Genomic DNA, 111,901 nt, shown 5'->3' with positions numbered 1-111,901 from the left:
AGGTCTAGTAGCAGTACTACTATGTGCTGATACTATGTGCTAATCTAATAAACATTTAAGGAGCCTTTTGAATTGAGAGACCTTTGGTATATGTAGAGCAGACAGAGGTTACACAACATGGTAGATGTTATAGCGCACGTATTCACGTTGGTATATGGTTTTATTACATGGCTTTCAAACTCTAACAAACTCATTATTCATTTCTGAATGTATGCGTCCCTTTGTATAAGCTGCCAGTAAAAATGTAGATTGCCCGGCTATTAACGCACCACCTACTGTACATATATAACTCATACACCACCATTATCTTCCTCTGACTAATGTGTGTTCCACTATCAATTAAGGAAAATCATCTTACATCACATGATTCATTTGATTTATTTGCAAGAAATAGAAGTGAAGAAGGTTGTGGGAGGAATAATACCCTGACCAACTCGTCATATTTGTTTCTAACTCACACCCTACTCTACAGTTTCTAGAGAGATATAATCTCTGTTCAGAGAGATATTATCCTTTCAAACTGATGACACGTTTTGTACAAAATGCATTCCTGTAAGGAGTGTAAAACTCGTCTTTATTGGGCACAGGCAAACAGTCTCACAACACTGATTGTTTGAGGCAGAGATGTAAACACTGACATTTAAATACAGAGACCTGTTATAATGTAACCATCTCCTTGTTTCTGCATTGATTTTTTTTAGCACTACTGATTATATAGGAGTACTTTGTAGTTCTACAATCACAGACTGTAGTTTTTCTATTTCTCTATATACTTTATTATCCTCCTTTCAACCTGTTATTCAAAAATCAGGACCCCACAGACCCTCCCAGCACTGAGTAGGTATTATTTCGGTGGTGGATCAATATTTTTGAATAATGGACTATTCTCAGTGGCATTTAAGAACACAAGCAGCATTTTCTGATCCACTAACACACCACCAGGTCCTGTGGGATCCTGATCATTGAAGAACATGGTGAAAGAACATGGTGCTCCTATATGATCAACGGAGCTGATAAATTTGACAATGAGTGCAGATCTAGTAAGGTGGTCGTAATATTCAGCCTGAACTTTATATATTTTCATTATGGTAAATTTCCATAACATTATGAAAACGAAAGTTCTTTGGAATCAGAACTTCAAGTGAAATAATGGACCTTCTCTGAAACTGTTTTCAAATATTAACATCTTCATACTACAATCTATGCAGTGTAGGATTTCAGTGTCATTGTATTAACTGTGGCACCAATTTTAACACTACAAAAAATTAACTTCATTTAACCATTTCATGCAACCTTTTAAAAGGAACATAACCATACTTATATTAAAGAGAATTGTCTGGACCACAAAACAAAGTTGAACAATTTCTCGCTAATCCCAGCAGTTGTAGATCAAGAAAAACAGGATTCAAGTACAAGTCAGTCAGTTATTGTCCTCCAAAACACCACACCTTCCTCAATGGGCTAAGGTCCTTCAAAATACAAAGCTCATGCTTACATATGATCTACAGAGACTTATTGCTATCATAAAAAGCCATACTCGTGATATTTGCTCTCTATGAAGTGACTGTCTTAGTGGTGTAGTGGGTTATGAGTCTCTGAGCTTCTCTGACTCCTGACATGTAGGCACCATGGGTGGTGGTGTAGAAATTCACATGAGTGGCTTCTCCCGCAAACAGCACCTGCAGAGGCTTCACACACAAACAAAAAATTTAATGGAAATATAACTATTTTAGTTACTGTCCAACACACCTAAATGAATCATGAATGAAAATGAACGATTTTTTATTTGTAATGTTACTGTTAAAATAAAGGGTAAATCTCATTTGATCTAAAGACTATTTTGTTTGTGTTCTCCATGTTGCCATGTTGTCACAGACTGGATGGGGCACATTTACGTGACTACACACACTGTAGCATGTTTAAAGGGCCGTACATGAACACAGACACAGTGGTGTCTATTGGCAGTACTTCTCTAGAGGTAGTAGACAAGTTGTGTGTGTGCATTTGCACATCTGTGTCAGCAGATGGCAAAATTTAAAGTAGCTAAATGCATGCATTACAAGGGATTTCCACAGACATTTGGACATACAGTATATCAGCAGTTCTATTGAATAAAACTCTGCATGGTTATATAATTAATTAGCATTAATAATAGTAAAGAAAACTGTACCTTGCTCTCTGGGATTTTATTTTGAAATGGAATAGGTGCGGCTAGTGCCTCATGCTCCTTCACTCCATTTACATTGTGAGGAACGAATGTATAGGAACCAAGAACTTGAGGGTCAAGACCCCACCTGGAGATCAGCACTTTGGACACATCAGGAACCGACCAGCCAGTGAAGGACCTGAGCAATCTTTCAAAATAAAGTACCACATTTTAGAAATATTTTCTTTACAAATATTTATAGCAGTAATAAAAACATTGAAAATAAGAATAAGACAATTTTACATGTTCTACCTCACACAAGCATCTCCCACTTCACTGTCCTGAAGAGTCTCCATATGAAGAGCTTCTCTGCCTGTGATCCAGCCACAGAGCACTGTAGGGTGACGGGCCACAGAATCAAAGCCACAGATCTTCTTATACCACGTCTCTTTCCAAGCCTCTCCTTCAGAATGAGAAGTGTACACAGACTTATCCTCAGGACCCTCGTCCCACACAAGCTGGATTCCAGCACAGTCTTCAGGCCAAAACCTCTCATTAAAACAGAGGAAGATCTTGTCCACTGTACCAAAGCCGAGCTGCTCAATAGCAGTCAGCTTGGATTTGGGTAAGGAGGGTTTAAAGAGGGTTCCAGCCTGTTGTTTTAAAACTCCCAGAGATACAGTCACAATCACATGGTCAGCTTCAAAAACCCCATCATCCTCACAAATCAGCTTCACTGGATGGTTCGACCCTCCTTTCTCATTGGCCTGAAGCTGTTCCTTCAAGTCCCAATGGATGCTCTTCACTGCTTTATTGGTTAATATGATTTCTGAAGGCAGATCTTTCAGAAGAATATCCAAAATGGCTTGATAACCACCAGGACCCAGAGAGTTAAAAAAGCCTCCCTCAAGAGCAATGTAATACCCGATCTGAGATGCAGACACTTCATACAGGGATGAACTCGCTTCATCTGTGCATTCACTTCTCTTACACCACTCAAAAAGCCTCTGTCCATCTTCTGAAGCAGCCAATGGTGATTCAGCAAAAGCAGCATCAAGGTAACTGCCCAGACTCAGGGCTCTGTGTTTATCTTCCAGCTCTGACTCAAAGGCCTTGGAGGTGAGTTTACTGAACAGGGAGCACACCTGGTCAACACTTTCAGTGGAAACCTGCCGTCCACCCTGTCTGAAAAAATAATCACGTGGCGTGACAGAACGGGGCAAGCACATCACTTTACTGGCTGAAACCCCTTCAACCAACAGCCCATGTTCTTTAGCTAGCTGGAAAAGAGGGTTCCCTTCCTGTCCATGGATCCAGTTGGCACCAAGCTCAATAATGTTTTGGCTGAATGGTCTTGTGGTGTGAACCCTACCTCCAACTCGACCGTTAGCCTCAAGAATCTGAACGTTCTGGAACCCAGCCCGAACCAGAGTAGCTGCTGCAGCCAAGCCTGCAAATCCTGCACCCACCACCACAATCTTGGCTTCTTTGGTTGCACTCATGTTTACTACTCACGGTAGATATGGAATAGAAACAGAAAATAAATCGTTTAATTAGTATGTTCCTATCATATATTTACAAAAATGATAAAAAATAATATTAACCGCTTAGTTAAAATTTAAAGCATATAACTATTTGATGCTTATTTTAAAGCACAGTGATTTATACAATAGCACAGTGGTAAAATATAAAGTAATGTAGTAATTTCTAAGCAAGTAAATTGATGTGTAATATGGTAAAATGGTTTATAAACATAATACAGTTTTGTATAAAGTACTGCAGTGATTTATAAAGTAAAACATTGATGTATAAAGTAGTGCTTCAATTTATATAGTAATACACTGATGTATAATGTAGTGCAGTAATTTATAATGTTATAAAGTAGTACCTTTTTTAAAGAATACAGTGGTTTAAAGAGTAGGACTAGGGCTGGCCTATATTGTAATACAATATAAAAAAAATACAAATCTTGATATTCTTTAAATATAATGAGCAATGTATACAGTAGTACAGTAGTGTATAAAGTAATACAGTGGTGCATGAAGGTGTACAGTGGTGTATAAAGTAGTACAGTGGTGTATAAAGTAGTACAGTGGTGTATACAATAGTACAGTGATGTAGAAAGTAGTACAGTGATGTATGAAGTAGTACAGTGATGTATAAAGTGATACAGTGGTGTATACAATAGTACAGTGATGTAGAAAGTAGTACAGTGATGTATGAAGTAGTACAGTGATGTATGAAGTAGTACAGTGGTGCGTGAAGGTGTACAGTGGTGTATAAAGTAGTGCAGTGGTGTATAAAGTAGTACAGTAGTGTATAAAGTAATACAGTGGTGTATAAAGTAGTGCAGTGGTGTATAAAGTAGTACAGTAGTGTATAAAGTAATACAGTTGTGTATAAAGTAGTACAGTGGATTATAAAGTAATACAGTAGTGTATAAAGTAGTACAGTGGAGTATAAAGTAATACAGTGGTGTATAAAGTAGTGCAGTGGTGTATAAAGTAGTGCAGTGATGTATAAAGTAGTACAGTGATGTATAAAGTAGTACAGTGGAGTATAAAGTAATACAGTAGTGTATAAAGTAGTGCAGTGGTGTATAAAGTAGTGCAGTGATGTATAAAGTAGTACAGTGGAGTATAAAGTAATACAGTAGTGTATAAAGTAGTGCAGTGGTGTATAAAGTAGTACAGTGGAGTATAAAGTAATACAGTAGTGTATAAAGTAGTGCAGTGGTGTATAAAGTAGTGCAGTGATGTATAAAGTAGTGCAGTGGAGTATAAAGTAATACAGTAGTGTATAAAGTAGTGCAGTGGTGTATAAAGTAGTGCAGTGATGTATAAAGTAGTACAGTGGAGTATAAAGTAATACAGTAGTGTATAAAGTAGTGCAGTGGTGTATAAAGTAGTGCAGTGATGTATAAAGTAGTGCAGTGGAGTATAAAGTAATACAGTAGTGTATAAAGTAGTGCAGTGGTGTATAAAGTAGTGCAGTGATGTATAAAGTAGTACAGTGGAGTATAAAGTAATACAGTGGTGTATAAAGTAGTGCAGTGGTGTATAAAGTAGTACAGTGGTGTATAAAGTAGTGCAGTGATGTATAAAGTAGTACAGTGGAGTATAAAGTAATACAGTGGTGTATAAAGTAGTGCAGTGGTGTATAAAGTAGTGCAGTGATGTATAAAGTAGTACAGTGGAGTATAAAGTAATACAGTGGTGTATAAAGTAGTGCAGTGGTGTATAAAGTAGTGCAGTGATGTATAAAGTAGTACAGTGGAGTATAAAGTAATACAGTGGTGTATAAAGTAGTGCAGTGGAGTATAAAGTAATACAGTGGTGTATAAAGTAGTGCAGTGGTGTATAAAAGTGTACAATGGTGTTTAAAGGTGTAACTTACAGCAGTGTATGAAGGTGTACAGCAGTGTATGAAGGTGTATGAAGGTGTATGAAGGTGTAAGGTACTTACAGCAGGCACTAGTGGATGTATAGAGACAGTGTGGAGGTCTGTGCTGGTGAAAGCAGGCGTGCTCTCTGTATTATAGGGAATGTTATGAAATAAGTGACCTTTGTATCCAGGGTTTCTGTAGTGTGTGATAAAGGTATAGAATGAGTACAGCAGCCATGCCTTCATTCATACTGCTGACTAAAGCTTTCTCAGGCCAGTTTACTCTTCCTCAGTTTACAGTACAAAAATCACACACAAATAATTTAAACTCGTGAAAAATGTACAGTTTAAATTCCACCAAACACCGACGACCCGCAGCTTCTCTCTCTGTATCTTTATCTCAGCGACCCGCAGTTTAAAGCTATTTAATAAACCTCACTCTGGCATCCACATGTTAGTGTCAGGCTCCTCACAGGGTTGCCAGAAACCGTTATAAAAATCCCCTTGGAGGACTTTAAGCTTCCTCTGCTGTGAATGCTCTGCTTTCTGCCCCAGCCTGATTCACCACGTTAATTCTCTCAGTTATTTACAATTAAAAATAATTACAATATTAACTGAAATGTAAACTTCTATCGAAAATTAACTGTATATAAAATAAATTAATATTTTCTAATAGTCCTGAGCGGAGTACTTTGGCCAGAGCTGGTTTACAGTGAGCCTGCCCATTTCTTACCTCCCTTTTAAAATCCAGAAAAATACTGTCAACCGCTAGAGGGCGCCCGCGAGTGAGACCTCAATGAATAGAGATGAATGAAGCTAAACGGCTAAAAAACTTTAAGTATAAATATTATACAATCAATAATAAATAAACTGATTAAAAATGTAAAAAAAAAAGAAAGAATTTAATATACTAATAAGCAGGTAATTTCGTTGAGTGTAACAGGTGCAGGTGTAAGAATCCGCTCACAGGCGTTTGGGTAAAAATGGGCGGGGCGGACGCGGCCAAAGCAGAGCTGGTTTATGGAGAGACTGACCACTTTCTAGCGGCAGAGTCGTTATATCAGACAATTACAGCTAGAGAGAGCCCGCGAGTGAGACCTCAATGAATAGAGATGAATAAAGCTAAACGGTTAAAAAACTCTAATTAAAATCTGTAACTGTACTCATACATGATATTACCTTATTTTTGGTAACTAGAATATGCATTACAACTTACCTGTATTTTAAAACATTTGCTGTCGCTTAATATCAAACCATTATAATTCATTATAATTTATATAATATAATTTATTGTTTTAATCAATTGAACCATATGAACCCGGTCTCATCCGAGAACGCCCTCTAGTGCCAAAACAAACTGCATGCAATGAAAATAACTTCTCTATACATATTATACAATCAGTGATAAATAAACTGATTAAAAAATGTAAAAAATCTAAAGAATTGAATATAGAATAAGCAGGTTATTTCGTTGAGTGTATCAGGAGCAGGTGTAAGAATCCGCTCACAGGCGCCCCTTGGCGTTTAAAGGTGGCGTTTTGGTAAAAATGGGCGGGGCGTAGGCGACCAAAGCAGAGCTGGTTTATGGAGAGACTGACCACTTTCTAGCGGCAGAGTCGTTATATCAGACAATTACCGCTAGAGGGAGCCCGCAAACAAGAGCAGCCAAATCAAAGGAAAATACTCTCAACTGCTAGAGGGAGCCTGCGAGTTAGACCTCAATAGAGATGAATGGAGCTAAACGGTTAAAAAACTCTAATTAAAAACTGTAACTGTATTTTTATACACTATATTTTTCTATTAGTTTTGGTAACTAGAATACATATAAAAACTTACCTGTATTTTAAAACATTTGGTGTCGCTTAATATTGAAATAATCAAACAATTATAATCTCTTATTTTAATCAATTGCTCCATATGTACCCTGTTTTATTCGAGAGCGCCCTCTTGTGGCTACACAAACAGCATTCAATGAAAATAACTTTACTTATACATATTATACAATCAGTAATAAATAAATTGATTAAAGAAAATATAAAAAACTAAATAATTTAATAACAAGAATAAGCGGGTGCGAGGATCCGCTCATAGTCGCCCCCTGGCGTTTAAAGTGGGGCGTTATGGTGATAATGGGCGGGGCATAGGCGGCCAAAGCAAAGCTGTTTTATGGCGAGACTGACCACTTCGTAGCGGCAGAGCCGTTATGTCAGAAAATTACCGCTAGAGGGAGCCCGCAAGTACGATAGTTAGTTACTATTTTTCCTAAACAAATTTTAACTGTTCAGCAACATTCATGTTTGTTCATTGAGAGGTTCCCTCTAGCTAGAAGTAGTTTTCTAATAAAACAGCGGAGATAAGGATAAATCTAATAATCAATAAATCGAGTTGATACACTTAAAAAATATATCTGTTTGCGATATTGAGAACAGTTTATATTGTTCTGTGTAAAAAAAAGAGTGACATTTATTTATTTATTTGATCACCTTTATTGCTTATTTATTTAATCACTTTTATTCTTATTTATTTATTAGATTACTTTTATTGTTTATAATTTATTATTTGTTCACTTGTATTACTTATTTATTTAATCGTTTAATTTTAATATTTATAATTTATTTATTTGATCACTTTATTACTTATTTATGTATTTGATCACTTTTATGACTTATTTATTAGGTCACTTTTATTATTTAGGGGTGGCACGGTGGCGCAGTGGGTAGCACTTCCGCCTCACAGCAAGACAGCCTGGGTTCGATTCCCCGGTGGGGCGACCAGGGTCTTTCTGTGTGGAGTTTGCACGTTCTCCCCGTGTCTGCGTGGGTTTCCTCCGGGTGCTCCGGTTTCCTCCCACAGTCCAAAGACGGCGTTCAGGCTAATTGGATGTCGGATACAAATTGCCCCTAGGTGTGAGTGTGTGAATGGATGTGTCCGTGTGTCCGTGTGTCCGTGTGTCTGTCTGTGTCTGTCTGCCCTGCGATGGATTGGCGGCCTGTCCAGGGTGTATCCTGCCTTCCGCCCGACGCCGGCTGGGATAGGCTCCAGCACCCCCCCCCTGCGACCCTTAATGGATGAAGCGGTTGATAATGACTTGACTTGACTTTTATTATTTATTTGATCATTTTTATTACTTATTTATTTGTTTGTTAGCTTCTATTTTTAATCTACAGATGGTATGTAATTATTTAATGTATTTGTTTTATTTTGTCTCTGTATGCCTTCCTTGAAAAAAAAAATTCATTTTGGGAACTTTAATCAGAAATATTTTATTTAATAACAAATAAAAACAGATGAAAATTATTCAGCTTAAAAATTATGCACATGGCAACCCCTGATCTCGTGCTTCCTGTCCATTACCATTAAGATCCCTGAAGGAAACACAGGCCGCCGCTGAAACGGTCCGTTTGGAGAGAGCCGGTTCAGGAGTATCTTCGGTTGAATGAGAAGTGAATGGATCTCTGATCTGTATCAGTCTTATATTTAAACAGTGGTTATTTACCGTGTGTTTTCTTTCTGTTGGAGCGGCAATGCTGAACCTGTTCTCAGGACAGCTGGTCACCTTGTGATCTGTGAGCCACGAGTCGCCGGCTCCCAGTAACACCAGTAACGGCCGGTTTTCTCTCCCAGTATGGGAATCGTTCTGAGGAACCTGCAGAACGTGGTTCCGCTCCGGCGCGCCAGACTGCGCAAAGACGTGGAGACCCTGCGGCACATTCTGGGGGTGCAGAAGTTTGACCTGGGCATCATCTGTGTGGACAACCGCAAAATACAGAACCTGAACAGGATCTACAGGAAGAAGAACGCGCCCACCGACGTGCTGTCTTTCCCCTTTTATGAGGTGAACTGTCCTGTCTCGTCTCATGATCGCGGTATAATAAAGTTTATCTGATTATGTCAGTCCACCTTAAATAATACAAGTTACACACTGACTTCTACAAGCGCCTGTATGGAACTGCTGCACCATTTAAGGTGGAACTTAAAGTTCAAAAGCAAAGTTGACCTTCGTAATTCAGGTTAAGGTAACCTGTAACCTGTCAGATGGTTTAAGCTGGCGTTTGATGGTCCTGATGTTCAAATTGGGATGATTAAGATGTACATGTAATACATATCAGTGAATCTCAGTAATTATACAGCTCTGGAAAAAAGACCAATTTAGTTTCTGAATCAGTTCCTCTGATTTTCTATTTATAGGTATATGTTTGAGTAAAATGAACATTGTTGTTCTGTTTCATAAACTACAGACATTTCTTCCAAATTCCAAATAAAAATAGTCATTTAGAGCATTTATTTGTAGAAAATGAAAAATGGCTAAAATAACAAAAATTATGCAGAACTTCCAGACCTCAAATAACGCAAAGAAAACAAGTTTATATTCATAAAGTTTTAAGAGCTCAGAAATCAATATTTGGTGGAATAACCGTTTTTATTGTTTTCATGCACCTTACTTTGGCATGTTCTCCTCCACCAGTCCTACACACTGCTTGGATAAGTTTATGCCACTCCTGGTGCACAAACTAAAGCAGTTCAGCTTGTTTTGATGACTGTGATAATTAATCTTAGGTGAAATTAAAGAAGCTCATTTTCAAACATCTTTAAGTGGTCTCTTGCTTTTACCAGAGCTGTATACATTTGCTTCTGTCAGAAACCTAAAAATAACTATTATATGGCAGTGATTTCCATAGTTTACATTTTTTCTTAACTGACATGTAAGGAGGTTGTTTGCACTATCTTAAATATAAAAGCTGCATGTAAGATTAAAGTAGACGGCTTACTATTTGTAAAAAAAAAAAAAAAAAAAAAAAGACTACTGACCAGCTTGAGCACGCTGATAGGCCAGTTTATCGAGAAAAAAAAAATCTAATGAAAACCTATAACCAGTTTAATCTGCTGGTTTACACATTCTTTCACAAATGCTCAGCTTTTTAAATATTTGTTACTTTAAGCCATCTAAAACCAGCGGTGTGGCCTTCTGCTAAATTTCTCCACTGTAAATCTCCCATAAATGTTTCTTTTCTTTCTTCACAACAGGACCTGCGGCCAGGGAAGATGCCATGCGCCCTTCACAGAGATGAGTTTAATCTTGGAGATATTTTCCTGGGAGTTGAATATGTGATGCAGCAGTGTAGAGAAACATCCTGTGATTTTCATGGGACACTAACAGTAAGTATCTCACTATGGTCAGGGATGTAAATAGTGGTGTAAATACACAGATAGATCAAACAAGTGCCATAACCTGGCTTGTTTTTCTACAGGTAGTTGCTGCACATGGCATCTGTCACTTATTGGGGTACAGACATGAGACAGAGGAGGAGTGGAATGAGGTAAAAAAAAAAAAAAAAAACAGCCCATACATTAGAACAATGGATCTCAACTACAGTTCTGGGAACCCCATGCTTTCTCATTTGATTGAACTTAAGTATATCTCAAGCCTGTTAAGTTGAATCTGTATTACTGGGAAGGGAATACATAAACATGTGTGTCGGGAGTACCCAGGGCTGGAGTTGAACCCAAGTTCTGTTCTTATTAACTGATTAGTTGAGACTTGGACGTAGTTGAGAAATGGTTAACTCATTTGATTTAGAATAATGTTTTATGTAACTGGTTTGTTACCTTTAGTTTTGCACTGGGACTACGATGCTAATGTAATAAACATCTGGTCCCCTAAAATCTTTTTGGGTGGCGGACCTTTTTTTTTTTTTACACCCTTTGAATACATTAAATACTTTTAGGGTAATGAATAAACTTATAATTCACCAATTCCAGAATAATTACTAGTAGTATAGATAAGTGTCAAAGATGACTATATTCAAATATGCAGTCTCCATACTCAAAACTAATTGGTGTGTTGTTACAACATTATCCCAGATCTCAGTGCAAAACAGAAAGGGAACAGATAATCATGCTGAAACAATATTAGAAAAAAAAAAAAAATATATATATATAATGACTACATATAAACTACATAAGTACAGCAAGGCCCACAATGCAAAATGTATTGGTTAAAAAAAGTCATGGCCCAGCAGTATGTGAATTAAGAATTACTTCAGCCGACAACTTGAAAGCCACTCACAGGCTGTGAGGTTATCGTAGGTGAGTTTGAACACGGGCGAGCATACTTATGGCAAAGTGAGTTGCAAAGTTGTGTGGACATTTAACATTACTTGATCCACAGTGTCACTTGTACTGGGAGTATATTGTTGAAGGCATTACTAGTATCCTCAGTAAACAATGCAGTGAGTGGAAATGATTGTGACTGGGGGTCTGGCTAGAATTGTATTTCATACAATTCTACAACTCTTTAAAAAAAAATAAAAAAATAAAAGAGTAGTAGAGAAAGCTCCAGTCATTTGGTGTTATTTGTATAACTTTTAAAATATAAAAATTTACACTATAGAGAAATAACTGTTACTTTAAGAAAGAGATTAACAGTCTGCACATATTCTGTCATTAAAAGAAATGCAATTTGTTGTACTGGAATAATAATATTTTTCACTCTTCTCTTGACAGCTATTTCAGAGAGAGAGCTACATTTTGACTGAATTCAACAGGCTGACTGGCAGTCATCTTGAACCACTCACAAAAAGATGCACACAAGACAGTTGATGAATCACTGGAATAAATGGACTTGGAACAAAAATAAGAATAATATTCAATGTAATTGTCATTCACTCTACATTTGTTTTCTAAATAAATTTTATTTTAAAAATGTGTTTTAGGAAGTCAAAGATTGAACACTAAGCAACTAATGAAAGTTTATACCACTGTGTTCACCAAACTGTTCCTTAAAACGCAAACAAAAATCAATATTCAGCCCACTTGTCAATGCAGTCAAGAGGACAGGAAAACAAACAAAAACAAACATGGAAATAAAAGTTCTGAAGATGTGGTTAAAGAACAAAATACAGAAGACAATACAACCAGACCAATATTACCAAAAAATATAAAATAAATATTCACCTCTGCTGACCTCACCAGAAGCAAAGTCACACTGAAATATCTCTATTCTGTAAAAGTGTACGCATTGTTTTAGAGTTGCACGGTGTACCGAAGGTTCGATTCTTTTTCGATACTACGTCATCACAAACGATTCGGTTCTTTAGCGTTCGATGCTTTCGATACTGTATATAGCCCAGTCACTAGCTTCAAATGAGTCAAATTAGTAGGCGCGATTTGATTCAGTTCATAAGAAAACTGATTCACACCGCAGCAGTCGGTGTGGCAGGATTCAGATAAACTTAGTGTTCTGAACAAATGAATCGATTCACGCGCAAGCCAGCAGAGCAGCAGCGAGTGTAGAATGGCGACGGCTAAAATAACAGATGTCTTTCGTCCGCGACTTGTGGACAAAACGGGCGCGAGGAGTGAAGTGTGGGAAAATAGTCTGAGATGTAGGCATCTGTTTTTTATTGATATTTTTTATTTTTAAATAAAATAACGAAAACTGAAAGTGAAACTAAACTAATATATTCATAAGCGCTGTTTTCACTCCCGCAGTTGTACAGCGGGGGGTGTTGTGCCGATTCTGTCCGCGAAGCGGGAGTCGGATTCAGTAGCGGATTCGGCACAAGCGCGGCGGCACCTCGCGCTCCGCGGTGTTAGTTGTAAGCGCTCGCGCTAACCGCAAAATACGACAGAAAACACTGAGGGAGCTGCAGAATTATGAATGGGACTAGAATATGAGCACAAGGAGATCAAAGAGAACCTTTACCTGTGAGTAGCTCACATCAGAACACGCAAATCTCTCTCTCTCTCACTCTCGCTCTCTCACTCTCTCACTCTTTCTCTGTGTCTCTCTCTCTCGCACGTGAACGCCTCCGCGTTTGACTTGCAGCACTGTGTTTAGCTGTTCTTAAAAATCATTTTAATTAAATAATAGTTCTATGCTTCTATGTTACAGTGTTATTTAACATAATTCTGATCGTATTTCGCTCATTCATTTAGCAGACAAGCACCCTGATCTCTACAAAGAGCTGAGAAGTCGACAGGTTAGTGGAGTTAGTCAAGATACACTCTGTCTGTAGCTTTACTAAGATTTACTAGCGACTGCTAGTAAATCACGTTAACACGGAGAGGAGTGTGCAGGAGTTTTGTTTTGGACCCGTGGTTTTCTCTATTTCTCCATTATCCCATTGGCTGTGAAACATGAACTTAAGATGTTCACGTTTTCGCGTTTCCATCGCAAATCTGTGGTCAGGCACGTAGCCTGCTTGATCGTTACACTGAACATGGGTTTATTAAAAACGGTAAACGGTTGATTAATAAAACGGAGCAGTGAGTGTTAAAATGAACATAACATTGTAATGTTCTTCTGTCTCTTTATTTTCCTTATTCAGAACTTAACTTCTGCCCGCCCGTCAGGTTCACATAGTCAGGCTACCATTACCTCTGGTTTTAGTTTTAGTTTTTAGGAAGTGTTTAGATAATTATGTTATAGTTAAGGTTATAATAACGAAACTTGTTTTTTTGTACAAATGTTTCATTTTAGAATAAAAACGTTTGCACCGATTGTTCAGTGTTCAATCCAGTTCAGTCAAAAATAAACATTTTATGTTCAGATATTTTTATTGTTTTTTTTTCTTCCAAGTATCGTTTTGGTATCGAGAATCGTGATACTACAGTTGGTATCGGTATCGAAGGAAAAATTTTGGTATCGTGACAACCCTACATTGTTTCTGACTTCATTCTGAGGAAAGACGCTCTACAAAAATGACTGTGCAACATCCACAACATAAAGCTCTATGCAGGGTGGAGAGAAACAATACTATACTGTGTGTGTATCTGAGGGTCACAAAAAGCCTCCAAAAGTGTCCTTAAAAAAAAAAAAAAAAAAAGAATGACAAGCTACATTAATCATTTAGCTTGTTAGAATATATTTATAAAACGATTAAAATAGCAATAAACAGTCAGTAAAGCCTTGAATATAAATTGGAACCCCTTTCCCATCTCATCGCTATAGGACAGACATATAAAAGCCAACGGAAAAATTGGCAAAGGAAATATTGCACGACATTTTCAGCTGCATATCAAACATACAACACATATACCCCCTTCCCCCATACCACCCTCAAACATATAAGAATAAATCTTTATATTCAATAGATCATAAAGAATTTTGGAAAAGTTGAAAAAGAAACAGCTCAAGAGAGAAACACTCCCCGACCCTCAGACATTTGCTCTGAATTTATTAATGCATAAAGGCTTCTGCTCCTCCAAGGGACTTTATCAAAGGCAATATTTAGCAATTAGGAAGAATTGGAAAAATAGAACAAATGTCTCAAGGCTGAATTTCATATCATTTAGAAATCCAAGATGTTAAGTTTATTTAATGTGTCTTTTTCCCATAAAACTGTTAAATCTTCATGGGCCTAAAAGAACACCAATACTGAAGTCTACACTAGAAACAGTGACAATAGTTCACAACAGAGAAAAGGAAAAACGAAAGAGCAGAAAAGGGAAGAAAAGTGCCTGAAATAGGTGAGGGTAAGGGTTTGTGTGTGTGGACGGTAATCAGTAGTATTGAAGAGAGGTGTGACTTCTACCCTAGACTCAGCTCATCCTTTAATTACCACAAGGACCTTTACATGAGCACCAGACTGCATCTAGGACATGGTACAGCACAGCTTCTTATAAAGGCTGCAGGACTGTGCGGCTGACATCACTGCTTCCTCCTGCCCTCTCCAACTCTGACAGCTCCTCAAACACATTCCTGAAAAAAGAGATAGTGACAGTCATGTAAATACGCTGGAACTTTATGCAGGGTTTAAAGTCTGTCTCAAGAAACCTTACATAAAAAATTCCCCACTTTAAAAGTTGCATTACATTTTGATCTCAAATTTTCTAATTAGACCTCGTTTACACCTGGTCACGATCATTTATGAGTATCAGGATAATTTCTGCAAGTCAATACATGTATAAAAAAATACAAGTGCAAACACCAATGAAAATGGATCTGATCTCCCAAACGAACCACATCAAAAGGTGGTCTAAATAGCATTTTATCCATGTCATAGCAATATAAATTCACCTGTCTTGTCCGAACTCCTCCCAGTACAACCAAAACAATTCATACCTGCTATATAACTTGGAAATAACTTGCCATATTCTGTCCCACACAGCAATCAGATTTGAATCAGACTAAGCACAGATCCATATGAAGTGTAAATGCATGTGGCTAGAAGGTAACCAGTGAAAAAAAATGGGGTGATCCAAGTACTGTATGTGGACCTTCTACATTGTTGCTCATAAAAATAAAAAATAAAAAAAGGTGCTAGGAACACTGCAAATTGTCCAGTGTTAAAACAATGATGTAAATGGGAATAAATATAAATGCAAATGATTTACATCACAAAAAGCTATTTAAGCATACTAAATACTGACTTGGTTAATGGTAAGACACTTTTACTGACAGGACCCAAGAACAAAGACTTTAGGTGTTTGGTCCGAGTCTTACCTGTGCATGTAAAAGAAAATGTATCCACTTCTGTCTCTGTCCCTCTGAACGGTGGCCTCCTGCGTACGAGACACATCTAAATCATTGTATGTGAGCCAAGACTGCTTCTTCATGTCATAAACATCACTTATGTAATGACCTAAAGAAAAGAAATAAGAACATTATTAGTGATGCACAGACTAAAAAAATTAAAACTTACCATTAGAGATGGTGACCTTTTAGTTATTCAGTGAATATATTGTATGATAATAGGTGGACATTAACAACCACCTTCTGTGTGACTAAGGAAACCAAATGCAATTAATTCATACCTGATGACGAGCTGGTGCCAATGTGGCTGACCACACTGATGAGTCTGAAGGAATTGGGTAGGTCACCACACTACAGAGGAGAAATGTAGTCATCAAGAACAAACACTTTTAGCTCAGACTGAACTGTGCCAAATAAATCATAAAATCCTATGTTTTCAAGCTTATGCTTGTAATATGAACTTAACAGCCATATATCCAATTTGAATCTAATTGCAGTGTTTAAACATGGCTTTAGAGTTGCACCTCTGAATTCCTCTTCAGTTCCTCAGCCTCAGCCTCACTGTACTCCATGTCTAGTGTGTCCTCATTGCCCGAATCCTCATCAGAGCACAGCAGATCAGGAAGTGAGTTATTAAACTCTGAGAAAAGCAAAAATAAAAAGATTACTACACAATCTTAGCCAAATAATAATAATAAAAAAATCCAAGTAATTCTCTTTTTTTGTACCTTGCAAGCTGAGCTCGGTTGCTCTCTTCAGATCATCATCCTCCCTCATCTCTCTTGCTTCCTGTCAATAGAAATGTTCAACATTACCTAGTTATGCAATATTGTTAAAATAAATCATATTGGTCTCATAGCTGATTCTCCATGTCATTAAACATTAGCAACATCACAATTGGGGGTGAGACGGCTAGGAGAAGAAAATGTCCATACATGTTCCTGTAAGCTTTGAGCAAGGGCTTGCTGCAACTCCTGTTCTTCTCGCTCCTGATCCAAATTGTACTGCTGCACCCAGTCCAGTTCACCCTGAGCCCCATCAGGAGTTTGATTCTCCTTGTTCTCATCCATTGTCAGGTCAAGAGAGCCAAGTACATCTGTACGTTACATGGACACAATTAAAAGGAAGAACATAAACACACATTCAATCAACTGGAAAGTAAAAAGCATTCACACAAAGTGTTCAAAAACTTTTGTTGGTAACACATGCAGTCTTTTAAAAAATACCATTAAGATCACCCTGTACCTCCAGATGGTTTATCTCCCTCCAACAGATCCAAATGCTGAGTTAGCTCCTGGGCATCTGCATCTCCAAAGCCTGTATCAGGGCTGCTAGTTGGTTCATCATCTTGAGGCCCAGAAACACCAGCTTCATGGCGACTCATCTCAAGAACAGCAGCAAGCATTTCATCATCATTCATGCCTGTGAATTCTGGGTGTTCTACCGGACCATTTTGCTGCACCTGGAGAACATTCTGATTTTAATAACAAAAACTTACAATAAACTACAGTGTATGTATGCAGTCCAAATAGGACATTTCAACAGGAATACCCCCACAAGTCAGAGTTCCTACTTGAAAAGTTAAGAAACTCACTAACGCAAAGTACAAAATCAAAGATGGCTGCACCGCACATCAACAATGGATAATTATACAGTATATCATTTCTATATACACTGTTTTATTAAATCAGTCATACACATTACTGTCCAAAGATTATCTGTGGATAACAGTTCTGTCCAAACGTTTCCATGACTTTTGGATATACAGAATACTGTTTAATTGCATGACCATTAGCTAGAATCCTAACCTGGGACGATTAAATTGTATTGTGTTATTATTAAATGCTCTGAAAAACCTTGTTTAAAAAGAAATAATACAAATGTGTGACATCCAAGGTAAATGGAATGCAGCAAATGCTACAATTATTTATATGTGAATTGAAGCCATATATTTAACAATTAAATTAATCATTACCATACCACTGCCCAAATACAGCAATATGAGTATATATACTGGTATTATTTGTCTAGCATCTTAACAACAGGCACCAAGTCAAAAAAAAACAGCCAAGCATCTCACCTCCTCTACTCTGTCATCATCTGTGAGGGATTCACTAAGTCGATGTTTGGAACTAACTTTTCTGGTTAGGTCCTCTTCACTGTCAGAGTCACATAAGATGCTGGCCGTGTTTTCAGACTTTGTGGAGCCTTTTCTGTAAACACAAAACATTCAATGTTTAATGAACCTGGTACTTAAAACTAGAAAACAGCCAGAATGACTGAAATGGACTAGTTTCCTCACCGCAGCGTTGAAGAGTTCACACACTGTGACGTTTTCAGTGTCCTGGACCTGACGTAGTAATGACGTAGCACATATTAGATATAGGTGTTTTAGAGAGACTGCCATACTTCACAATACAAACCCTGACCAGAAAACCTTGACCAGAAAACCCTGCCAAACTGAAGCAACTATTTGCATTGGTGTAATAGCGTGCCCTTAGTCTTCAGAAAACATGTGCGCTCTTAATATGGGCTGAAAACCTACAGCCTACTTCCCGTTCCATTCCAATTTGGAAGCCACTGCCACCTGAATCATTTGTTTAATGGACCATGGCGACAAACAAGTTAATTTTGAACTGTATAGACCACAACTTGCCAAATTAGGTTCACAGAATTGTTGTGTTTCCTAAACCTATGTTTAGCCACAGGTCACATTTTTCCACTATCCACATTGCATATACAAATAAAAGTAGGTTTCAGCTATATTTATGTCTTTTTGTCTGTCTAGTATGTGCCCCTAAGCTACAAGCAAAAACAATAAATAACATTATGCTAGTAAAACACTAATGCAAAACAAAGGAGAAATTAAAATTATATTATTATTATATCTTATACCACGATCCACTGCTTTTCCTGCTCTTGATAATTAGTTACATCAGATAAGTCATAACTCTCAACTGTGCAATATAAGGAGGCTCATGTTATCCAACCAGAAGCTAGAGTTAATATGTTGAGACTTACAGGGCTGTCTGAGCATTCCATCCCAGGCTGAGTGGTGGGCGCGTATTCTCTGTGCAGTGGGAAAGCAAAGTGAGGTATTTTGGGATCAGGACCTGCTGGCCCAGCTTGCTGTTTAGTGACAACTGTGCATTGTAACTGTACCGCTTTAAATGAAGGATTAGAACTCTGTAAAATAAAAAGACAAAGATGGAGCAAACTTTAGTTCTGGATGTAGAACAGATGGGAAAATAAAAAGCAACAATTGTGACAAACCTACCTAGGAAGTCTGCTGAACTTGTGTGTGACAGTGGCAGTTTTCCCGTTACACTTCTCACAGGAATATTCAATTTCTTCCATCTACAAAGTAGAAGACAACATCATGTAATCTCCAACAAGGCCAAGATATTTAAAAAAGTTGTTTAGACACTAATGATTAATTTGGTTTGGCACAACACAAATTAGAATGCATGTTAAACATAATGCAAGTATAACCCTACCCTAAAGAAAAGATCCAGTGAGTCTTGGATTGATCTGAGAGGGAGCGTTTTCTTCCTGCGAGGAAGGTCAATGGACAAGTCGTTGAACTGTTCACGCTTCGTCACCACCTCTCCACAGCTGCATTAGATGTGTGCAATACAATACAGACAGTGGATTAATTAGTTAAGTTGTGCATTAAATTCATGCTATAAATAACAATGAAAAACATTCAAAAAAATGTTATGCAAGTTCAAGTGACTTTAGAACGGAATAACAGACTTTCTTTTTCCACAAAAGCTGGACTACAGTTCTATGCTTTCTACACCAATCAAAGTTTTTAGTCAGTTGGAATGTTGGGCATGCAGTTATATGCGCAAAAAAAAAGAATGCAATATTATGCTGACCTTTGTCCTGATCTAGAGTCAGAAAGAGTGGTTTGAACTTTGAAGTACCCTCTAAAGTACACAGTCTATACATCTCTGGACAAGTTATGTGATACAAAAAAAAATACTACTTTAACAATAAGAGTAAAAACAAATAATTTAAATTTTTTAAATTTGAATGTAAAATGCTACATACAGATGCTTGAACACAGAACATATCCAACCTTTTGCATGTGATTGTGTGCTGGACTTCAAACTCCATATTAACAGTAACAGGACAAGTGTATATGCGTGAGGTGTCAGGCTCCTCTGTTAGCCGTGTGCCCTGCGGCTCTTCCCAGGCAAAGGGCTCACTCTTGCAGCTCTTATTGACCTTCTCCACATCTTCCTTCAGCTGATCCAGACACTGGCTTAGGAACTCATGGGCATCCTAGGAAAAAAGTATTCCGAGTTGAAATGCTACAAGTCACACCTTAAAGCATGGCAGGTCAAACATCAGTTGGGAAAGAGTGTGTTTTGAACTAAGGTAGGTTAACTGTGCATAGATAAAATATAAATAAAAACTTACATTTTGCATGTACCCAGAGAAACGCTCAGCCGTTGAGGAAATGGCATTCTTTACCCTCCTCAACAAATCTTTCTTCACTTCTGGAGATGAGATGTCTTTTTTGGCAAGCAGATGAGCAAAGCGCCTAATAGAGGGGAAACATGGGGGATTTAATCATAATATTTTTTATAAAGGTGTCTAAAGATTTTATGAAACAACTTCAAACACTACCTTAAAAGAGCATTGATTGGGACTCTCTTCCATGGGATGCCCTGTTTTAACAGGTCATTTGAAAATGAAGGTAGGCTGAAGAGTGACTGCAGTATGGCATTCATGTAACAGGTGTTTCCCAAATTGGAGAACCTAAGTAAAGAAAAACACATAATTAATATATACAGAAATATCCAGAAACTGTATTTGATGAGTACAATGTAAGTCTCTCACCCCTGCAGAGGAGGCTGAGCTTGAGTTAGAGTGGAGGGTCTCTGTTTGTTCCAGCCTCCATATTCAAGAGATGGGCGGACTTTCTTGAAGGGGGTGGAGTGATTGGGCAGCAGCAGGCTCCTTTTTGCAGCCGGTGACTGGCTTGTGCTGGTAGGCCTGCTGGTGTAATGGCAGAGATCAGTTTGACATTAAAAGCAGATCCTCAATATTGGATCTTGTTGGAGTTGTACAATAATGAGACAAGTCAAATGAGTGAACCTACTGGCTGATAGCTTTGAATAAAGTAATGCAACTGTTAAATAAATTAAATATATTTCTTGTGATCTTTACCTGTCCAAGAATGAATGCGTTTGTGTGTAGTCTTTAGTTACTGTCCTGCTGCCATAGAACGATGATGGTTGGAGGGGTGCCGATGCAAGAGGAGCTGTTTGAAGACAAACACATGGAAAAATAAATAATCATACAAAAAACTAAGAACAGACCAGTAAATAACGATTCATACCTCACAAGTACCAACCTGGAGTCCTGTTTTCCTCTGACTGCTTAAGCTTCTCCTTGCAACTGTTCAGAAACTTCCTGGATGGGTCCGAGATGGCTTTATTGTTGCTGAAAAGAAAACTGTAATTACTGATTGTCATGGTAAGAATGGTGGTCATGTAACTTTTAATACAAATGAAAAAGTATATCTGACAGAGATTCTTATAGATTTCTGCTTCATATTTACACACCATTGTAAAGATTTTCTTGCTTATTTGGCTATATCATACATTATCTTATTCCACTGGATTTGTAACATGTAATGCTGAATACCTAGAGGAGTCATTTTCTTTGGGGTAATCCTCAGTCATGTCAGAATCTGAGGACATCAGCCTCTTTCTTTTCTCACTCCTGGAGGGAAAAAAAATATTATTATCAACTAAACATAACGGTTTCCAGTCACAGACAACTGAAAAGTAAAAGTAAAAACATACTGCCACGTACATGGTTGCTATTTCACAAAATACAACCACTATAGTGAGGTATGTATCACAAGAAGCCCTATTAACCTGATAAACAACAATTCAGCACAGCCCTCCAGGGTTCCAGTTTACATAAGTACTGCTACTTAAAGACTCACATTTGAGGCCTTTGTTGCAATCTCACAACAGTGACCACAAACCTTATAGAAGGTCACAAAAACAGTTATAGTGTAGCTAATACTGGCCTAATACTAAAGTTTATACAGTATAAACTTTCCCCCCACATAAAATACACCAAATATTTTCTTTAAACATAAATTCTCAAAGCTTAAAATATTATGCCACAGAAAAGCTAACCTGCTCTCAGAGAGTCCACCACGTACAGGTGTCGACGTGACTCGACTGGGACTCCCCAGTGGCTTACGTGAGACACTCTCTTCTTTGTTATCCAAGCTTGGCCGTCTTGGAGTTGTCTTAAAAACAGGAGTGAAAGATACATCAGGGGAGATAAAACATCAAGTGGTAGAGTGATTCAGAGAAAAAAAAAAAACAGTATTGATGCACTACCTGCTTTTCTGAAGATAAGCCTGGATCATTCTGGGCCGTCCGGTTCCCAAGTACTAATCCAAAACTGGCACTTCCCTGGTTTGTCTTAAGAGCTGAAGGAATAAATAATTTAATTAATTTCTTAATGACGTCTAAAAGGTTTCACACTCCATTTACTCATTAGTCCCACCGGCAAGCTAAATGCTTAAAATGTATTAATAGTTTAAACTTACCAGTTTGTTTTCCCTGCTTAATTGTTTCAAGGTAGTCCTTTAATTTCTTTGCAACCATTATGGACAGTTTTTCAAAAGTTACAACACTGGAATCTTTCAGTGTCAGTGCCAAGCGCGTGAGACTGTGTGTTTGAGTGTAACCAACATTCTTCACGTTGTGGCTCAACTGTTAAAAAAAACAAAACACAAATAACACAAATAAGCCAGTATAACATGATAACATGTTACATTAAGAGTTTTTGCATAGAATCAATAATCATATGCACATCTTTTATTAGCATAAACTGCATTCAACTTACTACTGTTAACTGGTCAAGGCTATGTCTAAATATTATATATAAGTTATCAAGTATTCTACTTATGTCAACTAAGCATTTAAACATGGAAAAAAAATAAAACAAAAGGGATCTCATCAATAAGCCTGTAGTCTTTACTTTTATTGAAAAGAAAATGGCATACTTTAAAAGGGCATATTTTAAAATAGCACTGTTGCATCAATACTGTTGTCATAGACCTATGCAATAAGGGCAATTTAAAGAAATTAGCTTTGCTTTGCCCTCATTGGAAAACCTTTCTATCTTTTGGCTTTCTTTTTCTACCTGTCTTTCACTTTGACATAATTTGAATGACAGTTCTTTACATTGTGTTAAGATTTCAAGATTAATAAAATCAGAAATGCACCAAATTTACATGGACAAGTTTATTTTTGCATGAGAATATGCACCATTATCCAAACAGCTAATAAGCCACCTATAATATTACCTTTTACAGAAGGCAAGTTTCACTCTATTAACCAATCACCTTAATTTAATCCAAAAATTATGACACACAAAGCACTGTGGCATGTGCTTACCTGAAACTTTTTGGGAGTTCCACCGCTGTTAAACTTCAACACAAGATTTGATTTGTTGTCCCTCTCGTAGATCTCAAATATGCCCTCTTTCCATCTGCTTGTGCCCACATCCAAGCTGGTTATTCGGATGCGGACAGCGCTGCCGCTGGACAGTTTGGGAATTGCAACAGCCATGAGTGCGTGGACTGGACAAGGCGCTTAAAAGTGCAGCTTTGAATGCTATTGAGGGCGAACAGATGAGGCCAGTGCCCCTCACAAAAGCCCTAACAATGGAGAGAAAGAGGGGATGGGAAAGGGGCTTCAGTAACAAGCACTACTATCCAGGGTTCTTATGGCAATAAAATATGACATGGTCTACGTTTTAAAACGCATATGACACAAATTGGATACTGTAACAAACAGTGGCTAAATGTAATAAATAGGATGCTATGAAGGTATAACAACCAGCTCTCATCTAGTTAGCTGGCTAGTACGTGGCTTAGGACTGTTAGCTAGGTAAGAATGCTAGCTAAAGCACAGAAGAGGAGCCTATAAACAAAATGTAACGAACTGATGCCAAATAAATAGCATTATCTGCATCATACCAGATGATGGCAAAACCAAAAACACCAACCACAATAACGTTTATTCAACAAAAAATATTTTAGCTACACATGGGATGTACAACACTGCCAAAATCTATAGATATCAATCTATAGATATATTTTTTCAGTTGACACAGCATTGTTTCGATATAGATATGAATATAAACAGAGAAGAAACTAGAAAGAATGTCCACAATGGAAGTCTGTAGTTACCTCCAAACTTCTGAAAATGTTCTAAAAAATAAATGTTACTGTTATGGTTTAGTTACAGCAACGCATCCTTTAATGAAAACCAGTGTCTAATTATGTAAATAACGTGCACTGAAATACCGAAAATGTAAACATTTTATACAGCCTTTTAATCGCTTATATTAAACTATTGTGCTGCACTAGCTCACTAAAAGCCAGCCCTATAGCAAGGTTAACTTAGTGTGTAAAACATCAATAGATAACTATTAAAATCAGTCATCTGCAAATGGGCTAACCTAGCTTTGTTTGCGTTTAAAGTAATGTTATTCCATCTAATTAACAGACAATTGTCCTCCAAACGACAATGGGGGTGTGTGTTTTTACACCTCTCTGACCACCCCACTAACTAACTAAAGTTCTCCCATCCTAGAAGTTAGCTATCTTAGGTTAGCTGGCTAGTCCATTCTGGGACCTACAACTGGGAAACAACATCAATATATTCTCATAAAACGGTGTAGAACATGATAAACAACATGAATTAAAAACACCAACCAAACATGTCTGCAGTTATGCATGTAAAAAAGGAGAAACATACATTTTAAAGAGCGGTCGAAAACTGTGGAGAAGAGCTAGCTTTAGCTTACTAGCTTAGCAAGCTAATGCTAGGCTAAGTAATTTGGTTATATTAGGCTACCAAGCAATATTAGTCTATGCTAGTCTGAGAGACCTCGGGGAGTATGGCGCTGTTAGAGGGAGATAAACTCAAACGAATAAAAAATAACGAATGCTTATAAACATTAGCCTGCACAAATACACAAATAGTTAGCTAGCTAGTTCGCTGCAGAACTGCGCTGCTAGCTAGTACCTCCAGTTTGACTTAGCCACACTATAGAGCTCTATGTTAGCTAGTTAGCTAACCTATCTGTCCAGTCCAGAATCTGAGCGTGGAGCTCGAAGCCCGGAGCGGCATCAGCAGCAGCAGCTCAGGCCGGACAGCCTCTCTTCCCACTCACTGCCTATCCCAGAAAATTCCCGCCGAGTCCCCATAACAACACAGTGGCTCTATACCTTTCCCCAGGCTTGGAAGCGGCAGAGGCAGCTCGTGTCTTCAGCACTATCTCCCCGGGCAGGCTGAGTCGGAGGCGGAGAGCTGCCGGCATGCGGCGCGCTGCGGTGATGGCGGGAACCAAAAACTCAGAGGAAATGGGAGGCGAGAAGCAGAGCCAGTCACGCGAGACTTCCTCCTCTATTTTGATGTTCATGGTAAAGCGTTTTGACCTAAAATCTCACCAAAAGACACAAATGGAAAATGTCCTAACACATTTTAACTGGAAACTCACTGTAAAGCAGTTTTTTTCACAAGTAAATTTCAATCTATTTTTAGATGTGTTATCTAGTTACCTATGCTATAAGGCTGTCAGATATAACTAGCTATCCATCTACCTACATAACCTGTCAAAAGTATGGTCATATCTCTTCGCATTCATTCTCATGTTTTCTTAATTTTTATCCTTTTTACATTGTGAATTTAATTGTAAAGACATTAAAGCTGTTTAACCAATGTTTCATAATTTTAAAAATCCAATAAACAAATTACAAAAAAGAATCTTCTGTATGTGCTCAAAGAATGAGGTCAGCTGATTACCTGAATATACTGAAGGAACAGGTTATTCCATTAATTGATTTTTCCCCCCTGATACATGATGACAATGTCAGGATTCATCAGACTGGAATTGTGAAAGAGTTGTTCAAGGAGCATGAGATTATTATTTTCACACATGGATTGGCCACCACAGAGTCCAGACCTTAATCTCATTGAGAATCTTTGGGATGTGCTGGAGAAGGCTTTGCACAGCGTTCATGGCTCTACCATCATTAATGCAGTAGTTGCTGCATTTCCTTTTTTTTGCGTAAATGTTTCAGATCAAACGAATTAAAATATTACTCAAAGACAACACAAGTAAACACAAAAACTTTTTTTTTACATGAATGTTTTTAATATTAAGGGAGAAAAAAAAACCAAATCTACATAGCTCTGTGTGAAGAGGTGTTTGCTCTAAAATGTCTTTGGAAATAGGCATAATGTTTAGCTTTAGAGCATTTTTTTGCATCTCCTTTGCTTTGTGAAACAGGTCCTATTTAAGTAATTTCTTAATTGAGAACAGGTGTGGCAGTATTCAGGCTTGGGTGTGGCAACAGAAATTGAACTCAGGTGTGATAAACCACAGTTATGTCATAACTGGGGGGACAAACACTTTTTCACAAAGAGCCATGTAGTTTTTTTTTCTGGCTTAATTTTAAAAATCTTAATTTAAAAACTGTGTTCTGAGATACTGCTAGTTTAATATTGTTTTTGACTTATGTTGTAGTGTGAAATGCTGGAATCAGCATTAATGTGTGTGAGACTGTCTAATGTGTGAAATTCCAATCTTTATATGAAACTTTACACATTTGCACATTAAAACAAATAATTTGATTTATTTACAAAACAAAATAAAAGTATAAAAAATACATAGTTTATTAGATGTTTATTATTATTATTATTTCCATGATTATTTTTATATAGAGATACCTCCTGAGACTTTTTCGTTCCCTGGGGTTTCAAAAGATCATAGTCCATCCCTGGATAAAATCAAATACACTCTATTGCTTCCTAATCATGAGAATCTCTATAGGACATTTTAGTCAAAAGCAAGTTGCACTTACTATAGAAAGGTCTAATGTGGGAGTGGGAAATTACAGTCATCTACATAATTTAGTGATTTTCCTGCTTAAACACAGTTCACAATTTACCTCAGCAGGTAATTGCCAGGTTTAGTTGTTGTGTAAGGGAGGAGAAAACACTGCATTTGCATGTATTCTGTATAAAACTTTCCAGTATGAATGAAAACTGTTCTTAAGACAAACTTAAATATATTGTTTTGTTCCTTTGCATTCCAACTACATCTGCACAATATTTTAAAACAAAATTGACATTGTGATATTTTGTTGCTCTGCTATATTTGTTGTGATATTCAGTACAGATATTTGGTACAGATATTTTCAGATTACCTATATTAACAGATTTTTACCAGAAGTCAATGATCCATCAAGTCATATTAATTTTCCATTTTATGTATCCACTTCCCCTCGGTCCCCCATGGTTGAGAAAAAACTTCAGACAAGTGCAGTCTAAAAAACAAAAAAGTGACTTATTGGCTGCCCGAATGGGCAAAAAGGACTCACTACCCTCTATACATGCAGATACTCATATACATGCAGGTATCCTGTCGAGGTACCATTACAGATGATAGAGTAGACGGGTTGAAACTAATGGAAGCCTGGAAGCATGACAGTGGAAAAAGGGAAAGTGGGAGTGGTGAGAAAGTAGAGAGAGGGAGAGCAGGAGGGATGGATTGAGGGAGGGAGGATGTGCAGAGGGAGGAGAGCACCACTGAACACAACTCCCAGCCTGTCTCTCCCTGTAGTTCAGTGTGCTCAGTCACAGCAGAGGACATAGCCTCCCTAAAGACACTCCCTGTCTCACAGGCCCTGTGCAACTGCTGCCTCTTCTACATCACAAAGTCCGGATTGAGGGGACACTTTACTGTCCGGTGAGTGCTGTCTGTGCCTGTTGGATGGTTGGTTCTCTTTTTTAATACTGAGGTCAAATGTAATCTTGTAATCCTACTGTAAATGTAGTAGTAATATTACATTTCCCTCTGTCTGTAGTTGGGACTAAGGCTCAAATTAAAGCCGAGATGAAACACAAAGTCATAACCTCATAACATATTTAGTTTTTGATACATTTGTGCTTTGCTAGTTATTCTTTTAAAATATTTAAAAGCTTTTGCTCCAGTAAGAAACATATTGACAAAAAAGTGTGTATGCCAGTAAACAGAGCATCATGAGGTTGGAAAATATGAATAACTCTGAAATAAGGTTTAACTGTACTCCTTATTCCTGTCTGGCACTTTCATGCTAAAACATCTGCTGAGAAAACTTTTAATAAGCTTTTCTTACTGCAAATGTGAAACACAGTGTAATGCAGACCCTATACACTCTGTACTCTGTGTTTATGTGTCTCCCATTTTAAAGGCAGTATTAGCCATGACGCAAAACAGTGATTTTTACGCTTCTCCGCTCTGCAGCACGTGTCTATGTATTAGCAGGTTTTTTTTATTAATTCACATGTAACACCTGCAGCATAACAGAGAATAACAGAGTTATTCTCATGAAACTTGACAGATAATGGCAGCCTAAGAACATAACAAGTAATAAATTAAATTTTGTGAAATGTTTTGTATATAAAACAATAATGTATGGCTCCATAATAAAAAAAAGAACTTTTATTTATTTTACTGATTTAAAATGCATTTTTAAATTCAAAACATTCCAGTAAAGTAACAATAGAAAACAGTGTAAATTTTGTTCTTTTTTGTTGTGTTTTATTTATTTTTTCTTACAAGTGGCCAGGCTAAGTATTTTAATTAAAATGCTGAAAATTTTATTTTACAAAATGTAGTATGTTTGAATCTTTTTCATCATTGGAATACATACGTACCAGAGAACTAGTGGTATTGTAATAATAATAAGCCTTAAAGTAACCAAAAGAGTCTTTTTTTTTTGTTTGGATGTTCTATCTTAGAACATTTAAATAACATTAAACTGATTGTCTATTAAATGCAACTACAAACACAGCTCTAATCCTAATATACACAATTCTTTATAGTATTTATACATGCACCTGTTCCTAACTTTAATCTTAACTTTGAATCAAACCTAAAATCTTATCCATTGTGTTACATTACAAATTAAAACTAACCATAAATCTAATCCAAAAAGGTACATTCAACATAGAGTTTATTTGCAATAATCGGGTATTTATCTGAATGTTAGATAAGCATCTAATTGAACTCTACTGTGGACCATACGTGTAATGCTGTTCCTAATGTAATTATTTATTTATTTGCTTATTTTTGTATTAGAGTACTTCTAAATACTAAGACAGCTGTTTATGTGCATGGTGATCACTATCAAAATTCATAGACATAGTTTGTGGCAGTTTCGGTCTCTTAGTCTCTTTTGTTGTTTTACAAAAGTTCATTGTATAGAAAACTTGAGAGGACTGATAGGAAAGTTTGTGTACCCTCCCAGGACAAGCCAGCTCCCGGACTTGCTTTCTGTAATGTGGTGCACACCCTGCCTCCAGAGGATGCCTATGAATGATGCCACCTCACAGAGCTAAGCACTAGGCCTAAGGGGTTAGATTAATTGAGTTTCAATTAACACGGCACAATCTCCTTAATGGCTTATAGTGTAATGTGTTAAATCCTTGTGCACCTCGTGTATTTCATTCAAGAAACAGCTTTAACACTCCCAGTGCGTCACTGGAGGATTAGGGTCTGATTATATAGTCAACAGTAAAACAGTATGTGGAACTGACAAAGGTGTAAAGGTGATTAAAATGAAACAATTAATAAACATTAATGTCCACAGATAAGCCGTACGTGGGAAATGGAATCTCCCCAGAACGTTTGTAAGTTCATTTGACTTAAATCCCCATCTACCCCCAGCCCTTCTTCTCTGGCTTTTGACCTAATTGACCAAACAATTTAAGTAAAGTGACTACATGTTGAACATGCTTTACTGATGTCTCATACTTTATACACTATCATTTAGGTGTCCAACCTGATTCTAGTCTTGAGATCATGAAAGCTGGAAGTGTTCTGAGAAAAGCCAAGTCTCGTATCTGGAGAGGACACCGTCACTACAGGCTGATGGAAGACTGCAAGACCATCGCTTACAAGTCCACCTGGGCTATGAATTCATACTCAACATGTAGGTACTCCTGAAATGTGTCAAACCCTCGCCAGCAAGAGAAGCTATTGTTAGTATGCATGCTGAAATCCATCATGCTCATCCCTTTCTGCTGGATTAGACAGAATTTATGTGGATTAATGTGGAACTCTGGGTACTGATTGAAGACCTACATTTGCATAATCAGAAAAAGATAGAGGAAGCAAATTGTGGTGCTTTCATTTTCTGGTCTGATCACAACTAATACTCTTAGGACTGATTGTAAACATTATGCTAACTTCAATATTTTGTACATTAAAAACAGCAATATTAGCAATTAACATTAATAGTTTCAGTCGTAGGTTTGAACATCATCCTTCCTTATTCAGTGTTTTTTTTTCTTTTTATAATTTTCTCATTGTAGACTAAAATTAAAGGCAACAAACTATGATGGAACACATATATAAAAGTATGGAACACTTATGGAAAATGAATTTATAAATTAACCAGACTATATTTTATACTGTAGATTCTTCAAAATAGGCACCTTTACAATGATATATTAAGATTTTTTAAAGAAAATGTACCATTGTCCAAATACTTATGGACCTTACTGTGTGTATTTATATAGCTGCATTTGCTTAATACTGAAAAACATTTAAACCATGAAAGAACACATATAAAATGCTGTAGTAAACAAACATTGTTTGGCTTCCACAAAGATGGTTTGGGATGAGTTAGACTGATAAGTAAAAGAAATGAAGCTGACAGAGAGGTTTACATAGAAATTTATTCTGCAACTGCAGATAATTATAAAAGTAAAGAAATAACACTGAATAAACTGTACATACATCAGTTTGATAAACCAGAGATTATGAATAATCAAAACTGCTCAGTAATGCTGTGGTTTTGCACCTGCAGTCTCTGTAGCTGACGTGGAGGCGGTGCGCGAGGGCCATGAATCTGAGGTGTTCCTCAGTGTTGCAGACGAGTTCCCTCCAGAACGCTGCTTTACGCTTGTTTTCCGTGGCCGCCGTGGGAACCTGGACCTTGTGGCTGATACTGCTGAGGAGGCTCAGGCTTGGATTCAAGGCATGCAGACCCTCATAGAGAACCTGGAAAACATGGGCGAGAGTCAGAAACTGGACCAGTATCCTTTTAATATGCATCTCAGTCAGTCCTCTTTTTATGCTACTGCATCTTTTAAACTGAAAAGCCTGTCCCATAAATACCCATAATACTTACATATTAGTTTTATGGTATTTGTAGCAGTCCCTGAATAATAAGTCTAGAGTTTAAAGGCTTATTGATTGCTGATTTGATTTTTGGTTTTCCTTGAACAAGCTCTCTCTTCAGATGGGTGTCTGATTTGTTCCTGAAAGCAGACATAAACAAAGATGGCAGGATAAGTTTTAAGGAGGTTCGCAGGCTGCTGAAACTCTTAAACATGGACATGAATGAAGACCATGCAAGCTCTCTTTTTAAGGTAAGAACTTATTCATTCACATTACTTTGACTGATAGATAACACTGTATACCATAAATAGAAAATATGTAAAAAAAAATGCATTAAAATCTAACAAATGAAAAAGCAGTGCAATGATAAATAAAACAAAGTGCAAGAGGTGCAGGTGTCAGCAGACATGACAATACTCAATTAACAAGCACATATACTGATTTCGTGAAGTGTCTACAGTGTTCAGAAATACAGATGTATAGTAAAGTGTCAATAGTGCAGATAATATAAAACTATCATTTTTTAACATATAAGATTCAGTCCTCAGATGTTCTCCTTTCTCATCCTGCCACACTGGTAAGAGTTGGAGAGCCCAATGGCTCCCGGGACAAAAGATCTCCTGAGTCTCTCTGTAGAGCAGCTTGTTGACAGCAACCTGCCACTAAATCTAATGAGATTAACATCTACCAATCCAACATCTTCCCCGTTGATACAGTCCTTTTTGCCTGCTAAGTACAGATCATAAAATATATTCAGTATACACTGACATGCCAAAAGTTTTTTAACACATTCTATGGAAGCTAAAAAACGTTGCGCTGACCTGTGGGGTATGCATATGGGGCATCCTTTGTTGAATGTAGATGTTTTGTCACAGATAATTGTAGCCAGATGCTGCCAGAAACGATCATTACCATCCACTAGGCTGTCCAGTCTCTGATGTATTTTTGGTAACACATGACACTGTGGATACAGGAATGTTAAAAGCCCACACAGCGTCTTGCCAGTGTTCAACCAAACTCACACGATAACACCTCACAACATATACAGATGTAGGTGTTCCCAAGCCACCTGATCTGTATTTTTTATAATTGTGTATATATTTTTATTTTTTTAAATAGATGGCTGATAAGACTCAGACAGGTCTTCTTGAGAGTGAAGAATTTGTCCAGTTCTACAAGATGCTTACCCAGAGGATGGATGTTTTGGAGCTGTTCCAGGACTACTCCAGTGATGGACAAACTCTTTCACACTGTGATCTGGAGGAGTTCCTGCGGGAGGAGCAACTGGAAGGAGATAGAAGTCATGACTATGCCCTGGAGTTGATCAAAAGATATGAGCCTTCAGATACAGGTACTGTCAGCCATTGCTTGGGTCAGATGGCTATCATGTGGTTTGCCATCAGCAGCCGGAGCCTGAGAAAGCCCAATTGGCTATGCTCTCTTCATACATCACTTTAGTGTGATGGTGACCAGCACAGGCATCTTAAAGTTGATGCATCACAGCTGGGTACTGTGCACTTTCCTCTGAGCATGTTGGTTTCTCCGTAACATGGCACTGGCAACAGTTAGGTAATATGTGGGTAGAAAGAAAAAAGAAAGACATTACATTTTTATGCAACTAAATATTACTATAAAATTCTTATTATGATATAATGTATATGCAGACATGCTTTACTAATTTAGTAAAAATTGCATGAATTAATTTCATGTTATGTGTTCCTGTACAGCCAAAGCCAACACCACCATGTCAATAGATGGCTTCCTGATGTATCTGACCTCAGCTGATGGTGCGATCTTCAACCCTGAAGACCTGCGTCTTTTTCAGGATATGACCCAGCCTTTCAGCCATTACTTTATCTCCTCTTCGCACAACACTTACCTTCTTGAGGACCAGCTCAAAGGAAGAAGCAGCATAGAGGCCTACATAAAGTAAAAACACATTTAATTGATTTTAATTGAATGGTTTGAATGGCTGTTTAGTATTTACCCTAGTGAAACAGCACTAAAATGTCCACTTTATTACAATTATTACATAATCTGTAATGTAGCAGGTTAAGCATAAGCTTGTTTTCTTAACACATGGAAGTTTACCCCTCTCTCCTAATGAAGCTAATGACCTTTTTGCAGGGCTCTGAGGCGGGGTTGTCGCTGTTTGGAGATCGACTGCTGGGATGGTTCTAATGGAGAGCCTGTTGTTTATCATGGTCACACTTTTACATCCAAAATACTGTTTAAAGATGTAATTGCCACTGTGGCAAAATATGCCTTTAAGGTAATCTCTATTTAACAATACAGAAACCATGCCTAGTTTTTATGTGCATGCTAAATTACTCAATTAACTATTCTGCATTTCAGACCTCAGAGTATCCAGTAATTCTGTCTATTGAGAACCGATGCAATGCCGAGCAACAGAAAATCATGGCTCAACTCCTAAAGGATATCCTTGGTGACATGCTCCTGAAAACTACAGTCGATGGCAAAGTCAATGTGCTGCCATCTCCAGAGGTGAGCATGAGTTACCAACTTTATAACATGGATATATTAAACCACAGACTAATAAATCATACGATTTACAATAATGTTCACTTTTGTCAGACTATGATAATCTTATATAATATAATGTGTTCTTGCAGAATTAACCATTCAAAAACTTTGACCTACACCCATAAACTGACAGGACAACAGTCAAGGGATAGCAGTATGTAAATTGATCATAAAGTGTTACCCTAAAGTGTAGCCAGAGTTTGAGCAGGCATTTAACATTTATCCACAGTGTCATGTGTGGCATTATCACCCACAGTAGACAGCGCAGTGGGTGGTAATGATTATGGGACATCTGTCTAGAATTGTCCTTATGAACAGACATTTCAAATCATAAACATATTCAATACAAAAGGATACACATGTATATCTCGTAGGTCAGAGCAGTGCTCTTTAGCTTCCATGTGTCATTAGAGTTAACTTAGCTTACAATTGTTCTCAGAGGCAGAGAGAACTCCATTCAGTGAGTATATGTTTGATATAAAAGCATGGAATAAAGTGGAACATTATTTGTCAACAAACAGGCTTATCATGAGTTTACAAAAAGGAACCATATTTTGCATACTCTTGTTATTGTTTCAGGATTTGAAAGGAAAGGTCCTAGTGAAAGGGAAGAAGATTGGAGGACTGGAGGATGCTGACAATCCTGGAGGTGGTGAGGTGAGCGATGAAGATGATTCTGCAGAGCAGCGCAGGGACAGCCTGACCAATGAGAGCTTACCATCAGATAGCAAGGTAAGCAGACATGCACTCAGCATGTTTTAAAAATATTTTAGCCCATTGTGTTGTTTTACAAACATTTTGTTTTAAACACATTGGTTTTGAGAGCATTGTTCCAGCCCCCTTTTTTTGGATAGTCCCCTGTGGAGATGAGTTGACTTCTGACCATGACTGTGTTGCAAATCTAAGATTTGTGTTCAGGTCAGCTCAGTCCCATCAGTATCTGTGGTCATCCAAAAATGGAGCTGGATTAAACATCTACACTATCAACTACAGTGGGCTATCTAAACCATGTCTTTTTTTATTTTCTTCAAACACTGATTATATGTCTGAGATGTTTTTTTGTTTTATTGTCACCTAGAAATCAAAGCGAAATCTTACCAAGGAGCTTTCAGACCTCGTCATATACTGTAAGAACGAGAACTTCACCAACTTTGAAGACTCACGTATCAACGGCAAGCCTTATGACATATCCTCCTTCTCCGAGTCTAAGGCCCGCAAAATTATCAAGGAATCAGGTACACTCTTTTTTGGTGCATAAAAAATTAAATTAATTATATATTTACAACAAACGTTATGCTGAAACAAAACTGACCTTAATTTAAGATTTTATTGTCTGAATTAACTGAGGTCCTAAGAATCTAAGACTAGAGAATCATGCAAATACATTAAAAGCCCACTTAAAGAAATTACAGCAGACCTGATTTTTCCAACTGAAGCTTAATTACAACACACTTCTATCTTTTCATTACACTGAAATGCCTCATGGATGCCAAAGAATGCTGCACTTACCTGAAGGATAAGCATGCTGGATCTCCAGCATTTAATGTGGAGTTGATTTATCCCAGAGTCACCTGTTATTTCTAGACAGACAATGCCACTGCACTGTCCACTGTGGATGGTAATGCCTTCTGTAATATATTTCCGGTACACATTTGAACGCACAACTTCATAAATTCTACCCATCTGGCACCAACTATCATGCTTCGCTTGAACTCCCATAATTTCAAGTCACTTTGCCATGCGCATGATGGCCAGTGTTCAACATCACTCACAAGATAACATCTCAAAACTTATACATGCCTTCCCCTGAGGGACACGTGATGATCAATGTACATTGTACTATCTCATGATGATTGGCATGTCTTAGCATATGGAGGTTCTTCAAACTTTAATCATTTTCTTTACACAATCACATACTGTATATGCAAATATGTCTTTTTGGAACATTCCATTAAAAGGACCATTATAAGGACATATGAACAGTTCTTCAAGTGCAATTTGATAGTGATGTTCACTACTGTCAAAATAGGTTGTTCATATAGAATTAAACATGTAAAACATTGTTTTTAATTAAAGCAATGAATTAACCATGTGTCACTGATATGCCCACAGCTGCTGACTTTATTCAGCACAACACAAGGCAGATAACCAGAGTGTATCCCAGCGGACTAAGGACAGACTCTTCAAACTTCTGCCCACAAGACATGTGGAATGTGGGATGCCAAATGGGTAAGCCAGTAATCAGTCTAATTTGACTGAAGCTAAATCAATTGTAAATTAATTGTGAACTTAATTAAACATTAATGGTCTTGCAGCTGGTTTAAATCTAATGGAAGTTTTGTAATTTACTCATATATAGATTGGGCTGATGGTTTCGTGCTAATGTGTCTTGATCCACAGTGGCTTTAAACTTCCAGACAGCAGGACTGGAGATGGATCTTAATGATGGGCTCTTCAGTCAGAATAACCACTGCGGATATGTTCTGAAACCTGAGATCCTGCGACACAGTGAGCAGCATTTCAATCCAGACAGGCCCCAGGACCGCAAGGATTACTGTCCCCTCATCCTCACTATTCAGGCAATGAATGGTTCACTAATCAGTTTTAATCCAGGCTTGCATAACTTGAGTGAGACAAATATAGATAAATATGACTAAAAATAACAAAATGTCTGATCCCTTGGTGTTTTGCTTTTAGGTAATTAGTGGCCAACAGCTTCCTAAAGTCAACAACAAAGAAGGCTCCATTGTAGATCCCTTCGTAAGGGTGGAGATATATGGGGTACCTTCTGATCAAGCCAAACAGGAGACCAGCTACATTGAGAACAATGGTGAGGAAAAGACCATGTTGTCAATTTGTCATTTTTTATTGTATTCATGCAGTGAGGCCTTGTCAATTACTTACCATACAATATATGTATATGTGGACATAATCTCAATAGTTTGTCTGATAGGAAAGAAAGATGGTATGTTGAGTTAAAAATATTTTTTATTTTATCTATTTTGTTTTATTAGAATATTGAAGCAATTATTATATTCCAGTTGAAATATCTGGTTAATTAGCAAAAGTTCATAAGTTTCTAATATTGTTAATCAAAATTCATTTTGGGACTATAACCATCAAAAATAATGTTTGTTAACATGAAATACCCATCGCAACATGATGGGATTTGATTGCTTTTAGCCTCAAAGACAAAATCTTAACACTGCTGTTCTCACCTGTACAGGACTAAACCCGTGCTGGAATGAAACATTAGAGTTTGTTGTCCACACTCCTGAGGTGGCACTGGTACGCTTTGTTGTGGAGGACTACGATATGGCAACCAAGAATGATTTTATAGGGCAGTTCACACTACCCTTCTCCTGCATTCAGTCGGGTGAGTGAGCAATCAGGACACAGCGAAACAAGCAAAACAATATGCTACCTATAAATGATTACATTTTAATTAAACGATGTTCTCCATTCCAGGGTACCGCCACATCCATCTTTTATCGAAAGATGGCACAAGCATTTGCCCCTCTTCTCTGTTTGTGCACATTAACATTACAGAGGCGTCTTAGATGAATGTTCAGCACGTCACTGACCCCCGGAGAGGCAGAAATGAGCTTTTCCACTGGTGTAATTCTTAAACTTGTAAATTCCTATTATGTGCTGCTGTGTGTTGAGTTTAGAGTTTAGAAATGAAACTGCTATAAAGTAATATTTGCCTTGCTCATAACATTTCCAAGACCCAAACTGAAGATGCTTTGTGCTTTAGTGTTCAGGTTTTATTCCTGTTGTCATGAGAGCTCTAGACTTATGTGAAAAATACAATTTTACATAAAAATAACTTAGTAGCTTAAACATTTTGTCAGTATAGTGCCTTCTCAGCTGCACAATCACTTTTGGCCAGTATTTGTAGTATAGCTAACCACCTACTGTTGAACACAATAAACTAATACATACCAGTAATTCCTTTTTAAAGACTGTAGGACTATAAAAATCTACTAAGCAGTGCACCTTCTAAAACGTTGTCTGTAAAAGATCTAAAAATGTGTATTTGTGTAGTCTTAAATTGTGTGAAGTATTAGACATAGCAATTAGAGATATTAATTCATAATGGCTATCTGTTATATGTTTAATATTTAAAATGTTTATTTGTTGTTAAATTCTGTTTTCCTAAACTTGTTATGTGCCACTTGTCCTTTAAAATAAACCAAACCCAAATACTTTTCCTGAAAGCCTGGTGTCTTTATCCATGTTGATCACATTATTTTGTGAGAGCAATTTTATAGTTATATTTTGAGTTAAGTTATATTAAACAATAAGCCTATTATTAACTATTGGAAAAAGACAAAGTATGGCATATGCAAGCGGTATGTGGCGGTATTAGTTTGATCATGAAGTACACTGTCTAAAAAAATTGAGAACCAATGCATTAAGTGGTTCCTCTATGGCTTTGCCCAAATAACAATCCAAACCACTTTATTTTTACGAGTTTGTTTTTCAACTTGTGTTGAAAGGTCGAGGCATCCCTAAGGACAGAGCTAAGCTACAGCACATGCACAATTCAACATTGTGGAATCATTAGAGTGTGTCAGTCAGTCAGGTAAAGACATTAACTATTCTTAGCTGTCTGCTCAGTGATCCGGCAGTGACCTAAATAAATATGGCTGATGCTTTTCATGTGGTGAATTAATTGATTTTCCCTGTGAATACACAGACAAGTCTTCACAACTAACAATATTAATTAAGCTAAAAGGCATTAAGTCCAGATCCACCTGGACGGAAGTTCATTACAGGACAGGTGCAGTGTCTTTTCTGAAATTAAAAACAGAAAAATAAAGTCAGGCTAACACTCTTCAGTGTCCTTTTCTTTCTCTGCAATACCCTGTCTGTCCATCTGCTGGTCTTTTCCTGGCTTAAGGCGAGCCTTTTCTAGTGGGACACTACATGTGTCAGGGTCCTTGTCCACCCCACCTTGCATTGGTTGGTCTGGATGATGCCTGCTTAGGTGTTTTACCACTTGAAACTTCTGCTTGGCCCGATATGGGCAATAGAGGCAGCGGAAGGGCAGCTGATTAGTGTGGGAGAGGTAGTGGTGGCGGAGGCCAGCAGGCCAGCGGAAGCCCTTTTGGCATATGGAGCAAACATAGGGCCTCTCATCGCTGTGCCTCTTCTGATGAGTCTTGAGCAAGAAGCGGGTTTTGAAAGCCTTACCACACTTTTCACAGATGAATGAGCGCACGTCTCTGTGACGAGTCTCTCGATGGATGCGCAGAGCATCAGCACGGTTTGTGCGATATTCACATTCCTCACATGCGTATGATTTGGTTCCTTTTAAGGCAGAAGGAAAAATTCTAATGAATAATTACAGATACTTAATAAATAGTATAAATATGAATGAAAAAAATATTATGAAACATTTTTTAAAAAGGCCATTACCTGAATGTTTTGTCATGTGGTACTTCAACTGGTTTACCCATTTGCATTTGTAACCACACTCTGGACATAGGTACTTGCGCTCATCTTGGTGAATCCTCATATGATACTAAAAAACATAACAATTCAAAAACCATTAAGCTGGATTATTGATATATTCCTAAGATTTTAGTTCATTTTTTGTACTCCTCACCCTAATTTGAAAAAGCTTTGATATGAAATGTTGACTAAAACTTAGTGTATAAAAAACATGCTTATGTCAAAATTATGTGTTTAAGACACAGAGTTGTTCACAACTATGCTCTTGTAATGATGAATTCCACCATCATCGATGAATCCCAATTATTGTTACCTTTGTAGCTCTATTTACTTATTTTTATTTATTTATAAAAATCCACTGATGTTTAAACTTAAACTGCTCTTTGGCAAACTAAATGCAGTGCTACTATAAGCATAATGTCCAGATTACATTCGCTGCCATCTTATAATGACTACTGTTCTACAGTAACTCTGACTAACAGAAAATCTGTACTTTTTCAATACCTCATATTTTACAGACTTACATTTAACTAGCTATCTGTCTGACAATGACTGTTGGACCCACAATTTTTTTTATACCTTGAGCCGAGAGGGATCAGCACAGGTGTAGCTGCACTTCTCACAATGGTACGGCTTCTCTCCAGTGTGGATTCGCATGTGCCACGTGATCTTCTGCCTGTTGCGTGTTGAAAAATCACATTCAGTGCACTTGTAGAGACAAGTACCACCATGCGAGCGAATGTGTTGATCAAACACCAACTGATGGAAACAAGAGTAGCCACAGATGTCGCATTTCAGATTTTTTTCCTCAGGACGTCCTGCCTCGTGCTCATCCAAAATGTGCTGGATGAGCAGCAACCTCTTCCCGGTGGCAAAAGGGCAATCTGGACACTTCTGGGTGAGGGACATCTTACAATGTTTCTCGGTAACAGGATTTTCATGCATGTTCTTGATTTGAGAATGTTCTTGTTGCACATGGGCCTTAAGCATGATCTTGCTGTTGCAGGTAAAGCTACACTCAGTGCATTGGTGGGTGCTGGTGGCCTGGTGTGTCCTCTTACAATGCTGTTTTAGGGCAATATCAGAGCTGAAGCGGGCCTCACACTGGTTGCAGGGATGGCTTAACTCTCCCGTATGGCAACTGAGGTTATGACGGCTAATGTCAGTAGGATTGTAGCCTTTGTAGTCACACAGAGAGCAGAAGTGGGTGGCCTGCCTATCATGGATCCGCTGGCAATGCAGTCGTAGCTTGGATGAGGTGCCAAAAGTCTGACCACATTGTTCACAGCAGTGTCTGCCTATGCCTGTGTGCATGGACTCGTGGGCATCCAGGCGATGTCGCCGCACTGTGCTAAAATCACAGAATCGGCAATGGAAAGGGCGAGCTCCCTCATGCTTCAGTGCAACATGCTGTGTCATACATCGCTCCTGCTTGCAGGTGAAGCTACAAAGCTTACAATGAAGTTGAGCTCTTTTGCCTTGTTTAACATCTTTGTCTTTACTGTGAACAAGGACGTGCTGATTTAAAGATTTTTTTGATCTGGCCACAAATGAACACTGCTTGCACTGGATCTCACCAGGCTTTAAACAGCCCCGTTTCTCATGGCTTTCCAACGCTCTCTTCTGTTGGCAAACAAACGGACAGTTTGGACAGGAAAATCGTTTTGCAGGTGTTAATACTTTCTCTCCTGAGTCTACTTCACTGTTTTCTCCATCTTGCTCTTCTTCTTCACTGTGTTCATTTTCTGGCTCATTCACAGTTACCTTCCCTTTAGGAAAACATGATGTGCAGTGGCGATCCATTGTAGCTTTCCTGCTACATGAGAAGGAACAAGTTTGGCAGGTAAACCTATTGTCTTCACGGTAAACACAGCTTTCAACAGTTTCTAACTCCAGGGACTTAGTAGGAACCGATGAATTGTTTGTTTTCCTGACATGTACCCTTTTATCTCCTGTTGGGCTTTTTGGCGCACCAACCTCACACTGATCCGTCACTGTAGCAGGTTCCAGAAGGCATCCAGTCTGATTTTTACTAGGTAATTCATCCTGGGTCTGTGCAGTTCCTTGAACTCTAACCTTGGCTGATGCCTCAACCACAGAGAGCATATTTTTCTTCTTCTGCAGAGCTCTGCACTTTCTGAGGCGGTGGGTGTGAAAAGAACGTAACTGTTTGAAACGTAAACCACAGTCCTTGCACTGGAGAGTTGCTTTCATAACTTGGCAGGACGATCTGCAGTGCCGCACCAATGCTGCCTGTTTGCGTGTCACATATGAGCAGTGATCACACTGGTAAATATTGTCTTGGGTTTGGACCACCAGCATCTGTACCCTACCTTCCAGGATCAGTGCTTCAGCTTGGTCTTTGTCCTGCCTCCTCATAACCTGGAGCAGAGTTTCTGAACCTGCATCATCAACTGATGGAGTTGTTGAGGAGGCTGCTTCATGGGAAGCTGACCGTTGGGACCCTTCTTGTAACAGACAGTTTACTTGGTCTAGTGTCTGCTCTTCAATATCACTTTCTGACATACCAACATGTTCCTCATCACTAACAGGCTCTACTGTGGGGATCTGAGGAACACTGCATGATTTCAGAGATTTGGGGGAGGCATCAGCTGTCATAGCTGTGATTCCCTGGTCTTCTGACTCAGTATGCAAGTGTTCTGTTTGTACATTCTCAGGGCATGTTATTGGGGTAAGAATACAATATTGTTCTTGATCTTCATTGAGCCCAGGGTCTCTGTCTGTGTTATCTCCAAATGAATGAACATCTGAACTCGCCTGATGTTGTAAACCAATATTGACGGTCTCTGTATTGGTTACTGTTTCACAACTATTAGCAATATTAAGACTTATATCGTTTGTCATAGTATTCTGTGAATCTACTTGGTCAGGGGTTTTTGAATTCCCCATAGAATCCCCTTGATTTTCAGAGTGCTCCTCAACTCCTTTCTTAGAGCCTACAACTTTAGAATAAAATTCCGGCATCAGGTCCATTGAATTGTTTTGTTTTTCTTTCTCTGCATATGTCTCCAGCCACATTGCATCCCCAGGCACGTAGCCATGGACCTTTCGCTTGTGCAGGAAAAGGCCGGTGTTGCTAAATGTAGAATAAGAGCAGAGGGCACAGCGAAACTCCCTTGTGCGAGTATGTCTGCAGTTTTCATGGTTGTGAAGAGCTTGTCGATACTTTGTTGTGTACGGGCAGAACTTGCACTGGTAAAGAGGAGGTTGTTGGTCTTCACTTGTAGAGTGTTTAAGCTGCATGTGCTTGTGCAGTTCAGTCTTTCGCTTGCAAGAATAAGCGCACACTTCACAAATCAGCGTCTTGGCCTGATGCCGAAGCTTGTGGCTATTCAGCTGGTCGATGCGGTGACAGCGGTATGTGCACTGGTTACACTTGTACCTAAAAGTGAGCATAAAAAACTCAGTGATACAAGAGATGTAGTGTTACTCGATAAAGTATACTCAACTAGAATAAATCTCACCTGAGATCACCAGTGTGTTTGCGCATGTGGACATTCAGGTAATGCTTCCATTTTGTAACATAGCCACACTCAGAACACATGTGCTGTTTGTCATCAGAATGTGTCAGCATGTGTTTTGAGAGATACGTTTCGTCCCGGCATCTAAACTCACACAAAGTGCATTTGTTGGGCTTTTCACCTGCCAATGCATAATAAACACACAGTTAATATTACTGTTCAGTAATGCATATGCATGATTGCTGTCAAACAAAAACTCCATTATCTCATTTTTTAAATCTGGCAGGTGTTATTTACATTGTGCTAAAATTTTAAGATGAATAAAAATATGAATAGCTCCAAAATCCCCCAAAATTAAAAATATAAAAAAATTAATTAATAAAATAAAATCTCTTTATATTGGATTCCAGTCAACATTAGATAGGGTTTGTTCTCTCCTGTAAAACCTGGTTCACACTACACAATTTTAATCTTGATTTGGTTGGAGTAAATCAACATTTGCTCTGCGCTGCCTAAGACGCTTTGTGTGAGCTGGTAAGGGATGCAATACAAATGACTGCAGATTGGTCTTTGATGCATTGCAAACTCCCAACAAATATCTAGCAGGTCTACTAGCAGGGCACTATCAATCATTTATTTACAGACAAACATTTTGAAAGAAAACATGGATCTTGCACATGGCACAACATGAGCTCTCCAAAAAATGTGATTCTGGAAAGTCATTGTGAGTTCCTCCACGTAAAAGATTGTGTACTTTATGACCCTTTGTCACTGATCATTCTTGCAGTGTGCAAATCACAACCACTACAGACAATAAGATCTGTAGTGAGAAAAGTGTCATGTAGTGTAAACCTGGCATAAGGTTTTCAATATGAACAATGTTTTTGCTGGATATAAAAAATACATATATATAGTTAAGGGTCAACTCACCTGTATGCATCAGCATGTGTCTTTTAAGGACTCTTTTGTGAGCAGTCACAAAGTTACACTCTTGGCATCTGTGAGTTTTCTCACTGGCATGAAAGTGGCCAACGTGCTGGTCATACTCAACTGGATTGAAAGTAGTAAAGGGACAGAAGCCACAGCTGAGCTTCTTGTCCCCTGCATGACCTTGTCTTCTGTGCTGCTGAAAACGGCTCTTGTTAGAGCATGTAAAGTCACACTGTGTGCAATGAAATGCCTGATGTGTTCGAAAATGCACCTCCATATCTTCCTTGCATCCAAACAAAGCATAGCATGCATGGTGACGACACTCCACAGCCTTGATTCTGTGCACATCCAACAGGTGCTTCTGAAGCAGCTTTTTCTCTGTGCATTGAAAGGAGCATCCCTGTTGAAAGCAGGGCAGAGGCTGCCCATCAAATGTCATGTGATGGGATTTCATATGGCCCTTTAACGCCTGACTTTGACTAAAGGTCTTTTGGCAGGTTGGGCATGTATACAGGTCTGTGGCATCTTTATCCTCTCCTGGATGCCCATGCACACTGATGAGATGGCGGCGCAGGGTGTTGCGTTCCACTGCACTGTACTCACACAAATGACAGCGGTGCAGCTTCTCACCAGACTCCCTTAGCATGTGGACACGAAGTTTGCTCTTGCTGGTGAAGTAGTGCTTGCAGGTGGGGCACTGCAGGCTGGGGTCAGGAAAGTGGATACGCATGTGCTCCATCAGATGAGAGCGGGTCTTAAAGCAGCGCCGGCATTCTGTACATATGTGAGTGCGAAACATGTGCTCTGTTCCCTCTTCCACGTGACCTGAATAACAATAAGAATAACAGGCAGGATTTTAAAAGTTCTTCAGTCTAGTACACCCTAAATACCTATTTAACGAAACAGAGGTTTAATGGATAGAGCAAAACAATTGATAAAATTAAAGATTAAAGAAATGAAAATAGAACTGAATTGTTTTCTCACCTTGGACTGAGTGTACAGATGTTTCCCCCTTAAGAACAGAAGCTTTATCTCTTTTACTTTCATATTTCCGTCTTTGAGGTTGAGGATTTTTAAATTTTGTTACTTTGTTTTCAGCTGAAGTATGCTTCAGAACTGTTCTCCTTTTCTCTCTTTTTGTCTTTTGAGTTCTAAATTGATATTCATCATGAACACTGTCTTGCATTGCAGATTTGTCTTGGTTACAAACTGCTAAATAAAAAAAACACAAATGTAGTTAGAAACAAAAATATTTTAGGAAACAATTACATAACGGTTTTATGTAAAAAGCCTTTGCTTTTAAACACAGCAGGATACCACTGTTGATAGTCTCATACTAACATCATGTTTACATAAAAAAAAGGTACAGTGACCAAAATGAAATGTCTGCAAAACTTTATAATGAAATTCTAATAATGTTTAACTCTGTAGCAATCAAAACTCAACATGTATCTAATGTTGAAGCTTGATGTCACAATCTTGATTGTTTTTGACAGTAATGTGACTTTGATTTCAAACCACAATTTAACACCTGTACAATGTTTGGAATTGGAATGTCTACCAGATTTTCATTGACAACTAAACTTCACTTTTCCAACATTAAAGTCCAAATCTTTCTGATATCAAACTGGTGTCCAGTGCAAGCTGGGGATGTTTATTTGCCTTAATAAGAATATTTAAATTGTAGATGACTAACCCCCGTTTTTTACAGATTTCTTATGCTTACTGTCATTGCTTAGCTCTTGTTCCTCCATCCTGCTCCAATGGTAAAAGCCCAGTTGGTAAATCCTTTGAGAAGTGAGTGAGGTGGATTAGTGCATCTTCGTATGCCTGGCTAAACCATCACCTGCCTTGGAAGGATGAAGTATCAGTAATTCACGTCTACCTCAGCTGCCCTACATATAAATAAAAGATATTCCAACTGAAAAATATTATTCAAACCTGGAAAAAAAAAACATAAAGGAAGACAAAAGATTAAATTAGCTGCATTCGAATTTCATTCAATCATTTATCAAAAACAGAAACAAACCCAGATAGCAAAATGATGTGTAATCATCCCTAATTTTCCATTGCTAGTGCAGTAAAATAATGTTGATCTTTGATGTCAGAATTATTTAATTTATGCACAATGATTTTACGTTGAGTCAACTTTGATTTAACATTGTGGTTTTATATGTATGGTTTGTATTAAGCTATATTTACATTAAATATGTATAAATTGTTTGCATTTTATTCTTATAGTCTGTACTGTGGTTTTGCAGTGTAGAAAAAGACATTCAAATAATAATTATTAACCGGGTCATGCCCTTGCTCTCTCTAGGGCAATACTAGTGAAAAGGGGAGTCCTAATAAGTGGGTTGGGTAATTGGCTATATATTATATATAATAAGTTATGATCTGTGGGAAGCACCTATACATAAACGCTGGACTTCTTTCAGTCAGTTAACCATTCAAATGCTTTAATGAAATGTTTTATGTTCATATAACTAGTTCTCACATGATTTTCTTAGAACAAATTGTTAAAATAAAAGTTATGAAATTTGTGTTGTGTAATTATAATCTTAAAATATTTAGTCATGTGGTATCAATAAGAGAAAAACATGAATGTGCTGCTTACTTACTTTATCTGATTAAATTTTGAATTTGACATCAATATTTAGAAATGGTCTGGGCTCTTATGAGTGAAATTTACAAATAGCTACATTTTAAAAACAGTTTTAACCTGAGAAATTTACTAAAAACACGCTGAAATATTGTTATTAAAATCAAAACATAATTATGACCGACTGCCTGCAGGTTTCAGAAGATTCCACTCTGAAAAACAGCGCATTTTCAGGCTAATCTAGCGCCTAAACAGTCACTCACTCTATTTAACATAATCTGCGGTTCTTAAAAGTTGAGCTTTTAACAGTGTAGCACTAATCTAACTAACACCAAAAATTCGCCCCATTATGTTTTAATTTACTCACATTAATCGCACTTGCAGTGATACAGAGTGAGAAATGTCGTGCGAGCGGCGCCCTCTGTTTTCGTTATTAGCTAGTAGTTAACCTACAAAACTAGCATAGACGACGCAGCGCTGTTGATAAAAAAATAGTAAACGCAATTTTCACATTTAGCTTGAGTGTTACATTTAAAGCACCTTTTTTTACATTTGTGTGTCACGTCTATTAACCTATTTTTTTTGTTTTTGGCTCATTTTAGCATGTAACCCGGAACTGTTTTGGTGGTCCTGGTTTCTACGGGAAAACGTTCCCCAGAACACCTACAGTGTCATTGCGCTGGCCATGTGAGACCACAGAGCTTGTAGAGAGGAGAATACCCACTTAAGAATGTCTTTCGGGCTCATATGGAGCAACTGATAGAAAAAAAATCAGGCGTTCTCTGCATATGCGAGTGCGAAAGATGTGCTTTATTCCCTCTCCCATGCAATCTACATATCAAGAAAAAAATAGGCGTGGTCTTTTTTTAATAAATCAGAGGATTGTTTACCAAATCAAAATCTAATGGAAGACTACAGTACTCTCAAAATAAATAAAAAGAACTGAAGTGCTTGCTTAGCTTGCGCTGAGTGTACATATGTTTCCCTTATAAGAACAGAAGCTTTGGGTTTTTTACTTAGATTTTTCTGTTTTTAAGGCTGAGGGTTCTGAACATCTGTTTCTTTGTTTTTAGATGAAGGATTGACATTCATCATGAACACTGTATTGTTCAGTTACAAACTGCTGAATACAAAAAAAAAAACATTAATAGGCCTTTGCTTGTAAATACAGCTGGCCACGAATGTTAATATTCACATACAAACTTTATGTTTATATAAAATACCAATAGGGACAATGACAGAAATTCAAAGTTTGCAAAAAATTATAATGAAATTCTAACACTGCTTAACCTTGAAGCAATCAAAACTTTTCTTAAAGCTTTTAAACTCTAGTAAACTCATGTTATAAGCCATTTAAACGCCACTCTTGAGGATCAGCTTACCAACCACTCTCAGTGCTTACAGTAGCAGTAATGCTAGCGGGTCTGCTGTCAAAAAATCGTTTTCTGTATAAAATGGACGTATGCAGGTAAGTTTTCTTTACTTTGTTATCGAAATAATTACTTCCACTTTCTAACTTAAAAGGAATATCCTGGAAAAGTTGTTAGTTACTCATTTTTATTAGAGTTTTAAGCCGTTTAGATTCATTCATCACCATTCATTAAAGACTAACTCGCGGGCTCCCTCTAGCGGTTTGTATTAATTTTCTGATTAACGGGGGAACTGAACAGTGGGTAGGCTCTCCATATACCAGCTCTGGTGATCCGTCCTGGCCCTATGGTCTGCTCAGTGCCTGTATGGGGACACTAAAGCACTGAAATCACTTGATTTAGCAGCAGTTATGGATTTATGTGGAAGTACTACATTACCTAAACCATGAGATGGACACGATCAAGTTATGTGTCCATACTGTTAGTTAGGTAAGTAATGCAGCTTGGGTTCTCCTTTAGACTCCATTCAATGACAGGATAGGAGAATAACTGGTAAGCTAGGCTAGCTATGTAAACCAGAGCTGGTTAATCATCATCATCTGGATATGTTCAGAGCTATTTCTGTGACTGATAGATAAATTCTGGAGATAAATGAATAGCTATATGTGTGATCTCTCTCTTGTTTTGCAGATTTCATTAAAGGAGGGACAGTTGGACTGATGGTGCTTGATTAAGGACACACTTAAGTAACTAGTGCATCCAGAAAATGACCCTTTCCGATTTCCTTGGGGCTTTGAAGGACAACCCCTACTTTGGGGCAGGCTTTGGGTTGGTTGGTGTGGGCACAGCTCTTGCAGTTGCCAGGAAGGGGGCACAGATAGGCATGATCTTCTTCAGGAGGCATTACATGATCACTTTAGAGGTTCCCAGCAAAGATAAGAGTTACCACTGGTTGTTGAGCTGGATTACCAAACATGCCAAGCATACACAGCATCTGAGTGTGGAGACTTCATACATGCAGCATGAGAGTGGACGGGTGCACACACATTTTGACTTCCACCCAAGTCCTGGAAACCACATCATTTGGTGAGACACTACATTAACGTACCTTATACAGTTCTTAAATGGAAATGGAGATTACACTGTACAGGAGTTAATTGTTGGACACAGCTTTGAGACTATCATAATTGTGGGACATCCCAGTTGCAAAAATTAATTTCATGGAGGTACCCCCGGACCTGGGCAATACTAAACTCACTATTACAAACTGTACAGCGGGCAAGACTTTAGTTGTTTTTTTTTTTTTTTTTACTTTTATGGAAAAAAATATTTTTTAGATAAGTCAGAGGAGAAATGAGTTTGGATGGGAGCCATGATGCTCCTTCTCTTACTCATTGAACGCGTCCCGTCCAGGAGGGGGAAAAAAAACATTGCCTGCCCACACTAAAAACCCTCTCTGTTTTGCATGCACTTTGTGAATGTGCACACAAGGGGAACACTTTTCTCTTTCTCTCCTTTTTTTTCACATGCGCCATTGGAAAAAAGTCTATGTCACCTGCATGTGCATTTGTGCTCACTCTTGGGCCACTCTTTCTAGATTCCAGGAGATCTTATGTGACTTCAGGAAGCTGTTCGTATTCGTAATATGCGGTAGACTCCCGCAACTTCAGGGAGACTTGGGAAGTCATGACTATATAAATATACAAAACAATAAACAAATCATAGACTTTTTTTAAAGTTGTATTTATTTAGACAATTGAATAAAGCATCAAATATGCCATTTTAGATGACACTCTTATCCAGAGTGACTTTCATGGTTATTCCTCTTACAGAGGTGGGTCAATGTAGTGTTAGGAGTCTGCCTCAGTGAGGCAGTGATCCTGCACTGACTCTTATTGGTGTAGCGCAGCATTCAGTCACCCAGAGTGGGAATTGAACCCCAATCTCCCACATGTTGTGGTAGCTCATTGGCAGGAGGTGGGGTTGTTATTCACTGCGCCATACCAACCACAAACAAGTCAACATTAAACCTCCCAATTAGTCATTTTATTAAGCCTAATTACTGAACCAGTCTAGTGGCAACAGTGAAAATAATGTGACTCTTTCAATCAGTGACCCTGTGTTTTTATGTGTTCATTGTTTGGACAAAAAAATAATTAAATATGTGCAATCACTTTACTGCAGGTATGGGCGTAAGTGGATAAGGGTGGAGAGGACCAGGGAGAAACAGATGGTGAATCTGAACACAGGAGTACCTTGGGAATCTGTCACGTTTACTGCCCTTGGCCGAAACAGGCAGATATTTTTTAATATACTGCAAGAAGGTAGGTTGATCAGCAGTCACAACATGTACCTTAGCTGCATCAAGTTTTAGAAAATCATACATTAGGATTCTAATTCATAAAAGTTGTCTATTGTTGAATAATTTTAAGAAAAATGAGAAAGTTTATGGATTTGTTTCTTGCTTGCTTGTGTAGCTCGAGAGCTGGCTCTAAAGCAGGAGGAGGGTCGGACAGTGATGTATACTGCTATGGGAGCAGAATGGAGGCCGTTTGGCTTCCCCCGCCGCCGCCGACCATTATCCTCTGTTGTCCTGGAGGCTGGGGTGGCCGAGAGGCTTGTGGATGATGTAAAGGAATTCATCAGTAATCCAAAGTGGTATACTGACAGAGGTACAGTTTAACAATCTGTGAGATATGATTCTTAAAGTTTTAAAAAATATTTCTTGTTTCAGTTTTCATTTTTGTTTGTTTGTCTTTTGTTTTAGGAATTCCATACAGAAGGGGGTATCTATTGTACGGACCTCCAGGATGTGGAAAAAGCAGCTTCATGTAAGACCAGTAAAAATGTTTTTATCTTAGTATAAATTATTCATTTTTCTACAATTACTGCAGAACATTACTGTATACAGAACATGTACTGTATAATGTCAGCATGTAATAATACATAATAAAGAGGCAAAATAATGTGCAGTATAAAATAAGAAGAAGTGGTTAAAAATGATGCAATTGTTTTAATAAAAATGAACTTTAACTTGGATTACAAGTATTTGTGTTTATAGAAGTATTGTGTATGCTTGTGTGCAGAACAGCACTGGCTGGGGAACTGGGCTACAGCATCTGTTTGATGAGTCTTAGTGATCGCAGTCTGTCAGATGACCGATTGAACCACCTGCTGAGTGTGGCTCCACAACAGAGTATCATTCTTCTGGAGGATGTAGATGCTGCTTTTGTCAGTCGGGAGCTGCGGCCCACTGAGAGTATGACCTCAGTAACTTTTATTACTGATTACACAATCTCCTATTTAGATAGATAGATACTTTATTGATCCCTGAGGGGAAATTCTAGACATCCAGCAGCAGGTATGTATAGTACACAAAGTTACAAAAAGATAAAATATAATGTAAATTTGTGTACTATACATACCTGCTGCTGGATGTCTAGAATTTCCCCTTGGGGATCAATAAAGTATTTATCTATTTAAAAAACACTAAATGGCTTATTTAATGTCAGAGTCTGTCCTATAAAGTTTTGTTTTTGATCACCATTATCATTATCATGTTTCAGACGAGACTTTCTGTTTTTATTCTCTTTATTCCAGACCCTTTGGCTTATCAGGGCATGGGACGGCTCACCTTCAGTGGACTCCTCAATGCTTTGGATGGAGTTGCTTCTTCTGAGGCCAGAATTGTCTTTATGACTACTAATTTCATTGAGAGGTGTGGATAAGTTTATATTGAAATAAGTGTATATTACTTTTTTTTTTAGTTTTGGGAAAATGTATTTGCATATGACTGCATTTAGTATGTGTCACCCTGAATGGTTGTCCCTAATGGTTGCTGCCTTAAATAATTAATAATAATGAATTTGTTGGAAATATTGCAAGTACAATTACGTTGTTACATTGGTAATATAAATGTAAAATAAATACTTTGAAATACGTATTGCATTTGTAGTTGCTGTAGTTATGTATTGTTCTACAAGTGTCTTTATTTTCCATGATTGTTATAGATTCAATAGGAGAAACCTGTAGACATTTTGTTGTGTTGGGTTTGATCCAGGAAAGTTAATGTTTTACCATTAATATACATTGATCTATTGTCAATCATGATTTGCTCTTGTAGTTTTACTAGCTAAAGATTAAAAAAAAAGACTAAAGAGGTTTTTTAGGTATGGAAATACCATCAGTTAATGTCTAAACCTTTGTTTTCATACTTTTTAATTCAGCAGTTGTTTTATGAGAATTTGTTATGTCTTTTGTTATGCTTCTGTTGTATGTATGCTACAATTTAAATTGCACAGTGCCATACAACCTGACATTAATTCTGTTTGTAAATCTTAATTTAATTTATGTGCTACAGACTTGACCCAGCTTTGATAAGACCTGGACGTGTGGACCTGAAGCAGTATGTTGGCCACTGCACGCACGACCAGCTAACTCAGATGTTCCGGAGATTCTACCCACTGGAGCCAACGTCCGAGGGGGAAAGATTTGCAAAGTGTGCCCTAACAGCCCACTCAGAGCTCAGTGCGGCTCAAGTACAGGGTCACTTCATGCTTTATAAAATGGACCCTGTTGGCTCTATTGACAACGTAGAAAAAATGAAAGTTTGAGGAACAGGTGGAGGAAGTGGGAATAGAGACTGTGAACAAGAATCAGTCATAAAGGGACAATGGTGGATATTTCTAGACAATTTTTGATAAATAAAATCTACAATAGAATTTTAAGTCTTTTTTCTTTTCCTGTTAGTGTTTACACAGTAATACACAAACAAATGCAGATAACATCATTATTAATATCTCCTTTTGACCTAAACTAACATCAGTTGCTGCTCAATATTCTTGTTTAATTTTTCTGATAAGTTTGATTTGCATTCAAATTAACATTGCGGTACAAAATGGGGTTCCTGAAAAAGATTTGTTCTATATTGTTCACAGTGTGATTGGAGTAATGAAATAATTAAAACGGAGCAATAAGAGAAAAATGAGAATATTACAGTAAAGTGCTTATTATAAAATATATACAGTATAGTAATCATACTGAAGGAGGCTACCAAGACACATATAAATACCATAAAGATTAAAATGGTACTGGCACTATGCTTTACAGGTGTATGCAGTGTTTGGTGTCTACCAAACATAGTGTCTATATTTGTATAATTTATCTATCTGAAGAATTTTAAGTGATTTAATCAAAAAGAAAGGGACGGTTAGTTTAGCATCAGAAAAATATGTTTTTGTGAATAAAGTGTTTGGCAAGTATAATAGAAAAATTAACAATATAGTCAACAATATAGTTTATTTCATGTGTTGTTATAATAACAGGATTAGTTTAGCATCATAAGGAAAATATTTTTGTGAATAACGTGTTAGACAAGTATAATATTAAAAAAATACAATATAAGATGTGTCTTTTAACAACAGGTTTAGATTAGCATCAAAAATATATTTTTTTGTAAAATGAACAGTATTGTGAAAAATGAACAATCTTGGTCTTGGTCTTTGTGGGTAGATGGCGCTCTTTTCCCACATCATTTTAAGGGTGATGTCTGCTCTGCAGCACAGTGCGTCTGTGAGCTGATGTTAGAACCGAGTTGCTGTGCTTTCCTCCGAGTGCGCTTTGATGCTACTTGGCAATGCTGCAGCAGTTGGCATCAACTTGGCATCAGCAGCAGTTTAAAAAGAGGTGGCTGACTTCACATGTGTCTGAGAAGGCATGTGCTAGCCTTTACCCTCCTGGTGTTGGGGCATAACTAGTAATAACTAGGACTATTTTTTCACAAATATATATTTTTTCTACTAATCTAACTCTTTTTTATATATAAAACACATCCTATTTGGTTAACTTTTTTTTTACACAGCCAATTACCCAACCCACTCATTAGGACTCCTATGACTCCTTATGATACCTTATGATACTCCTTATGGTACTAGGAGTCCTAATGAGTGGGTTGGGTAATTGGCTGTGTAAAAAAAAAAAAAAGTTAACCAAATAAGATGTGTTTTTTATATATATACATATATAAAGAATAAGATTAGCATTAGAAAAAAATATTTTTGTGACAAAATAGTGTTTCGCAGGTATAACATGAAAAAATAATTATATATTCAAGGGGGTTATTACATGTGTTGTTATAGTAAAAGGGTTAGTTTAGCATTAGAAATAAAAAAATATATATTGTGAAAATGTGTTTGGCAAGTATAATATGGAAAATTAATAATATAACGTGTTTTATAATAACAGTTGGTATGTTTGATGTTTGACTTTAATAACGTGCTACAAGTGTCTGGCCTCAGCGAGTCACGTGACCCCACCACATCAAAACAGTGGAGGAGCAGCGCCGCCCTGTGTGCGTGCAGTGTGTGTGGAGGCGCGGTGTGTACTCGGACACGGGCTCACTTTTTGATTAAACTGGACTAACGTAGCTGCTGAACGCGCGGGAACTGGAACTAAATATCGATCTCCTCATATTAGTATTGATACAATAGGAACCGCAGCTTCGGTATCGATAAATTTGATATTTTCGATGTCAGGCTGTGTGGCTCTGCGCTCGGCCAGGTCTGCGGCCGGACGGCTGTTCCTGAGGTCCACCGCGGCCAGTCTGGACCTCAGGAGGGGAGCAGGAGACCATCCTGCTGCTTCTGCCCCACTACAGGGCAGTACTGGAGACATCAAGACCCAGGCTGACCTTCCTGCGATCCCTCTGTACACTATGCTCTACAGGCTCATATTCAAACGGTATTACAACCGTATGCATGAGCTGCAGGTACAGTAGCTAGCTAGGTTATGTTTTGGAGTCAAACTGACACTGACATACTGACACCTGATGTACTAAATTTTGTATTAAACATCTAAACAGACGCGTGCTGTTTTTTACACTTGTGAACTTGCTTAAGAGCAGTTATTAAATAAGATTCACTAAAAAGAGATTCTAAATGTTGAATATCTACAACACAGACCTGCTGATTTCAGGGATGTCTGCTTTCTAGGAAACCAGTGGAAGCCAGTGCAAATGAGGTCATGCAGTTATAAATAACCCCTAATAAGGACATATTGCTTTATGTTTGTGGGTCTCACTTGACTGTACTAAGCACCGAATTAAGCCTATGTATCTAGTATTTTAGACACAGATTAAACATTGAACAAGGCTAAATAATTGGATTGTTGCTGAGTTTTTTTCTGGATCTGGAAAAGGACCTTTACATCCCTTACTTATCTATTGTGAGTCATCCACAATGGGTGGGTTATCCACACCCATAGGTAATTAAATCATTGTAATAATTACCGGATTGTTTTTGTCTTTGTGACTTTCCCAGCTGTATGAAAAGAAGCGTTATGGACGCATGTTTAGAGTGGCCATTGGGAAGAACCACCCCATTGCTCTAAACAGTGTGGAACTGGTGGAGGAGCTGTTAAGGAAAGAAGAGAAGTTCCCATGCAGAGGAGACATGGCTGGATGGACTGAATACAGAGATATGAGAGGCTTAGGCTATGGGCCTTTCACTGAGTAAGCAAAGTCCAGCTTTTAAATCAGCCTTTTTTTATATCACAGCTGTAAACACTGTTCCACATTGGACTGATACAATTTAAAGGTATAAACCTTATCATTATATAACTGTTCAAACAAACTGCCAAATATTCAGTGTCATTGGCAGCCAAGCATTTTTACGCAATCCAGACAATTCTCAACATGGCTTTAAAGTACAAACAAAAATTTCACTGAAATTCTAAAACTAGAGCCTATCCCAGCCAACATCGGGCGGAAGGCAGTATACACCCTGGACAGGCCGCCAATCTGTCGCAGAGACCAGTTTCACAAAACCAAAAAAAAAAAAAAAAAAAATATATATATATATATATATATATATATATATATATATATATATATATATATATATATGTTAAATTTCTAATAACTGAATAATAACACACTGTCTGAGTCTACATTTCAAGTTTACAATATTTCTCTTTTTTTTTACCAGGGAAGGAGAGAAGTGGTACAAACTCAGAGCTGTGCTAAATAAACGCATGTTACATCCCAAAGATGCAGCGAAGTATGAGGATGTAGTTAATGGTGTGGTCACTGATTTTGTCGAAAGGATAAACTATCTGCGCAAGATGAGCACCACTGGAGACCTGGTGCCCGACATATCCAATGAATTGTACCGTTTTGCTCTAGAAGGTATGTCTAGACATCGGTTATGTATACCGATTGTATCTACCCCATTTATTTTCAAAATCTAATGAACAGTTTATTGTCTGATCTGAGTAGCTTGCCTTTTGTTGTCTATTTTCTTTTTGTTCAGGGATTTCTCGAATACTGTTTGAGACCCGCATTGGCTGTCTGGAGAATAAGATCCCACCTGAAACTCAGGAATTCATTAACTCCATTTCCAAGATGTTAACTTATGGTTCATTCGCGGGCGTTCTTCCCAAGTGGACACGCAATTTCTTGCCATTGTGGGGGCGCTACATAGATGGCTGGGATGGCATTTTCAAATTTGGTGAGTTAACGAAGATGTTGCGGTACCATAAAGACTCATCATGGAAATAAATAATCACATACCATTAATATTAATGACTGTTTCTATAATGTCAGTCCACATTCACAAACCAAAATTTTACTAAAATTGAAATTTTATGATACAATTTCACTAAAATTCATAGGATGTTTAAGCTATAGCAGATAATTTATGTAAAAAAAAACCCTTTTTTTATATATATGTTTCTTAAAGTAATCTTTACGTCCTGATGGCAAAGTGATGAGCAGGTAATTACTTATGTCTTATTCTTCAACTTTTCACACATTAGAAAGCTACATTTAGGCCATTAGGTTTTATTCATAGCATCATGCACATGCAAAAGGATAGAGAGGAAACCATGACTTTGTGGTCTGTTGAGCTCACTAGTGCATGAATTACCTATAAGCATGCACAAGATACCTCATGATATTATTATTTGTTAGTTTAAATTGAGAGAAATACCTTTATGTTTTTTGTTGTACAGCCTGCAAACTTATTGACAATAAGATAGAGGACATTCAGAGGCGTTTGGACGCAAACCAAGAAGTTGAAGGAGAGTATCTCACATACCTGCTCTCAAACAACAACATGAGTAAGAAGGACGTGTACGGGAGTGTTGCTGAGCTGTTATTGGCAGGAGTGGATACAGTTAAGTCCAGTATTACACTATGCAGCTTTGGCTAGTGGTGGTACTGATACTGATTTTCATTGTCTAATATAGAGATAATCACGTTTAATTTTTTTTTCTTCTTTTTTCATTATTTGTTGATTAAGACTTCCAACACCGTAATGTGGGCCTTGAATAAACTGTCACACGATCCAAAAGCTCAGGACATGTTGTATCAGGAAGTGGCCAGCACAGTCAAAGGGGACAGAATTCCAACAGCCCAGGACATAAACAATATGCCTTACCTTAAGGCTGTCATCAAAGAGACTCTCAGGTGAATGTTGTGAAGAACTGAAATATAAATAAAGGTTTTTCAAACTCCAAATGTAGTTGATCAGCAAAGGCATGTTTGGGGCTCTGTGTTTTAAACTGGAGCTCTGACAACCTGTTAGCAAACATATTGAGCTGTGGAGCAGTGGAACTATGTTCTCTCCCAGTACTTTTAGGATGAGTTTGGGAGTGGGGATGAGGTGGGGTGGAGATCATTAAACATCATGACCTTACTAACACTGACTGCTCTTGTTGCAGAATGCAATGAGATCCTCACAGCAATGTTTCAAAATTTGGTAGACGGCTTTCCTGGTACAGTACAGACAGTTACTTTAATAAAAGCAAAATGAACAAATTTTAATACACCTGATTTCAGAGGAAACAGTGATTGAGCAAGTGTCCTAATACCTTTGTCAATGCTGTGTGATCAACTACATTTGAGGTCAATTAGATTTTAGGTACTAAACATTTCCCTTATGCATATTAAAATTATGTTAAAACATTGTCATACAGTTCATTTTTTTACATATACACACTTAGTTAATGCCATCATATTTTACCACAGATGGAGAGAATGTACACAAAGCATGTTTTAAGTATTCTGTTATAATTACAAATGTATGCAAATGTAATTTACTTAGTTTTATCCCTCTATTGATCTTATTTATTGATCATGTATAGGATGTATCCCGTTGTCCCCGTAAATGGACGTCTTCTAACCAGCAGTGATGCAATAATCGGAGGATACTTCTTCCCTAAAAACGTGTGTTTTGTTTTCAGCACATTACATTACTTACCTAACTTTTTAATTAATCATTCAACTAATCAATATCATTTGTGAACAGACAATATTTGTGCTCTATCACTACGCGATCAGTCAAGATGAGACGGTCTTCCCCGAACCACAGGCCTTCAAGCCTGAACGCTGGTTACGGGATGGAAGGGTGAGACCCCACCCATTTGGATCCATTCCATTCGGGTTTGGAGTGAGAGGGTGTGTTGGCCGACGTATCGCTGAACTGGAGATGCACCTCTCTCTGGCAAGGGTAAATATCTCACACACAGAGATGTTATTTCAAAAAAAAGTTTTTGCGCTTTCATGTAATATAAGCAATAACCACGTATATAACTCATTGAAATTGAATGAACAGTATTTAAAAAAAAATGTTAAATGATTTGTTGAAGAAAAAAGTTTTCTCTTTGTTATGCAACTCATTAATCTAATTTATTTGAAAATTGGAACAAAGACACACACAAGTATGATTACGTAAATAATAAATAATCCTGATCAAAATAAATTCAAGAAGAAATTTTATGTACTTAAATTTATGCAGTTTAAAGATAAGCTTTGGCTGTGTAGGACAGCATGTTTTGAATCTGACTTGGTCAGCTGCAGGAAAGCATTACAAGTGATTGGAACCACTTGAGTTCAGTTATTTGGATGGGTGAGCGAATACTTGTAAGTGCAATATAGTGTAGATGATATCTTAAAAAAAAAACATTGCACCTTGTAAGGAACTGGAGACTATGCACATATGTCATGGTTCATAGTTCCTACATTAAAAAGAAACTGAACAAAAAAAAGAGAGAGCTGAAAGGTAAAGTCCTCTGTTTGTCAGAAAGTTGTTTTGTTGAAAAATGTTTTGTTTTTATCATTGTGTTTATTCTTATTAAATATTGTATTCTGCATGAAAAAATGTATGTAATTTCATTACAATATCACCACAATATATATTTTTTTCAGAGACACTTGTAAGATATAAATATTAAGTTCATGCTTTATTTCCACCTAGCTAATCAAGCTGTTTGAAGTGAAGCCTGACCCCACAGTAGGAGAGGTCAAAGCAATCAACCGCACTCTGCTTGCACCAGACAGACGAGTCAACTTTCACTTCCTGGATCGGAACAATTCAGCCACTTAAAACCTTCAAGGCAATTGAGATATAATTTCAAAATCAGGGGTGCCCAATCCAGGTTCTGCATATCTACAACCCCTGACAGTTCCCCACAGAACCTGTACCTTCTGCAGTGTTGATCACTAGGACCAGCACTGCTAACAGCATGTCTGCTGTGAAGTATGTGCCTGCAATTAATTAAATACACTCATTGACAAAAAATACAATACGAAGTTTGTTGCAAAACTCAGTAGTTATGTGACTGTTATGTACAGTACATGATTTAGGTAAGGTTTGATTAGACACTGATATTGCCACAAGAGGGTGTAAAAGTGCTTCTCTAACTGTCCAATAAAAAGGGAGAAGCAGGATGGTCGTTTGGATGAATTGCCTTTCACCTAGGCTGTCGACCAGCCAGCCAACTTGTTCACCAACTAGAGTGCGAACAATTCCTCAATGGTACTATAAAAAAATCTGAGTTGTTTGATTTTGAAAGTTTTCCTGTGATTCAACAACAGAAACAGATTAGGCCCATATTGTGGTCTAAACCAATCAGAGATGATTAAAATGAATGTTTTTTCTACTAAAATGTCATCTAAGCTATTTCCCTTTGAACATTTTATTAGCCATCAAGCTAACCGAGCTATCATTAATTCCACATTTCAATTATATGTAATAAAGAGAGTGCATAATTAGTACTATGTATTGTTTAGTTAATATAAATCAGGCATTCTGGTATATAAATTCAAAATACAGGCTCTTCAATGTAGAAATATATTTCTATTATTTTCACAGCGCAACAGTCTTTTCCACTTTTTCCACAGTTTTCCACTTGTTAAATTGATCCTTTCACTTACTTTACTATACATACACTTACATATGTATATCACCATTACATTCACAGACAGAACTCATTTTGGTGCATTATTCTTTTTTTGTATGTATGCTCATTCCACAAGACTGTATGATTTTTATTAAAAATGAAACCCAGATACTGTATAATATAATTACACTAAATTGTATGATTATTCCACTGTATTTTTACGTATTAAACAGTATTTGGAAAGTATGTTTAACAGAAATGAAAAGTACTGTAATTTGTTTGTTTGTCTCTGTGTGCCTCTAAATAAAATGTATTTTGTTCACTATAATTCTGTATGCACAGAACAAAATTGACTATCAATAAAATATTTTTAACAAATACAAACCATTTGAGCCTTGAGGTACTCCCTAAGTAAAGACTGATGAAAATAAGAATTATGGTCACCAAGGGTAATAATAATGCATAATAATGCATTCTATAGAGGAGGATTGGATGGCTCATCATGTCAAAGCATTCAAGTCAAGGAGCAAAAGACTACTAATGGCATTTTCATATTTCAGTGCAATAGAAAGAACAGTACTGGAATACTTTAAGGAGACTTCTGGATAAAAGCACTGGAGTCTGTAAGAATTCTCGACAAGAAAGAGAGGTTGGAGATTCATTAAAGTGCATTAAGGGTATTTCTACTCATATATTGTTTTCTGAATCAACCTTTTGTACAACTCTGGAGAAAAGACCATTTAATAATGATGAGTTTCTTTGATTTTACAGTGGCATAAAGTTTTCCAAAAGCAGTGTGTAAGACTGGTGGAGGAGAACAAGCCTAGATGCATGAAAACTGTGATTAAAACCAGGGTTATTCCACCATTTTTTAAATTTCTGAACCCTTAGAACTTTATAAATATGAACTTGTTTTCTTTGCATTATTTGAGGTCTAAAAGCTCTGCATCTTTTTTGTTATTTTAGCCATTTCTCATTTTCTGCAAATAAATGCTCTAAATGACAATAATAATGTTGTCTGTAGTTAATAGAATAAAACAACAATGTTCATTTTACTCAAACATATACTTAAAAATAGCAAAATCAGAAAAAACTGATTCAGAAACTGAAGTGGGTCTCTTATTTTTTTCCAGAGCTGTACAGTCCTGAATAGGAAATGTTCTTAACTTATGAAAATATGTTAAAAGGTGAGCAAACTAATGTTCAGATTAGTTTAAGCTATTTTTTACTGTACTGGCAGGCAGACCCATATAGTATATCACTTTATTTGAAACCAGGCCAGGCTGCTGTTCAGCAGCAAGGTGTTTACAGTGTAAGCTGCTCTGTTCTCTATCAATAAAAGGGTTAATGTCCTGGGCTGAGGCTCCACCTCCTTCTCCCCGCACATTAAATACACAACACAAGCTTCAGTTCAGACATTTCTCCCGTTCTCCTGCGATGGCAAGCTGTGTAGCTCTGCGCTCGGCCGGGTCTGCGGCTGGAAGGCTGTTGCTGAGGCCAACCACGGCAAGTCTGGACCTCAGGAGGGGGGCAGGAGAGCATGCTGCTGCTCCTGTCCCTCTACAGGGCAATACTGGACACATCAGGACAGAGGCTGACCTCCCTGTGGTCACACTACCTACAATCGTCTACAGGCTCATATTTAAAGGGTATTACAAACGCATGCATGAGCTGCAGGTACAGTAGCTACATTTGTGGAATTACAATTATTATCTTCCTGATGGAGCTTTGCTTTGTACACATTATATAGTCATCTTGAAACTATTATAGGAAAATATTAAAGGAGTGACCAAATGTATGCTGTTTACACTTGTGGACCTGTTGCATGCCGTACTTACGGCATCACACCTAATCCTCTTCAGAGCAGTTATTAAATAAAGAGGTTAAGTGGTTATCGAAGAACTAAAACCTAGAACTGGTTTCTGGTTTGTCTGCCTCTTAAAAAGCACAGGAGAGGAGTCTTTTGTCAATGGAAATGAGGTCGTGCAGTTTCAAATAACACTATTTATTTAAAGAGCTGTTTAAACAAAGGACAAAGTACATATGCTTGCTGCGGGTCTAACTTGACAGTAAAGAACACATGAATTAAGCTTATTTATCTGTAATTCCAAACAAAGATTAAACATGAGACAAGCTTAAATATGATTACAGCACATTGTTCTTCTGTGTCTGGAAAAGCACCATTATTTTATTCTCTATTTACCAAGTGTTGGTCAGGTTATCCACACCAGTAAGTAAGTAAATTATACAATAACAATAACTGTATTGTTTTTGTCTTTGTGATTTTCTCAGCTGTATGAAAAAAAGCTTTATGGACCCATGTTTAAAGTGACCACTGGTGCAGTGCACAACATTACTCTGAGCAGTGTGGAACTGGTGGAGGAGCTGCTGAGGAAAGATGAGAAGTTCCCATGCAGAGGAGACATGGCTGTATGGACTGAATACCGAGATATGAAGGGCTTAGGTTATGGGCCTTTCACTGAGTAAGCAATGTCTAACCTTTATAGCAGGCTAGCATTTGTTATATTACAGCTGTAAACACATTGTACTCATTGTAGTGCAATGTACTGTCACATGATCAGTGTTGCTGGAAGATCAGGGTTTTTAGGCTATAAAGCCAAATCTGACTGGAAAAGCTTTCTAAAACCTTGCAACAGTACTTTTCAGTTATTTTTAAAATAAATTACCCTACCATTTGATAGCGACACTTGTCATTTAAATTGCCATATTAATATTTAATACCACATTGGCAAAAGAAAGCCTCTAACATTTATAACCCCTTAAACAACTGAGCATAGAGCTACATCTCAAAAAGCACTTTCATTACAGTTTTACAAACCCACAAAATGTGCTAAGTAGCTATGAAATATATCAATTTCAGCACTTGACAAAGTAACTTGAACTTAAGATTAAGGGTGAAATACTGTACCATTTACAATACTATTTACTCTAGCGACAGCATTTCCCACTTTTGTTCCTCCAGGGAAGGAGAGAAGTGGTACCAACTCAGAGCTGTGCTGAATAAACGCATGCTGCATCCCAAAGACTCTGTAAAGTATGAGGATGTAGTTAATGGTGTGGTCACAGATTTTGTCGAAAGGATAAACTATCTGCGCAAGATGAGCCCCAGTGGAGACCTGGTGCCCAACATGTCCAATGAGTTGTATCGCTTTGCTCTAGAAGGTATGTCCAGGAATCAGTTAAATCTACCACCTGTATTATTTATCAACACAAATATTTTCTGAAATCAAGTCCCCTTTATGTCGTGAATACCCAGGTGTAACCAAGAATAGAAGCTAAACCGGTTTCTTGTCTGATCTGAGCATCTCATCTTGTGTTGTCTATTGTTCAGGGATTTCTCGCATTCTGTTTGAGACCCGCATTGGCTGTCTGCAGAACAAGATTCCACCTGAAACTCAGGAATTCATTGACTCCATTGGGAAGATGTTCAGTTATAGCATAATTGTGAGCATTTTACCCAAGTGGACACGCAGTTGGTTGCCTCTTTGGGGACGCTACATAGATGGCTGGGAGGGAATTTTTAAATTTGGTGAGTTAACAATGATACCACTAAGAATATTTTCTTTAAATAAGCTTAATAGACAAAAATAGTCACATGGATCCAGCACCTTTGATACAAGCTGAAACTTAGAAAAGAAAGAGGGAGCTAGGAATAACAGTATATAAATATTTATTCAGCTTCCTCTTGATAGAAAGAGAGGTGTTTTTTTTTTGCTTATCTTCATTTTAGTTAATACAATTTATCTTTAGTTTGAGGCACACCATCTCATCTCAGCATTTCTGTTGTTGTTTTCCTGCTTTCTAATAGAGGAATAGTAAGACGTTGGACTGGCACTGCCAGGATCAGTGCTTTCAATCTGGCTGGTGGGGACCTTTCCCCCATTAGTGCATAAAACATTCACACTGGCACATGGTTTGAGAAGTAATTATGCATGTGACTTTTTGGTCCGATGAGCTTATAGGGCCATTTTAACATAGTAGCATTATAATATTATAATATTTTTTTTATTATTTTGTAGTTTTAACTTCTGCTTGTTTTTTGTATAGCCTGTAAACTTATTGACAATAAGATGGAGGACATTCAGAGGCGTCTGGATGCAAACCAAGAAGTTGAAGGAGAGTATCTTACTTACCTGCTCTCCAACAACAACATGCAGAAGAAGGATGTGTATGGGAGTGTTGCTGAGCTGTTATTGGCAGGAGTGGATACAGTAAGTGGAGTATTATACTATGCAGCTTTGGTTAGTAATGGTACGAAAATAAATAATTTTGAGAAAAACACATAATTAAAGACTAACTAAACTAAAATAAACATAATGACAGGAAATGTACACTCTTACTTTCTTTTTCTTATTTGTGCATTAAGACGTCCAACACCATGTTGTGGGCCTTGAATAAGCTGTCACACAATCCAAGCGTGCAGGACAGGCTGTATCAGGAAGTGGCCAGCACAGTCAAAGGGGACAGAATTCCAACAGCCCAGGACATAAACAATATGCCTTACCTTAAGGCAGTCATCAAAGAGACTCTAAGGTGCATGTTCTGAAGAAGTGAAAATTTAAGTATTACTTCATATGTAGTTGATCAGCAAAAGCATGTTTGGTGCCCTATTTTGGGTACTTTAGTTTTGCACCGGAAGACAATGTGTCTATGACACAAGCTTTTATTATTAAGATTACTTAATTACGTGGTTTGAAATTGGACAATGCTTGTGTTGTAAGCTTATATTAAGTTTAACTACATCGTTCCTGTCCTTCCAGTGCAAAACTACAAACACCAGATATACATTATATGTCCAAATGGGTGTAACAGCTCTTGTAATGAATGCATTCAGCTTCTTTAAATTGCACCTATTGCTGACACAGACATGTATATGAGTTCTCTGAGAACTGTGTTCTTCTGGAATGATGGTGATCCATCCAGTATTTTTTGGACATGCTAATAATCAACTACATTTGATGTAACTGATTTGTAACTACCATAATTGCAAATGTCATTTACCTTTTTATTTTAAAACCATCTTTTGATCTTATTTTTGATCATGTATAGGATGTATCCTGTTGTCCCCTTAAATGCACGACTTCTAACAGGCAGTGAATCAATAATCGGAGGACATTTCTTCCCTAAAGAGGTGACTGATTTTTCTTTACCAACATAACAGCATTTATCTAGTTACTTAACTAATCGACAGCTTTTGTGAACAGACCACATTTGTGATCTATCACTACGCAATCAGTCAAGATGAGAAGATCTTCCCTGAACCACAAGCCTTTAAGCCTGAACGCTGGTTAAGGGATGGAAGGGTGAGGCCCAACCCATTTGGATCCATACCATTCGGGTTTGGAGTGAGAGGATGTGTTGGCCGACGTATCGCTGAACTAGAGATGCACCTTTCTCTGGCAAGAGTAAGTACCCCATACAAAGAGGTGGTATTTACAAAAAAGCATATGAAAAGGTGTGTGCTCCTTTATGTACATAAGCAACAAGCAAATCAAATGCAATATACACTATGCGGTTTAAGACACAGCAAAAGCAACAATATTAGACAAGAGACAGGACAACCATATTCACATGGCCTCTGCCTTAAACCCATCTGTGTGGTGAATAGAGGTGGGACAAAATATAAACATATCGTATCGTTTTTGGTTGCAATACATTATTGATACATGGCTCAAATAGCATTATTTGCTTGCCAATTTGGCTTAATAAAGTTACTGCCTAATTATGCCACATGGTATCTGTGTATCTGAAACGGACACAAATAAATACATAATTTCTGGTATTTGCCGTTTTAGAAATATTTTATCCTCTTTACTAACACAGATGACATGAAGTATCATAGTGAATTGTCCTGCGATGTATTGAGTTGTAGAATTAATGTATTGTTGTATATTGTTTATTATTATTATTGCTATTGTGGACAACGTATTGTGATAATACCCTGTGATTCCAAACCCTAGTAGTGAACACACACATACACAACAGTAAGCACATACACAGTGACCAAAAAACAGTGCCACCTTACCAAACATGGGTACTGAACTCAGTGAAGTTTTATAAGATGCTACAATCATTTTTTTTATTCTTTACTTCATTTTCTCCTAGATAATCAAGCTTTTTGAAGTGAAGCCGGACCCAAAAGTAGGAGAGGTCAGAGCAATCAACCGCACCGTTCTTGCACCAGACAGACAGGTCAACTTTTACTTCCTGGATCGGAAAAATTCAGCCACTTAAAGCTTTAAGAGCCGAGATATGATTTCCTCACCAATGTTTACAGTAAACATCTTAAAAGCAGGGCACACAATCCAGGTGCAGCACATCTACCACCCCAAAGAAAACAGATATTATATCCTCTGCCGTGTCCTCTGATCACTATGACTAGCATTAGACTCTCTGCTAACAGCATCTCTGCTGTACACTACTGCAGTCACATGTGTATTCTCATTATACAACACTGTGTGATCATTATAAAATATTCTATGAATAATCCACAACATTGTATAATATTGTAAAATTATTGTATAAAATATATGATTTCACTGAATTGTATGATCATTCCACAGCAGTGTGTACCCATTACACAATACTACTTGTGAACTATGATGAATAGCTATCTAAAGTACTGCAATCTGTTTTTTTTACTGTGATTTTAAATAAAATGTATTTTGTTCAATGTCTTTGGTAAAAAAAATGCAAAAAAATGTACCAACAATATATTTTTGCTTATTTGTTTTAAGAAATATTAAACAGCGTATTCTATATTAGTATATGAATAAGTAAAATATGAGCTGATCTTCAACAGGAAAAGAATATATTAATTAATATTACTATTATGTACTGTGTACTTATGTACTGTTACCATTACTACTAATAAGTGTTAAACAGAAAATAACAATCTTCAAAAGTCTGTCACACCAGTATTACACACCAGTTATTATGCCTGCTTCAAATTTTTATTGCCTAATTGTAACATCTTACCGGTAACAGCTCATTAAACCATGTAATTATGACAAACGAGATAAAATGATCTGTTCAGTAGATACAAACACACACAGTAAGCACACACGAACAGGAGGTAGAGGAGGTAATTAAAAAATAATTGTACAAAATGTACACAACCGTAAATCAAAATTGAAACTTTTTGTCTTACTAAAGGAAGGGTGCTTCCCTGGTACCTATTGTTTTATGGTAAGCAGTGGCCAATATTATTGCACACTAAATGGCAATAATTAAATAGTAAACAAGTGCATGTACTTTGACCTACACTTTTTAATTGGTTATCATGTTTGTTTGTTTTTAACAATAAATCTGCTACAACCTGGACTGGTTGTAACTGGACAAAAGTGTAAATGGAAATGTATAATAATAAATACAAAAAATATTATTTAAATAGTAAACAAGTGCATATATTTTACACATAATTTAGAAATTTGGTTGATTCATTTTAGCAACAGCAAAAAATACCTGAAAGAGTCAGTGTTCTGTCGACATGTGCTTCTTACCGCCATTGCGCATGCACGGGCCCAAGTTTTCATGTTTTTTGTTTTTTTATGGTAATTCTGTTTTACTTTGTTGCATTAAATATGCCAGCTGTCATTGTTTGAGTGTTACAAATGTCTAAAGTTAATAATAAAGCAGTTAATCATTAAAGTAATAATAAGACAATAACACACAAAACTGGTTCTAAGCCTTTTCCCTGTTATCTGCACCTTGATATATTGATTTAGGCTTTCCAAATATCCTACCGATACTTCTGTCAGGAGAGGCCAAATATTGTGATTTTTCTGTTATATTTACCTTATATAAAATAAATATAAACTAGGGCAGCACGGTTTGACAGAGTAGCACACTTCGGCAGAGCAGCGGCTCTTTTTCTTTTGGCTCGACTTAAAGAGCCGGTGTTCTGTCGAGTTGTGCTACCCATCGATACGTGCTTCCTAAAGGTACTGCACATGCGCTGACCTATCGTTTTTTTTTATAATAAATCTGCTACAATCTGGATTCGCTGTAATTGCACAAAAGTGTAAATGGAAATTTATAATAGTGAATACAAAAAATATTATTAAAAAATCCCAAACCAGTTTGTAATGGCCTCTTATTTCCATAACTTTACCATGGTAACTTACAGTAATTTCTGCTATCCAATATATACTAACGCTACATTTACTGGGACTTGTACTGGAAACATGCTCTAATATGGGGCTTCTTTTGTATTTTTACAGTTAAATATACATTCGAGTAGCACGATTTGACAAGGTAGCATAATTTGACAGAAAACCGGAATTCCCATCACTACTCTCCTTCGAGTCTAGGGGGGCAGTAGAGGGTTTTCAGTGTATCTGCTCTTACATCGCAAAGAAGAAAGAGAAAGTGTTGTTGGTAAGTGTTGCTAACTGGCTAGTTTAGCTGTCGAAAAGATAAAAACAATGATTTTACAGCGATTTTCGCTCGTTCTGCATTAACAAGTGATACATACCAAACAGAGGAAAGCAGTCCGTGTGTGGTGTTTTGGTGCGTCTTTTCAGAATCTGTAATTATAGAGCTAGATAGTTAGCTAGGTTAGCTAACGCTAACTAACGCCGTTAGCCGCCCAGCTTTGAAATAGAGATAACCTAACCTACATAATCCACCTAGCTAACGATGTGAGTGTACACTAAATGCAATTACAATACAGTACCTTGTATATTTAGCTGTATTAATGTAGTTAGCTAGCTAATGCAGAGAAGAGTAGACTGTATTTTGCAGTGGTAATTCTTAAGCATGGTTTATTGTGAAACTGCTTACCACCGTCTCTCTGTTTTATTTTAACAGGGTTAAACAATATTAATGAGCTCCTCAATGGAAACCCAGGTTCTGGCTATAAAACTCTAAATTCACTGTGTGCAGTAAATCAAGAATCATCAAGCTGCTGATACTGTAGTTATTGCAGTATGTTTTAGTCAGTCTCTGTATCTCTGTTTTTACTTTAATTTATAATGAATCCATCAAACATCTTCGGTAGACAGCAAGGTGCCTTTCAGGTACCAAGCAGTGCCAACCAGAGTAGTGGCATGTTTCAGTCATTTAATCAGCAGGGCAACACAAGCTCCCCAGCCCCAAATATAGGCTTCGGGCAGACATCAGCATTTGGCCAGCCTTCAGCTTTTGGCCAACAGTCAGTTTTTGGACAAACATCTGGACAGGCATCTGGTTTTGTCCAGACACCGTCATTTGGCCAGACACCCTCTTTTGGTCAAAGTTCTGGGCTGGGACAGGCCTCACCGTTCACCTCCATAGCTCAAGCACCAGCATTTGGACAAACCTTAGGTCAGGGTACACTTGGATTTGGAGTATCTCCACCATCTACTGGACAGAGTCAGCCTTCTGCTTTTGGTCAGGTTCCAGCATTTGGTCAGACCTCCGCTTTTGGGCAAAGCTCTGCGTTTGGACAAAGCTCTGCATTTGGGCAACTCACACCTGCGCCTGCATTTGGTATTTCTTCTGGTAACTCACAACAGTCCAGTACTTCTCTCAACACAGAAGGGTCTCAGCCCAGCTTTGGTCAGCCACCTGCCTATCCTTTGGCCACTGCTACATCAAGCTCTGCTGCCAATAATCAGAGCAATGCACAGGTTGGCAGCTTTGGAACAAAGTTTAACTTTAAGCCACCAAATGAAGCTATCTTCAAACCTATATTTAGTGTCAGTCCTGAGCCTTCCAACCCTCTGCCTGCCACTGTTCAAGAGCCCTTGGGTTTAGCAAAGCCAGCTACAAGCTTAGACACCACTGGACCTGGTAGCTCTGTTTTTTCTCTTTTCAAAGGTGTAAAACCAAGCATGGGCTTCAACTTCTCTAAGCCTGTGGCAGCCCCTTCTGTTTCAGTCACAAGTGCTAACATTTCTCAGCCAGAGGCACTTGGTGGAAACTCTCTACAGTTTACATTTTCTCAGCCTGCCAACCTTCCTAGCAGCAGCAGCAGCACCACCACCACCACTGCTACACAACCTACCGCTGTTCCAAGCAGTCCTTCCTCCTTCACCTTCTCAGCGAAGGTCCTTCAGCCCCAGACAGAAGCTAAGAAGCCTCAGTTTAGTAGCACAGCATTTGGTCCGCCAATCTTTGCACTAAAAGGTCCAACGCCTGGACAAAGCTCTGAGGGGAGAGTTGAAGATGAGGAGAGTTCAGGGGAGACAGCTTTGAGTAGTCTTGGGAAAGGTATTAAAAGGAAAGAAGAGTCTCTTGACCCGAGCACTAGCCAAGAGAAAGGTTTCAAGGTTGATGAGGTCCACAGAGGAGCTGAAGCCCCAAGGCATCCACCCAAGCGGCCCCTTCTAAGAAGCAGAGGCCCTGCAGGTGGCCTTTTTAAGAATGCATTGAGTGGTCTGCTAAAAACTTCACCCCATGTGGCCAAGAAAGAAAATCATCCTATTGACTGGGGCCATGCGGAAAGGCCAGACCACCCTATTCCTGATGCTGATGTACCAATCACCCCACCTAGAGCTCCAGCACCCATAAGACTCATTCTGGAAAAGGAAGAAAAAACTGGTATGTTTAGTACTTCTCTTTGGTTTATGTGTGCAAAGCAGAATTAGCACATCCTTTTATTGTTTTGAGATGCTGCTATAAACAAACCTTTTATTATGTGTAAATAGTTATGTCATGTTAGATCATTGTCATTATATCTTTAAAGCTCCTGAGCCTGCAGCAGAATCAAGCACCCCAGTACGGAGGGCTGGCCGTGGGGAGAGCACTGACAGCCTGGCTGGTCTTTCACCTTCTGAAGCCACTACCATACAGTGCAAGGGAATCCCATCTAACTTCAACCGGAAAGACTTAATTGAGAAACATTTTGGTCGCTTTGGAAAAATACGCAGAGTGTACTGCAAACCTGCAAAGAATCTAGTAACCATACATTTCCATGAGCATGTAAGTTTGTGTTTATTTTTTTGCTCTATCAGAATATGTTCCTATTCTCATTTCAGTCTTATTCAGTATAATTGTAATAATAATATTTACCTTTGTTTCAGGCTTCAGCTGCTAAGGCAAAAAAGAAGGGAAAAAATTTCCAGGGCAGTGAAATACAAATCTTTTGGCAAAGAAAGAAGCAAAGTAAGAGGATTGTGTTGATTTTGAGTTATATTTTATGGCTAAACCAATTAAATTACTTTAAAATTTCATTTTTTAATTTAAATTTCTGTTTAGGTCCGAGTGAAAAAGTAACAAGGTTGGATTCAGAGGTCAAGGAAGTTCAAAGTGCACAAGGAGAACCAAAGCCGTTGGTCACTCAGACCGCTCTACTGCGAAAACCCCTGCCCAGATCTCCTGCCCCCAGCTCTGGCTCTCTGACACAAGGGTAACCAAATCAATCAGGCTAATTTCTTCAGATACTAATGAAACAGTGTTTTCTAAATAGTGGTTGATAGTGGTGTTAGAGTAGTGGGCAGACTTCAAGCACACCATAGTACACCATGAGAAAGTCCTTGGGCAATGTTCTTAATGCTACATTTGTCTATTTCTAAAACATGATTCAAATAAAAAGTTGCATACTCCCTGCAGGAGAGAATTAGTCAAATGCCTTAAATGTAAATTAAAACTTAAGGCATTTTTTTTTCTTAAGAACGCTGCCTTTCGATATATCTATGTTGCATCACATTTTACCATAATGCCCTTAATTCTTATCTGTCTTGTTTTTTTTTCTTTTTAGATCTCCTGTAAAAAAATCTGTTGTGCCAAAAACACTCCAGTTTGACAGTGAACCACAACAGGATGTAGGCTCAGAGTGCCAGAGCATTGATCGACCAGTGATCAGCCTACCCTCATCCCTTCAGCCTCTGATTGGTCAGCTGGCTGAGACCTCAGAGGAAAAGTATCGTCTACTTGAGCAGAGAGACAAGATCCTTCGACAATGTAAAAAAAATGCATTGTTTAAAGGGATAGTTCGGGATTTTTGACATGAATCTGTATGGCATCAACATGACCAGTGTCGTGCATTCTCACTGACTTACCCCCGACCATGTCTGGTGAGCGGAGTTCTTGTCCAGTATTGTCCGAGCCGAAAGTAGTCCGGCATGTTTGCTGGGGTCACGAAACGAAAGCGTTTTTCTCCCCAAAACAGTACGAGTGCAAAAGAGTGATTTATTTGCATAACAAAAAACGGTGTCTGCAAAAGTCACGCCTCATTATCACTGGGGCACTACTTTCATTTTGGATCAGTGCGCATGTCATTCTAACTGCGAGCAGCGCACTAGTCTTTCAGATCATTGGCTGCGCTCAGCTTCAACCAGCAACGCAAAGAGCAAGCTTTAGAGAGAAGTTTATCGGCTTTTATAAGCTTCTTGAACACAGATTTATACATTTGTATGTGTGTGTGTTAAAATGGTGCGGACTTGTGATTATCCAGGCTGTAGCAACAAAGATGTGGCTGATTCTCCGCACAGTTTCCATCGTATCCCCGTGACTGACATTGCTCTCAGGCAACTTTGGATACTTGCAATGGGCTTCCATGTGGACACCAAAGTGGTGAAAATGAAGAAGCTTCGTGTTTGCGGTGCGCACTTCAGCGAGGATGACTATGTTTCTCCATGCCCGCTGTTGTTTGTGATGCAGGCAGCAGCTGGCCCGCCGACGTCCTCATCAATTGACAGGTTCTGTATCTCGGGCATAACTAAATCCCACTCGTGGCAGCAGTAACATTCCACCTCTGTCGGCATTAGTTCGCACTTCAAACAAGTGCACCAGGATTTGTCGGCCACCCTTGGTATCGCAGCAGCAGCAGCAGCGGCTCCAGCTTCGGTCTCAATCATTTCTCTGTCCACCCTCTCTCTTTCTGCACGATCCAATTCGATTTGGGCAAGTTCCTCCTCAGTATACTCAGGCTCATAAAGATACCCCCTTGGCTCTGAGCGGAAATCAATATATTCCTCGTCGCTCTCGTAGTCCGACATGTTCCCGAACAGTAAACAGTGAAATCGAAACCGTAGGCTAGCTGCCAGGTTGCGCAATCGCGCGCACTGATCCAAAATGAAAGTAGTGCCCCAGTGATAATGAGGCGTGACTTTTGCAGACACTGTTTTTTGTTATGCAAATAAATCACTCTTTTGCACTCGTACTGTTTTGGGAAGAAAAACGCTTTCGTTTCGTGACCCCAGCAAACATGCCGGACTACTTTCGGCTCGGACAATACTGGGCAAGAACTCCGCTCACCGGACATGGTCGGGGGTAAGTCAGTGAGAATGCACGACACTGGTCATGTTGATGCCATACAGATTCATGTCAAAAATCCCGAACTATCCCTTTAAAGTCTATGCATGCATGTTGAATCTTCTATGTTATTGCCAGTATTAAAACTGTTGACCAAACATATTGTTTTATTTTTTTCTTTTCTTTGTTTTTAGCGAGACCCAAGCGAACAGATCTGGACCTGTCCAAAGTGTTTGTGGGAACTTGTCCTGATATGTGCCCAGAGAAGGAGCGCTACATGAGGGAAACCCGCAATCAACTCAGTGTCTTTGAGCTTGTTCCAGAAACAGAAAAGGTTCTTCATTAACAGATTTTAAAGCAATATCCAATATATTATTTTACAACATTTTGGGTATCCACAAGCTATTTTTCTCTAAAGTTGAAAACATTAGTAAAATATTAGAAATCCCTGCATCACATACCTCAACACACGTTCTAGCACGTTAAACCATTTCTGAAAGAAATGTCTTTGGCTGGAAATGTTGCCTCTGCTGTAGAGTTAGATTTTGCTCTGCTGTTTAGGTGGATCATTTTGCTGCCATTAAAGAGTACAGCAGATCATCAGCTGACCAGGAGGAGCCTCTCCCTCACGAACTGAGACCTCTGCCAGTGTTGAGTATGACCATGGACTATCTTGTCACTCAAATAATGGACCAGGGGGAGGGAAACTACCGAGATTGGTACGATTTTGTGTGGAACAGAACCAGAGGAATTCGTAAGGTGATGCTCTTCCTTTTTAAAACTTTTCTAGTGTTTAAGTTGCTTAAATAGATATCAATGCCTGATATAAATTATATTTATATTTATGGTTTGTGCATTTATTCACTTGTTTATATTCAGAAATTAGAAATTCAGAAATTATCTGACCTGTTTGTTTCAACTAATATTTTTCCAATTTTGTATCCGTTATCTGTCAATGTAGGACATTACCCAGCAGCACCTATGTGATCCAGACACTGTGGCTCTGATCGAGAAATGCACTCGCTTCCACATCCACTGTGCCCACCACCTGTGCCAAGAACCTATGATGTCATTTGATACTAAGATCAATAATGAGAACATGACTAAATGCCTACAAAGCCTGAAGGAGATGTATCAGGACCTGGCCACTAAGGAGGTGTACTGCCCTCATGAGGCTGAGTTCCGCCAGTACAATGTGCTACTCAAACTTAACGAAGGAGACATGCTTCGGTGCGTTTTAAAATAATTACTAATTAAATATAATGTACTGTTAATTAGTATGTATGTAAATATTGATATGTTAAGAATTTACAATATGTTTATTGTCCTAAAGTGAGGTGCAGCAGTTTCGTGAAGAGGTCCGGAACTCAGCGGAGGTGAAGTTTGCAGTACAAGCCTTTGCAGCACTCAATAGCAACAACTTTGTGAGATTCTTCAAGCTGGTAAAAGCGGCTTCGTATCTGGCTAGCTGCATTCTCCATAGATACTTCAACCAGGTGGGTGACATTTTAGCCCAAAGGCCTAAACATTAAGATAAAAAAAATAATAAAGCCAGTTTTTCCCAATATATATTTTCATTTTGTTTGGATAGATGAGACGCTCTGCACTGAAGGCCCTCAATATCGCCTACACTGTGGGCTCTCAGCGATCCACAGTCTTTCCTGTGGAGGATCTTGCCCGAATGCTTATGTTCCGTAGTGCCGCAGAAGCCACCGATTTTCTCCAGCTGTATGGCCTTAATGTTACTGATGGGTAAGATCATACATTTTTCCAGTAATCACATCTGCATTTGGTTTTTGAGCTGTTTATTGTGAGCGTTATTTTTTTGGAATGTCTGCTTACTTGCAACAGAAAATGATTTATTTGTGCATTTTCTGTTTGTTTTCCAGCATGGTTGAGCTGAGCCGTACAGCCTATCAGGAGCCAGACTTGCCTATACCTCAGAGGAAGTCTGTGGACATTGAGAAGAAGATGAATGTTCTGATTGGAGAGATTGTGAACGGAGGACAACTTCCCAACCCACCGCAGCACCGTCCTGTCTGCAGCTTTGACTTGAACAACAAATACATAGGGGAAACAACCTATCCCATGCCAGGTACTGTAAACTCAACTCTGCTTAACTTTATTTACGCTATGTCAAAAACAATTGTTGACAGCCCTTTTATTGAACATATGTAGTTTAAGTTGCATCTGTTGCTGACCCAGGTTTGCAAATGCGCACACACACAGCTTGTCTAGTTCAATCTACAGGGTTTGTACGGTCATGAAAAACCTAGTAAATTCATGGAATTTGAAAATAGCAATTTCCAGGCCTGGAAAAGTTTGGGAAAAATAAAAATACCCAGAAAGTTTTGGAAAGATCTGAGAGCACATTTTATTATAAAAAGAAAAAATTGTATGGTCATGAAAATTTGCCTTGAAGTCATGGAAAAGTCATGGAAAAAATCATTGAAATGTATTAGTTAAAAAGTGTATGAACCCTGAATCTAGTACATTGATACTTATATGAACATTAGTTATTTAAATAAAAAACCTAAATACTAACTATAACAAATTGTATAAAAGGTGTGTTTTGTTGTATGAGATTTTATTAACTCTGTTGAACCTTTGTCCCACAATATCTGCCTGTTATGTCTGTATTCAAATAATGAAAACCTTCTTTTTATTAGCTCATTTGTCTTTAATTAGAACTATTCATACAAACTAATGTTAAAATACAATGATTTAACTGTTGTTCTTTGTATTTCTACAGTGGCAGTTCTTCCTCAACGACAGGAAGTGAAACCTCTTCTTGAGATAGAACCAAGGCTGTTTGTAAGTCCCTCTGTACCAGTGGAGTTTACCCAGCCCAGTGACGCTGAGGAAACTGGTGAATCTTCCCAAGCCACAGTACCAGAATTCCCAGTGCACAAGGAAATTACGTTCCAGCCAATAGCACAGCCTCAGCCTGTCAGACCACCGTCACCTCCTCCAAAACCTGAACCTGCATACACTGATCAGGTGAGGTATTAACGTGCACTTGGAGGAGAACAGTTTTAAGATTGATGTTCACTGAAGATTTGAAGCCAATTTAAGATGACAAAACTTTTAAAAGTGTGTGATTTTTGTGCTTGTTGTAAATATCTAAGTTATTACAGTAAACAAACTAACTGACATGCTTGTGCCCTACCTACAGGATATAATGGTGGAAGTTGACTCTGTGGTGGAGGAAGTTCTGGAGACTGAAGTCTCAGCCTTAGCCAAAGCTGGTGCTGAATATGCCTCTATAGCTCTGAGGTAGGTGCACATAGATAATGCATTTCTTTTGGAAATATACATGATTAACAGTCCGTATTCTCCATTGTGTTTGAACATAACATGACTCCACCTTTGTATGCAGTGTGAGTGAAAGTGCGGTGGAGACTGTGGTCAGTGAGGTTGTTGCCCTCATGCTAAGGGATATCTCTGCATCGGAGATCACTGCCGAGAAGGAGAGAATTTCTGAGGAGAAACGCAGGCTGGAAGAAGCCAGGTGTGTATTAAATTTTAAAGTGCTTGGCATTTGAATTATTACTGTATAAGCTGTATTTTATTCATTTTAATATGATCGGTTTCTGTGGTTGAATCTAGACGAAGACGTGAACACAAGGCTTTTCTGGACAAGCTGAGTTCAGAGCTGTGTGTTGAAATCTGTGAAGAGGTGCTTGCACAATGCAGTGAGGAGGTGGCTGGTGCAGAGATAAAGTTAGTCTCAATTCTTCACTTGGTTACATTTAAAAACCCCACAGTGTTGTGGTTGTTTTTACCAACTAAGTGTGCATTGAGAACATCTTTGCTTCCCCTTAGGTTTGCGTTAGAGGAAAAGGCTGCATTTCTTGCTCGTTGCTCAGAGGAAGTGTGTAGTAGCTTGGTTGTGGAGACACTGGATGCAGAGATTACTCAGCTGGCTAAAGAAGTTTTGAATGCAGAGCTACGACAAATACGCAAGTTTATAAAGAGGTAAACTCATTGTTGCTGTATGTATCTGTATTTTTATCTATGTGACTTTGAGCTTATTTCCTGTATTTTTGGTAATCCTCATTGGGTTTTGTGTTACAATGGACTTGCCAGAACCATGAACCTTGATTTATAGATAACATTGTGTCTGTGTATGTTTAGATGGCGTGATGTGGTAGCAGTGCGCAGACAGCTGAAGAGGCAGATGCGTGGCTTCCCTGCAGCCCCCTGCTGTGTAGACCCTCGTTTTAAGCTGCAAGCTTTGGCTCCCAGTGCTCCGCCCACTCCTTCTGTGGAATCTCTTGCTCAAGGCTATGTCAACCTGGGTAACTCCGGGAACATGGTTGTGTCCTGCACAAGGTGACCACAACATCACTGTTCACGTTCTCAGTAGTATACTTACTGTTATGCTGTTATATATATATATGTAGTGTAAAATACATTTTTTGTAATGTTTTATGTTTTTGTTTAAATTACAGATTATTTAAAACAAGAAATGATACTTTCCGCCAGATGAGAGTGAACTTCTTCTATAATTTGTTATTAAGGTGAGATACCTCATACCTTTTTATAGTACATATTTTATTGCTGATCAGATAAGTTTGTATGATTTTTTTTTTTTTTTTTTTTTTAATCATTACTTTTATTGTTATTTGTTTTTTAGTGAGCGTGTATGGAGACCTCTTGACCTGCCCACACTGGTGGCTGAAAGCACTCCTAATCCACCCAACAGAATCTTCTGGAAAGCCACTCTTCTGCTTCCCAGTAATGAGGATACTGATATGAGCTTTGCCAACAGGTATAAGTGAGATACTAACATATAGGGGCAGGTTTTTGACTGGGGTTAAGTCTATTAGTAAACTATGTTTTCCCTTTAATGGAAAATCTTCACTTAAAATGCTGTGTAGTCAAAGACTATGCTGATTCCCTCTCTGGGAAACTGCTCCATAGGGTGTTGTCACACCTGAAAGGTTAAGGTTTTTGATACATTAAAGTTAATACAATAAGTCAAGTAGTTTTATTGTCAATACTGCATATGTACAGGACATACAGAGAATTTAAATTACATTGCTCTCCATCCCATATTTTACAGCAAGTACAGATAACAAATATAATAAAAGAGAATGGGAGACACTATGTGTACAATACAGCAGGGACACAAATAGACATACATGAGACAGAAAACAAAGTGCAGTAGTGGTGGGGGGTGAATTAAGACAGATAATATGAAAGAATGGGAGACACTATATGTACAATACAACAAGAACACAGTAGACATACGTAAGACAATAGTGCAATATTGATGGTGATTGAGATGTAATGACAGTATAAATAGAACCCATATAACAGTAGTGCAAATATGGTATATAGCTAAAGGCTGCTAAGGTGAATGAGTGCGTTCTTAAAGTTCGCAGTTCTTGGGGAATTAAAGTGTGTATGACAGTGCAAGTATGCGCTGGAGGGTCCTGCGGCAGGGGACCCTGATTCATATTAGAATTATGAACACTGGTAACTATTGTTTTTTTTCTCTGTTTTTTTTGTTGTAGCACCCTGACAAAGTGGTTGGAGGTTAAGATGGGTGGCGGAGATAAGGAGGAGGAGGATGGTAGCATGGCAGAAGTAGAAGGAAAACTGGAAACTCTACTCATCAGTAACAATCTGAGAGATGTTGGACAGAGGACCCACAAAGTTCACATCTGTGTAAAAGTGAGTGATTGAGTTTGGAATAGGTTTGACCTTTGTGTACCTACATCTACTGGTAAACCTCTGCATGATATTTCAAATAGGTTTTGGATTTATTTACATCAGTTAGCAATAGTGTACTTAAACCTGATGGTCAACTGCTATTTTTCTGCCAATCTTGTTAGTTCTTTTAAGGTAAAAAATATTTATACTTATGCAAGTATTATGTGCTACACATTTTAAATGCGTTATAGAAAAATGTATTACTATATATACTTTTATATCATTGTTTAAATATAGAGCATGCAATGTATACTTTATAAGTTTCATAAAATATTTTGGACATGTCAGAGTATATATGGCTTTTTCTTTCAAGCATATCAAGATATGAATTTTATTTTAAGTATTAACACCCAGCCCTGCATGCTATTGGCCAGTGTCACCACTGTACATATTATATATGTGTTTATGCAGGTGAGCCGTGGGCCTCTGACAGATGAGGGCCAGAGCCAGCTGGAGGAGCAGAAGGAGCTCCTGGGGACCAGTGCCCTGCTGATGATGCTTCCACTTCTTCCGAGCGCAGATCAATCTGAACTCAGGCAGGGCGAGGAAGATGTGCCTTTATTGGCTGCCCTTCTTCAGCTAAAGCAGGTGCAAGAGGCTAGCGGCTGGAACTCTCCGCTCCCCCTTGCTCTGATCATACCTGGGCAACCTGAGGGAGCCATTTCTGATGAGAAGTTAGAAGAAGGTGGGTGTAATGAAAGGGTGTGCCTTCTTCTTACTTAATGACCTCAGTGAATATTTAGCTTTTTATCATTTAATAACCAGTGATTTTGGCTTGTGTTATTTTGTTTAACAGTTCTTCAGCTGAAGACTCTAGTAAATGATGGGATCATCTCAGAGTACGTGTTTATCCGTGTTGCGGGAAGCGTGAGTGACATCCAGGGATCGCAGCAGGTTAGTGATTGTTTCCTCTCAGCTTAAGTCTAGCTTCATTAAATATAGAGAAAAAATCTGTAAGTCTAAAATTTTGCTCTGAAAATAAAAATAAAACAAATAAAATCCTCTTTCATTGTTTTCTGTTAGATTGGTGAGGCAGTGCGCTGGCTGGTGGCTCACTCTCCAGCCTCTACAGTCCTTTCCTCTCAGCCTCTTGTGCAGTTTGTGGAAAGTGGGCTGTGCCGCGAGTTCCATACCAGGTTCCACCGTGACAAGCAGGAGCGAATGCAGGCAGGCCTTATGTGCCAGGATTCAACAGCAATCATCCAGCTTTATAACAGCGTGCTGTGTTACCTAGCAGATCTGGTTAGCTGTGAGCAGATGATTGGCATATCTTGGCCACCACCTGAGTTCTCTCTCCCTGAGAACAGAGACCTCGTGCCTCACCTGGACTGGAATTCTCCACAGCACTTGGCCTGGCTAAAGAGGACTGTCCTGAGCCTGCAGATTCCTGAGTGGGATCAGCCCCCTATAAATGGTATGGATTTTACTTTATCTTTACTTGCACACCAATGATTTGGTTGCAATCTAGCAGTTGGTCTGACTAATATGATCATATAAATATTTATATAAACCTTAAAATTGTCCCTTCCCATGGTTCATACTGATGTTGCCCAGTAACCCCATTTCTTTGATCAGTGAACTGACTGTCACATAGATTTTTGGTACATAGTAAAAGTAAGCAGGACTGTAAATTGCCTGGTTTATTATACATCATTTCTGAATGTGTTTGTTTTTTCAGTCCAGTTTCTTAAACAAAAAAAAACATTTGAAATGTTTTCTTTCTACCTTCTAAGTAGTATCTACAGTATTCTATAGTCCTGGTATGTTGTAAAAAAACAGTCATTTTAAAATGATTAAAAACATAATATCTCTCTTCCACCAGCTTCCTGGCCCCATTTGTGCACATCCATATTTCATTATGTATCTCAGATCCCGAGCTCTCCCCAAAGCCAACCCCTTCTCATGTCTCGCCTGGAGCATCTTCTAGCAAGAGTTCGAGCCCAGCACATGCAGGATGGCAGAGAAGATGAAGAGGATACTGATGAAAAAGCTGGGCCTTCCTTCAGCCGCATACCTTGGGATGATATTCTATTCCTCTGCATAGAGCATCGAATGAAGGACTGGAGTTTACCAGAGAGTCCTGTTACAGAGGGTAAGAGTTGGGATTTAAGAAAACCATAAGAAATGTACATGAAGTGTGAGTAGGTTTGCTTTAGCGAGGGAAAACTTGTTAAAACAGGTTTCAAAATAACTTGGATTTCTGTCTCTTATAGATGCTTTCACCGACAGTGGGGAGATTTTGGTGTACTATATCAAAAAACAGGTTATGGACTTCATGCCTCCAGAGAGTTGGGTGACTGCTGTGAAACTCACTCATAAGCAGAAACAGAAGAACTTAAATGGGTAAGAAGTTACAAAAAAAAAAGAAATTCCTATGTTTTTATTTTTTTCTTAAGAAAGACACCATGGTCACCATCAGTTTTTTATGAAAGGAACAGGGCACAATGTGGTGTGTAAAATTGACTAATTACAAGTTACAAATGTCACATGTAGGAAAACTACAAAGAGTGTCTCAGTAAAATCTTTAAAAAAGTAATAAAAACATTCTTTTAAGTGTTTTTATTTTTTATTTATTTTTATTTTTTAAAATAATTCTCATAAAGATTATTCCTAACGTTTATGTAAATCCAACTTTTGGTCCTACCTTTACAGTTCACACTTTTCCTAAGCAGGGAGAACAGTTTAATACTGGTCAATCAATGTGGGTTGAATCCTATTTTGAGGATGGAGGGGAAATCCTACTACTACTATCTAAACCTTTTTTTTTTTTGCTAGATTAGTTCATTTTTCCTTGCTCAGTCCAGTCAGAGTTTGGTTCACAATCAGAGTCATTTCAACATCTGAAGAAGAATAAAAAACGTTATACAGCTAAGTTGGTATAATGTATGTATATATAAATACTCTTTTTATTTCATTTATTTTCTCTCAGTTCAAAAGAGAGCTCTGTAGTGGCTTCATCCCCGTCAGCACACTTTCCCCGCCAGAGGCTGTTTCAGAGTCGGATAGAGCCAGAGGAAAGCCCCACTGCACTGGACATCACACACAGCCTCTCCCCCCAGGAGCTGCTACCCCACCGCCTGCTTGCTAGCATTCAGCAGGAGAAGGCTCAGAGCCAGAGGTTCGTTAAACTATTTATTTTAATTTAACTAGAATGTCGTACTTTTATGAGCTGTGTGTTTGTTATGGTTGATGACAGATTTTTTTTATATGGATAAACATGCTGAAGTTTTTGGTGTGTGTTTAGATTTGAGGAGCAGCTGCAGCGGTGGTTGGAAGTGGATCCTCTGGATTCTGTCTCTATGCCTCTTTTTATGCCGTCTACGCTGCTGTGTGTGCCTGAGATTCTGACGCCCTCCCGCCGCCCTGCGGCTTCAGCTGCCTGCTTCAAAAAGGTATATTTACGAATGATTTGTCATATTTTTTGTTTTACTTTTGCAGTGGGCACTCCTGCTGTGTTGCTAGAGGTAAATAAAAAACAATAAACATTAAGACCTGAATTATTTGTTATTCTTACCACATGAACATTCAAGTGTTTTTTTATGTATATCGTTTATGTATTTATAATGAGACGTTGTTGATTTACACTTAATTTCTCTGTGTATTTTGCAGGATACTGAATCCGATGACTTTGCTGAAAAGGTTCCCTCAAGTTGTAGAAGAGATACACCTGTATCTCTAACACAGCGGCTAGAAGAGCTTGATAGGCTGATAAAAGCAAATCGTGAAGAAGAGCTTGCATGCAGTTTGAAACTAAAAGGCCTGTTGGAAATCACAGAGAACTGAACAGCTCAGCTGATCTTTATTTTTGGTTGTTTGATAAATAGTTGGTCTTTATTGGTTTGAGACAACTTTGTTTTAATTTTTTTTACATGTTACTTTATCAAGTTGATTGAAAAATGATTTTCTTGTTTTAGTTTTGTAGGTATTGTAAAAGTGCAAACAGTTGGATCCTTCTGGAACCTCTTTCCAGCTTTGAATCTGTTTTATTATGTAATGTACCTGGTATGAGTTTGTTTGTTTGTGATGCCAAGATTACAGTTTTAGCACCTTTCTGGGCTTTTTTTGACTGTTTTGTTAATGTGTGCAATTGTGTGTAAAATGCTTTATTATGGAAAGTTTAACAGTGTAACAGTAAAAGGTATTTTTGGAATGTAATAATCTGTACTCTAAAATGTATATTTTCAAGAGACCAATAAAACATTGTTTTTATATGTAGTCTGTTTATACACTGCAGTAGTAAAATTAAAATACAAAAAGGGGATTAAATGTTAATGAAAATGAAAGCAAAGTAGAAAATTCAGTTATTGAACAAGTAATATTTAATTATTAATTCATACATATACACTATTTATAGTGTCATGCAAAAATCTTGTATCTTTAATTGGCAGCTTTACAAGAGAAGGAAAAAACTTCTTCAGTGGAGGTTAATGTAAACATTGTCACTTTATAATTAGGTGTAAAGAAGAACTACATTTAAATTGTTATAAAGTGGAAAAAATGTGCAAGTCTTTTGTCCAACAACAATACATAATATACATAATATATACTCACACCACTGTAAGTTATACAAAATGTATGTTTATGTATATATACATGAACAATTTTTGTATTGATATTTCAGTACTTAAAGTCCAGTGATCTAAAATGGTGCAAAATAAACAGTAAATTATGCTATGTAAAGTATAAAAGTAGTGATTGAAGCAATGGTGTTACACATGTGTAAACACGTTTTTGTCATGCTGCCTATTAATTATATATGTGGTCGGAAAATAAAGTTTTTACAATTTAATGGATCTAAAATTGAAGTAGTTGCTGCACATATTGGACGAGAATGGCTAATATATTCAGCAGCTTTAGAAACAGGCTTTTTCATTATACTTTTTTTTTTTTATATTTCTGGTTCTCACTGTAATTTAAAAATACTCCAAATCTCTAAGCATATCTATTGCAGTGTTTTAATGTGTCAATTTGAATATTTGTTATTAAGAGGCTTTATTTTACTTTATTTTGCTTCATTCAAGTTTATTATGGTTGATTTGAATACCACGCCTATTACCCCGCCCCCCTCCGTTTTGATTGGATGCTGCGGTTGTCTGGTCATATCTCTCCATGAAGAAGTTCGCTCGGAAGGCACCGCAGAGGGAGATGGGAAATGTAGTGTTGGGAGTTAGGGCGAACCTCGTTTAGAAGTTACATGAAGAACTACATTACCCATAATACTCCATTGGGTAGAGGGGAGGAACATTTGTGTTGGACGAAATTTAACCAATGGCTCAGTGTGTGTAGAGGTACAATCATAAAAGCCTAAAGATGACAGAAGGCACGTAAGTATTTCAACTTATCTTCTGCTTTTTTAATAATTAGTTAATAAAAAGTCCTTTATAGAGTTAATGCTTGAGCATTTCTGCAGTTATATTAAACAAACATAATTAGATGTTGTATTATAGTATATACAGCTCTGGAAAATTTAAGAGACCACTTCAGTTTCTAAATCAGTTTCTCTGGTTTTGCTATTTATAGATATATGTTTGAGTAAAATGAACATTGTTGTTTTATTCTATAAGCTACGGGCAAAATGGCTGAAATAACAAAAAAAGAAACAGTGTTTCCAAAAAAAGTTCACCTTCATACGTTTTTAAGAGTTTACAAATCAATATTTGGTGAAAAAAACCTTTTAACCGAAGTTTTCTTGCATCTTGGCATGTTCTCCTCCACCAGTCTTACACACTGCTTTTGGATAACTTTATGCTACTCACTTGTGGTGCAAAAATTTAAGCAGTTGAGTTTGGTTTGATGGCGTGTGATCATCCATCTTCTTCTTAATTACGTTTAGAGGTTTTCCGTTTGGTAAAATCAAAGAAATTATGTGGTCTCTTATTTTTTCCTTTTCTTATTTTGTCTTTTCAGTGCATTAACTTTTTTAACATAAAATGTTTTTTATGGTCTTCGTTATACTATATTTTTATTATTTTTATTAGTTGATAAATGTGTATTCATGCCAAATTTCATACATTATAGAATTAGCATTACTATTCTATCACTGCTTCATTAAGTTACTGTATCTGCATTATTATTTAGTATATTGTATGCATGATCTTCTTTATTATCAGTACATTATATATGTATGATCCAGGACTCTGAGGAGAAGGGGTGGACCCTATAAAACAGACCCAGCCACAGAGCTGACCTGCTGGAGGCTCCGGAATGAAGAGGGCAGGCAGACCTGGAGGTACCTGGAGGATGAGGAGACAGAGGAGAAGAAGCAGACCTTACTGGAGGCTCACTCTCTGGGTCTGGACACGGTAATCAGCAGTGACCATAATTTTACAAATGGCTCTGTAAAAAAAAAAAAAAAAAAAAAAAACAGGGCAATTGCAATATTAGAGTTTGAAAATTTACAGTATATCATTAGAATAATGAAATGTAGGTACATATAAACTTGTGCTAAACAAATGTCACACAAACCTGATAATGCTTTAATTAAACCAATAGATTTCAAAACTTCTTTGTCCCTCAAGCCATCAGACTTTGCAGGTGAGGCGGGGTAACTGGAAGACAGAAGATGGGATGGAGCAGTGTACTGATCATAATATAAACTGGGCTATGTGCAATAATATTAAAATAAAGTGCAGTAATAATGTGCAATACCCCTGCTGGAATTTTTATATTGTTTAGATTTTTTTATTTATTTCGCTCTTTTTTTTGTGTATACTGCAATGATGCTGCTGGAATCTTAATTTAGCTTTACGTAAATGGCTTTACGATCCATTTTCTTCTTGTAAAATAAAGAAAATGCTGTTTAAACTGAAGAACATACTACTGGGTTCATACTGAGGTTAACTGTAAGGTCCTGAAAACTATAATAATGCTGTCTGAGACACTTTAACAAGGGACAGGCAAGTCTTTTGAAGTGTTCTCATTATGTATTGATCAAAAGTTTTTACTAGTAAATAGTACAGATGAATTATAAACAGGGTCATACATGGCTAATAGAATTATTCAAATTAAAATGGAATTAAAATAATTACAATTATAGTTGTTAAGAAATTTTCCATTTCTTGACAGCCTAAATAAAGCAATAAGCCATAAGATTTTAATATAATTATTGGTTCTTGGTCTTTAGAGTAAGTTTGTGGAGGCATCTCCTGCTGCCCACACTGCTGTTGAAGCTGCTCTGAAGGGCATGGAGTTTTATGAGCATCTCCAGGCTGAGGATGGTCACTGGGCCGGAGACTATGGTGGACCACTTTTCTTGCTCCCAGGTACAACATAATACTAAGCTCGTGTGAAATGCAATTTCACACCTGCAGCAGTGTCATATTTATTGGTGCATCTTATCATATAAATAAATGAATATTTTTTTATGTGTTCTTCAGGTCTCCTCATAACTTGCCATGTGGCTGACATCCCTCTGCCAGAAGCCTGGAAGAAAGAGATGGTGAGATATCTGCGCTCTGTACAGCTGGCGGATGGAGGATGGGGTCTGTAAGTTTGATTTTACTATGTACTGTAGTTTTTAACCTATGCAGGTAAAAAACAAATCTAAAAATAGGTTCAAACTTATTCAGACACTAATAACTGTTGAATTAGATGCTTTAAGGGCAACCAGCATTCAAGTGCACATACACAACAAGCATCAACATTTGCTTTGAAATATGTGAAAACTATAATGTGTGCTCTCAATTATGGTGCTTGTTAATGTTTAATATTCCAGGCACATTGAAGACAAGTCTACTGTGTTTGGCACAGCCCTCAATTACACCACGCTAAGAATCCTGGGAGTTGGGCCTGATGATCCTGACATGGTTCGAGCAAGAAACAGCTTGCACAGCAAAGGTCTGCCCTTAACTCATTCACTACCACTCACAAGCTTGGAAGCAGTGGTTTTAATTCTGTTGCAAATATACATAAAAATTGTTATAATATACTGCCAGTCGTCTGGAAATTATTTGAATTCAAATTATGTTTATAAAGCTGTAAAGAGTTATTATTTTGTGCTAATGATAAGCAGAGCAGTTATAATAAAATTACCATTAATTACATATATATTTGGAAAATCATCAAGTCTTAAAGCTGACTAGAAATGAATTTAAATAGTTAATTAGGGTATATTATATATAGTTTATAGTTCTTAACAGTAGGCACTTTTTCAGGTGCACATTCATGTCTCTTTCTACTGCATCCTAACATTACTGTAGTGAATCCTGGCACTGAGTTTAGAAATCTTGTATTAATCCACAAATCTGGTTCTGGATTTGCTATGGATGTTCTGTGCATTAAATGGAAAATACTACTATATTGCACTGGATGCATAACTCTTGTCAAGCAGTGTACCCCCTTTTTACCGTTTTCACTAAAAAACCAACAAAGATTAAATTGATAACAAAGAGTGAGATTTAAATTGTACACTGTACCTTAATAATTTCTTATTTTTTAACAGGGGGTGCTGTAGGTATACCATCCTGGGGAAAATTCTGGCTGGCTATTCTGAATGTTTACAGCTGGGAAGGAATGAACACCCTGTTTCCAGAGATGTGGTACACGTACATTTGAACATTCTTTATTATGCAGCACTCGATAATATAGTGGTCAGTGGCATGTATTTTATTAACTTCATATGTTTAGTGGCTTTTATTACACCCTGAGGGTAACCAGTCAGTAACTACATCAAAAGTAATGCAGTTTCGAAAGTATTATAACAGTGAGGAAAAAAGGCTGATGGTCCTGTGGAGTTTTAGAGGTTAAAAAGACTCTCTTATGCTGAAATATGATCAGGCTGTTTCCTGCTTGGATGCCGGCCCACCCTTCCACTCTGTGGTGCCACTGCAGACAGGTTTACCTCCCCATGAGCTACTGCTATGCTGTCAGACTGACCGCCAAAGAGGATCCGCTTGTGCTCAGTCTGAGACAGGTACAGTTACAAACTTTCACCATAAGAGGGAACTATATATTAGCCAAAATAATCTGTTCTTCTTCAGGCTTTAACCACTGTAAATGATTTAAGGATGTTCTGGATTTCTTCTGCATTTGTTGAGAAATATGACACTAATTAACTTGAGCACTGCAAACAAAATAATACTTCAAGTTTAAGTTTGTGCTCTGTTTAATTGTCATAAATGTTCATAATTTGTCATGCAATCAAGAGCATAAAAAACATTTATAAGTGATTGTACCTTATTGGTTAGGAATGCCTAAAATTCAGTCCAGCTATTTTCAGTCCTGTTACTCATTTAAATATATATAGGCATATTTGTTACCCCGAGTGTTCATCCCTGTTACCTAGTTTTCATTCCTGTTACCCAGTATTCCTTCCTGATATCTGATCCTTTTTCTAGAAAATTGAAGATAAATTACTTTTTTTGCTTCATCATTTATTCATTTGTTTAATAAATTACATGATAGTATATTTTAACAATTACAGGTCTGGGTCTTCTTTAAAAGATAAAAACGACTTTGCATATTTTAGAAAAATGCAACTTGCATGCATATATGGTGATTATTTTGTCATAAATATCAACAATTTCTTTCTTAAGAGAAAATTAAAGGAAGTAGTGGACATTTTTTTCAAATGTCACATGAGTTAGAAACCTTGTAAAAAAAAACGGCTAAGAAAGGTGCCTGAGACTGACCAGTACTTGTTTTGAATAGTTAATTATAGGTGTTATTAGATTTGAAAAATGAAAAAAGATACAAAATAAAGTATATTTGAAAGAGTTACAACTAGCAACTGGCACCCATTCTGTGGAATGGCCTATATACATTACCTATATAGACAAAATTAATGGAACACATTATCAATCCTTGGTCTTGAAATTGTAGCATTGTTAAGAAGATTTGATTACATTCAGCATCAAGAATGTTAGAAAGATCAGGATGTTGAGTAATCCTCATCTCACTGTAACTCCCAAAGTCATCCCAACAGTACTGGATGCAGCACAATCATTACATTGTTCCACTGTCAGTGCTGGAGAGCCATTTTTCACTCTTTGCTTTGTTACAGTTGTCAAATGCCTGAAGATTTTTTTTCTTTTCTTTTTGTTTCTCATGTAATCAGTTAGGTTTCAGCAAGAGTTTATCAGATATTAAATTCATATAAGTGTAAAGTGAAACTTTCTATAGCTATGCCACACACCACTGCATGACTTTAATCAAATCACATCCCACATAACATCCCACTACATTGCACAATAGTGCGTCACACTCCACACCACCGCATCACATGCCATAGAATCACACTCTTACGCATTAGAATGTACTGCATCACGTGCTATTGCATTACACACTACCACGACACACCCCACAACATCACTCTCCACTATGTCAAACACACTAGTGCACACTTTTAAACTATGTAAAAACAGACTGAAATTTTATGTTGGGATAATAATAAAAACAACTAAACTGTATGACATTCTTTTACAGGAGCTGTATGTCCAGGACTATGCTACTATTAACTGGCCAGCTCAAAGAAACAATGTAGCCGCCTGTGATATTTACACACCCCACAGCACCCTGCTCACTGTGGCCTACAGTAAGCATGTGTTTTTAATCGTTTTTTTTATCTTTATCTTTTCTCTTTAATACAATCTAGCTTTTTCTGTGCTCAGTGAATTCTATAAAACACTGTATTCCACAGCGATCCTGAACCTATATGAGGCTCACCACAGCACTGCGCTGAGAAAGAGAGCAGTCAAAGAACTGTACGATCATATCAAAGCAGACGATCGCTTTACGAAGTGCATCAGCATCGGCCCAGTTAGTTAAATATCTTTTATCTGCCAAACTTTACTTCCTACTGCATCTGCATATTCTACTTCCACCGTTACTTAAATGTTCATGTGCTTAGATTTAATTCACATAAACAGGTGATTTAATAAAGCATTCGCTTATATGCACTGTACTGTTGGTCTTGAATGTATACAATTTACTGATAAGTACAATGAAGACTGAATTTTATACAATACTCTGCAATAGTTTTAAGCACTTGAGAAAATGAGTTTTCAAGTAAGTTTGTTAGAATAAATGCATTACAAAAAGTAATCATTTTATGTCACTGTGCTCATAAAAGACATCTGCAAGATCAGCTTTTAGAAAGTCAATGATCATGCATAGTTATTATTTAACACCTGCATTTTAAACCAGTGCTTACATTACAGTATTTTTGTACATTGACTGCATCCTTAGATTTCTAAAACCATTAATATGTTGGTGCGCTGGTATGTTGATGGGCCCAAATCAGCAGTGTTCCAGGAGCATGTGGCCAGAATCCCAGACTACCTCTGGTAAATGACCTGCATAACACTGATCATCTTAAGCTACTTATTTGAAATTGTTTAGCTTTAATATTTTAAAATGCTATTTCTGAAATAATAGAACAACAATGTTTTTTATAATATAATATAATATAGTATTTTAAATAATTTTTTGTTTTATTTTTTTCTAGGTTAGGTCTCGATGGTATGAAAATGCAGGTTGGTTTTTGCCCAATTAGATATAATTTTCATATATGACAAACCATACAGAACAGATTTAGTTATTTTCACACTGTGTATTTTCACAGGGAACCAATGGATCTCAACTATGGGACACTGCCTTTGCAGCACAAGCATTTCTTGAGGTATTTAGAACCAACACATTCACATTTACGGTCTCTATGTGATATAAAAACAACATAATATATGATGTGGCAGTTGGCAGTTGTAATATATATATTCTATGTTATATATATTATATATGATGAATAGACCAATAGGATAATAGCAATGGAATAAAGTTACAAGGCTTTTTCTGCTTGTGTAAAATTTCCAATTTGGAGATTGAGGTTTTGGTGTGGACGGACATCAAAATTAGTGCTATATCAACAAGTAGCAAACCATCAGAGCAATAAATACCGAGAGCCACATAAATCAGGCATGTGACACTGTTTTGCTGGCCTGGGTGTAAAACTGTTTATTTGGTTGTACAGGCAGGTGCCCAGGACAACCCCAAGTTTACAGAGTGCTTAAAGAAAGCCCATCAGTTCTTTAACATAACCCAGGTAAGAGCATACACATAATAAATTGAACAAGACACAGGACACTAAATAGTGACTAAAAATCCTGGATCACACAGGATACAACATACAGTTGCATTAATAATGTTTTTGAGAATCCAGAAACTGATCAGGTTTTCATTTCAGATTAAAGAGAATCCTCCAGAGTATGAAAAATATTACAGGCAGATGAACAAGGTACTGCTAATTTATATTTAGGTTTAAAACATTAAATGAATAAAACTTTTATTTATTCTTAGTTAATCCTGTTCTGTCTGTGTGTTTTTGTGTGAATCAGGGAGGTTTTCCGTTCAGCACACGGGACTGTGGCTGGATCGTGGCTGACTGCACAGCGGAGGGGCTCAAGTCAGTGATGTTGCTACAAGAGCACTGCAGCTTCATCACAGATCACGTCCCTCCAGAGAGACTCTTTGATGCAGTCAATGTGGTACGGATGTGTATAAATAATATAATTTTAAAATAATATAAAACATATCCAGAAACTGCTTAACATGCTTATTTACAACCTTGTTTTTTTGCACCAAAATAAATGAAAACACCAGAATTAATCAACACTTTTATTGGCTAGTTTATGGCAGTGATGACCGCTCAGAGAAGCTGTATATTATAACATAGTTAGTAGGGGTGTGACGAGATCTCGTGGCACGATATCTCGCGATATTTCTCGTCAAGCTTAAACCTGTCTCGCGGGGGAAAAAAAAAGTTTAGCGTGGACTTTTTAAGAGGGATCTGGCAACCCAGTAGCGATACAGCGGATAGCTGAGGAGTGAGCTACTTTTCACTATAAAATAAATATAAATAATATAAATAATACGGAGCAGTCAGAGCAGCTCTCAGCAGAAGAGGAAAATTCGGATATTTGCATAGAACAGAGGTCACTAATGGGCGGACCGCGGTCCGGGTCCGGACCCAAACGTTGTCCATTGCGGACCCAAACCTACTGAGAAGGATATAATTGTATACACGCTTGCGGGCGCGGTAAATCACAGACCAATCACGTGTGGGGTAAGATCACCAAACGCTCTCTTCAGTCAATCAGATCTGTGCAGACGCGGTAAAGAAAAAATAAAGAAACAAACACACCGCTCCTCACGCGGGATCGAACCCGTGTTGTCAGGGTCGCGGTCGTGAAAAAAACGCCTTTTTAAGGAGATAGGGAGCCCGAAAACGGGCGGAAAAACGAGAACTGGACCATACTGAATTCTAATTAAATAACTGATCATCTATGGATATAAGTGCGGATGTAAGTGATGCTTTTAAATGATCTAAGTATGGATATTAGTGATGCTTTTAAATGTTGAAGCTCAATATCTATGTACTTTCAAACAGTGGATCCATGCCCTGGTTATATGATTTAAGCTGTTGATTATATGTGTCAAGATGATTATATGTTTAAAACTGTTATCTTAAAGCCAGATATCCAACAACACAAACCATATGTAAATACTGTAAATAAACCCTACAGGTAACTGTTTCATAGGCAGTTGTACTAATCCCTTAGCTCTGTACTGTATTAAAAAAAATGTTCTGTCTCTGTTTGCACTTCAAGCATAGTCTTAATAACTGGTTATTGTTATGAATAGTTAAATTACAAGAGATTTAGGAGAAAAAACATAAACCCTAGTCTTAATATGACTGATTATGGTTATGCATAGTTAAATTACAAGAGATTTAGGAGAAAAAAACACAAACCCTAGGCTTAATATGACTGGTTGTAGTTTGCACTTATTGTTTGCTCTATATAAGACCTAGAAAAGTTTTATTTTTATTTTTTTATCTTATTTCCTATAAAATCAATGTGTGAGAGAAACCAGTCTGTTAATTGTGCGTTATATGATTTTGTCAAATAAAACCCTAGTTTTATAAATTTTTCACTTTTGAAATTTTCTTCAAAATTTTATTTTTAAATCTAGTCTCATCTCGTTCTCGTTCTCGTGAACCCAATATCGTGTCTCGTCTCATGAGATTAGTGTCTCGTCACACCCCTAATAGTTAGTTATATCATAGCATTGTAGCATAGAATAATATAATTCATAAGCAAAAACTAATATGATCAGCTTGCCTTATGAAAAAGCCTAATCCTGTGTGCATTTAACTAGAGTTTACACTGGTAGGCTGGGTGCATGTACATATTGGGGACATAAATAAAATAAGTCAATTGGCCTGTTTTAAGCTCTGTTTTAGTTATGCTGGATTTTTTTTAGAAGGAGGATGACTAACAATCTTAAATGATCAACTATGCCAAGAAAATACAATTATTTTTCAGTTATATTACAGGGAACATTCAAAGATAATAATAAAATATCAGTGTCAAAGAATCAATGGATCTCGGATTTCAGTTTGGGGTTTATAATAACCGAAAGCTGCCTCCTCGAATATAGTAAAAATGTTGTAGCAGGTGTTATCACAAGTCTAACTCTCCCTTTCTCTCTTTAAGCTTCTCAGTATGAAAAATGCTGATGGTGGTTTTGCTACTTATGAGACCAAACGTGGAGGAAAGCTTCTGGAGCTGCTCAATCCCTCAGAGGTGTTTGGTAAGAGGATATCTTCTTGTCTTAAACACCAAAACGTTATTGAGACAACTTTTCTAAATATGTATGTTTGTAAGTGAATGAATGTGTGTGGTACCCTGTGGTGGACTGGCACCCTGTATATTTCTCCCTTGCTCCTAATATTTTTGAATTGGCTTTTGTCACACTGCAATCCTGACCAAGAAGAACTGTATGTAAAGGATATATGTATGGATGTATGGATTATTATTCGGGGGATACAAGCAAATCAATACAAACTGAAGTTACTGAAGCCAATTAACTACCAGCTCTGTATATATTATAATGCATTTTTGTATATTATTTCAGAGATTCCTCATTACATCTACAGTATGGCATTATTTTATTTGTTAATTCAGCATATTCTCTCTCTGTGTGCTTTTACAGGGGATATCATGATTGACTACACTTATGTGGAGTGCACTTCAGCTGTGATGCAAGCTCTGCAGCACTTCCACCATGCTTATCCTGAGCACAGAACAAAGGAGATCAGGTATTCCTCAACACATAACATGTAAGGAACATGAAAACAAAGCATGATTTAACCTGCTGAGCATAATATTAAACTGTACATTTATAGGAGCACACTTCAGCAAGGGCTTGACTACTGCAAGAGGACACAGAGGGCTGATGGCTCATGGGAAGGGTAGGCTTCAGATTTCATTTTAGTTTTTTATTTACACAATCAGAAGTGAATATAAAGCACTAATTTATGCTATTGGTTCTGTATTTGTATTCTTTACAGCTCGTGGGGAGTGTGCTTTACTTATGGAGTCTGGTTTGGCCTGGAGGCATTCGCATGTATGGGTCATACCTTCCGGGATGGCTATGATGGGTATGTTTTAGATCTAGACCCATAGACAGACTTCAGATTTTTCATTTCCAATAAACTGAACTTTTAGCCAGTATTAAAATATAAATGCTATGTTTTTGTGATGATAATGTAGGCTAATCTGGTTGACATCCTAGAAATTTGGGGAAACATTCATAACAGCGCACATGTGAATAGTGTTATGCCTCATAACTTGAGTCGTATTGGTGTAAAATCCATTAATATTACTGTACTGAATCAGTTCAAATTATTCTTTCACTCCGGATGCTAAATATGTATCTATCAGCTTGTCAAGAAATGCATTACTTAAACTTTTTGATCATACAGGGAGACACATAATATACATATACATACATGAACATAATATATTTAACATATACATACAGCCATATTGCCATTACACAGGATTTTATCTTCTCAACAATAATGATGGTTACATTAAAAAAGTTTTCTTCGGCTGCTACTTGCCTGATTCTGTCATAAATATAGTATAGATTTTTTTGTAAAACCATGTCTTAGACATTAGAAAACATAGTTGTAAACATTTTAGATATTTTTTTTATTGGGAAGCTTTCAGGTGTATAAAATGCTGGCTCCTTTTACCATCACTGAGAACAGTTGTGGTTTCAAAAGACCTTTCCATGTTTACACAGTGTATATATTTCCTACTGTTTATTCATGAAAATTGCCATGTGGTAAGTCAGGGAGTTAAACTGGCTTAAATTCTTTTTTTTTTTATGCCACAGGCAGGTGTGTGCTGAGGTGAGGCGGGCCTGTGACTTTCTGCTGTCTAAGCAGATGGAGGATGGAGGCTGGGGAGAGGACTTTGAGTCATGTGAACAACGGTGCTACGTACAGAGCAAAAACTCACAGATACACAACACCTGCTGGGCTCTTCTGGGACTGATGGCTGTCAGGTAATATCTGACACACTGTCAGCATTTGATTTTACTGATTTTACCCCTGTCTAAAGATTTTGGAATTCAAGCCATGAGTCCAGTACAAACACAGTGACATACAGTGAGCACATGTGCCTGGAGTGATGGACAGCTCCTGGGGAGAAGTGTGGGTTAAGATTGCCAATCCCGGGTATCAAACCAAATTGCTCAAATTGCTGAGCCACCGATGTCCATGTTTATATACAACCATTGCCATGACATGTGTGTGGTACCAGCAGTTACAGTACTGTACAATACTGTAACTGCTAAGTAACCTATGCTAATAAACTGATTGATTAATGTTTAAGTAATTTCTGGCAGTCAGACTTACCATTAATTCAGAATAAAACATTAGAACAAAGCAGGTCTAAAACATTAGAACTAGGGTTTTATATCTATTGTCTGTTATTTTAACTCTAGGTACCCTGACGTAGATGTGATTGAGCGCGGAATACAGGTTTTGATTGACAAGCAGCTGCCCAGTGGAGACTGGCCACAAGTGAGTTTCTTGTTCTTTTTAATTCATGTTTGTTGAAAATGGTTCAGATTTTCTGTCTGCATTTCACTGGAATGTGGAAAAGTGTATTTAAAAACTAATTCTTTTCTGCCTTTGCAGGAAAATATCTCTGGTGTTTTCAACAAGAGCTGTGCCATCAGCTACACGTCCTACAGAAACGTGTTCCCTATTTGGACTCTGGGTCGATTCTCACGACTCTACCCCTCCAGCCCTGTAGCTGGAAAGGTGAAAGTGTGAAACTGGTGTTCATGCATCTGCCTTACTCTAAATATATGATGCAAATTTTACTGTCATATACACCAGTTTTTGCTGCTATTTGTAATTTACGTTAATCTGTCTAATATGTCTGTTCTTTGTTGCTTTAGTATCTAAGTATAATTTAAGTGTAATTCATTGTAATTAATTAAATTGTGTACTTAAAAGACTCTCATGTCCACCTCAGTCTACAATTATTGACTACTTGTCTGCTTGAATGATTTTACAGTATCTGATTTTTGTAAGATTATTAAGTACTGGAAGAGATTGAATTAATAAGCTTTATTCACTCACTGCCCTTACAAAGACATTTCTTAATAAACTATTGAACCCAGTTTTTACAAAGATACTGACATTCACTATTATTTTCTTATTTGAGATTTGCATAATCTTTGAGATCTATCACTATGGGTAGTCGTAGGCTATATTTTCTTTTCAGTCGAAATCTCCATTTAAAATGCTGTGTAGTCTATGTTGTAAAAGGGCAATGGGGCAAGACCCTCTCTTAGGATGTGCTTTGACATCTTCACAAGAAACCCCGCCTCCAGGTTGCTACGGCCTCAGCAACACCAATAGGAGGCATGTCAGTGGTAAAGTGAGAGGGAGCTTTAACCAATTATTGACTTGCTGCTGCTCCTCCTCCAGGGGCTGGGCAACCTTGCTGTTGGGGATCTATATTTGTGAATGGATTTGTGTGTCCAATAAAATAACCACATTTGAAAACTATGTGGGTACTTTAATAAACACCTTTTTTACTGTCTCTGACTGGACAGCTGTAACGATTGCATTTTTGGGTAAACCTCAAAGGGAATTTGGAAACAACAATACTCTTCTGTACAGTCTACGGCTAGGCTTAATCCATGTCTGGAAAATTGCCCCTAGAAGAGCTGAGCTGTGAACAGTTCTGCTCTTTAAAATCACATGATAAATCTCTATGTAGGCATTTTGTAGTCTAACATGAACAAATGTTACAAAATTCTATGGGCGATGTCGAATGAGGCCCATTGAGCTTAATTCATGTTGATTGTATGATTAATCATATTCAGGGAAGATTTTCAGTTCCAGATCGAGAAATTTCTTATCTTCCACACTGTTAAAAGTTCAAAGTATTCCTAATTTTCTAAATCCAGATGATATGAATACGAAGAGACTGGTGGAGAGGGTGATGAATGCAAATTAAATGAACATTTGTTGCTTTTCTGGGCAGCAGATTTGCCTGAATGTTGACGTAGGTTCATCAGTAGTGTACGTGCTTGCTGTCAGCCCAGTGCTCTCCCTCACATACTTTCCGACCGGAATATCTGGTTTTTGTTGGGTTTGGTTTTTCAGGTTGACAGTTGACCCTTATAACCCTTTTTTGGCCCAATTACAAGAGATGAATTCCAGGTAATGCCCTGGAATGTGTGTATGTACATGTCTGTTCATGTTTTCATACTTGTTACAGGCTTAAAGATACAGTTCTAAAGGTAGAGTTAAGCGTTAGATTGTTGTAATGGTTAGAGTAAGGTTTGGGTTTAGGATTAAAGAGATTCAAATAAGATCTGAGTTGTGTATCACGCTGTGAGTGTGTGTCTGTGTGTTTTTTTAATCCTGTGATCACAGTGGTAAATATTGGATTTACCCCGAGCAAAGTTTAATACTTTGCAAAGACAAACTTTGATGTGCTTTTGATAAGCACTGTTTCTTTTACAACTCAGAAGGTTTTAACCAACAGGTAAACCATAGAATTACCTACACTTAGTGGTGTGATCCTTATATATCATGTAAGGAATACTAGTACTGTGCTTTTAATAAAAACATATCTAACATTCTTTCAAAATTCTTTCTTTTTTATTGTTGTTAAATCATACAATAATTTTAAAAAGGACGATTGAATGAAACATCTTTAAACTCTACAAATTCCAGTTTCTGGATTTAAAGGTGTATGTTGTCTGTTATAAGAGTTTTGGCTATTGTTAAACCACACTCACAAGATACCTCATAATTTATACAGGTGTGAGCATTCCCAAAGCACCCTCTGAGGTGGTATTTCTTGTTCATTTTACATACTACTGTTCCATCATTTTTGGCATGTCAGTGTACGTTAATTAATCCCTTGATCTTTTGCTAATATTTTTGGCAAAACTAAAGTTTCAAATCATTTTCAATAATATGAACAATATTGAAACAAGCAATATAAATTTGACAAAATATAAAAAAGCCACTAATACTTATTATTGGACTAAACAGATCTTGTTAATATGAAATATGCATTTAAGAAAACAAACACAAATTTACCTCTATTTAACAGGATCTTGAACTCTTAACTTGTAACACACCCACACACAGAACTCCTATTGGTAGGGTAGCATTGTTCAGATGAGGCGTCACCCATACTGGCAAACACACAAAGCCTGCAGGGACTTCTGTTTTTTTTTTACTGGATCCTCTTCATTTACACACCTCACAGTTTGGGATACTGTAGTTTACAAGTAAGTGACTATATTCTGTATTGATTATTTAAACAGATTAACAGATCTAACTATGAAAGGTATGCTTACACCTGAGTGTCTATTCAGTGAAATTGTTGAGTTGATTGATTGATGATCTGCACTGCAAAAAATACACAAAAATTTTCTTTGTACGGTGATTCCTCAATCAGATAGATTACTCCAATCAATCAAACACAGCACTTTGTAAAATCCTGACAGGGTCAATTGCACTCATTTATCTTTTGAGTCAGTGTCATTTTCACATGTGTGTCTAACAGCTGAATATATTCTGATAGGTAGTAAAACAACTCACCCTGTTCTGTTTGGTCTCAAGCAATGGAGCGTTGTGTAATTAGAGCTTGAACAATCATATAACTCTAGCCACTCTGTTTATTTTAAATTTCATGTAATACAATTAAATCTGAACTTTCATTATTTTGTTGAAAAACAGCAGTATATTTGACAATTTTTAGGGGGGGCATATGGACCAAAGCAAATCCGAACTTTAATACATCTTAACAAATGTCAACAGAATAAATATTAATGTAGTATAACATTTCAAATTTTTATATTTTGTAAACAACATCAGCTTATCAATGTAACAAAAAGTAATAAAACATAAAAATCTACCACAATACTAAAGTGCATATAGTTAAGTACATACATATAAACTTCAAAACAAATACAAAACAGACTGCTTTGAAGACAGAATATCACTATTATCATTATATGGATTTTTTTTTTTTTTTTTTTAATATAGCAATATTATTGCATATAATACCATATGGTACACTCTTAACTCCTAGTTAATCTAGTTTACAATGTAGTTCTGGCATTTGTAATTTAAAGCTTTTAAATGACATGCCTAAAGAACATTAATATACTTATTCTCAGTGTATTTTTTGTCTATATAAATCAGTTCTGTTACTTATAACTCAATTATCACAATTCTTACTTTCCTAGCATCTAAATAGCATATATGATAATTATGTGGTGATTTTGATACAATGTTATGATGCAGAATAAAATAAATAGGTTGAATCCAAAACCAGGAACAGATTAATAAATCATAGGCCTTCCTCCTAACTCAGCTAGGTGGTACTAAAATAAATCTAGCAATAAGGGCTTGAGGTTTTTCATGGTCTGGGGCCTTGGCTGAATGCCCAGTAGGTTTGGTCCATAATCGGAAAATATACCTAAATATATTGTCTTATGTTTTCATTATATTAGTATAATGTGTTTTTGCTATGAAAATATTTAATACGATTTTAACATGATATTGTGTATTTGATTCAGGGAATTGCACTGAGCCCAGAATGAACCCCAACTATCCACAGCAGCCAGGGCCCTATGGACAGCCAGGTCCTATTGGGCAGCCAGGGCCCTATGGACAGCCAGGTTCCATTGGGCAGCCAGGGCCCTATGGACAGCCAGGTTCCATTGGGCAGCCAGGGCCCTATGGGCAGCCAGGGCCCTATGGGCAGCCAGGTACCATTGGGCAGCCAGGGCCCCATGGGCAGCCAGGGCCCTATGGACAGCCAGGGCCCTATGGGCAGCCTGGACAACCATATCCTAATCCAAACGCTCCTCATGGATACATGCCATACCAGCCACCACCCCCACAGCCAGGCCAGCCAGGGTATGGAATGGGAGGTCCTGGACAGTTCCCCGGGGGTCAAGGATGTGGTCAGGGGCAGTGTTGTGGGCAGGGCCAAGGGCATGGGCACAAGCATGGACATGGGCACGGGCATGGTCATGGGCACGGTCATGGACATGGGCATGGGCACGGTCATGGGCATGGTCATGGGCACGGACCTTCCAAACATGGAAAGAAACATGGAAAGGTGAGAACATTCTGTTATAAAATCGAATAAACAACATTTACATCTGCACAAAAAATTGCTTTTAAAAAGTTTGACCATTGGGTAACGAGTTTTTTTCTTCCCACAGCATTCTGGAAGCGACTCTGATTAGGCAGTGCAAGAACACATTACTCCTTGTGCAGGCTTCTAATAAACTGCACTGCAACTTTTAAACCCAAATGTTATTAATGCTTTTGTTTAATCGTGGGCAACTGGTTTACAATACATACACTTCATCAAAAAGCACATATTGTGGAGTGAAACAAATTTACATACTATATATTGATTTTGTAATGAATTTACATGTATGGCGAGATGCATAATGCATATGTTTTTTAATTTATGTCTTGAGTCTTTTCTCAACTTTAACAGTTTCACAACATTTTAAATTGTTAATATACAAAATGAATAACATAAATAAATGAATACATGTTAAAAATGCAACTGCAAATAAAAGATACAATTAAATGGTGAATATGGTTGTCTTATCTTGTCTTGCTTGGCTGGAAATATTCCATTTTATTCCAGGGTTTCTCAACCTTTTTAACTGTGGGACCCCCTTGTAGGCTTCAGGACATTTTAAAACATTCATAAAAGAACACACAATGTCCACTGCAAATGTTTTTTTTTTTAATAAAGATACATTTCATTAATGTGAACATTTGATAAAGTGTTTACATAATTTAAGATCCTTTTAAAAAAACAAAGAATTCAGGGTATTATGTGTGTATATAGAATTCTGCTAAATATGAAAGTAAATTCACAATAAAGTTTTTTTCTCTTCTTCTAACAATATGTTTTGTTCTAAAATATGCAAGCTTTAGTTTAGCTTTACTGATCTTTGTTTAAAAGATGGTCTTTGGACACCTAGGGGTTCTATAGGTAGAAGTAGCAGTAGACTGTAGGCAGAATGATAAGGCATATTTTTTTTATATTTTTTAGTCTTTACATATCAGATCACTAAAACATGGATTGGTGCATGTGTGCTAAATACAGACTCATAAAATCTGCATGAATGTCACAAGTATTTGTTCTTAGTCTAAACAGTTTTTTACTAATATTAAACATTTACCTTTTAATATTTAATCCTATCTCTTTAACTGTGAACTGTGCCACGCCCACACACACACACAACTCCAGCTCTTAGCAGAGCAGAGTCCATGTGAGGCGCCTCCCATATACTGGCTGAATAGACTCACAGCCTGCAGGAACTTCCTCCTGTTTCCTGATCTACATCTAGACCTTTGGAGAGACTGTAGTTAACAAGTAAGTGAGTTTTGTTGAGTTTTTTTTATTCTATTTTGGCTCTATTTTATCATAAACAAATGTAAATATATAAAGGTCTGTTTAGACCTGGGTTTCTTAATGTTGCTTTTACGCTTACATAACTGTGTCATCCAACTACGCCATCCTTCTTTTTTTACCTGGAGCAAAGGGGAGCTCTGAAGTAATAGCGTCTATATAATAATATATAATAATAATGATAATAATATAATAATAATGTCTGAAACGCGTGACATGCTGACTTGATGCCTTGCTGCCTACACTAGCTAACTTAGCTTATCCCACATAGAAAGCAGAGTGTAACATTAGATAAAGGTCTCTGTAGCCAAATCTAAAGGAAACATACAGATTTTCTCCTGACACTGCCGTAGTATGGACAGCGTTTACTGCTGGATATAAGCATTTATTAGTGCTGTAATTAAATAGTAGCATTTAAATAAACAGAAGGCTGGGGACGTGACTGTGCGCATTCCTCAGAATCCAGTCTGAATATGCAACATTTCTTAGAATTCGGACACAGACAGTTATTCAATGTAGCTCATTTAGCTTGGTAGCAGCTACACTGTTGTCCTCGACTGGATACAGATAAAATTAAACTAAAACTAAGATTTCTGATCAAATATTAAGCCTAAACAAATGGAACCACTATATGTTTAAATAACTACCTATCAACTTATTTGGCTCATATCTCAACTTATTTGACTTTTATCTCTATAGCACACATGCACCAATCCATGTTTTAGTGATATGATATGTAAATACTAAAACAAGCAAGAGAAAAGCAAAAAATATGCCTTATCATTCTGCCTACACTCTACTGCTACTTCTACCTATAGGACCGCTAGGTATCCATATACCATCTTTAAAACAGAAATCAGTAAATATAAATAAGCTTGCATTTTTTAGAAGAAAAAAATCTTGTAATTTTAACCATGCTCAGAAAATATATATATATTTTTAACTATTTTTAAACTATTCAAACTTTATTGTGAATTGGCTTTTATATTTAGCAGAATCCTATATATATATAAATAATAAAGAATTATTAACTTAAACCCTCCTTATTTCATTCAAAGAACTCTACAATACTATACAATTTATACTCTTAAACTGTGTTCCACTTATGATCTGATATAATGCTGTTATATTGTCAATCCTTTTTGTATGTACACTAGTTATTGCCAAAAGTAGATTAACTTAGGTTCTAATCACTTCTATGGCCGCAGCACCTAGGCCTGCAGACTGCTTCTATAAACATCAGTGAAAGAATGGGTCGCTCTCAGGAGCTCAGTGAATTCCAGCGTGGTACCGTGATAGGATGCAGAAGTAAAATTTCCTTACTATTAAATATTCCACAGTCAACTGTCAGTGATAGTAACTGGAAACAACAGCATAAAATAACAGAGTATGGTCAGCAGTCAATCACTATGGACCTACAAATATCATGTGACCTTCAGATTAGATTAAGAACAGTGTTTAGGAACTTCATGAAATGGGATTCCATGGTCAATCATCTCCATCCTGACATGTACAAAGTACTAGGGACTTGGGACCCAGACTTGAATAGTAACGATGCAACACATCAAAAATGTATCTGGCAATATATTGTATATTGTACTTTGTTAAATAAAGATATAAAATGACCTGCATATTTGCTGAAGAACTTCTTACTTAATGCCTTATCGCCCACACTATCTCACTAAAAAGGAAGTGTAATGATAAAGGGGTATGTAGCAAAAAAAAAAAAAGATGTCCTGACTTACCAAGGTGTGAACAGCTCAGTGCTAGATATGAGCATTTTGCTTTGTTGTTATTATCTATTAACATTTTTATCCAATAAAATAGAAGGCCAGACTTTGATTCAGACATGACTGAGTGCCCTTCACTGCCTCAGAATCCTGTCTGCATAGGCAGCATTTCTTATGTTTTAGCCTTTATAGGCACGGTCCTACGTCCCATCGGCTATGTATTTATATATAACAATGGGTGTTTCTCAATACCAAGAAAGTGAAGACCAGACTTGAGTTCTTGGGTTGAATGTTCTTGAGAAGTTAAAATTAGTTCACTGTGAGGATGAACTCACAAAAACAAAAAACAAAAGAACAATGGGCACATGAAACAATATTACGTTAGACTAAAACAGTTAAACGTGCCTTTAAAATTTAGTCACTGTTATCCAAAGCTAATCAGCTTAGCTTAGGCTTACCTCATACCAGAGGATATATGAAGCGCAACACATAACTGAATAAACATTTACTGTTTGCATCAAATTATGATGGCAAAGAACATTAAATACATGTTACTTTTTTGATTGCATTACATTTTCATATTGGAAAACCAACCGGTAAACAACCTTTATTAACATTACCTAATAGGCATCGACTGTCCTTTTTTTCTTACTGCACAAACATAATACAATCTGTAAGAATATACATATTTATTGTACGTTTTATACTTGTAGTACATATGAAACCATAATGTTCAACCAAAATTGATTAAATATAAAATTGATGTGCACAAATAAATGACACCAGAACGCATATTTATTTATTGAGTTTTGAGCTTCTATGATACACAATTTAAAAAATATTGTAGTCATGAAAAAACAACAGTGTTCTAAGGTAGTAAAATTCACTAATCACATTTTTCTACTTTCCCGGTAACGTTCTTCGTACAGTAGATTTTATACAGGTGTGGGCATTCCTAATGCATTGCTTGACATAGCAATTCATGATCTAATTCACAATGTTTTTCTGGATTTTTTTATTTAAGTCATTTACATGCTGACATGTATAACAAACAGAAGGACCATAAGTACTCTCAGTATAATTATGACTAAAGGAATTAGTCCTGTATAGTGAGTGTTTACAAGTTAACATGTAGAGTGTTGAATTAACACAGTCCAACACAAATCGCATCTATCACCTTTAACAGCATATATGGTAATTATGCTGCATATTTGGTTAAAGGTTATGAATAAAATAAAAAAGGATATCACAATGCTGTTTTGTTCTATAATATACTTATATCTTATAATATTAAATATGTGTGATATTGATGATGTGGATATATTGTGTATTTGCTGCAGGGACTCACACAGGCTCCAGTATGAACCCCAACTATCCACAGCAGCCAGGGCCCTATGGACAGCCTGCACCATATGCGGCACCTGGACAACCGTATCCTAATCCAAATGCTCCTTATGGAAATTTGCCATACCAACCACCACCTTTACAGCCAGGCCAGCCAGGGGGTGTAATGCCACTACCCCTACAGCCAGGCCAGCCAGGGTGTGTAATGCCACCACCCCTACAGCCAGGCCAGCCAGGGTGTGTAATGCCACCCCCACTGCCAGGCCAACCAGGATGCGGGGTCGGAGGTCCAGTCTATCCACCAGGACCCATGGGTCCTGGGCCTTACCCAGGGGGCCAGGGATGTGGTCAGGGGCAGTGTGGTGGACCTGGTCAAGGGCACTGCCACGGGCACAAGCATGGACACGGTCATGAACATGGACACTGTCATAAAAAACATGGGAAAAAACATATGAAGAAACATAAGAAGAAACATGGAAAGGGAAAGGTGAGAGCTTTCTGATAAAAAAAGTCAATAAAGAACATGCACACCTGCACTAAAATAATACAAAGCATTAACTTTTAAACCAACATTTTTACCATTGTTTGACCATTTGTATTCTTCCCACAGCATTCTGGAAGCAGCAGCAGCAGCAGTAGCAGCAGCAGCAGTGACTCTGATTAGAGAGTGCAGAAGAAATTTCACAAATGCTTAAACTGACCAACTGATTCTAACTATTAATACCACTGAAAGCCAAGTCTTTAAACTGTATTAATGCAAATATATATATTACACTGTAAATTGAGTTTGTAATTAATGTAATGTAAGTAATGTCAAGTTAAAAAAGTGTATTCAAACATGAAACAAACATAATGACTTTGCGGAACACTGTTAAAAAGTCATTCATAACGGCAAATAATACATATAGTTAAGCCCTGGGTTTGTCCTGTAAAAACTGCATTAATGTCCTTTTTTTGACCAAAGAAACATGACAGAAATTATGATCTTTTAAAAATAGGTATAATCTTCGCACCACGTATAGTCTGACCAAAGCTAGTAACCCCACAGCTCAAATTAATGTTCACTTTTTTCTATTTCTCTGCTCCTTGTCTACTTGCTCTGTCTATTTTTTTCCTCTTACTTAAGTGGTCATTATGGTAAGCTATGGTTCATATTTCTGTGGAAAAAAACAGACTAGCATCATGTTCAGTGTTGTTAATGGAGTAGCAAAATAGCAATATGTTGAAGCTAAGAATCACTTACTTCTTTTGGACAAAATCATATATATATTTTTTACTATTGTAAAGTATTTCATGTTAAGTGCCTTTATAAATTAAGAAATACAAGTCTCAATAAAGCATATGTAAAAGTAGAAAAATATATGTTATATGTTATGTATATGTGTTCTTTTTGTTGGAATTAATTAATTGGGGAATTTCCAAAAACATTAAACATTCCAAAACATTAAACAGGCTTAAAACAGTGATTGATGAGGGTGGTGAAGACTATCCCCAAAACAATATATAATATGATATTTATTTTTCATTTGATATATATATAAAACTCTGGATCAACAGAAATTTTAAATTTGCTTTATAAAACATGCTTTCAGTGAAAAGCAATAATGTACAGAGATACTCACTAAAATACAAATAGAAACACTAAATTGCACAATCAGTAAAATGTGACTACACTAGAATGGGTGGATAAGTGCAAAGTGCAATATGCACAAAAGACAATGTGACAGGACAATTCTGTACAACAGCAGAAGTTATGCAAATTATGTATCATGGCTTGTTTTATGTGTCATGGCTTGGGCTTGCATACAGCAAAAACAAAAGAAGTTGCTCTGTTTACACATTTTAGTAGCGACTATAGGCTAATAAATCTTACGAGAATCAGTTTTCTGCTGTAGTGTCTCTCTCTCTTTCTCTCTCTCACCTTTAAACATAGAAATGCTGATGGTGGTCATATCACAACATTTTCTCAATTCCTCATAGGTAAAAGCATTTCTACTGAAAAGGTCACTTTTAACTCAAGCATATTAAAATTCTGCCCCATTTAATTAGGTATATATACACTAAGGTGCTGCAGTTGACATACCCATACAACAACTAGACAGAAAAAGAAGAAAACTGGCACACAGCACAGATGTGATTTAGTCAGTAACTGCACACCTGAAACATGATACTGCTTGTGTGCACTCATAAAAAATAGATAGTTGTAAGAAGCTATTTAATGAATTATTCAATTATACTATACACTGCAATTCAACATGCTTTAAAACGGGTTAAATTGAGCTCATACTTTTGACAGAAACAGAACATGTCATATTTTGTTTACTTTTTTTCATTGCTCAAAATGTCTCGGAATTGGCGTTAATTTCATGTAGACATTTGTTTTTTTCTAGTCTGTTAACGTGCCAGCATTCTGTCCCCTGAAATTTAATAAGACATTTGTTGCTTTTGTGAAGAATGAATCTATTGATTGAAAGACACAGTGAAAATAATTAGTTTGGACAACCTGATTTTCCATATAGGTGGAATATACATAGTTAGAGCATAAATGCATTATTTGCACTAGCAGAATATCACTGATGTGTTCCTCCTAAATTGTGTACTTGAACTAAAAGTGATCCTGCTGTCAAAATCAGAGCTGAGGAAGGACTAAAACATGACTAAGACACACCAGAGGGCTATCCTCTTTAACTCAACCCCCGCAAAGAGACAAAAGGGTGGGGATTACTAATAAATATGTCAGTGAGTGTTACATCATCTAAACAGCATCTAAGCAGTAAAATATATCGTGTATGAGAAGGATTTAAGGATGCTGTGGTAAAGACCTGTCAAACTACATATCTAGCATCTAGAATTATACTGAAACTGTGAAACAGAAGAAAAGAAAAATGTGTCAAGTTAGGGCAAGGCCCAACTCTGACCACTGAGGTAGGCAGAATATATAGATTGGTGAGTCACTAGAGCTTTTCAAGGGTGGAAATTTTCCAAACAACAATATCGGTGTTAGGCATTATTGAAATATCTTGCTGGGCAAGAAAATGCTAAGCATGTACTGATTACACTCACTTATATAAGGAAATCAAAGTAATATTAAAAGTAAAATGCCTGGTTAAGTTTTAAAATAGCACTTTATTTTTAATCATGCTTGTATAATGTTCTTATAGTGGCCCAACTAAATGGGAAGAACAAAATCTAACATTTACTTAATCTACTTCTCATTCTTCTGTACTTCTCATTTTGTCTGTGTTTTTAGTTAAAACAGGAAGTATTTAGGTATATACACTCCCACGTAAACCTGTTCTCTATGACATAACCACCCTCGTGACAGCAGCTGCCTGCGCACTGGAAAACTGAACACACCCAAGAGATTGTTAACATACTTCTCTGGGTAAAAACACGGGATCATTAGTTAACAATGAACTACAGGTGTATTTAAACAATCTATATGATGAGTAAAATTTCTCCACCAGATTAGGATACGCTGTTCTTGATACATTAATCGTAGTCCAGTACAGTACATACAAATCAGTATACCTGTTCTTCCTTTTTATACTTTTCTACACTACAGGGACTCAAAAACTGTGTGTGTGTGTATATGTGTGTATTTGCTCATCTGTGTCAATAATGGGTGCAAATAAATGTAGTTAAATGCCTTCACTATAAGGGGTGTACACAAACATTTGGACTCATAGTGTCTGTATGGGAGTGTTTGTTTTATGATACTATGACCCATTAACCAAAGGTTTCAACATATAAAACAGTATTACATAGAAAAATGCTAAGGTACAGTTAACCATTACAGTAAGGTACAGTTAACCATTGACTGTCTACAGTATGACTTACTTCCTCTATGACACACAGTGTAAACCGGTGTAGGCGTGGTAAATCAGGTGCAGTTGTTTTCCAAGCACTCAGTATAAAGAGAAGTCCTCTCTCAAGTGCGTTTCTAAAAGCAGCTGTTGTTTTCTGAGGGCTGGTGGGTTTTTGGACACATTGTTTGAGGTATGTAGATTTACTTTTACTGTAATAATGAATTATATATGATAACTGATATTTACTGTAAAACAGTGTACTGTGATATAGTTAAGCCTCTGTATTTAAATGTTATTTATGCAAAATCATGGATTTTATCAGACTACTGTTTCTATATGGCTATTTCTTGTTCATACCAAACACTGTGAGACAGTGTGTTAATATGTTATCTTCATTTCTTTCTTAATTTCTTAACTAAAGAGAACAAACATTAAAGATTGTAGTTAGACTTACACTTCTGATCTGTTCCACTTTTTTGCCTACAGGAAGTTTAATAGAAAAAGGAACCCTACAGGGCATGAAGTTGCTGCATCATTTACTGGTAAGTGATAACAAACTTTTTTATTATTATTATTATTTTGGCACTTAAGATAGTAATGATGTTTAAAAAGTGGTGTTGGTGTTTTTGTAACTAAGATTAATCAAATATTAGATCAAAAACAGAAATCAAAGATTTAGGAGTCATGTGATGAATGGCACTACTTATTGAAATAATGCCTTGTGATGTTTAAAGGTGCTTTATACCAGTTTGGAGATTTTTGAACAGAGAAATTTTTATTTAATATTTGAAATTAACAACAATTAACACTTTTGTGTGAGCAAGCTTATTCTACAATTGCTACTCCTAAGTATAGTAGTTATATGCGCGTCTACTACAAACATTTGCATAAGGGAGAAAACAATTCTGACTTATTTCTGTGGAACACAGAATACCAGTAAAGAAACATCCTAATGTCTCGTGATTTTCAACATACTGAAGTCTCTCTATTGCCCCCTGTTGCTGCCTAGCTGGAACAGTGTTGTGGGACTCGGACTTAGCCACTGGTTTGTTGCCCATTTACAGAAGTATTCAGAGTATTAATATTCCAACAGAGAACAGTGAAAAACCACTTAATGAATTTTGCAAAAGGCAAACCTTTACACTAATTGCTTACAGCCTGTATTGGTGTTTCACAATAATTAACAGGTTTAGGAGAAGCAGAATATAATTTCCAGTAAGCAATCTTTTACAAATATTTTTTTAGATGATTTTTTTAAATTATAAATGATATACTGTAAATGATTTTTAGTTAAAATCATTTTAAATTCTGTTTCACTCCTGCACTTTTTACTTCAATATTTTATATTCCACGTGAATAGTATCAGTAGCATTGGGAAACTGTTGCAGACAGAGAGAAAAGCTTTGGTTTATTTGGTGCTGCATTACACTATGTTAAAACACTGCCTTTTAAAATTAAAGTTGTTCTTGTCTGTCTGTCTGTTTGTTTGTTTGTTTAGTTTAATCATTCAACTTTAGGGTCAAATCTCTTACATCTGCAACTCAAAATAATCTATATGCTTAACATATAGTGATGACTAGAACATAATAGTGAACTTTAAATTCATAAAGAGAAATAAAAAATGTTGCTCAGCATTTTCTGTGTGTGGATCTAGTTACAGTATGGCACCACTGTTGCAATTCATTGTGTGTATTTATTATAAAACAAAATTTAATAAGTATGTTCTGATATCTTGTATTTTAGGATAGAATCACCATGAACCCTCACTGTCCACAACAGCCAGGGGCCTGGGCAGCACCATGCTACAACCCAGTTCCACCACCACCAGCTGCCTGCTATCCACCAGTGGCTCCTGGGCCTTATGCAGGGTATCCACAAGCAGGTTATGTACCCTTTAATCAGCCTCATTATCATGGCCATCATCATGGGCTTTTTCACCATCATGGTCATCATCATCATCATGGGCCTTTTCACCATCATGGTCACCATCACCATGGGCCTTTTCACCATCATGGTCACCATGGCAAACACTGCTAGAGGTGACAAAAATAGAGCAAGGTGAGGCCATCCTAAAATGTCTAAAACTATCAAACATATAGGTATAGAAGTAGTGATTAAGTATGAAATAAAGATGCAATAAACGTCTTATGTCTAATGTCTGTCTAATGAGTCTATGTCTTCTCACAGCAATTCAGAAGCATTGTCTGCAGTGGCTCGCCGCAGAGTGGATGAAGAATTAAAACCTTGTTGTCACTTTTTTTCTAAATTCCTTTTACTGTAACAAATAATACTGTTAATCTTTTTTTATTTACAAGAAGTAAATCTAAAGCAGAAGTCTTAGCACCTTTTTAATAATGTTTTAACATATAAAAAAACTTTTGTATCACATTTTGTAGGTTTTTTTTTTCAAGAGTTGTTTTGTATATGAACCTATTTTCTGTCTTAAATAAAAGTATACCAAAACTTTTGTAAATATTACCTACTATGTATAATTTACTCTATTGGAAACTAAAATTGCCATTATTATAGTTTTGCAGTGCAGTACAGATGAGTGTGGTACTAAGTACTAAAAGTACTGGTCCTTAAATAACTTTGACCTGAATTATAATGTTAATTTTGATATAGTTAATGTTGTTATAAATGTATAGTTACCTCAAAAACAAAGTGCACATTAGACCATACTGGGCTGAACAGTATACTAAATTAAATCAGCAGTACTGTTCCTGTTTGGATTATGAATCATAAATCATTATTTTCTAGTAAACTTAAACTAGTTTGAGGAGAATATTCTAATATAATTTGACATTAGAATTAAATCTGTGATTTCAAGGCTTTAGGCCCCAAACTTAAGATCCAACCTTTGAGCTGCCAGATTCCTATTACAGAAAATACAAACAATAGAGCAGCACCCAGCCCTCATGGTAATAAAAGGTAATGAATTGTGTTTTACAGAGATTTCTGAAATTTCATATCAAAAAAATAATCAAAGAGCGAATAAATCAGCAGGGTGTTTACAACCACAATTAGTGGGTAAATAAATAGAGCCTTTATGATCTAATCATACAGCTCTGTGTGATACATTTTTAATACAGATGGCGTTTACATATTCATGTTGTAAATGAAAACATAAAAGAGCTAATCAGACTTTAATGTTTGCTGTATATAAGTTAGTATTATTAGGAAATTGTGTATGTAAAGCTGTTTATCATGCAGGAGTATTATTATTTCAAATAAACACTACACTATTTTTATAAACAAAATTTAAAGTGCGCAAGCCTAACCATTTTTAGTGCTTCCCTGAGGGAAATATTAACAGTTACTCTACAACAACAGCTAGAGTACCTAACCAGTTCCTCATTACAGCAAATCAGGTGATCTGCTTTTGGAACAAAACAAGTCCACACAGTAACTGTTGCGGCCATATTGTACACCCTGCGCAAGGTGTGTCGCGTGGCTCATTCCTATCTTATACCCCGTAAACAGTCTATTTTCACGCACAGGCCATTAAAATAGTGTCGA

The 111,901-nt window shown here is 37.3% G+C and overlaps 11 protein-coding genes across 22 annotated transcripts; 8 read left to right on the top strand and 3 right to left on the bottom strand.

Moving 5' to 3' along the window:
* Positions 1–785: 785 nt before the first annotated feature.
* LOC103026971 (spermine oxidase) lies at positions 786–6,193 on the bottom strand. Its single transcript, XM_007259985.4, has 4 exons — positions 5,612–6,193; positions 2,459–3,653; positions 2,171–2,354; positions 786–1,688 (listed from the first exon to the last, which is right to left on the bottom strand). The coding sequence occupies exons 2-4, from the start codon at positions 3,646–3,648 to the stop codon at positions 1,554–1,556; spliced, it is 1,509 nt and encodes a 502-aa protein (XP_007260047.3). The 5' UTR covers positions 3,649–3,653; positions 5,612–6,193; the 3' UTR covers positions 786–1,553.
* A 2,657-nt stretch (positions 6,194–8,850) lies between these two features.
* On the top strand, positions 8,851–12,235 carry ybey (ybeY metalloendoribonuclease). The gene is made up of 4 exons (XM_007259980.4): positions 8,851–9,365; positions 10,556–10,687; positions 10,780–10,848; positions 12,035–12,235. The coding sequence occupies exons 1-4, from the start codon at positions 9,156–9,158 to the stop codon at positions 12,128–12,130; spliced, it is 507 nt and encodes a 168-aa protein (XP_007260042.1). The 5' UTR covers positions 8,851–9,155; the 3' UTR covers positions 12,131–12,235.
* A 2,142-nt stretch (positions 12,236–14,377) lies between these two features.
* usp37 (ubiquitin specific peptidase 37) lies at positions 14,378–25,428 on the bottom strand. Of its 4 annotated transcripts, none has more exons than XM_007259981.4 (24): positions 25,291–25,428; positions 23,450–23,712; positions 22,597–22,762; positions 22,385–22,476; positions 22,175–22,290; positions 21,669–21,746; positions 21,376–21,464; positions 21,189–21,282; positions 20,859–21,017; positions 20,646–20,777; positions 20,436–20,559; positions 20,092–20,297; positions 19,505–19,622; positions 19,285–19,364; positions 19,029–19,193; positions 18,310–18,357; positions 18,088–18,220; positions 17,253–17,469; positions 16,943–17,103; positions 16,736–16,796; positions 16,532–16,647; positions 16,289–16,358; positions 15,978–16,116; positions 14,378–15,233 (listed from the first exon to the last, which is right to left on the bottom strand). In XM_007259981.4, exons 2-24 carry the CDS (start codon positions 23,621–23,623, stop codon positions 15,152–15,154), a joined length of 2,820 nt encoding a protein of 939 aa, XP_007260043.3. In that variant the 5' UTR covers positions 23,624–23,712; positions 25,291–25,428; the 3' UTR covers positions 14,378–15,151. The 4 variants fall into 4 exon arrangements, with proteins under 4 accessions (XP_007260043.3, XP_007260046.3, XP_007260044.3 ...); XM_007259984.4 differs by having other exon boundaries at positions 20,859–21,014; XM_007259982.4 differs by lacking the exon at positions 25,291–25,428 and adding an exon at positions 25,141–25,283.
* A 2,242-nt stretch (positions 25,429–27,670) lies between these two features.
* On the top strand, positions 27,671–37,339 carry plcd4b (phospholipase C, delta 4b). The gene is made up of 16 exons (XM_007287826.4): positions 27,671–27,815; positions 29,701–29,740; positions 29,884–30,042; positions 30,922–31,150; positions 31,357–31,486; positions 32,355–32,586; positions 32,963–33,164; positions 33,363–33,507; positions 33,591–33,740; positions 34,359–34,511; positions 34,858–35,014; positions 35,892–36,008; positions 36,180–36,358; positions 36,477–36,609; positions 37,006–37,155; positions 37,248–37,339. The coding sequence occupies exons 2-16, from the start codon at positions 29,719–29,721 to the stop codon at positions 37,337–37,339; spliced, it is 2,250 nt and encodes a 749-aa protein (XP_007287888.3). The 5' UTR covers positions 27,671–27,815; positions 29,701–29,718.
* Positions 30,777–46,858, bottom strand: znf142 (zinc finger protein 142). Of its 4 annotated transcripts, none has more exons than XM_049485027.1 (11): positions 46,621–46,858; positions 45,378–45,592; positions 44,636–44,863; positions 43,652–44,476; positions 42,725–42,902; positions 39,819–42,642; positions 39,204–39,309; positions 32,423–39,095; positions 32,057–32,196; positions 31,246–31,375; positions 30,777–31,115 (listed from the first exon to the last, which is right to left on the bottom strand). In XM_049485027.1, exons 2-8 carry the CDS (start codon positions 45,403–45,405, stop codon positions 38,611–38,613), a joined length of 4,674 nt encoding a protein of 1,557 aa, XP_049340984.1. In that variant the 5' UTR covers positions 45,406–45,592; positions 46,621–46,858; the 3' UTR covers positions 30,777–31,115; positions 31,246–31,375; positions 32,057–32,196; positions 32,423–38,610. The 4 variants fall into 4 exon arrangements, with proteins under 4 accessions (XP_049340984.1, XP_015464015.3, XP_022535917.2 ...); XM_015608529.3 differs by having other exon boundaries at positions 44,636–44,860; XM_022680196.2 differs by having other exon boundaries at positions 45,378–45,546.
* A 1,077-nt stretch (positions 46,859–47,935) lies between these two features.
* Positions 47,936–52,344, top strand: LOC103024599 (mitochondrial chaperone BCS1). The gene is made up of 8 exons (XM_007259978.4): positions 47,936–48,112; positions 48,314–48,709; positions 49,808–49,947; positions 50,101–50,295; positions 50,391–50,454; positions 50,710–50,882; positions 51,224–51,341; positions 51,984–52,344. Exons 2-8 carry the CDS (start codon positions 48,390–48,392, stop codon positions 52,234–52,236), a joined length of 1,263 nt encoding a protein of 420 aa, XP_007260040.2. The 5' UTR covers positions 47,936–48,112; positions 48,314–48,389; the 3' UTR covers positions 52,237–52,344.
* Positions 52,345–53,954: 1,610 nt separating this feature from the next.
* On the top strand, positions 53,955–60,187 carry LOC103023980 (sterol 26-hydroxylase, mitochondrial). The gene is made up of 9 exons (XM_007259976.4): positions 53,955–54,389; positions 54,940–55,130; positions 55,606–55,805; positions 55,930–56,127; positions 56,630–56,793; positions 56,920–57,086; positions 57,764–57,845; positions 57,928–58,128; positions 58,876–60,187. The coding sequence occupies exons 1-9, from the start codon at positions 54,150–54,152 to the stop codon at positions 59,002–59,004; spliced, it is 1,572 nt and encodes a 523-aa protein (XP_007260038.3). The 5' UTR covers positions 53,955–54,149; the 3' UTR covers positions 59,005–60,187.
* A 1,017-nt stretch (positions 60,188–61,204) lies between these two features.
* Positions 61,205–66,494, top strand: LOC103024291 (sterol 26-hydroxylase, mitochondrial). Its single transcript, XM_007259977.4, has 9 exons — positions 61,205–61,477; positions 62,093–62,283; positions 62,784–62,983; positions 63,153–63,350; positions 63,869–64,032; positions 64,188–64,354; positions 64,871–64,952; positions 65,026–65,226; positions 65,927–66,494. Exons 1-9 carry the CDS (start codon positions 61,238–61,240, stop codon positions 66,053–66,055), a joined length of 1,572 nt encoding a protein of 523 aa, XP_007260039.2. The 5' UTR covers positions 61,205–61,237; the 3' UTR covers positions 66,056–66,494.
* Positions 66,495–68,111: 1,617 nt separating this feature from the next.
* On the top strand, positions 68,112–82,930 carry LOC103023244 (minichromosome maintenance complex component 3 associated protein). The gene is made up of 29 exons (XM_049484982.1): positions 68,112–68,200; positions 68,633–70,345; positions 70,491–70,726; positions 70,828–70,909; positions 71,003–71,153; positions 71,505–71,707; positions 73,195–73,334; positions 73,562–73,759; positions 73,962–74,230; positions 74,334–74,496; positions 74,592–74,752; positions 74,890–75,095; positions 75,753–76,000; positions 76,176–76,276; positions 76,380–76,511; positions 76,610–76,723; positions 76,826–76,978; positions 77,138–77,335; positions 77,455–77,523; positions 77,640–77,774; positions 78,523–78,682; positions 79,133–79,406; positions 79,518–79,615; positions 79,745–80,135; positions 80,544–80,813; positions 80,935–81,064; positions 81,651–81,839; positions 81,966–82,113; positions 82,331–82,930. Exons 2-29 carry the CDS (start codon positions 68,797–68,799, stop codon positions 82,502–82,504), a joined length of 6,342 nt encoding a protein of 2,113 aa, XP_049340939.1. The 5' UTR covers positions 68,112–68,200; positions 68,633–68,796; the 3' UTR covers positions 82,505–82,930.
* Positions 82,931–83,941: 1,011 nt separating this feature from the next.
* lss (lanosterol synthase (2,3-oxidosqualene-lanosterol cyclase)) lies at positions 83,942–96,629 on the top strand. Its single transcript, XM_007259969.4, has 22 exons — positions 83,942–84,045; positions 84,855–85,023; positions 85,845–85,983; positions 86,098–86,206; positions 86,436–86,557; positions 87,162–87,258; positions 87,497–87,632; positions 89,144–89,252; positions 89,358–89,476; positions 89,906–90,003; positions 90,165–90,192; positions 90,282–90,338; positions 90,687–90,758; positions 90,900–90,950; positions 91,051–91,200; positions 93,211–93,307; positions 93,710–93,815; positions 93,903–93,968; positions 94,068–94,157; positions 94,901–95,071; positions 95,513–95,591; positions 95,709–96,629. Exons 1-22 carry the CDS (start codon positions 84,032–84,034, stop codon positions 95,844–95,846), a joined length of 2,217 nt encoding a protein of 738 aa, XP_007260031.3. The 5' UTR covers positions 83,942–84,031; the 3' UTR covers positions 95,847–96,629.
* Positions 96,630–98,217: 1,588 nt separating this feature from the next.
* Positions 98,218–106,454, top strand: LOC103022413 (uncharacterized). 6 transcript variants are annotated; one of them, XM_049484826.1, is made up of 4 exons: positions 98,218–98,335; positions 99,632–99,733; positions 99,770–100,179; positions 105,184–106,454. In XM_049484826.1, the coding sequence occupies exons 2-4, from the start codon at positions 99,652–99,654 to the stop codon at positions 105,235–105,237; spliced, it is 546 nt and encodes a 181-aa protein (XP_049340783.1). In that variant the 5' UTR covers positions 98,218–98,335; positions 99,632–99,651; the 3' UTR covers positions 105,238–106,454. The 6 variants fall into 6 exon arrangements, with proteins under 6 accessions (XP_049340783.1, XP_049340784.1, XP_049340782.1 ...); XM_049484827.1 differs by lacking the exon at positions 105,184–106,454 and adding an exon at positions 100,286–100,672; XM_049484825.1 differs by having other exon boundaries at positions 99,632–100,179.
* The last annotated feature ends 5,447 nt before the right edge of the window (positions 106,455–111,901 follow it).

This window comes from Astyanax mexicanus, chromosome 11 (genome assembly GCF_023375975.1).
Source record: "Astyanax mexicanus isolate ESR-SI-001 chromosome 11, AstMex3_surface, whole genome shotgun sequence".
Classification (NCBI taxonomy): Eukaryota; Metazoa; Chordata; class Actinopteri; order Characiformes; family Acestrorhamphidae; genus Astyanax; species Astyanax mexicanus.
The sequence above is the reverse complement of the archived record's forward strand: the minus strand, read 5'-3'. Positions and strand labels throughout refer to the sequence as shown.

Coding starts and splice junctions, on each gene's coding strand:
- LOC103026971 (XM_007259985.4), bottom strand. CDS start 3,648: ATGAGTGCAACCAAAGAAGCCAAGATTGTGGTGGTGGGTGCAGGATTT. Junction 2,355..2,458: donor GTGGGAGATGCTTGTGTGAG/GTAGAACATGTA, acceptor TTATTTTGAAAG/ATTGCTCAGGTCCTTCACTG. Junction 1,689..2,170: donor ATAAAATCCCAGAGAGCAAG/GTACAGTTTTCT, acceptor TTGTGTGTGAAG/CCTCTGCAGGTGCTGTTTGC.
- ybey (XM_007259980.4), top strand. CDS start 9,156: ATGGGAATCGTTCTGAGGAACCTGCAGAACGTGGTTCCGCTCCGGCGC. Junction 10,688..10,779: donor ATTTTCATGGGACACTAACA/GTAAGTATCTCA, acceptor GTTTTTCTACAG/GTAGTTGCTGCACATGGCAT. Junction 10,849..12,034: donor CAGAGGAGGAGTGGAATGAG/GTAAAAAAAAAA, acceptor TTCTCTTGACAG/CTATTTCAGAGAGAGAGCTA.
- usp37 (XM_007259981.4), bottom strand. CDS start 23,623: ATGGCTGTTGCAATTCCCAAACTGTCCAGCGGCAGCGCTGTCCGCATC. Junction 21,747..22,174: donor GGTGGACTCTCTGAGAGCAG/GTTAGCTTTTCT, acceptor TTTTCCCTCCAG/GAGTGAGAAAAGAAAGAGGC. Junction 20,560..20,645: donor CCAATCAATGCTCTTTTAAG/GTAGTGTTTGAA, acceptor CCCCTCTATTAG/GCGCTTTGCTCATCTGCTTG.
- plcd4b (XM_007287826.4), top strand. CDS start 29,719: ATGGAATCTCCCCAGAACGTTT. Junction 30,043..30,921: donor TATGAATTCATACTCAACAT/GTAGGTACTCCT, acceptor TTGCACCTGCAG/TCTCTGTAGCTGACGTGGAG. Junction 37,156..37,247: donor CTTCTCCTGCATTCAGTCGG/GTGAGTGAGCAA, acceptor TCTCCATTCCAG/GGTACCGCCACATCCATCTT.
- znf142 (XM_049485027.1), bottom strand. CDS start 45,405: ATGGAGGAACAAGAGCTAAGCAATGACA. Junction 42,643..42,724: donor AAACACACTGGTGATCTCAG/GTGAGATTTATT, acceptor GCTCACTTTTAG/GTACAAGTGTAACCAGTGCA. Junction 39,310..39,818: donor CTGATCCCTCTCGGCTCAAG/GTATAAAAAAAA, acceptor TATGTTTTTTAG/TATCATATGAGGATTCACCA.
- LOC103024599 (XM_007259978.4), top strand. CDS start 48,390: ATGACCCTTTCCGATTTCCTTGGGGCTTTGAAGGACAACCCCTACTTT. Junction 50,455..50,709: donor TGTGGAAAAAGCAGCTTCAT/GTAAGACCAGTA, acceptor GCTTGTGTGCAG/AACAGCACTGGCTGGGGAAC. Junction 50,883..51,223: donor GGAGCTGCGGCCCACTGAGA/GTATGACCTCAG, acceptor TCTTTATTCCAG/ACCCTTTGGCTTATCAGGGC.
- LOC103023980 (XM_007259976.4), top strand. CDS start 54,150: ATGTCAGGCTGTGTGGCTCTGCGCTCGGCCAGGTCTGCGGCCGGACGG. Junction 56,128..56,629: donor GGATGGCATTTTCAAATTTG/GTGAGTTAACGA, acceptor TTTGTTGTACAG/CCTGCAAACTTATTGACAAT. Junction 56,794..56,919: donor TATTGGCAGGAGTGGATACA/GTTAAGTCCAGT, acceptor TTGTTGATTAAG/ACTTCCAACACCGTAATGTG.
- LOC103024291 (XM_007259977.4), top strand. CDS start 61,238: ATGGCAAGCTGTGTAGCTCTGCGCTCGGCCGGGTCTGCGGCTGGAAGG. Junction 64,033..64,187: donor TATTGGCAGGAGTGGATACA/GTAAGTGGAGTA, acceptor TTGTGCATTAAG/ACGTCCAACACCATGTTGTG. Junction 65,227..65,926: donor TGCACCTTTCTCTGGCAAGA/GTAAGTACCCCA, acceptor ATTTTCTCCTAG/ATAATCAAGCTTTTTGAAGT.
- LOC103023244 (XM_049484982.1), top strand. CDS start 68,797: ATGAATCCATCAAACATCTTCGGTAGACAGCAAGGTGCCTTTCAGGTA. Junction 71,154..71,504: donor TCTGGCTCTCTGACACAAGG/GTAACCAAATCA, acceptor TTTTCTTTTTAG/ATCTCCTGTAAAAAAATCTG. Junction 77,775..78,522: donor GATATGAGCTTTGCCAACAG/GTATAAGTGAGA, acceptor TTTTTGTTGTAG/CACCCTGACAAAGTGGTTGG.
- lss (XM_007259969.4), top strand. Junction 91,201..93,210: donor TCTTTGATGCAGTCAATGTG/GTACGGATGTGT, acceptor TCTCTCTTTAAG/CTTCTCAGTATGAAAAATGC. Junction 93,816..93,902: donor CACAGAACAAAGGAGATCAG/GTATTCCTCAAC, acceptor GTACATTTATAG/GAGCACACTTCAGCAAGGGC.
- LOC103022413 (XM_049484825.1), top strand. CDS start 99,686: ATGGACAGCCAGGTCCTATTGGGCAGCCAGGGCCCTATGGACAGCCAG. Junction 100,180..105,183: donor ATGGAAAGAAACATGGAAAG/GTGAGAACATTC, acceptor TTCTTCCCACAG/CATTCTGGAAGCAGCAGCAG.